Genomic DNA, 130,314 nt, shown 5'->3' on the forward strand with positions numbered 1-130,314 from the left:
AATAAAAATAGTTTCAAATAATAAAACAATAAAGTTGTAGAATAAAATGTCATATGTAGGAGCTATTGAAGAAGTTTTAAGGCCTAATGAAAACCTAACGGGTAAAAATAAAATGGAAGTGAGTCTAGGAAGAGGTGAGGATGGGGAAAGTGGATCCTCTAACCTGTTAGAGGAAGACACTCTGGTAAGCTACTACACAGAGTTAGGTGGGGATGTACTTTGTATTCCAAAAGGAAAACGTTGAATTGTTCAGTATAAAGAAATGCTATTTAAGGAGATATATTTAAACTGGTTTAAACAATACAAGATGTATGCATATGTGGGCATATCAGATGGTACACCATAAATGTATAATAAATTAATAAATTAATAAAAATAAGATCCGAATAAAAATAAAAGGATAAGTGATAATATAGATGACTCAAATGAACAGATGAAATAAGAAGCTCAATTATGGGCCTAGATGAGAATGTTAACAGTATAGATGAAATGGACAAAACTTTAGAGTAAACATTCAATAACACAGAGCTAAGATTAAAAAAGAAATTGAGTCTGGAATAGAGCAAAATAGAAATACTGGAAGTAAGAGTCAGTTAATTAGATAAAACATGAATTTGGGGGAAAAGGCGGGACAAGTTGAGACAATATTAAATCCATTCATATATATATTATATATAATATTTGTATCTCTTTCTATATATGTATCTACAAACATGCACACACATGCACGCACAGGTCTGTAACTTCTGTACGGGTTGGGAGTGGCGGTAAAAGCATCAGATCCTGTTAGCTTGCTGGCCTGCCAGCCAATGAACACACATGCATATAAAACACACATACACACATGTGTATGTGTATATATACATACATACATACATATATACATATGAGAGACTGGCAGGCACACATAGATAGATAAATAGAGACAGAGATAGATAAAGAGATAGAGAGAATGAGATAAGCATGGCCCATTTCAAGAACTAATTTTTTTTTTTTGTTTGCTTTGAGACAGGGTTTCTCTGTGTAGCCTTGGCTGTCCTGGACTCACTTTATAGCCCAGGCTAGCCTCAAACTCACAGTGATCTGCCTGTCTCTGCCTCCATGAGTGCTAGGATTCAAGAACTCTTAACTATATTCAAGAGACAAACTCCCAAGAATCCATAGTATAAAAAGAGGGTTACAGAGACCTAACAGCATAGACAATGTATTCAATCAGATTATAGTCGAAGTTTTCTTAACCCCATGACAGAAATTTCTAAGTCCAAATACAAGAGACAATTATACCATAGTAAACAGGTTAATTACACATGGATGGCTTAGCTTTTGAATACTAGCCTCATTCCACACAACAGACACAAACTTTCAGGTCACACATATTAATGGACAAACAAAATGTGTATGGATATCCAGTGGAATATTATTTGGTCATAGGAAGAAACAAAATACTGAGATAAAATGTGGGTAGCTCTCCAAAGCATAGTTTGAATAAAAGAAGCCAGTCATCAACTGTCATATTCTGTATGATTTCAGTGATGGGGAATAACCACAACTGTCAAATATGCAACAAGAGAAAGGTTTGTGGATGTCAAGAGCTGGAGGAAAAAACTTGGGTGATTAGTGGGAACAGAACTTTCTGTGATGATAAAAATATTTTGGAACTTGGTGGAAGTTGTTGTTCAACATTCTGACCATATTAAATTCCATTAATTAAACTCAATGCACTTAAGTGAACTTTAGTTCCAAAGTTTTAAGGTGTATATTTTATTTTCTCCAAAAATTTTAAAACATATGAAGAAAAGCTTTAGGTATCAGGAAAGTTTGGTTAACTTGCCTCAAACTAGAAGAATTTGATTTGAGCAATTTCAGAGGAATTTAATTGAGGCTAGAAAATCCACACTGAGCAGCATCATAGGCACTGGCATCTCTCAGTGACTAAAATATTAAAACAGGTGTACGTCTACTAATCAGAAGAACATATTTCTTTGTGTCATGATTTCAGACAATGTAACCAGATACCCCAAATCTTCCCCTGGGTCACAACCCCCACCACATGAAAATTAATTATTCATTAATGTACTTTGCCTCTTTCCACTCATCACAGAAAAACAAGACATCAATGAAGACAAGAGAACAGACATTTATTATTAGACTGTTACATAAAGATAAAGGAAGAAATATATTTAGAGAGAAATCTGATGGATCTGTAACTTCTGTCTTCAAAAACACACAAGGTTACCTAAAAGCTGAGGTGGAAAAACATGTTAGAACGAATGTCTCAGTGTCCTCTACTGTCCCAAGATCAATATTACACATATATTCCCTAAAAAATTGTCTTTTTTTTTTGCTAAGAAGAGTGCACATGTTACTGATTTTTAAAAATTGAACATACATTGTATAACAACATAAGTTTTACAGTCCATAGTTTGAAAGACATTTAATTCATTGATAACTATTAACGTTCAGGAAATTTTTTTAGTCAAAAGTCTCATATACAGATGGTGGATAATCTCCAACTACTTAAAATTTGATGTGCATGCACACAAGAAAGTGGGGGAAATTGATGCATTCACAGGGGAAATATGTTTTAAATGACAATAAAGTCATGGTGATAAAGGGGAAGTCAGATTCAGTTATATTTTAAAGACCTTAAAATTGTATACCTGGGGTGCTGGAGAAATGGCTCAGAGGATAAGAGCACTGATTGCTCTTCCCAAAGGTCCTGAGTTCAATTCCCAGCAACCACATGGTGGCTCACAACCATCTAAACATGAAATCTGGTTCCCTCTTCTGGCGTGCAGGTGTACATGCTAACACACACTGCATAAGTAATAAATAAATCTTTAAAAAAAATTGTATACCTGTGTAGATATCTGGGTAGAAATAAACTGCTACACAATGACTTATTAGTTTGTCTCTCTCCCCATGGAAGGACTTCCAGGGGAGGAGAATATAAAGACTATATTATATAAATATAATATAAATATAAAGAGAATATAAAGATGTTTACTCTCTCTTGTCATGTCAGATTTTCAGTAAACCTTTATCTCGTATTTATTTTGTGAATCAAAACAAGTTTTAAAACTGAACATCAAACTATGCATTATGAAATGGCCAGTTAGTATTCATTGCTGTACTACTGAATTTGGAATCATCTAGGAAACACGCTTTCAAGCATGTTAGGAAAGGTTTAACCGAAGAGTGAAAACTCACTTGAATGTGGGCAAAATAGGTCTTGGACTGAGGACTCAGACAATATGACAGGGAAAAAGAAAGAATCTGGAATGTCTTTTTTGTTGTTAGCTTCAGACACAATGTGGTCAGCTGTCCCATGCTCTCACTATCACACCTTCCACACCATGATGGACTGTATCCCCACAGCCAAATGTGGAACAAAGTAAACCCTTCCCTCTCTCATTGGGTTTCTTTCCTTGGGTGTTTTGTCACAATAACAAAAGGACCACATATGATTATAATCATTAGACAGTATGGATAAGAACACCAGTATGTTAGATTTGCCAATGATCCAGTACACTTGTTTTGCCTGTGGCTGCTTTTATACTACAAAACCAGAGCTGAATATTTGTGACCAGCACCACATAGCTTGATAAGCCTGATATACTTAACAGGAGACCCTTCACAGGAAGTGTCTGCTTTCCCCTGACTAAGTCATAGCCAGAGGATCTAGGTCTCAGGCTCCTCATCTATCAACTTATTGCTTTTCTTTTCTTTTATAGCTCAGTGGGACATTGATTCACCTTCTCCCATGATCTTACTTGTAAGGAGAACATTGCTTCCATTTTCTATCTTTGTTGTAATTGTCAGTCAATGAACACCAACTCCGATTCAAAATGTAGCCTTCCTTGGTGCATTCATTAATGGACCTTTTTCTGAATTGGAAAGGGAAGATGCACATTGGAGGATCTGCAGAAAAAGATGAGTAAAGGTTGAACTATGAGCATTGTCCTCAGATTAATCTCTGCTGAGAAAACCATTATTTTTTCTACCAGTTTGTGTCCTAGTTCTGCAAATTATGCAGAAAAGACAATATCTGAACTCAATTCTTTCTAAAATCCAAACCTATTTATCCTTGGCTCCTGGCACCTGATATATAACCTTGTTGGACTCTTACCCAGTGCTGTGCAGTAACGCCACCTTCCTTTGAAGTGAAAGTCAAGGGAGCACCAATCAAAGTCACTTCGGATGGAGATACAATTGTAATGTAGTTCATCACCATAGACGAATGGAAAGACACAGTTAGCAATAGAAATCTCTGGAAAACAGAACAATTTCAGAATACAAAATAAGATCACATAGGAAATTGATTGTTTTGTTTTTGAGGTTATTCTCACATTCTCACTCTGTAGCCCAGTTAGACTTCAAACTCACCCCTTAGCCAAATCTTACTAGTAGCTCATGTTAGTCTTTCTGTCTTGCATTCTAAGTGCTGAGATTGCAAGCTTGAGCTACCATGTATGGCTGGGACTTGGCTTTGGAATGTCTATTTTGGTAGCAGCATAACAGTTGATCTCTTATCACCCCTACAGACACCTAAAGCTGGTATCACTTGCTGCCCTCCATGCTATGACACAAAATATCAGCAAAATTTCCAAGGAAGTCTCATTTTGGCCCAGAGCTGGGTTCACATCGGAAATGCTTGCTTCCTCAACAAAAAGTTCTTCAGTAATGAGGGATCTCATTTGTCAGAGTTCACACTCTGATTAGAGTCTTTCTCATCATCTATGTTGATTAGTTTTTGTCAATTTGACACAAACTAGAGTCACCTGGGAAGAGGAGCCTCAATAAAGGAATTGTTTTTGTCATATTGGTCTGTGGGCATAGCTGTAGGGCATTTTCTTGGCTAATGATTGATATAGAAAGGCCTATCTCACTGTGAGTGATGTTATCTCTGGGAAGGTAGTCCTATTTTGTATAAGAAAGTGAGATTAACAAGTAAGGGAGAGCAAGATAGTTAGCATCATTCTCCATGTTTCCTTCCTCTGTCCCTGCTTGAGTTCTTTCCCCCATTTCCCTTAGTGATGGACTATGGTTGTTAAGTGTTAGCCAAATGATCTCTTCCCTTCTCAAGCTGATTTTATTACAGCAAGCAAAAGTAAGTAGAATAGAAACTGGTATCAGCAGTGGGGTGTCACTTAAAATAATCCTGACTGTATGAGTTTACTGTTGTCCTTTGGACTGGAAGAAAAATTCCTAATCATTGACATCTCTGCTCTTGCTTAAGTTTCTTCCATAACTTCCTTCCATTATAGACTATGGTTGATAAGTGTAAGTCAAATAAACCCCCTTTTGCTCTAAGTTGGTTTATGTCAGTGTTTTTATCACTGTAAGATGGAACTAAACCCAAGCCACTTTGAATAAAACTTCCATTTTGAATAAGGGCAGAACAAAATTTAAGTTCCCATGACCTCCCTGGATGAGCAACATCCTGGTTAGCAAGTTGAGACATGAATGTTGGGCAAGACACCCTGCCACAGTTGAGCAAACCAACCAATGAGGCCAGGATATGTGTACCACAAAGAAATGTTCCTAGAAAAGATGCACATTTTTGAATCCTGATTGGTGGAAAATGTAACTGTAACTTGGCACAAATGATTATGGATTTTATGGTGTTTGTGTTTAAAAGCTCTATAGCATTCAGTCTGTTTTCTGTCCCTGATGGATCAATAGTGGCTTGACTGACCTTAGGGATCAAGTAGAAACTACTTTATTCATATCACCCCCCCAAAGTTCAGGACTGGTAGAAAGAATGAATTGGACCTTAAAGGACCTTCACTAAATTAACCATAGAAACTGGAGAGAACTGGATGGCTTTCCTTCCTTTTGCCCTTTTGAAGGCCAGAAACCCTCCCTATATAAATATAGGGTCTGACACCATATGAGATCATATATGGGAGATCTTTCCCTATACACCTAAAGTTCAAATTCGAACTAATTGCTGAAATATCTAATCTTGATTTATAGGCATTGAAGAGGACTCAAAATGGCCTTTACTCCTTGATCTGGCACTTACACATCCTGCTTGCAGTTTTCCCCTATAATTACAAGTCAGAAGACTTATTCTGGGTGAGACAACACCAGGAAAAGACTTTGAGCCCCTACTGGAAAGGACCCCACATCATGATCTTGACCCCTTCTACCACGGTTAAAGTTGATGGCATTTGTTCCTGGATTCATCACACGCATCTGAAACTGGTTCCTGACAGGAGACGGAATGTGGATAACAGAGAAAAATGGACCATTCAGAGAGATCCTAAAAAAACAAAACAAAACAAAACAAAACAAAACAAACAAACAAAAAAAAACCACTAAAGCTAAGACTGGTAAAAAACTGGCCCCTTTCCCTCTGTTCTTTCTGATATACTTGTCCTCCACAAAGGCAGCCTCAAATTACATAAATTACATTGCTCCTAATTCTATTACTGGACCCTTATAAAGACCCAAAACAGAACTCATTGCTAATGCTAGCCATTGCATCCGCCTGGGAACCTCATTCTTTAAGTTTGACATTTGCTCATTATGGCCCAGACTCGGAAGTTATAAAACAAGCCCCAGTGTTTCACTGTCCAGGGCCTTAGGAGGCAAGAATACCGAGACTGGTTGTGGGAATTTGGAATTTGAGAAACATCTATGAGGAACTGCATATTATCCTTGTCCTGCTGAGCCTGATCCCACTTGTGAAAAAGAGGATATCATTGTCACCACTGAGGATGTGTGACATGGGCTCCAGGTGTGGAGAATATAGAGACCTAATTCATACAAATCCAGATCATCAACATCTTCTCCTGTAGAGTACCAATCTGGTCACAATAACGTTAAAAACCTAAGATGCTTATCCTCCTTATCAATAGACCACAGGAAAAACCTGAGGACTAAGGATAGATTGGAGAGGAAGAGAGCCAGAGATTGAGTCCATTATCCAAAAAGAGTCTTTTAGGCAGCCACCAATCCAATCAGCCCTAATTTCAATAGTTTTAGCCACTCTCTGGCCAACTATAGTCACCCAGGCAAGACACAAATCTCCTCATGATGACACTGGAGCAGGCAGATGATAAATGTCTTTGGTCCACTCATATGTCTATAGAAATTTGCTTAAGGTCAACAGTTTTTTCTTTGAACAAATCTCCTTATAAGCCATATTGTAATGAAACTATATATAGCTCAACCATGGAAAAAGATGAAAACTTAAGAAGACTAGCCTTAAAAAAAAAAAAAAGAAGACTAGCCTTCTCATAAGCCATCTGGTTTGCTTTCATATTTGGCATTATTCCCTGCACAGCTCTAACCAAATTTTCAGGAAAATCAGAAATTTGTTTTCTTTTTCACACCACCCTTCAGGTTCTATACTTCAAGGGTCCAGCAGGTCAGGATCATATAGGCCTCACTAGAACCACTTGGTTCTGAATTTCTCATCCCATTTCTAATACCTTTGCTTGTAAGAGCTGGTATTGCTGGCTCAACAGGGCTAGAAACAGCATCACTTGTGGTTGGAAAAAGACAACTCCAACTCCTGAGCCAGCAAGTAGACAAAGACCTAAACCACCTCCATTTCTCTATACAGTTAGAGAAACAAATAGAGTCCCTGGAAAAAAAAATAGCTTCACAAACCAGCAGAGGATTAGATCTATTGTTTCTTAAGAAAAGACATCTCTGTATGACACTGGGGGAAACTTGTTCTTATGCCAATAATTATGCGGTAGTTTGAGACACTTTAACAAACAAAACAAAGTCTTTGGGGTAGGAAAAATAAAAAAAGACAGGCTAGTAACTGGTTCCAGAATCTCTTTGATTGGTCCCCTTGGTTAACCACCTTGCTCACTGCCTTCACAAGACCAATAGTCCTCCTTTTCCTCTTATTACACATAGGGCCCAACATTCTTAATAATTTAGTAAAAGTTATTCAGCAAAGAGTTAACTCAGTTATGCTCATGGTTCTAAGAACAGAATACAATCCATGAAACAGTTAATCAAGGATCTGAATAATGTACAAGGGTAAGGGGGAATTTAAGAAGGAACCATTTTGAATAAAACTTGCATTTTGAATAGGGATAAAACAAAGTTTAAGTTCCCAAGATCTCCCTGAATGAGCAAAATTCTGGTCAGCAAGTTGAGTTGAGACATGAATTCTGGGCAAGTCACCCCACCACAATTGAGCAAATCAATCAATGAGAACTGGATAAGAATATCACAAAGAAATGTTCCTAGGACAGTCCTCTATCCTTGAATCTTGATTGGTGGCAAATGTAACTGTAACTTGGCAGAGATGATTATAGCCTTTTGTGATTTTTGTGCTTAAAACATCTATTGCATTCTGGCTCAGGTTTGCAGTTCATCTCTCAAGTCTGTTTAGCTCCCACAATGAATCAGTAGTGGCTTGATTACAATAAACTTTTCTTTTCTGCATTGACTTGGTGTCTATGAGTTGTATTGGATCCAAGAGTACCCCATAATATCATAGCAGCAGACAGTAGCTAGGGCATATCTGTTTTCTTCTTTTCTGGAAAAAAATAAATTTCTTGTTTTGCCAAAGTGATCTCTGCAACATTTCTTCAAGATCTCACTGCCATCCACATGCAGCTGAAGTCACTTGCTGCCTTTTCTACTTGTGACAGAAAATATCAGCAAATCTCCAAAGAAGTCAGGGATTTCCTCATTTTTCTCTCATTAGCAGTGAGAGACTTCATTTTCAGAACTCATACTATGGAATGTTTCTCATAATCTGTTCCCTTGACTTACCAACATGTACATTTACCAAGATATCCAAAACATATCTCTAAGTTTTCCACTGACCTCTACAAGCATTTTCATCACTTAGTATTTGTCCTGTCTGCAGCAATAGCACACCTGTTTCTGCATCCAATGTATTGCTCCATGTTGAAGGGCTCACTCTTCACCACTAGCCCAACCTCACCGATTACCTACTTACATCCTCTTGTTCTTAGAATAAGAAATAGCTTCAGGTGGCTTACATTCATTAAAAATTCATGTTTTAATTAGGTAGTTATATTAATTACCAGTTTAACTATCGATGGTGTGTAACTATATTCAAATATTATTTTTAACATTTATAATTTATAGTTCTTATTTGTCAATGAAGAAATATAGTGCAGAAACCTACATTGTCTTATCTTAGTTCCCATGGAAAAGAGAGTGTTTTCTTGAGTGACCAGGAGTTGGTCTCTTATCTGGATTTTCAATATCTGGTTGATCCAAAGGAGACCCTTATTTTAGAAAAATAATGCAAGAAAAAGCTACATGACAGAAAATTCAAGAACTTTCCAAAACGTAATACTTTTTAAGGTGTGGAGGCTGACATTTGAGATATGGCAAATAGATTTGGTTGCCTTACCTTGTTTTGGAGGATGTAAATGAGAGATCAATTCTGAAAGACAAAAGGAATGGGAAAAATGTAAGACACCTCTTAAACTGCATACCCAGAATAACTATAAAATACGCATCAGCATTCTGCAATATCACATTAAGTTGGGGTTGCATATTTACCCAGGAAATATTCACATCAAGTTATGAAAATCCAGGAAATTCTGTTTTCTTAGATGTGAGATCTTAGTTTTCCAAATGTCTTCCCTAGAGTACACTAGAGTTGTCTACAATAATCAGTACAGTTCAGATTCTACTCACTTATTGTTTTATCCCTATTGTTCAGCAGCTTTCAACTGAGAAAATAATCTCCGAGAGACAATGAGATTTATTGGGGATTAGCAGAACATTGCAGTCGTACTACTGGTGTCATAGTGAATGTTATCCACATGCAAGGAACCTGGGCCAAGGGGAAAAAGTGAAGTCAAAAATAAGGAGGATTTTCAAATAAATTGGGATTGGAATTGTCTCCAGCCATTCATAACCAGGCTGGTGCCAACTCAAAAGTCACCAGACACCTGCTGGGGAAAATGTCATTGACAGAGCATGTATATATCCTTTGGGTACAGTTGTAGTTCTGAAATTATTACACTTGTAGGCCAACAGATTAAGCAAACCCATACAATGAAAATAAATACTGAATTTTCTCTTATATGTGGAACACACACCAAGTCAATGTATATGTATATATTCCCATATGTATGATATTAGTCACATTGGCTCCCTAATTGTGAAACGGAGTGAGATGAATATTTGTGCTTAGCTATCTTATGCAGTCCATAACCCACGCTAAGAAATTGGTGCCATTTATTCTAAGGGTGTGTCCTTCTATTGCAATTAATCTAATCAAGATAATTTCTCACAAGTGGGCCCAGAGACTAATGCAATTTAGATAATTCATTGCAGATCAGTCCATTGGCTTGTCTTCTATGTAACTGTAGATCCTGTCAAGATTACAAATATAAATAATATCACCCAGATTATTTATGGCATGAAATAAAAAAGGAGTCTGTTGAGGGGAGGAATAGGTTACACAGGAGGCTAGTGATAGAAGAGGATTGATAAAAACAAAGGATGCATGAAAACTCCATAGTAAGTATACAGGGAAAATGATAATTTTCTGAGCTTATGTAGAAAGTGAATAGACAATTTTTTTCATATTATATAACAAACTTTATAGTTCATAATACTTATACAATAAAATATACATTGTATTTGGATGCTCCATAATTTCTTATAATATACAATTTACATTAGAGAAACTGTGGTAAATGAAAACCATTATTTTGCATGCTAATCACAAAACTAGTCAAAAGAATATAGGGAGCCAGACTGGATGTGAACAGAATAGTCACCTTGGAGAACTTGCTCACACTGTGACTTAACAAGACAATGTAAGAGCACTTGAGAATGTCATGTGTGTTTGAAACTTACAGAGACTGCCAGTAAACAGCCACCTAAGAATGCATTAATAAATTACTCTAATGCAAAGAATAACTGAGCCCAAACACTATTTATTTTAAACCTTGCTTTGCTACCAACAGACAATGCAGAAGTTTCTAAATCAATCCATTAGAGTTCCCCTCTTTCAGGAAAAATTTTGTTGCCTTATGAATATTGAGACCAATGTTCCGTTACAGGTAAAGCCACCTGCTCTGTGCTCACTCAACAAGGAAGGGAAGAACAACAGTCAAATCCATGGTTCTTTGCTCTTGATTTGCTAGATTGAAAAGCTATCATGGACAGTTGCTCTCCAGCCTTTCTCAGCCCTCACTTGCTCTGGACTCTCCACCTCCAACCCTCACCCCTTTTTTATTTCACCTCACCTGCATTCAGTCCATACAGACAGACAGCTAGCAACACCCAGCTCACAAGATGGCTCATCACCTCCAGTTGCCTGCAGATGGCACACACAGGAGCAAAGCTTGACTCTGACTTTATATCCTTCCTTTCTGCTCCTCCTACTCTGCTCACACACACTTCCTCCACAGTGAATTCCCTTTGTCCTGAATTGCATAGTGTGATTCAACAAATCAGAAACATCTATTTTAGAGTGTTCCATGGTGTCATTGTGGAAGTGTTGCCTTTTTGGGAAATTTTGGCTTTGTTAACATGACAGCCAATCTGAAAACCTTTCAACTTTGTTATATTTAATCTCCGCTTTTTTTTTCTTTAAGACATGAATAGTAAAGTGATACTTACCTATTCATCTGAAATCATTGACCTTGTGCAATTACAAAACAACTCATCTATATGTATAGGAAACCAGGGGATAGCAACCCAGAAAACAAAATTTATTTTCTTTTCAATCTTTGGAACCCAAGTAACTCTATAGAGAGTTGCTTTTACATTCAGAACTTAATTTGGGAGAGAAATGGATTCTTTTTAAAGTTAATTAATTTAAATTGCTTCCCATTATGACACAGTCTCAAACCAGAACTATTGCAATCCAACAAACATACATTTCTAGGAATGAAAGGTCCTTTCTTATCCCTTCTATGTGTTTATGGCTGAGAGTTAGCACATACTTGAATTATTTATATTTTTCCTGCTTTGTTGAAGAACATTTCTCTATTCCTTTTCACTGTGGTCATAACTTTACCCAAAGACAAAACAGATATGTTCCTGAATATTCATGAAATTATCTAAATTATGACAAATGTAATAATGAGTGAGAAGAACTCTAAACGTTTGCTTTGTGCTACATGTTAAAGGACATTTTGATCAGAGGTCAGCACACCTGTCCCACTAGAAAGACTGTGACAAATAGCAGAGGGAACCCATTATTCCTTTTTTTTCTCAATTGGATAGTTATTATATCCTGGGGCTCTGTTCAGTTTTACTAAAGGTAATGTTTTCCCATTTTCTCAGAACCAGGGCTGATATTTTACCAAAAGCGCTAGGCAGATTCAAGTAAGCTCGAAGGAAAATTTTACCCAAGGTAAAAAAAATCTACAAAATGTCAAGATTGAACTTAAATCCCCAAACTTCTATATCAATACCACATTTCTGGGTCAATGACAATTACCAATGATTCTGATACACACTATTGTATAAGGTGTTGACTTTTATGTGGAACACAAAAATAGATATAGCAGTGCATTTGCATTTTACTCAACTGTTGGGCAGAGTACTTTTTATTTGAAAAGATGGGTCTATAACTTGTTAAATTATATTCACATTAATTTAATATAGATGAATGTCTAAATCATGGATTTATCATTCATTAGTAGGCATTGTACCTAAAAATTCCATCTGTGATAAAGGATGCTTAATATCTGTGTTTCATAGCCACACATTGTACGAATAGCATGTTCTAAAACTTCTTGAGTATTTTTTTGCTCACATGCACAAAATACATGAATGTTAGTAGAAAGCTAGTTGAGAAGGAACATATCAATAGGGGGAGGGTACCTGAAAATATACATATAACTAACATGCAGACTGAATAGGTTATATTTAGGAATACATATGTATATATATTCATGTAATAGCAATTAATGAAAAAAAGGTCATGAATTTGAAAAAGGGTAAGGAGGGGTAGTTGTAAGGTTTTAAAGGGAGAAAAGAAAAGGGAGAAATGCTATAATTATATTGTAGTCTTAAAAATTAAAGAAATATAAAATAATAATAGGAGATAATAGAGGATGGAAATAACCACAACACATTGTATCCATATGTAAACTTTAAAAAAAAACAAGAATGAAGGGGATTTTGCTTTGAATCTGAATTACTTCGAATTCTCTTATAGAAGATGCTTATATTTATAAAAAGGTTTATTACATGAATTCAGTTGTCTAATAAGAAGATAGATAGCTGTTATAATATCTAGCAAGAATCCATTTAATGATTTGAAAAGAGATGTGTAAAAAGTGTATTTACCTAAGCCCATTATAAAAAAGCCCATTTAACTAAGATAGCCAGGTAACAGGGCTTCTTAGAAAAAATTTTAAAAATCAACTTTTTTTCTTTTTTTATTAAGTTATTTATTTACTTTATATTTTGACTGCAGCTTCCTCTCCCTCTTCTCCTCCAAGTCTCTCCCTCTCTGCTCTCCCCCCTTCCTTCACCCCTCTCCTCAAACAGCCAGGCATATCAAGTTGCAGCAAGATTAGATACATCTTCTTTGATTGATGTTAGACAAGGCAGCCTAGTTAGGAAAAGGGAATCCAAAGGCAGGCAATGTAGCCAGACACAGCCCCCTGCTCCCACTGTTAGGAGTCCCACATGAAGATCTAGCTGCACAACTGTTACATATGTGTGGAGGGCCTTACTCTGTCCCATTCATATTCTCTGGCTGGCACTTCAGTCTCTATGAGGCCCTATGGGCCCTGGTTAGTTGATTCTGTAGGTTTTCTTCTGGTGTCCTTGGCCCTTCTGGCTCCTTCAATTCTTCCTCCCACACTACCACAGGATTACTCAAGCTCCACTTAATGTTTGGCTACTGGGTTCTGTACCAGTTTCCATCAGTTGTATGAAGCCTCTCTGATGACATTTATGTCAGACTCCCATCTACAAGTATAGCAGATTATCATTAATAGTGTCAGGGATGGGCTCCCTCTCATGGCATAGGTCTTGAACTGGGCCCGTTATTGGTTGTCCTTTCCATCAAATTCTGCTCCATCTTTTACCTCTGCACATCTTGTAGGCAAGACAAATTGTGATGAGAACATAAAAGATTGTACAGAAACACCCAGAGTAATATAATAGAAAGCTATGTTTTTTATGTGAAAGAAAAAGTCTATGTCTATCTTTTCTTTCTTGGAAGATATCAGTCAGAGGTCAAAATCAATTCAAATCATGTCATAATACATGTAATTCTGTTATTGCTTATATTATTTAAAATCACTTCACATAAAAATTATTCTATGCTTTAATATTCTTTTCTTTTTTGAGACTAGGTCTCATGCAGGCCAGCTTGTCTCGAACTCATCAAATAACTGAGGATAGCCCTAAATTCTTGATCCTCCTATTCATAACTCGCAAGTGTGGCAATATAAGCATGCACTACTCTTCAGATCTCTAACTTTTAAAACATAAATATGTATTTTAGAATGACCTACTGTAATTTTACATCCTTATTGATTTTTTTGTCATTTCAATATAGAACATGCATTTATCAGATTTTATATTTGTAAATCTGTCTTCTCAACCATGTATTATTACTTATTTTGGAACATCTGAGAGATCATTAAGGAGTATGGCTACTTTAAAGTTGGACTAAATGTATTTTGTGCCACAAGATCACCATGCTGGTGAAACTTAATCTACAGGCTCATGTAATTGAAAACTTGGTCCCTAGTTGTTGGCTTTTTTGGCAAGGCTATGGAATCTTTAGAGGGCATAGTCTTTCTGGAGAAAATACATCACTTGTGACAGGCTTTGAAGTTTTTTTTTTATAGTATTACTCAATTTCCTATTCCTTGTCATTACTTCCTGTGTGCCGATACAATGTGATCTTTGTACATTCTTACTTTCATACTGGCCTCATGCTCCTCATGTTTGACTCGATTCTCTTTGGAACTATAAGTTACAATAAACTCCTTTCTCCTCTAAGGTTCTTTCATAGTGTTTTATCATAGCAACAGAAAATAACTAATAGAGTACACAATACTATAGCTTAACTTTTAAAAAGTTATTACTATTTATTACAATTTATTCACGTTGTATCCTGGCTGTAGCTCCCTCCCTCATCTCCTCCCAGTCTCACTCTTCCTCCCTCTTCCCCCCTATGCCTCTTCCCTAGTCCACTGATAGGAGAGGTTCTTTTCCCCTACTATCTGACCCTGGCCTATAAGGGGACTGGCTGAATCCTCTTTCCTGTGGCCTAGTAAGTCCCTCTCACCAGCGGGAGTTGATTAAAGAGCAGGCAACCTAGTTCATGCCAGAGATTACCCCTGTTCACCTTACTAGGGACTCAATGGAGAATGAGCTGCCCTTGGGCTACATCTAAGCAGGGGGTCTAGGTCCTCTCCAGGCATGGTCCTTGGCTGATTCATCAGTTTCTGCAGGTCCATTCTGTTGGTCTCATTGTGGACCTTCTGTGTCCTCCAGTTCTTTCTCTCTCTCCCTTCTTCTATAAGATTCCTGTCCTGTTGTGAGACTCTAATCTTGCATATATACCACAGGCAAACCAAGGAGACCAACACCAGAAGGCCTGCTAACGCTCCCATGCCCACCCATCATTCAGGCCTTTACAGCCATTGAAGCAGGACATTCTCCCCAAGCATGGTTGGATACCATAAAAAGCTAAAATGATACGCTCAGGATGCGAGGCTAAGCACTGCACTCAGGGTCAGCAGCTTTCGACCCAGAGAAGAGCATGTCTGATTGCATGCGGGTTGATGCCCCAGGTCCCGCCTCTGAGAAAAAGGTATCAGACGGGTCTGATGCTCTTTGGGTGGATGACACCTAAATGAACATCAGTACAAAGTCCCAATTTATTTCTAATATCAGAGATCAGACCTCTACTCTTGCCTGATGCGTCTAAAACAAAAAGGGGGAACTGTAGAGAGTTGCGGAATGCTATGCCTTAAAGATGGAGCTGGTTTCCGCCTTCCACCTTCCCGATGGTGAGTGCTCTCTGTCACGAACAATTCCACATTTGGCTAAGGCTGAGGATCTGGCTTGCTTCCATGTATGTGGACCTATCTGCATTGCACACGTGGCACGCCTGGGTTGGCTACCCAGAGGCTATTTAAGCTGTGGGCTGGCTTTCCCCAGGGTCCAAGGATTGTTCAAGGTTCCTGAATAAACTGCATTGAAAAAAAAAAAGATTCCTGTCCTTTCTCCAAAGTTTATCTATAAGTCTCAGCATCTGCTTCAATCCCCTCCTGGGTGGATTATTTCAGAGGACATCTCTGGAAAGCTCCAGTCCTCACTTCATCTATTTCTGGTGTCTGTTCTTTGCCCTTATGAATGAATTAAACATCCTCTCTAGGTTCCTTCTTGTTATTTAGAGTTCTTTTGATTTTCATACCCCTGATGACTAAGGGCATTTCTCCATCATTCAATAATCCTCTGTTGAGAATTCTCAGTGTAGCTCTGTACCTCATTTTTTTAATTGGATTCTTTGGGGTGTTGGTGTTTAAGTTTTTGAATTCCTTATACAGTTTAGTTATTATCCCTTTGTTCGATATAGGGTTGGTGAAGTTCTTTTACCAATCTGTAGGCTGTCATTTTGTTCCGTTGACAGAAAATTTTCACTTTCATGAGGTCCCATTTATTGATTGTTGATCTTAGAGCCTGTGCTGTTGGTGTTCTGTTTAGGAAGTTGTCTCCTGTGCCAATGAGTTCAAGACTTTTCCCCACTTTTTCTTCTAAAATTTTAGTGTATCTGGTGTCATCTTGAGGTCTTTGATCCACTTGGACTTGAGTTTTGTGCTGGGTGATAAACATGGATTTATTTGCATTTTCTACATGTAGATATCCAGTTAGACCAGCACCATTTGTTGAAGATGCTATCTTTTTTCAATTGTATGGTTTTGGCTTTTTTTTTGTAAAAAATCAAGTATGTGCAGGTGTGTGGGTTTATTTCTGGGTCTTCAGTTCAATTCCACCAGTCTCTTTCTATGCCAGTACCATGCAGTTTTAATTTCTGTTGCTCTGTAGTACAGCTTAAATCAGGAATTGGAGGTACCTCCAGAAGATCTTTTATTGTACAAGATCGTTTTAGAAATTCTGGGTATTTTTGTTTTTCCATATGAAGTTGAGAATTGTTCTTTCAAGGTCTGTGAAAAAGTTTGTTGGCATTTTGATGGGAACTGCATTGAGTCTGTAGAGTACTTTTGGTAGGATGGTTATTTTTATTATGTTAATCCTACTGATCCATGAGCATGGGAGATTTTTCCATTTTTTGATATCTTCTTTAATTTCTTTCTTCAGAGTTTTTTTCATACAAGCCTTTCACTTGCTTGGTTAGAGTTATACCAAAATACTGTATTTGTGTGTGTGTGTGTGTGTGTGTGTGTGTGTCTATTGTGAAAAGTGTTGTTTCTCTAATTTCCTTCTTTTACATACAGGAGGGCAATTGATTTCTTTGAGTTAATTTTGTATCCAGCTGCTTTGCTGAAGGTGTTTATCAGATCTAGGAGTTCCTTAGTAGAATTTTTGGGGTCACTATCATATCATTTGCTAATACAGAACTTTGACTTCCTTCCCAATTTTTATCCCCTTGATTTTCTTTAATTGTCTTATTGATCGAGGTAGGACTTTATGTCAATGTTGAAGAGATACTGAGAAAAGGCAGCTTTGCCTTGTCTCTGATTTTAGTGAGATTGACTTAAGTTTATCTCCATTTAGTTTGATGCTGGCTATAGGCCTGCTGTATATTGCCTTTACTATGTTTAGTTACAGGCTTTATATCCCTTATCTTTCCAACACTTTAAATATGAATGGGTGTTGGATTTTGTCAAGCTCCTTTTCAGGATCTAAGGAGATGATCATTTCAGCTTGTTTATATGGTGGATTACATTGATGGATTTCTGTATATTGAACCACTCCTGCATGCCTGGGATGAGGCCTACTTGGTCATGGTGGGTGATATCTTTGATGTTTTTGGATTCAGTTTGTGAATATTTTATTGAATATTGTGTCAATGTTCTTGATGGAAATTGGTCTGAAATTCTCTTTCTTTGTTGGGTCTTTGCATGATTTAAGTAGCTAGGTGATGGTGGCCTCAGAATGAGGTTGTTAATGTTCCTTCTTTTTCCATTTTGTGGAATAGTTTGAAGAGTATTGGAATTAGCTCTTTTTTTTTGAAGGTATGGTAGAATTATGTGCAGAAATCATCTTGCCCTGGGCTTTTTTTGGATGGGAGACTTTTATTGACTGCTTCTATTTCCTTAGGGGATATCTTAAATCAACTTTGTTAAGTCGGTCTTTCAAGAAAATTATCCATTTAATTTAAAATTTCAAATTTTGTGGCATATAGGCTTTTGAAGTAAGACCTAATTCTTTGAATTTCCTTCATGCCAGTCATTATGTCCCCCCTTTTATTTTTGATTTTGTTTATTTGGATAGTGTCTCTCTGCCTTTTAGTTAGTTGGCTAAGAGTTTACCTATCTTGTTGAATTTCTCAAAGAACAAGCTCTTGGTTTTGTTGATTCTTTCAATTGATCTCTTTTTTTCTTGCATTCTGTTTTTAAAATTTTATTTTTATTTTTATTAATTATAGTTTATTCACTTAGTATCCCCCTGTATCTCCCTCCCTCCTCCCCTCCCAACCCCACCCTCCTTTTCTCTCCCTCACCTATGACCCTCCCCTAGTCCACTGATAAGGGAGGTCCTCCTCCCCTTCCCTCAGATCCTAGTCTATCAGGTCTCATCAAGAATGGTTGCGTTGTCTTCCTCTGTGGCCTGGTAAGGCTGCCTCCCCCTCAGGGGGAGGTGATCAAAAAGCAGGCCAATCAGTTCCTGTCAGAGATAGTCCCTGTCCCCATTACTATGGAACCCACTTGGACACTGAACTGCCATGGGCTACCTTTGTCCAGGGATTCCAGGCCATCTTCATGAGCGGTCATTGGCTGGAGTATCAGTCTCAGAAAAGACACCTGTGCCCAAACATTTTGGATCTGTTCCTCTTGTTCTGGAGCTCCTGTCCTCTCCCACTATCTTTCATAAGATACTATCTCCCACTTCTTTTATAAGATTTCTTGCACTCTGCCCAAAGTTTGGCTATGAGTCTCAGCATCTGCCTTGATACTCTGCAGGGTAGAGCCTTTTAGAGGCCCTCTGTGGTAGGCTCCTGTTCTGTTCCCTGTTTTCTCCCTCCTCCGACGTCCATCCTCTTTGTTTTTCAGAATGGGGATTGAGCATCTTGGCCAGACTTCTCCTTCTTCATTAGCTTCCTTAGGTGTACAGATTTTAGTATGTTTATCCTATATTATATGTCTAATATCTACTTATGAGTGAGTATATACCATGTGTGTCTTTCTGCTTCTGGGATACCTCACACAGGATGATCTTTTCCATTTCCCACCATTTACCTGCATATTTCATGATTTCCTTATTTTTCATTGCTGAGTAATATTCCATTGTGTAGATATACCGCAATTCCTGAATCCATTCCTCAAATGAGGGACATTTAGATTCTTTTTAGATTCTGGCTATTATGAATAAAGCTGCTACAAACATGGTTGAGCAAATGTCCTTGTTGTATACTTGCGGGTCTTTTGGATATATGCCTAGGAGTGGTATAGCTGAATCTTGAGGAAGTGCTATTCCTAATTGTCTGAGAAAGCGCCAGATTGATTTCCAAAGTGGTTGTACAAGTTCACATTCCTACCAGCAGTGGGAGGAGGATTCTCCTTTCTCCACATCCTCTCCAGCATGTGTTGTCACTTGAGTTTTTGATCTTGGCCATTCTGATGGTGTAAGGTGAAATCTCAAGGTCATTTTGGTTTACATCCCCCTGATGACTAAGGACACTGAACATTTCTTTAAGGGTTTCTGTGCCATTTGATATTCCTCTATTGAGAATTCTCTGTTTAGCTCTGTAGCCTATTTTTTAGTTGGATTACTTGATGTGTTGCTATTTAACTTCTTTTGGTCTTTATATATTCTGGATATTAGCCCTCTGTCAGATATAGGTTTGGCGAAGATTCTTTCCCAATCTGTAGGCTGTCCTTTTGTTCTCACGACAGTGTCCTTTGCTTTATAGAAGCTTTTCAATTTCATGAGGTTCCATTTATTGATTGTTGCTCTTAGAGCCTGTGCTGTTGGTGTTCTGTTCAGGAAGTTGTCTCCTGGCCAATGAGTTCAAGGCTCTCTTCCCCAGTTTTTCTTCTAACAGGTTTAGTGTGTCTGGTTTTATACTGAGATCTTTGATCTACTTGAACTTTAGTTTTGTGCACAGTGATAAGTATGGATCTATTTGCATTTTTTTACATGTAGACATCCAGTAAAACCAGCACCTTTTGTTGAAGATGCTATCTTTTTTACACTGTATGGTGTTGGCATTTTTGTTAAAAATCAGGTGTCCATAAGTGTGTGGGTTTATTTCTGGCTCTTCTATCCAATTCCCTTGATCCACCATTCTGTTTCTATACCAGTATCATGCAGTTTTTATTACTGTTGCTCGTGTAGTACAGCTTGAGATAAGGGATACAGCTTGAGATCAGGGATGGAGATACTTCTGGATAATCTGTTGTACAGATTCATTTTGGAGATTCTGACTTTTTTTTGTTTTTCCATATTAAGTTGAGCATTTTTTCTTTCAAGATTTGTAAAGAATTATGTTGGTAATTTGATGTGAATTGCATTGAATCTGCAGATTGCTTTTGGTAAGATAGCCATTTTTACTATATTAATTTTGCCAAGCCATGCACATGGGAGATCTTTCCATCTTCTGATATCTACTTCTAATTCTTTCTTCAGAGAGCTGAAAAATTTTTCATACAAGTCTTTGACTTGCTGGGTTAGAGTCATATCAAGGTACTTTATGTCCTTTGTGACTACTGTGAAGGGTGTTTTTTTCCTAATTTCTTTCTCAGCCCTTTTGTCTTTGGTATACCAGAGGGCTACTGATTTTTTTTTTTTAGTTAATTTTGTATCCAGCCACTTTGCTGAAGGTGTTTATCAGCTGTAGGAGTTCCCTGGTTAAATTTTTGGGGTCGCTCATGTATACTATCACATCATCTGTGAACAGTGATACTTTGACTTCTTTCCTTATAATTTGTATCCCCTTGATCTCTTTTTAGTTGTCTTATTGCTGTCACTAGGACTGCAAGTACTACGTTGAGGTATGGAGAGAGTGGTCAGCCTTGTCTTGTCCCTGATTTCAGTGGGATTGATATCAATTTCTCTCCATTGATTTGATGTTGGTTATAGGCTTGCTGTATATTGTCTTTACTATGTTTAAGTATGTGCCTTGTATCCCTGATCTCTCCACGACTTTAAACATGAATGGGTGTTGGATTTTTGTCAAATGCTTTTTTAGCATCTAAAAAGATGATAATGTGGTTTTTGTCCTTCAGTTTGTTTATATGGTAGATCACATTGATGGATTTCCAAATAATGAACCACCCCTGCATGCCTGGGATGAAGTCTACTTGGTCTTTGATGTATTCTTGGATTTGGTTTGTAAGTATTTTAGTGAGCATTTTTGCATCAGTGTTCATAAGAAAGATATATCTCTAGATATAGAGAAATAGAAGTTCTCTATTTTTGTGTTGGGTCTTTGTGTGGTTTAGGTATCAAGGTGACTGTGACTTCACAGAATGAGTTTTGTAATGTTCCTTCTGTTTCTATTTTGTGGAATAATTTGAAGAGAATTGGAGTTATCTCTTCTTTGAAGGTCTGGTAGAATTCTGTGCTGAAACCATCTGGTCCTGGCCTTTTTTGGATGGGAGACTTTTGATGACTGCTTCTATTTCCTTAGGGGATATAAGACTATTTAATTGATTTACCTGGTCTTGATTCAGCTTTGGTAAGTAGAACCAATCAAGAAAATTGTCCATTTCATTTAGATTTTCAAATTTTGTGGCGTATATGGCTTTTGTAGTAAGACTTAATGATTGTTTAGATTTCCTCAGTGTCTGTTTAGCTGGTTTGGATAGTTTCTCTTTGCCTTTTAGTTAGTTTGGCTAAGGGTTTGTTTGTCTTGTGATTTTTCTCAAAGAACTAGCTCTTGGTTTTATTGATTTTTTGAATTGTTTTATTTGTTTCTAATTTATTGATTTTTTGCCCTGAGTTTGATTATTTCCAGCTGTCTACCCCTCTTGTGTGTGTCTGCTGCTGCTTTTTTTTTTCTCGGGCTTTCAGCTGAGCCACTATTTTGCTTGTATGAGATGTTTCAAATTTCTCCTTGAAGGTGCTTAGTGCTATGAATTTTCTTCTTAACATTGCTTTCATTGTGTCCCATAAGTTAGGGTATGTTGTACCTTCATTTTCATTGAACTCTAGGAAGTCTTTAATTTCTTTATTTCTTCCCTGACCCAGCTGTCACTGAGTAGCAAGTTGTTCAGTTTCCATGTGTGTGTAGGCTTTTTGCTAATTTCTGTTGTTGTTGGGGTCCAACTTTAGTACATGGTTCTTCAGATAGGATACAAGGAATTATTTCAATCTCCTTGTATCTGTTGAAGCTTGCTTTGTGACCAACTATATGATCTATTTTTCAGAAGGTTCCATGAAATGCTGAAAAGGTTATACTCTTTTGATTTGGGCAGGAGGATTTTCTTTTCTGGTCTTACTTATTAGGTGTTCTATAGGCCTCTTGTATGCTTACAGGCCTCTCCTTTAAGTTGGGGAAATTTTCTTCTATGGTTTTGTTGAAAATATTTTCTGGGCCTTGGAGATGGAAATCTTCTTTTTCTTCTATTCCTATTATTCTTAGGTTTTGTCTTTTCATGTTGTCTTCAATTTCTTGGATAATTTGTGTCAGAATTTTTTTAGATTTATTTTTTTCTTTGATGGATACATCGATTTCTTCCACTGTATCTTCCACACCTGAGATTCTTCCTTCCATTTCTTGTAGTCTGTTATGTTTACCTCTATAATTCCTGTTTTCTTTCTTAAGTTCTCCCTCTCCATTTCCTCTCTTTGTGTCTTCTTTAATTTTTCCAATTCTATCTTCATATCTTGAACCATTTTGTTGATTTCTTTCACCTGTCTGACTGTATTTTCCTGTTTTTTCCTTCAATCCCTTTACCTGTTTGTTTGAACATTCTTCTGTTTCTTTTATTTCGTTCAGTGATTTAGTAATTTCCCTTCTGAAAGCCACAAACTGTTTGGCTGCATCTTCCTGTATTTCTTTACCGATGGTCATAATTAGATTTTATCTTCCTCTAATTCTTTATGCATTTTATTTGTTTCCTTCATTAACCTCTTCATAAGCATAGATGTAAGGTCATCTTGAATTTCACTTATGTTAATGTGTCCAGAGCTACTTGCCCCTGGATACCTGGGTTCTAGGGATGCCACATTATTTTGCTTTTTGTTGGTTGTGCTTTTATTCTGGCCTCTACCCATCTGCCTTTCTCAGGTGTTGTCTGTTAATTTCTGGTGCCTGCTGGAGTCCTGGAGTGGGAGAATCCCCTTGGCAGGTTTCTGAAGGAGATCTCCTCAGCTTTTTGAGTATGGTCAACTGAATGGTGGTGCTTCTCAGGAACTGTCACACAGTTCACCTCAGGCATATGGACCTGTATGGTTACTGTGGTATTCAGGAAGGCTCTCCTCTCATCAGGAAAATCCTGGAGATGGCTGCCCTGCTGCAGGGTTTCTTGCTCTGAATTTAGTGAGCTGCTGCTGCTGCTGTTAAGCTGTATTTGCTAGGTGCAGCCCTTGTGAAGAACCATAGAGTCCTGTGGTTTTGTCAGTTTAGCTAGAGATAACTGGTCACATCTCAGAGTAGTATCTTAGGGCTGCTCCAATGGCTCTCAGGCTTTTGTAGGTCTGAGGTTGGAGTGGTGTACCCCAGTACCCTAGCCATAATCAGTGGCAGGTGAGCACAACACTCATGTGTGCAGTAGAAGACCAGAGCTTAGAGCCTGTGGGAACACAGAAACTTTTCTGGAGCTGGGTGTCCTGAGGGTTGGAACCTATGTTTTCCCCTAATCTCTGGTGTTTTGGGGTCTGCAGGTCCATCTGGGATGGTGAGTAGAGCAAGCAGGCACAGGAGTGTGGCTCTGCCTTGCCAGTGACTGGGTGCCTGGGCACCTGGGCATTTGCAGGAACCCAGGGACTTTTCCTGAGAACTGTTTTTTTTGGGGGGGGAGGGATGTCGGCTGAGCGCTGTGAGGTCAGGCCTGCTCTTCCCCTCACTGTGGGCTTCCACCTGTCAGAGAAACTCAGTTTCTGGTGCCATGGGGCCCTCAGTTCTGTCTGAGATGGTGAGCCGGGTGCGGAGTCAGAACTCTGTGCTGATGGCTAAGCACCCCACTTTGGGCTGGCACCTGGGTGCCCGCTGGACCTGGGTCTTCTTCCAGGGATTGCCTGGGTGACCTAAGGTTGGTCCCGATTGCTTTCTGCACCATGAGGTTTTCTCTCAACTGGAAATCTCAGTCTCTGGCATTGTGGGGCTCACAGCTCAGTCTGGGACAGTGACAGAGCACACCTGCACCATGTGGCTCTGGGCTGGCAAATGAGCACCTGGAGGGACCCGGGAACTGGTCTGCAGTTTAGCTGGGTGACCTGAAGCTTATTGAATTCCATACCGTGGGGTTTCCTCTCACCTGGGAAACAATCGCTGGTGTTTTAGGGACCAGAGATCTGTCTGCTGGTAAATGTGCAGATCCTACTGTGCTGCTGGTTAGAAAGAGTGTCCTCCCCATGCTGCCATCTTGGATTCTCCCCCCATTCTCTTTGTTTTTAATTTATTGCTTTCAGCCCTGAGTTTGATTATCTCCCCCTGTTTACTGATCTCACGTTTGTCTGCTTCTTCTTTTTCTAGGGCTTTGAGGTGTGCCATTAAATTGCTTGTATGAGATGTCTCCAGTTTCTTTATGAAGGCACTCAGTGCTATGAACTTTTCTTTTTTTTTCTTTTAGCAGTATTTTCTTTTTTTTTTTTCTTTCTTTCTTTCTTTCTTTTTTTTGTTTTTTCATCAATTACACTTTATTCATTCTGCATCCCCCCATAAGCCCCTCCCTCCTCCCCTCCCAATCCCACCCTCCCTCCTCCCTCTACATGCATGCCACTCCCCAAGTCCACTGATAGGGGAGGTTCTCCTCTCCTTTCTGATCTTAGTCTATCAGTTCACATCAAAAGTGGCTGCATTGTCCTCTACTATGGCCTGGTAAGGCTGCTCCCCACCAGGGGGAGGAGATCAAAGAGCAGGCCAATCAGATTATGTCAGAGGCAGTCCTTCTTCACATTACTATGTAACCCAATTGGACTCTGAACTGCCCTGGGCTACATCTGTGCAGGGGTTCTGGGTTATCTCTATGAATAGTCCTTGGTTGGAGTATGAGTCTCTGGGAAGTTCCCTGTGTTCAAATTTTCTGGTTCTGTTGCTCTCCTTGTGAAGACCCTGTCCTCTCCAGCTCTTACTATTTCCCAGTTCTTACATAAAATTCCCTTCACTCTGCCCAACAGTTGCCCATCAGGCTCAGCATCTGCATTGATAGTCTGTAGGGCAGAGGCTTTCAGAGGCCCTCTGTGGTAGGTTCCTAGGTTGTTTCCTGTTTTCTTCTAATGTCCATCCTCTTTGCCTTTCCGGATAGGGATTGGACATTTTAGTTAGGGTCCTCTCTCTTGCTTAGTTTCTTTAGATGCACAGGTTTTAGTGGGTTTGTCCTATGTTGTATGTCTATATGAGTGAGTATATACCATGTGTGTCTTTTTGCTTCTGGGACAACTCACTCAGAATGATCCTTTTCAGATCCCACCATTTACCTGCAAATTTCATGATTTCCTTATTTTTCATTGCTGAGTAATATTCCATTGTGTAGATGTACCACAATTTCTGCATCCATTCTTCAGTTGAGGGGCATCTGGGTTGTTTCCAGCTTCTGGCTATTACAAATAAAGCTGCTACAAACATGGTTGAGCAAATGTCCTTTTTGTGTACTTGAGCCTCTTTTGGATAAATGCCCAGGAGTGGTATGGCTGGATCTTGAGGAAGCGCTATTCCTAGTTGTCTGAGAAAGTGCCAGATTGACTTCCAGAGTGGTTGTACAAGTTTACATTCCCACCAGCACTGCAGAAGAGTTCCCCTTTCTCCACAACCTCTCCAGCATGTGTTGTCACTTGAGTTTTTGATCTTGGCCATTCTCATGGGTGTAAGGTGAAATCTCAGGGTTGTTTTGATTTGCATTTCCCTAATGGCTAGTGAGGTTGAGCATTTCTTTAAGTGCTTCTCTGCCATTCGGTATTCCTCTACAGAGAATTCTCTGTTTAGCTCTGCTCCCCATTTTTTAAGTGGATTATTTGGTTTGCTGCTTTTCAGCTTCTTTAGTTCTTTATATATACTGGATATGAGTCCTCTGTCAGATAAAGGGTTGGTGAAGATTCCTTCCCAATCTGTAGGCAGGCGCTTTGTTTTGATGATGGTGTCCTTTGCTTTGCAGAAACTTTTCAGTTTCATGAGGTCCCATTTATTGATTGTTGCTCTTAGAGCCTGTGCTGTTGGTGTTCTGTTCAGGAAGTTTTCTCTTGTACCAATGAGTTCTAGGGTATTTCCCACTTTTTTTTTTCAAGCCGATTTAATGTGTCTGGTTTTATGTTGAGGTCTTTGATCCACTTGGACTTCAGTTTTGTGCAGGGTGATAAGTATGGATCTATTTTCATTTTTCTACATGTAGACATCCAGTTGGACCAGCACCATTTGTTGAAGATCCTATCTTTTTTCCATTGAATGGTTTTGGCGTCTTTGTCAAAGATCAGGTGTCCGAAAGTGTGTGGGTTTATTTCTGGGTCCTCTGTTTGGATCCATTGATCCACCCTTCTGTTTCTATGCCAGTACCATGTAGTTTTTAAAACTGTTGCTCTATAGTACAACTTAAGATCAGGGATGGAGATACCTCCAGAAGATCTTTTATTGTAGAGGATTGTTTTAGCAATTCTGGGTTTCTTGTTATTCCATATGAAGTTGAGAATTTTTCATTCCAGGTCTGTAAAGAATTGTATTGGTAATTTGATGGGAATTGCATTGAATCTGTAGATTGCTTTTGGTAAAATGGCCATTTTTACTATGTTAATCCTGCCAAGCAATGAGCATGGGAGATCTTTCCATCATCTCATTTCTTCTTCTAATTCTTTCTTCAGAGACTTGAAATTTTTTTCATACAAGTCTTTGACTTCCTTGGTTAGGGTTACTCTGAGGTACCTTATGTCATTTGTGGATATTGTGAAGGGTGTTGTTTCTCTAATTTCTTTCTCAGCCCTTTTGTCTTTTGTATACAGGAGGGCTACTGATTTTTTTGTGTCAATTTTGTATCGGCCACTTTGCTGAAGGTGTTTATCAGCTGTAGGAGTTCCCTGGTAGAGTTTTTGGGGTCACTCACGTATACTATCATATCATCTGCAAATAGTGATAATTTGACTTCTTCCTTTCCAATTTGTATCCCCTTGATCTCCTTCAAATGTCTTATTGCTCTAGCAAGGACTTCCAGCACTATGTTGAAGAGATATGGAGAGAGTGGGCATCCTTGTATTTTCCCTGATTTTAGAGGGATTGCTTTAGGTTTCTCTCCGTTCAGTTTGATGTTGGCTATAGGCTTGCTGTATATTGCCTTTACTATGTTTAGATATGTGCCTTTTATCCCTGATCTCTCCAATACTTTAAACATGAATGGATGTTGGATTTTGTCAAAGGCTTTTTCAGCATCTAGGGAGATTATCGTGTGGTTTTTTTCTTTCAGTTTGTTAATATGGTGGATCACATTGATGGATTTCTGTATATTGAACCACCCCTGCATACCTGGGATGAAGCCTACTTGGTCATAGTGGATAATATCTTTGATGTGTTCTTGGATTCGGTTTGCGAGTCTTTTATTAAGTATTTTTGCATCAATGTTCATAAGGGAGATTGGCCTGAAATTCTCTTTCTTTGTTGAGTCTTTTTGAGGTTTAGGTACCAAGGTGACTGTGGCTTCATAGAATGAGTTTGGTAATGTTCTGTTTCTATTTTGTGGAATAGTTTGAAGAGAATTGGTGTTAGCTCTTCTTTGAAGGTCTGGTAGAATTCTGCACTGAAGCCATCTGGTCCTGGGCTTTTTTTGGATGGGAGACTTTTGATGACCGCTTCTATTTCTTTGGGGGATATAGGTCTATTTAGTTGATTTACCTGGTCCTGATTCAGCTTTGGTAAGTCAAATCGATCAAGAAAATTGTCCATTTCATTTAGATTTTCAAATTTTGTGGCATATAGATTTTTGAAGTAAGTCCTAATGATTGTTTGGATTTCCTCAGTGTCTGTAGTTATATCCCCCTTTTCACTTCTGATTTTGTTGATTTGGGTGGTGTCTCTCTGCCTTTTAGTTAGCTTGGCTAAGGGTTTGTCAATCTTGTTGATTTTCTCAAAGAACCAGCTCTTGGTTTCATTGATTCTTTGAATTGTTTTATTTGTTTCCAATTGATTGATTTCAGTCCTGAGTTTGATAATTTCCAGTCGTCTACTCCTTCTTGGTGTGTCTGCTTCTTGTTTTTCTAGGGTTTTTAAGTGAGCCATTAAGGTGCTTGAATGAGCTGTCTCGAATTTCTTCTTGAAGGCACTTAGTGCTATGAACTTTCCTCTTAGCACTGCTTTCATTGTGTCCAACAAGTTTGGGTATGTTGTGTCTTCATTTTCATTGATTTCTAGAAAGACTTTAATTTCTTTCTTTATTTCTTCCCTGACCCAGCTGTCATTTATTAACAAGTTGTTCAGTTTCTATGTGTGTGTAGGCTTTTTGCTATTTCTGTTATTGTTGAGGTCCAGCTTTATTCCATGGTGATCAGACAAGATACAAGGGATTATTTCAATCTTCTTGTATCTGTTGAGGCTTGCTTTGTGGCCCACTATATGGTCTATTTTGGAGAAGGTTCCATGAGGTGCTGAGAAGAAGGTAAATTCTTTTGTGTTTGGGTGTAAAGTTCTGTAAATGTCTGTTAGGTCCATTTGATTCATGACCTCTGTCAGAGACATTGTTTCTTTGTTTAATTTCTATTTTGTTAACCTGTCCTTTGTTGAGAGTGGGGTGTTGAAGTCTCCCCCTATTAATGTGTGGGGATCTATATGTGCTTTAAATTTTATCAATGTTTCTTTCACAAATGTGGGTGCCCTTGTATTTGGGGCATAGATGTTCAGGATTGTGATGTCTTCCTGGTGGAATTTTCCCTTGATGAGTGTGAAGTGTCCTTCCCCATCTCTTTTGATTAATTTTGGTTGAAAGTCTATTTTTTCAGATATTAGAATGGCTACTCCTGCTTGCTTCTTGGGTCTGTTTGCTTGGAAAGTCGTCTTCCAACCCTTTACCCTCAGGTAATGTCTATCTTTGTGTCTTAGGTGTGTTTCTTGTAAGCAACAGATTGCTGGGTTTAGTTTAAGTATCCATTCTGTTAATCTGTGTCTTTTTATTGGAGAGTTGAGTCCATTGGTGTTGAGAGAGATTAATGACCAGTGGCTGTTAGATCCCTTGATTTTGATATTGGCTGTGGTCATCAGGTTGTGTGCTTGGTTGCTTTTTGTTTTACTGAAGTGAGGTTATTTATTTCCTGTGTTTTCTTGAATATAGCTAGGTTTCCTGGGTTGTATTTTCCCTTCTAGTGTCTTCTGTAATGCTGGATTTGTTTGTAGGTATTGTTGAAATTTGTTTTTGTCATTGAATATCTTGTTTTCTCCATCTATGAGGACTGAGAGTTTTGCGGGGTATAGTAGCCTGGGCTGACATCTGTGTTCTCTTAGGGTCCACATGATATCTGTCCAGGCCCTTCTGGCTTTCATAGTCTCTGTTGAAAAGTCAGGTGCTATTCTAATGGGTTTGCCATTATATGTTACTTGGCCTTTTTCCCTTGCAGCTTTTAGTATTTTTTCTTTGTTCTGTATACTTACTGTTTTGATTATTATGTGGCGGGAGGATTTTCTTTTCTGGTCAAATTTGTTGGGTGTTCTGTAGGCCTCATGTATTCTAATTGGCCTCTCCTTTAGCTTGGGGAAGTTTTCTTCAATGATTTTGTTGAAAATATTTTCTGGGCCTTGGAGAAGGGAGTCTTCTTTTTCCTCTATATCTATTATTCTTAGGTTTTTGTCTTTTCATATTGTCTTGGATTTCTTGGACGGTCTGTGTCAGGAATTTTTCAGATTTAACATTTTCTTTGACAGATACATCGATTTCTTCCATTGTATCTTCTACACCTGAGATTCTTTCTTCCATCTCTTGTAGTCTGTTGGTTATGCTTACCTCTGTAGTTCCTGTTTTCTTCCCTAGATTCTTCCTTTCCATTATTTCTTCCATTTGTGTTTTCTTTAATTTTTCCAATTCTATCTTCAGGTCTTGAGTTGTTTTGTTTCTTTCCTTCACCTGTCTGATTGTACTTTCCTGTTTTTCTTTTAGTTCCTTCAACTCTGTTTCTTTTATTTCATTCAGTGCTTTAAGCATTTCCTTTCTAAAGGCCATAAACTGTTTGGCTGCAGCTTCCTCTATTTCTTTACGGATGGCAATATTCTGTTTGAGTTTATCTTCCCCTATGTCTTTACATATCTCATTTGTTTCCTCTGTTATCATCTTCATGAACATAGTTGTTAGGTCATCTTCTTGGATTTCAGTTATGCTGGGGTGTCCAGGGCTACTTGCCCCTGGGTAACTGGGTTCTAGAGATGCCATATTGTTCTGTCTTTTGTTGCTTGAGCTCTTACGCTGGCCTCTACCCATTGTGCTATCTTAGGTGTTTGGGGCTATTTTCTGGTGGTTCCTGGGGATCCTGTGGTGGAGAGAATCCCCTTTGCAGAAAGCTGGTTTTTCCTGAAGGATGTCTTCTCAGCTTTTTGGGTATAGTCCCTGGATGGCTGGTGTTTTTTCAGGAGTTGCTCACCTTAGGGATATAGACCTGAGTGGTAACTGTGGTCTTTGTTAGTTGAGAGGGTTCTCCTCTCACCCAGGGAAGTCCTGAGGGTAGCTGCCCTGTTTCTGGGTTTCTTGTTGTAAATTTAATGATCAGCTGCTGTGACCCAGTTGGACATCAGGCGCATATCAACTGTTTGTGCCTGTGTCTGGTGCCCAGCTGAGTGATCGCACCTCGGCCCCACTGGTCTGCTAGACTTTTTCTAGGGAAGGATTGGGTGATTTAAGTCAGTACAGTTTCCTTCCTTCCCTGTGGATTCTCTGGAGACACGGACTCCCAGTGTCTTTTTTTGCCCTGGTGCACACTGCTCAGTGTCTGCCAGCTGGCTGGCCGCAGAAACTGCCTGTTCCTGGAGCACAGCTGATTGATGGCGGCTTAGTCTCAGCCCGCTGTCTGGTGCGCAGAAACTGCCTGTGTCTGCCTTTGCGGCCTTTGGGAGCCTGGGTGCCTCCCTAAGCTGGGTATTTTTCTGGGGACGTTTTCAGGCTGGGGGTGTCGGCTGAGTGCTCTGAGATTAGACCAGCCATTTCCCTCCCTGTGTGTTTGCTCCGGACAGTGAAACTCATTCGCTGGTGCCCTGGTGCCCACAGTTCTATCTCAGGCCGCGAATCAGGCACGTAGGCAGGCAGAGCTCTGTGGTACTGGAACCTGGATCCCCAGCTCTGGCTCCGGGCTGGCTCCTGGGGTGCCTGTGGAACCCGAATCTTTTCCAGGGTATGTCTGGGTGACCTAAGGCCGGTCCCAATCCTTTCCTGTACCCTGGGGTTATCTCTCGACTGAAAATTCCAGTCTTTGATAGTGTGTTGCGTATGGTTCAGCCTGGGACCTTGACCAGAGACACTGGCTTGTGGCTCTGGGCTGGGGCTGGGGCTGGCGGCCGGCAGCCAAGCGTCTGGCGGAACCGGGATCTCTTCCGCGGTTTAGCCAGGTGAGTTAAAAGCTGATTGAATCCCCCACCGTGGGGTATCCTCTCACCTGGGAAACACAATGACTGTGTTTTATGGCCGCGAGTTCTGTTACTGGTCACTGTGATGATCCTGCTGTTGCTGCTCAGAATGAGAGTCCTCCTGGTGCCGCCTTCTTGCCCCTCCCCCTAGCAGTATTTTCATTGTTTGGGTGTGTTGTGCCTTCATTTTCAGTGAATTTTAGGAAGTCTTAAATTATTTTTCATTTCTTTCCTGATCCAGTTGTTATTGAGTAGAGAGTTGTAAAATATTGTTATTTCTGTTGTTGAAGTCCATCGTGGTCTGATAGGCTCCAAGGTATTATTTCAAAATTCTTGTATCTGTTGAGGTTTCCTTTGTGACCTACTAGTTGGAGAAGCTTTTGTGTTTGGGTGAAAAGTTCTGTAGATGTTAGGTCCATTTGATCCATGATATCTGTTAATGTCACTATTTGTCTGTTTAGTTTCTATTTTGTTGACCTGATATTGGTGAGAGTAGGGTGTTGAAGTCTCCCACTATTAATGTGTGGGGATTGATGTGTGGTTTACGTTTTATTAATGTTTATTTTACAAATTTGGGGCCCTCGTATTTGGGGCATAGATGTTCAGAATTGAGATGTCTTCTTGGTGGAAGTTTCCTTTGATGAAGCAATCTTCTTCATCTCTTTTGATTAATTTTTTTTTCAATGCAGTTTATTCAGGAACCTTGAACAATCATCTGACCCTGGGGAAAGCCAGCCCACAGCTTAAATAGCCTCTGGGTAGCCAACCCAGGCGTGCCACGGGGGCAATGCAGATAGGTCCACATACATGGAAGCAAGCCAGATCCTCAGCCTTAGGCAAATGTGGAGTTGTTTGTGACAGAGAGCACTCACCATCGGGAAGGTGGAAGGTGGAAACCAGCTCCATCTTTAAGGCGCGGCATTACGCAGCTCTCTACAGTTCCCCCTTTTTGTTTTAGACGCATCAGGCAAGAATAGAGGTCTGATCTCTGATATTAGAAATAAATTGGGACTTTGTACCGATGTTCATTTAGGTGTCATGCACCCAAAGAGCATCAGACCCGTCCGATACCTTTTTCTCAGAGGCGGGACCTGGGGCATCAACCCGCATGCAATCAGACATGCTCTTCTCTGGGTCGAAAGCGGCTGACCCTGAGTGCAGTGCTTAGCCTCGCATCCTGAGCATAACATTTTAGCTAGATCCTAGAAGGAAAGAGTATCAAATTCCTGCCTCCCTAACTGCTGTTAACTGCCTATAAATATTCAGGGAAAGGGCATGGGTTTGGTAACACCTCCTTTCTCCTAGATGGAATATGGAAGGGCCCAGTTTTTGTTTTTGTTTTTTGTTTTGTTTTGTTTTGTTTTGTTTTTGTAGGCCTTGATTACTAATCATAGCTACTGTGAGTTTAAGAGCACTGTGGCCATGTATGTCTAGAAGAAAATTCTCTACACTATTCCATCTTTAGGCTCTTACATCATCCCATAACTTCTTCCTTGATGATTCCTAAGCCTGTATTGGGAGATGTAGATGTATCATTTAGGCTGAGCACTGAAAGAACACTTATTCTCAGCACTTTGTCTAGTTTTGAGTCTCTGAAATTATGATAGCCTACTACAAGAAAAACCTTTTTTGACCAAGTTGACAGCAGATATATATAAGGGGAAACATGGTTATTTACAAAACAGTTTGATGTGCACATCAGGCCCATTTAGCAGATGAGCAGTGATAGCTTCTGTACTAGGACTTATTTCTTAGACAGGATGGGCATTTGACCATTTTGACTCCACCAGATGTGAATTCTTCTCAATGACACTCAGAAAATTACTATTTACCCCTGAAACACAATTGCCATTACTGACCAATGAGCATATCTTGTAAGGCTGGTTGAAGAATAGATCACCATGTCCACAGCTGAGTAAAACTTCATATGACAATCTCGCACAAGCAGCCTGCAAAACACCTTCTAGTACTATGAGGGCTATTCAGCAAGAAGGCATACTCCAACCCTTTCCCAGCTTGCTTTCTTTATGCCCTGTAACAAGAATATGGGGGTGTCATTAGCAATAGGGTTATCTCATTCAGAATGATCTTTCCTAATTCCATCAATTTGTCTGTAATTTTCATGATTTCCTTATTTTTAATAGCTGAGTAGAGGACCAAAACAGTCCTGATTGAAACTGATAGGCTAGGGTCAGACAGTGGAGGAGGAGGACTTCTCCAGTCACTATACTAGGAAAGAGGGATAGGAGAGGAAGAGGAAGGAAGGGAGGAGATGAGGAAGGGGGCTATAACTGGGATACAAAGTGAATAAATTGTAAAAAAAAATAATAAAATAAGATGTTTTTAAAAAGAAAAAAGAAGGATTACTACATCATGAAGGCAAGGTGACAGATTTAGGATAATCCAACAAGAACAAAGATAAAATAATAAAATGATAAAATTGAGAAGTTCAAGTAATCCATCACTCCATGAAAAAACTACACCTAAATTTCACAGATATAAAAACATTTTAAAATTATTTTCTATAGTTAGGAAAAGAGATGTTGTGTTGCTTAGTTTTACTGTCAACTAGACATAACCTATAACCACCTTGGAAGAGAGTCTTAATTGAGGATTCATGTAAATGACACTGGCATGTGGGTGTGTCTTTGAAAGATTGTCCTGATTGTTAATTGGTGATGTAGAAAGATGAAGTACATGTGGCAGCACTATTCCTTACTCAAGGCAGGGGGAAAGGCGGATGCATAGTATACAGGAGTAAAAATATAAGGGAGGGGAAAGGTAGGTGAAGGCAAGAAAGCAACAGCCTACATATTTATTCTTTTTCTGCTCTTGACTGTTAATGTAATGCTTTAACTCCCTACCAGGACTTCTCTTCAATAATAAAATGTAACCTGGTGTTGTAAACAAAATAAACCAATTTTTCTTTAGAATAACTGCATTTTTTTTTTAGAATAGAGCCAATTCTAGCAGGCATTTAGGTCACTGCATAGACAAGACCAGAAAAAAAGATGAAGATATGAAAGGTTTATATGTTAAAAATGAATTCATGATCACCAGTTCAGCTCTCTATAACAAACTGAAAAGAAAACCAAATGTATCCATAAAGTCACAAAAAAAAGCATAAGTTAACTTCAGCAGTCAACTTGATACAACCTAGTGTCATCTTAGAATCTCAGCTGAGATATTGTACCCATCAGATTGGCTTGTGGCTATGTATTAGGGTGATTGTCTTGACTGATGATTGAGGTAGTAGGACCACAGCATAGGAAGATGGGTCCAGGCTGCATAAGAAAATTAACCAAGGATGTTGAACATTTCTTTAATTGTTTCTCTGCCATTCAATATTCCTCTATTGAGAATTCTCAGTTTAGCTCTGTACTCCATTTTTTTTAATTGGATTACTTGATTTGTTGCTGTTTAACTTCTTGAGTTCTTTCCATATACTGGATGTTAGTCCTCTGTCAGATATAGGGTTGGTGAAGATCCTTTCCCAATCTGTATGCAGTTGTTTTGTTCTGACGACAGTGTCCTTTGCTTTACAGAAGCTTTTCAGTTTCATGAGGTCCCATTTATTGATTGTTGCTCTTAGCCTGTGCTGTTGGTGTTCTGTTCAGGAAGTTGTCTCCTGTGCCAATGAGTTCAAGGCTTTTCCCAACTTTTTCTTCTAACAGGTTTAGTGTGTCTGGTTTTATATTGAGGTCTTTGATCCACTTGGACTTTAGTTTTGTGGAGGGTGATAAGTATAGATCTATTTGCATTTTTTCTACATGTAGACAGCCAGTTAGACCAGCACCGTTTGTTGAAGATGGTGTCTGTTTTCCATTGAATGATTTCGGCATCTCTGTCAAAAACCAGGTGTCCATAAGTGTGTGGATTTATGTCAGGGTCTTCTATTCGATTCCATTGATCCACCAGTCTGTTGCTATGACTTGTTGCTCTATAATACAATTTGAGATCAGGGATGGAGATACCTCCTGAAGATCTTTTACTGTAGAGAATTGTTTTAGCAATTCTGGGTTTCTTCTTGTTCCATATGAAGGTGAGAAATGCAAATCAAAATGAACTTAAGATTTCACCTTAACCCATCAGAATGGCTAAGATCAAGAACTCAAGAGACAACACATGCTGGAGAGGTTGTGGAGAAAGGGGAACCCTCCTCCACTGCTGATGGGAATGTAAACTTGTACAACCACTCTGGAAATCAATCTGGCGCTTCCTCAGACAACTAGGAATAGCGCTTCCTCAAGATCCAACTATACCACTCCTAGGCATATACCGAAAGGAAGCTCAAGTGTACAATAAGGACATTTGCTCAGCCATGTTTGTAGCAGCCTCATTTGTAATAGCCAGAACCTGGAAACAGCCCATATGCCCCTCCGTGGAGGAATGGATACAGAAATTGTGGTACAGCCACACAATGGAATATTACTCAGCAATGAAAAATAAGGAAATCATGAAATTTGCAGGTAAATGGTGGGAAATGGAAAGGATCATCCTGAGTGAGCTGTCCCAGAAACAGAAAGTATATATATACTTCATCTTTTTTTCTGGTCTTGTCAATGCAGTGACCTAAATGCCTGCTAGAATTGGCTCTATTCTAAAAAAAAAAAAAAAAAAAATGCAGTTATTCTAAAGAAAAATTGGTTTATTTTGTTTACAACACCAGGTTACATTTTATTATTGAAGAGAAGTCCTGGTAGGGAGTTAAAGCATTACATTAACAGTATTATACTCACTCATATAGTCATGTAATATAGGATAAACCTACTAAAATCTGTACATCTAAAGAAACTAATCAAGAGGCAGGACTCTGACTACAATGCTCAATCCCCATCCTGAAAGGCAAAGAGGAAGGACATCAGAAGAAGAACAGAGGGAACAAGTCAGGAGCGTGACACAAAGGACCTCTGAAAAGTTCTGCTGTGCAGACTATCAGTGCAGATGCTGAGACTTACCTTTGGGCAGAGTGCACAGAATCTTAGGAAAGAAGTGGGAAACAGTAAGATCTGGAGAGGACAGGAACTCCTCAAGGAGAGCAACAGAACCAAAAATCTGAGCACAGGGGTCTTTCCTGAGACTGATACTCCAACAAAGGACCATGCATGGAGATAATCTAAGACCCCTGCACAGATGTAGCCCATGGCAGTTCAGTATCCAAGTGGGTTCCATAGTAATGGGAAGAGGGACTGCCTATGACATGAACTGATTGGCCTGCTCTTTAATTACCTTCCCCTGAGGGGGAAGCAGCATCACCAGGCCACAGAAGAAGACAATGCAGCCACTCTTGATGAGGCCTAATTGACTAGGATCAGAAGAAAAGAAAAGAAGACCTCCCCTATCAGTGGACTTGGGGAGAGGCATGCATGCAGAGGGTAGAGGAAGGAAGGGATTGGGGCGGGAGAAGGGAGGGAACCACAGGGAGGTTACAAAGTGAATAAAGCGTAATTAATAAAGACTTAACAACAACAAAAAAAAGAAAACTAACCAGGAATGAGACAGTGAGTTGATTAGCAAGCTGATTTTTTAAATAATTTTTATATAAATTACAGGTTATTTATTTTGCATCCCAGTTGTAGCCCCTTCCCTGCCAATCCCATCTTCCTTCCCTCATCTTCTCCCTGCCCCTCTCTAAAACCACTGATAGGGGCGGTCCTCCTCCCCTTCCATCTGACCCTAGTTAATCAGGTCTCATCAGGACTGGCTGCAAAGTCCTCCTCTGTGGCCTAGCAAGGCTGCTCTTCCCTCGGGGGGGAGGGGTGTATGTGTCAAAAAGCCAGCCACTAAGTTCATGTCACAGACAGTCTGTGTTCCCCTTACTACAGAAACCCACTTGGATGCTGAGCTGCTATTGGCTATGTCTGAGCAGGGGTTCTAGGTTATATCCATGCATGATCCTTGTTGAAGAATCAGTCTCAGAAAAGACCCCTGTGCCCAGATATATTTAGTCCTTGTGGCACCCCTGATCTCTCCAGGTCTTACTAACTCCCCCTTATTTCATATGATTCCCTGCACTCTGCCCTAGGTTTGGTTATGAGTCCTAGCATCTGCTCTGATACACTGCTAGGTAGAGTCTTTCTGAGGCCCTCTATGGTTCCTTTCCTGTTTCTTGTTTTCTCCTACTTCTAATATCCATCCCATTTGTCTTCCTAAGTGAGGATTGATCATCTTACCCTGGGACCTCCTTCTGTTTAGCTTCTTTAAGTGTACAGATTTTAATATGTTTATTCTATCATATAGGTCTAGTATTCACTTATAAGTGAGTATATACCGTGTATGTCTTTCTGCTTCAGGGATACCACACTCAGGATGATCTTTTCTAGATCCCACCATTTTCCTGCAAATTTCATGATTTCTTTTTTTTTTTTTTTTTAAATTGCTGGGTAGTATTCCATTGTGTAAATGTACCAGTTTCTGTATCCATTCCACCACTGAGGGATGTCTGCGTTGTTTCCAGGTCTGGCTATTGCGAATAAAGCTGCTACAAACATGGTTGAACAAATGTCCTTGTTGTGTATTTGAGCATATTTTGGATATATGCCTAGGAGTGGAATAGCTGGATTTTGAGGAAGCACTAGAGGAATATAGAATGGCAGAGAAACACTTAAAGAACCGTTCAATGTCCTTAGCCATCAGGGAGATGCAAATCAAAATGACCCTGAGATGTCACCTTACACCCATCAGGATGGCTAAGATCAAAATCTCAAGTGACAACACATGCTGGAGAGTTTGTGGAGAAAGTCAAATGCTCCTCCATTGCTGGTGGGAATGTAAACTTGTACAACCACTTTGGAAATCAATCTGGTGCTTTCTCAGACAATTAGCAAGCTGATTTGTAAACTGTGTTTTTTTGCCTCGATTCCTTCTCAAGATACTGCCCAAGACTCTCTGATCAGGAGAATATGACCTGAAAATGTAAGCCACATAAATACTCTCTTCTTCCTAAGTTGCTTATTGTGGGAATGTTTTTAGAGAAACCATAAACCAAACTAGACCAACACTTAAACTGAATATTAATGTCAATTCTTCAATCAAAAGATACATGGTAGGAAACATTAGTGTTTTAAAATAGAAATTTAGTGAATGTCGCTTAATAAAGATGAGAGATGAGAGGGAGATTAGAAAGTGTGAAGGGTTTCAATAATCAGAATGTAATTTTAACATGTATAAAATTTCCAAAGAAAAAGTTCAATAATAAAGTCATATGAAACAATACAAAATCCCACAGAATATCAAACCAATCTTGGAAAGCATAATATCTTGTTTCATGTTATGCTACAAAGGTATACTAACAAAACCAGCATTGCACTGAAACAAAAACAGACATGTAGATGAATGGAATTCAAAACCAAGATATGTGTTCACAACTGTAGGTACTTGATTTTGACAAAAATCCTAAAAATACAGATTTCAGAAAAGATAAGTATATACAAAAATAAAAACATAAAATAAATCATTATGAATGATTTCATTAATTACCGTTATCTGGGTCTTGCATTTTCTCTGAATCTCCATGTACACAATTGTAAAATGAGGCATTCTTTTCATTAATCTTCAATGCATCTATTCTTTCTCTCTACTTGGTTGAAATAATGTTCTTTGCTGTTCACACTATTTCTATCATCTGTCTTTGTATGAAGTATCTTTGAATATATTTTTAACTCTGATAATTTCATATATTGTATTTTTATCATATTAATCCCCTCCCCCATTACTCCCATATACTCCTTTTAATCCATAACTATCCAACTTTGTTGTTGTTGTTGTTGTTTGAGACAGAGTTTCTCTGTATAACTTTGGCTGTCTTGGACTCTCTTTGTAATCAGGCTGGCCTTGAATTCACAGAGATTTGCCTGCCTCAACCTTCCCAAGTGCTGCGGTTGAAATCATGTGCCACAACACCTAGCTGTATAGTCATTTTTTTAATGATTTGTTTTTCTTTTATGTCTAGGTACCTTTTACCTGCATATATGTATGTGAGCAACAATGTATGTATTAGCTGCAGAGGACAAGAGTACATCATATCCTCCAGAACTGAAGTTACAGTAGTGAGTCACCATGCTTGTATTAGAAACTCAACTCAGATCCTCTGTAAGAGCAAACAGTGCTCTTAAAAAGAAATTAAAAAGCAATAAATCAAGCAATCCAATTAAAAAATGGGGTAAGGTGCTAAACAGAGAATTCTCTGTAGAGGAATATAGAATGACAGAGAAACACCTAGAGAGATGCTCAACGTCCTTAGCCATCAAAGAGATGCAAATAAAAATGACCCTGAGATTCCACCTTACACCTGTCAGAATGGCACAGATTAAAAAATCAAATGACAACACATGCTGGAGAGGTTGTGGAGAAAGGGGAACCCTCCTCCACTGCTGGTGGGAATGTACAACCACTCTGGAAATCAATCTGGCACTTTCTCAGACAATTAGGAAAGTGATTCTTCAAGATTCAGCTATACCACTCCTAGGCATATATCCAAAAGATGCTCAAGTACACAAAAAGGACATTTGTTCAACCATGTTTGTAGCAGCTTATTCATAATAGCCAGAACCTGGAAACAACCCAGATGTCCCTCAATGGAGGAATGGATACCGAAATTGTGGTACTTTTACACAATGGAATACTACTCAGCAATTAAAAACGGGCTTTATCTTATGCAGGTTTTTATAAGGAACCACTGATGATATAATATCATTGCACAACAGCCACGTCATGACCAGAGGGCAAGATTTACAGAGAACAGTTTTAAAGAACTCCCTCCCATCATCTAGTTTTTACCTTCTTTCTACTCCCTGTTCCATGATGTTTCTTGAACCTTTGGTAGAGGGGTCATATAGAAGTCACATTAATGACTGAGTACTCACAATTTTTCTCTGTGTTTTGATCACTGATAAATCTCTTCATGAACTAATGTCAGCTGCAAAAAATAATCTTCTGTGACGAAGTTAAAGAAATGCACAAACATTTAAATACTTACAAGGCAGTTTAACAACATGACCATTTAGTAAAACAACAGTAGGAACCCTACTTTGGGACTATGACCTCTCCAGCTATTGGTTCATGACCACATTTATAGTACTATGCATGAATTCCCTTCATTGATTTTAGCCAATAGGCTGCTGTATTGATAGGAATTTTTCTTTTCAACACCAAATAAATACCATTCTTTTAATTTTTGTCATAAAATCTTTATGTGTTCTCAGTACAGCTCACAAGTAGGCAGGTGCTTATTTGTCTGTTTCTTGAAAATAACTCCCCATTAACATATATCTTGTGGATATTTCTTGTTGGATCCAAGAATTAGTTACCACCACTTCATACATATACATTAAATTATCACAAACAACAATTATCCAGGCTCAGCAGGAAAGTTGAAGCCTCTAATTCCAGAACTCATGGGGTGGAGACAAGTGGATCAATGCCATCCTTATCTATGCAGCAAGACTGGATCAGACTTGTTGGCATGCCCTTTGTAATTCTTATCTCCAAACAATTTTTAACCACTTCCATGACAGAACCACTGTTAATTATCATCTAGATATTTGTCATAGACTTATTATTGGTATCTTCCCTAACATGCTTTTGGCTCTTTTATTTGTTTGAAGACATGGTCTGGGTGAGTCAGGGCTGGGCCTGAATTTCACCAAGTACCTGAAAATGACATTGAACTTGGGGATTTCTTGTGTCTACCTCCTGAGTTTCAGCATTACAGATGTGTGCCTAATCATATGGCTTGGATTTAATTTTCTCTTGATATGTGTAGCCATATGTATTTATGGTGGTATGAATACAAATGTGTGAAGGTGGGCATGCTTGTACCAAGGTTCAGTGTAGAAGTCATTAGACAACAACAGGTGTTCAGCCTTGCTTTCTACATTGTTTGAAACAATGTCTTTTTCTCTTTGTTCATCTCTGTGACTAGCTGGTCCCAAACCCCAGTGAATTTTTCTGTCTCCATCCATATCTCATGGATGGAGCACTATGGTGACAGATAGAGACTGTATCCCTTGATTTACATGGTTTCTGAGGATTAAAACTCAGGTCCTCACACATGTGTGGAAAACACTTTCTACAGCATCATCTTGAATCCACATTTCATTCTCTTTAAGTGACATAACTCTTGTCATGTGTTGAACATTTCACTTCCCCTTTACAAATTCTCTGTAGGTCATTTAGCCTAGCATTCAGTTCAGTCTTAAGATTCTTTGACTTCTGGTTTCCTACTGCTCTGACCCTGACTGAACTCTTGCCTTCTCTCCTGACTAGAGTCAGTTTTTCAGGTAATGGGGAACAATGCAAGTATGCAGTGAAGGATGAGACATAAAGAGCACAACCAGAGCAGGAACAGTGAAGACACTGAGACTGTGGAGAGCACATCACAGTAGCACTGTGAATGTACACAAAGATTTGGCATGAAGGCAGAAGGCTATTCTTGTAATCTCCAATTACCTGTGTGTTGGAGGCTTGGATCTCAATAAAACATTATTGAGAAATATTGAAGCATCATATGTGGATACCATTCGGAGGGGCTTTCACAAAGAAGGGGTTAAGATAGTTCTCCAGACAGAATGGTAATAAAAAGCCCACACCTAAGCCCCTTTGTATTTCTGTACTGGTGTGATAGCTTTCCCCCAGCACATGCTCCTGTTCTTGGAACCTCCTAGCAGAATGTTTTTCTTATGGCATCAGTGGTAAGTCTGTGAAGTGATGAGTTTGTTAATAAGCTTGATTCAATCTGTTCCCTATCTCTATGTGTCTCAAACATCATGTTGAATTCTGTAAATATAGAATAGTTTGAGCTTTTCTTCGTAAAGCTGTCAGCTGTTTGCAAAAAAAAAAAAAAAGTGAAAAAAGCGAGCAGACTTCATGTTTTGAAATTGATACTTTCCTCCTCCCCAATCAGTTTTATTTGGATCATGGTTTGAGCACATCTGTGGCTGGCTGGTCATTAGAGAATATGACAATTTCCTGTTACTGAGCTATGAAGACCTGAAAAAGGTAAGCATCATTCTTATATGCACCACACAGCCCTTCAGCCAGTGATTACCTATAGAAAAAGATACATGTCATGGGGAAGGATGCTGAGAGTTGTGATTTGTTATTGTTTTAGCAATCTCTTTTATTACATTTTATTAATTAAAACAACTTTTAAATATGAATATATTTTAATCGTATTCAGACTGTATTGAAGGCCTTTCAGATCCTCTGCATCTCCTGACCCACCATCTTTAAGGTTTACTTCAAAACATATCTGGTATGACATCAAAACATTCCAAATAATAAAATAAAATATAAAATGACATGCTGGATAGTTTTATGTCAACCTGTCACAAGTAGAGTCATCTGAAAAAGGGAACATCAATTAAGAAAATGCATCCATAAAATGTGGCTGCAGGAAAAACTGTAAGGCATATTCTTAATTAATTGTTGATGGAGGAAGGCTCAGACATTGTGAGTGGTCCTGGGATGGTGGTACTGGGTTCTGCAAGAAGGTAGGCTGAGTATGCCTCAGTGAACAAGCCAGTAGCCCCTCCATTGCCTCAGCTCCTGCCACCAGATTCCTGTTCTGTTTGAGTTCCTATTTTGACCTGCTTCAGTGATGAATAGTGCTGTGTAGGTGTAAGCCAAATAAACCCTTTACTACCCAAGTTTCTTTGTTCAGGATGTCTCATCACAGCAATAGAAATCCTAACATGTTTTATCATGTTATAAAACAAAAACTTTCGCATGGAACTTGGACCAGACAAACCAACAAATGAAAAGCCCAACTGAACACAAAAGAATCAGAGAGCCACACATTATTTCACTCAGGAATCTCACCGAAACACTAAAGTAGAAGCAATGATATATACATAGAATACCTGGTACAGACCCATGCAGGTCTTGTGCATGCTGCTTCAGTCTCTGTGAGTTCATATCAACATTGCTACTATTGTATTAAAGAGCTTTGTTTTCTTACTGTTCTTGCTTTTACATTCTTTCAGCCTCCTCTTCTGCATGATTCTCTGAGCTCTGGAGAGAAGGAGTGAATGGGAACTCCCCATTTAATGCTGGGAGTTCCAAGGTTTCTCACACTCTGTATATTTGCCTGTGGTTTCTATATTTGTCCCCATTTGCTGCAAGAGGAAGCATCCCTGATGATGCTTAAACAAGCCATTGTTCTATGTGTACAGCAGAATATCACCAGGAGTCAGTTCACTATTTTAAGAGCATTTTTTCCATAGATCCTACAGTTATGTCATCTCAGGTCCTTGGTCAACAAAGCAGTGCATGGCAAGGGTTATATCTCATGGAGCTGGACTTAAGTCAAATCAGTTATTGGTTGGTTACTCCCAAAAGTTTTGAGTCACCACTGACCTAGCATATCTTGCAGGCAGCACACCATTGTAGATCAAAGGATTTGTGTCTACCTTGGTGCTTATATTTCTCATTGTGGAGCATGAAGAATGCCTTCCTCTACCACAGACACTAGGATGTAGGGGTGACCGTTTACTGTAGGCACTGCGTAGACATCTTGGGTAGGTGCTGTTTTTAGCAATGGGACACTGATGTCAGTTTGTAGAGAGCAACCTAATAGTCTTAGCAACAGTCGGGGTTGTTCAGAGACTCCCCTTGGACCCTTTTGGCCAACAACTCAATTGGATGTAACCCAATCCTAGTACTGGAATATGTTCTGGTGACAACATATGGCCAGTTAGGATCCTGTCTCCTCCATTATTTGGTGATTTCATTCTGATCACCTTCATATATGCATAGAATTTAGGAAGTTTCTACTGCTTGAGGTTTCCATACTACCCTTCAAATACCTCCTAATTCTCCTGTCTTTTCTGTGTTCTATTGCACAAAACCCTCTCCTTTCCCACTTCCCACCTGATTATCCCATCTTAGGCTTCACCCATCCTTCCATAACTTGTTCTGAAACATTTAGTGTTTTGATTATTATGTACTCAGATGACTTTCTTTTCTAGTCCAATCTGTTTGGTGTTCTGTAAACTTTCTGTACTTTGATAGGCATCTTCTTTATAGGTTATATTTTTTTCTATAATTTTGTTGAAAATGTTCTTTGTGTGCCTTTGACCTGGGTTTTTTCTTCATCATCTATTTTTATTATTTCTATATTTGATTTTTTTCATAGGGCTCCAGATTTTCTGGATATTTATGCCAGGAGTTTTTTTACACTTAACATTTTCTTTGACCAGTGTATCTATTGTATCTATTTTACCAGTGTATCCAGATTTTCTGGATATTTATGCCAGGAATTTTTTACATTTAACATTTTCTTTGACCACTGTATTTGTTTCTTCTATCATGTCCTCAATTCCTAAGTGTCTCTCTTCCATCTATTGTACTTGTTGGTGAAGCTTGCCTCTGAGATGCTTGTTTGAACTCCTAAAATTTTTGTTTTAAGATTTCCTTCCATTTGGATTTTCTGCACTGATTCTATTTCCACTTTCAATTGGAGACAGGATTTTCTTTCCACTGATTTTTATTATTTCAAGGATATCTTTAAAGGATATATTCATTTACTTTTATAGGACCTCTATCATATTCTTATGAGTTGTCTTAAGGACTTTACATTCCTTGTGCTTTAGCTATGTTGGAATATTCAGGGTCTGCTGTGGTAGGATCACCAGGCTCTGTTATAGTCTAGGCTGCTATTGATTGTGTTTTTACACTCGCATTTAGACATCCTAGATTGGAAAGATTAAAATTTTTATGTGCTGATATCTGGCCTTGTCTTTTTTGAATGAGTGTTGTGTACCTTGACTTCTGTTTTTGCTCTGGTTGTTAGGAGAATGTGGTTGTTTTGTGTAGCCTGTAGGAACTACACTGAGGTAAAAGGTCAAATGTGGTTCTTAGTATTGGGACCCAAGACTTAGGAGTAAGCATAGGGACTAGAGTTGATGGTGGGACTTTACATGGGGAAAAATCAGAGTGTTCCACCAGAATCTGCTAGTTGTCTTCTGGGACTGGGTCCAGATAGTGAGGAGAGGCCACAGCAGAAGATTTGCTAAAGAACTGGGGATAAGACTAAAAAAATGGAGATGAAGAATGGAGGGAGAGTTGCAATTGTACCTTAGTTGCTTTCCTGGTCAGAATGGAATGTGGCTTCTCAGAGGCAGCTAGATTTGAGGGTTGGGACAAACTAATGAGTGGGAAGAAGGAAATATGGGGATTGAATACCTGTGATCCACTGAAGATGGGGGCAAGAATGGAAGGGAGGCTGCAGCAGATGTTCTGTTGCAGACGAGTATGAGACTGGATGATTGGACTTTGAGAAATATTGGGAGAGGTGATGATCTGTAGTTATCTTACCTGTTTTCCTGGACATAGTGGTCTTTAAGTTCCCAGGTAATGCTGAACTTGGGAGCTGTGATAATACAAGTGGAGCCAATGATTTTAGAAGGTAAAGTTCTTTGGATCCCCTAGAAATGGGGAGTGCTGCCACAAGTTTTCTGCTGCAGACCTAAGGGTAAGACTGGAGAATGGGATCTTAAGAATCAGAGGGAAAGGTGAAGGTTTGCTGTCAGCCTACCTTCTTCCCTGAGGAGATTGAGGAAAATAAATTTTCATGAAAAAAAATTAAAGTGTAAGAAAAAAAGAGAAAGGTAAAAGTATTCAAAAATAATTTGACCTAAAACCCTGACTCAACTGTAGTCCATAGACTCTGTCTCCATGTAGGTTCCTTAATAAGGGGAGCAGGGGCTTTCTCTGGCATGAATTAAGTGTCAGTCTCTCTGATCACCTCCCCCTGTAAGGTGCAGCCTTGCCATGCCATAGAGGAAAGCAATGCAATCTGTCCTGATAAGATCTGATAGGCTAGGGTCAAACAGAAGGGAAGGAAGACCTCACCTATCAGTGGACTAGGGAAGAGGTATAGGGAGAGAAGAGGGAAAGAGGGTGGGGAACAGAGCAGGGATACAAAGTGAATAAATTGTAATAAATGATGATAGCAAAAAATTTAAAAAATAATTTGACCTTATATTGTTATCTTTCAGAAAACAGAAAGTTTACATGTAAAATGCAAAGCCTTTCATCACACCTTTTTGGCTATATGTAAAATCTTTTATTTTCTCATTATAAAATTTAATTTTCCCTAGGAGATTCATTACCTAATGATCTCTGCTGCACAGTAGTAAGGATTCCCAAAAGTCTCTTTTCTGTCCTTTTAACACATTCTTTCCAATTATTCTCATAGTTGATTGCCTTTATACAAAACATAAACTGGAGGTGTGGTGAAATGAATAAAAAAAAGTTTTAAGCCAACAAAACTTTATGACCTCCATGAAAGGGCTAGGAATCAAAGCAAAATGTTCAGTATTCAAAGATTTTGCTTTAGTATGACTATCACCTAGGATTAAGCTAGTGTTGTAGCTTAACTTAACAAATGAGCTTCCAAAAATTGGGTATGTGAGGCAGGAAGATTGGGAATTTTATGTCTGTCTGAGGTACAGCATGAGATCCTTACTCAAAACAAAACAGAATCTCTCAGAAATACCACAAGTAATAAGTATTGACAACATTTTTATGAAACTGTTGTAAAAGCTGTATTATTCTCAGTTAGCCTACAGAAATAGTATTATCGTTTTTGTTTTTTTTTTTTTTGGCATTAGCATTAATCTCTGTCAAGGTCATTGTGAAAGTTCTTTCATTTACCTTGATCATTGTCTAGTTGTATTTCTATAAGTTTCTTTAAATATCTCAGGGCAGGTTATTCTATGTAACTTCAATGCTAGCACATGGGAGAAAAAGCCAGATGCATGCATCTCTGATCTCTGTAGACTCTAGGTAGACAGGCCTCAATAGTAACTTCCATCCCATAAGACAGACTTTATAGTGAGGCCCTGCCTTAAGTAAAAAGCATTTGAGTGTACTTATTGGGATGGAAGCAGAGGAATCTGAAATTCAAGGTCATCATCCTATGCAAAGCAAGTTCAAGTTTAGCCAGAGTTATATGAGACCCTATTGCTAATATCCTCTTTGCCCTAGAAGAAATTCCAACCTCTTGTCTTTTAGGGGCCAGAGATCAGCCACAGTGATAAGTGTGTGTGTGACTTATGGCCTCTCTCCGTGGCCTATTTCTTTATTAATCCTCATTTTTGATGGTGCCATTTCTTCATGTTCCTTTTCTCATCCATCAACAGTTAATTTTCTGCATCTGTCTAAGCTTTCTGCTAAAAATGCTCATTTTTCTTTCTTCTTCTTTTAGGACCCAAGAAGAACTATAGAGAAGATCTGTGACTTCCTAGGAAAGAAATTAGAGACAGATGAGCTGGATCTGGTTCTCAAGCACAGCTCCTTCCAAGCCATGAAAGAAAACAGCATGTCCAATTATAGTCTCATCCCAGAAGATATAATTACTAATGATTTGAAGCTCATGAGAAAAGGTAAAAAAATTCAATATGTCAGATCAACATATTCAATATATATCGGGGCTTGTTGTGTCAATGAGCTTCTAAGACATGTTGGGAATGTGTCAGCAGTCATTGCTCATCACTCAGAGACCTTATAAGGGAATTTTTCCATGGCAATGATGAGGGCTTCAGGCTCCAAAAAGATCATTTGTTCTGGGAGATGATCTTGGGGTTGCAGAGCGTCATGTACAATAATTTCAATGGAAAATGAAACTAGTCATGTTTCTATGAGGGTTTGAAGACCTCAACTCTGAAAACAAAACATTTAGAGCAGTAAACCAAAGATGTGCCTGGTATGATAACCACAGAACCAAAGAAATTACATGAACAGCTGGAAAAGATGTCAAATCGGTCAATATTGCTTTCCCCAAGAGGAAACCCAATAAGAGCTAAGAAAATTATTCTCCAGTGTTGAAATCTGATGGTATTTGCCAACTTATGTTTGGATTCCATTAGGCTCCTGGCCACTTTGCTTCGTGAATCGTCTCTCCTGAAATAGGAATTTCCATGTTATCGATGTCTGTGCCACCTCTCTGCTGGAAGCAGATTGTGGGTGAAGTTTTACAGCTATGCAGTTGAGAAGTAACTTTGCCAGAATGAATCATACCTTGAATCTCACCCAAACCTCATTAGATAATAATAAATGAGATGGGACTCAGAGTTGAAGGTCGAACATTGAATATTTGACAGTGAATACAAACATGGGTATGGGTGAAGGAAGTAGAGAGTTATGGGTTTAATTTTCTTTGCCCTATACTTTAAATGCTCCAGCCTTAATCTCCAGTCCTCCTCTGCTCCAGAGTGTGAGAATCAGGTGCTAAGAAAGCAGATGCTGAGCCTGATGGGCAACTGTTGGGCAGAGTGAATGGAATTTTAGGTAAGAACTGGGAAATAGTAAGAGCTGGAGAGGACAGGGTTTCCACAAGGAGAGCAACAGAACAAGAAAATTTGAACACAGGGAACTTCCCAGAGACTCATACTCCAACCAAGGACTATTCATGGAGATAACCCAGAACCCCTGCACAGATGTAGCCCAGGGCAGTTCAGAGTCCAATTGGGTTACATAGTAATGGGAAGAGGGACTGCCTCTGACATAATCTGATTGGCCTGCTCTTTGATCACCTCCCCCTGGGGGGGAGCAGCCTTACCAGGCCATAGTAGAGGACAATGCAGCCACTTTTGATGTGAACTGATAGACTAAGATCAGAAAGGAGAGGAGAACCTCCCCTATCAGTGGACTTGGGGAGTGGCATGCAAGCAGAGGGAGGAGGGTGGGTGGGATTGGGAAAGGAGGAGGGAGGGGCTTATGGGGGGATGCAGAATGAATAAAGTGTAATTGATGAAAAATTTAAAAAAAAGAATGTAGGGACATCAGATATTTACATAGAGAAAATACAGTTAAAGCAGTTACTAAAATGCATTTAATTCAATACCCTTGATGAGCTCATGATTTAAGCATAATGATTTAAGCATACCCTTGATTTAAGCATAATGACCTATCACCACTCACCACAAGAAAACAGGTATTTATACACTAAGGATCAAGACCTCTAGAAGACACAGCTGATCTCTTGACCTGGGTTCTAGATTGTATGGAGATAGAATTTTCAGTAGTATAAGTGAAGGTCTCAGCTAAGAGAAATGGCCTATTCTTTGGCTTCCTGTAATAAGTCTGAATTTGGCAGAGGTAAAATAGTGTATGAATCTAAAAGGCTGTTGTTAAAAGCCTCAAGGAATGAAATGGCTTTCTTTTTTTTTTCTTTTCATTTTTAATTTTAATTTTAATTAATTACACTTTATTCACTTTGTATCCCCCAGTGGCCCCCTCCCTACTCCTCTCCCAATCATACCTTCCCTCCCCCTTCTCCACACATGCTCCTCCACAAGTCCGCTGATAGGGGAGGTCTTCCTCTCCTTCCTTCTGATCTTAGTCTATCAGGTCTCATCAGGAGTAGCTGCACTGTCTTCCTCTGTGGCCTCGTAAGGTTGCTCCCCCCTCAGGGGGGTATGATCAAAGAGCAGGCCAATCAATTCATGTCAAAGACAGTCCTTGTTCCCATTACTATGGAACCCACTTGGACACTGAACTGCCATGGGCAACATCTGTGCAGGGGTTCTATGAAATGGCTTTTTTAAAATAAAGAATGGCTATGGAAACTGACAAGGAGAATTTTGGCAAAGACAAATTGGAGCAGATGTAATAGAATTGAAGACACAATTCCACGAGAACTATTTTCATTTCCTCTTTTCCAAGAAGATTCTTCTAGGATGAAATCACACTTGGATTTAGTCTCTTCCAAATGCACATAGTGTTTGTCATGTAACATAGATGATAGGGGGAATACATAAATATATACATGTAATTATATTATACTGTAGTTCTATCAAAACATTTGATCTGACTTTATAATTCTTGAAATTTAATTTCCTAATGATTATATTTTACATATATGGTGGGTTTTTTTTTGCATTTGAAGACAACTTTTATACTTGGAAATTATTTTCCTTATACTGGTCAGACACACAGCTATGAGTCTCATTGGAAACCAGGTCACTGATGGGGAAGCCCGTCTTCATTACCCACATGCTACTTTACTTTATTATAGAGGATGTGGAAATGGATTTGTACATAAGCACTTTTGAAAAAAGTACATAAGGTTAATATTAGTCTTTGAAATTCCAGTATCAGATTGGTGTTATTTTATAATCAGCAAGGTATGAGAAAATCAAACATTAATTCTCAAATCAATTTTATTATTTACCATTAGGTACCAAGTTCCATAAATCATAAAGCATCAAAAAGCTGTGTTAAGTGTTAGACTGGCCTTAGACAGGAGGGGTTTCCTAGACTTGCTTTCCCTTTATTTAATTGCTCTTCTCAGAAGACAAGTGAAATAATTTTTGTTGCTTCTGCATAGCGACTTTATCAGCTTTACCTGGAATATGCAATCATCCCTAGGCAGGATTTATCTGGTTTTAAGCTCCAAGCAATTAACTTCCCACATACAATTGTAGTCATTATAAATTTGTGTTTGGATACTGCAGGAAATGCAGAATGACATGTTTCATCTTTCTTCATCCACTGTTAGCCACAGGATGATTGTAAAGACAATGACGCCATCAAGGCCTTTAGTGGTAAATATCTTCTGACAAACATCAGAAGTTCTAGCACTAAATTACTTCGTAGTGGGTGTTTCCTGGACAAAGTGTTGTGTTGGGACATTGATTGATGTCCCAACAATAATCAATGTCAGTTTTGGCTTAAGAAGATATTAATCAGAGACACACAGGTAAGATGACCTGAGGACAGAGGGAGAAGCCTGCTATCCACAGGATGAAAAGAAAAGCCTAGAAAGGTCTGGAGAACATCCTGATGTGAGAACAGCAGCATCCTGAACTATGAGTCAGTTCCTTTTAAAAAGTAGTCAAACAACCATGTGTTATGGTTATCCTGTCACCTGACACCCACGAGTTTGTGGAGACTTTTAGAAAGAAGGAATAGAGAAATGTGCACCTGGTAGGTGCACAGGATTTTGATGTAGATGGGCTTAGAACTCCATGTGGTTCTAAAGAAAAAAATGCAAAGATGTGGTTCTCACATATGTACTGATTTATTCCAGTAGAAAGTCATATTGAATTTTCTGAGAATTTGATAGCACAGCATTTATTCTGGCTAATCAAGACCCAGGCATGCTGAGAGAAACAATGAAAAAAAAGACATTTTCAAATAATGAAGAAGATAGGAGACCTCAGAGTAGCAATGGATATTGATACGTTCCCATCTTAACTGATGACAATTTTATTTATATCCATTAACAGTATATTTTCTTTAATATACCCACTGAAGAATTAAAATTAACTTATATAATACATAAAGAGAGTAATGTTGAGTCAAGGGGGAAGATGGCGGTGCCAGGAGAACACTGCATCTGAGGAGCAGGACAACATTTTCTGTACAGCAACCAAAAGACTGAACTCTGGGGCCATAAAGCAACAGCGATCATGTTTCCCAGGAAACCCCCATGGTGTGAGAACCAATCTGGTCCACTCTCGGGTCACCCAGCCAGAACCCCGAAGAGATCCCAGGTCTTACAGGCACTAGGTCACCAGACCAGAGCTGCACACCTGCTTGTCCTGATCACGTTCCCAGGCTGAATGGTGGGCACAAAAACACCAGAGAATGGGAGTCCTAGTTGGGATTAAAAAAAAACCCACAGGGAAGGAAGGAAATGGGATTGGCCTTGGGTCACCCAGTCTTTTCCTGGAAAAGGTCTTGCAGAATGGCAGATGCGAGCCACCATCACTAAACTGGGCTCCAGCAGTGAGCACAGAGACTGCTGCACACCCAGCTCTCCCTCAAAGACAGAGCTGGGCGCCCCAGGGCACCAGAAACTGGGAGCCCCTGTCAGGAGAAAACCCCACAGGGAAGAAAGCAAATGGGGACCCAATTAGGTCATCCAGTATATCCCTGGAAAAGGTCCCACAGACCAGTGGGCATGGGTGCTGCCAGCCCAGAAATCTGCTGTGTACCAACTATTCATCACAGACAGAACTGTGTCCCCCAGAGCATCAGAGACTTGGAGTCCCTGTCAGGAGAAATCCCCCATAGGGAAGGAAGCAAACAGGGGTGGACTTAGGCCACCCAGTATATCCCCAGAAAAGGTCTCACACACCAGTCCAACCCAGGGAGCTGCTGTGCACCAGCTAGCCTGCTGCTACCAGGAGAGCAGTACTCACCTGCCACAGATTACCACTTGGGTACTGGGGCACAGAGCCCCAACCTCAGACCTACAGAAGCATGGGATCTCCAAGATCAACCCCCAGATACTTCTCCAAGGGGCAACCAGTTATCCCTAACAAAACTGACCAAACCGTGGGACACCCAGGTTACAGCTCATTAAATTTACAGCAAGAAACCCAGAATCAGGGCAGCTGTCTCCAGGACTTCTCCGGGTGAGAGGAGAGCCCTCTTGACTAACAAAGACCACAATTACCACTCAGGTCTGTACGCCTGAGGTGAGCTGTGGCAACTCCTGAAAAAAACAAAAAACAAAACAAACAAACAAACAAACAAAAAAACCGGCCCTACAGTGACCATACTCAAAAAGCTGAGGAAGTTTTCTTCAGGAAAAACCATCTTCCTGCCAAGGGGATCTCTCCACCACAGGATTCCAGGAACCACCAGAAACTAACACCCAACACCTAAGATAGCCCAATGAGTAGAGGCCAGAGTAAAAGCTCAACCAACAAAAGGCAGAGTAAGTAATATGGCATCTCCAGAAACCCAGTTATCCAGGGGTAAGTAGCACTGGACACCCAATGGAGTCAGAAATTGTGGTACATCTACACAATGGAGTATTACTCTGCAATGAAAAATAAGGAAATCATGAAATTTTCAGGTAAATGGTCGGAAATGGAAAGGATCATCCTGAGTGAGCTGTCCCAGAAGCAGAAAGACACACATGGTATATACTCACTCATATAGACATATAACATAGGATAAACCTATGAAAACCCTGAACATCGAAAGAAACTAATCAAGAGAGCAGACACTGACTAAAACGCTCAATCCCCAGCCTGAAAGGCAAAGAGGAAAGACATCAGAAGAAAAAGAAAACAGGAAACAACCTAGGAACCTGCCACAGAGGGCCTCTGGAAGGCTCTGTCCTATAGAATTAATTTTAATTCTTCTGCCCTATCAAAGCAGACATTGAGACTTAAGGCCAACTGATGGGCAAAGTGCATGGAATCTTAAGTAAGAAGTGGGAAATAGTAAAATCTGGAGAGGACAGGAACCCCACAAGGAAAGCAACAGAACCAGAAAATTTGAACACAGGGGTCTCCCCAGGGACTCATATTCCAACCAAGGAACATGCATGGAGATAACCTAGAACCCCTGCACAGATGTAGTCCATGACAGCGTAGTATCCAAGTGGGTTCCATAGTAATGAGAAGAGGGACTGCCTCTGACATAATCTGATAGGCCTGTTCTTTGATAACCTCCCCCTGAGGGGAGAGCAGCCCTACCAGGCCACAGAAGATGACAATGCAGCCTTCCTGATGGGATCTGATAGACTAAGATCAGAAGGAAGGAGAGTGTGACCTCCCCTATCAGTGGACTTGGGAGGGGCAAGCGAGAAGACAGGGGAGGGAGGGTGGGGCTGGGAGGGGAGAAGGGAGGGGCTTATGGGGGATACGAAGTAAATAAACTGTAATTAATAAAAAATAAAAAAAGGAAGTGGGAAATAGTAAGATCTGGAGAGGACAGTAATCCCACAAGGAGAGCAACAGAACCAGAAAATTTGAACACAGGGGTCTTCCCAAAGACTCATACTCCAAAAAAATACCAGGCATGGAGATAACCTAGAAACCCTGCACAGATGTAATCTGTGGCAGTTTAGTGTCCAAGTGGGTTACATAGTAATGGGAAGAGGGACTGCCTCTGACATAATCTGATTGGCCTGCTATTTGATCACCTCCCCCTGAGGGGGGAGCAGCCTTACCAGGCCACAGAAGACGACAATGTAGCCACTCCTGATGTGATCTGATAGACTAAGATCAGAAGGAAGGAGAGGAGGACCTCCCCTATTAATGGACTTGGGGAGGGGCGTGTGTGAAGAAAGGGGAGGGAGGGTGGGACTGGGAGGGGAGGAAGGAGGGGCTTATGGGGGATACAAAGTGAATAAAGTGTAATTAATAAAGTAAAATTAAATTAAAATTTAAAAAAAATGGCAAAATGAATCTCATTGGTGGCTGTTAGAGCTACCACCGCAGCATTAGCCATGAGTCATACTGTGCAGACAGCTCAGACCCTGAATAATCTTTTAGCCAATGTAGCTCATGCCTTAGATGTACAAAAAGGAATTAATGCTCAACTAAAAGGAGGCTTGATGGTGTTCAATCAGAAGATTGACCTCATGCAGGAGCAAATTGATACCCTATGGCAAATCGCTCAACCTGGCTGTCAATGAAAGTATGCTGGACTTTGAGTCACTAGCATATAACATGAAAATTTTTCCTGTGCTGCAAATCTGTCTAAACAATTGTCTAGCTATATTTTAGGTAATTGGACTGGAGAATTTGATACTACGATGGAGCAGCTGAGAGTGGCCATTGTCAGGGTAAATTCTACCAGAGTGGACGCAGGACTAGCCACAGGATTATCATCATGGATTGCTGCAGCCATATGAAGGAATGGGCGGGCATGGGAGCGTTAGCAGGCCTTCTGGTGTTGGTCTCCTTGGTTTGCCTGTGGTGTATATGCAAGATTAGAGTCTCACAACAGCGTAATGCAGCCATGACCATTCAGGCCTTTACAGCCATTGAAGCAGGAGAGTCTCCCCAAGCATGGTTGGCTACCATAAAAAGCTAAAATGTTATGCTCAGGATGCGAGGCTAAGCACTGCACTCAGGGTCAGCCGCTTTCGACCCAGAGAAGAGCATGTCTGATTGCATGCGGGTTGATGCCCCAGGTCCCGCCTCTGAGAAAAAGGTATCAGACGGGTCTGATGCTCTTTGGGTGGATGACAACTAAATGAACATCGGTACAAAGTCCCAATTTATTTCTAATATCAGAGATCAGACCTCTACTCTTGCCTGATGTGTCTAAAACAAAAAGGGGGAACTGTAGAGAGCTGCGTAATGCTGCACCTTAAAGATGGAGCTGGTTTCCGCCTTCCTGATGTGAGTGCTCTCTGTCACAAACAACTCCACATTTGGCTAAGGCCAAGGATCTGGCTTGCTTCCATGTATGTGGACCTATCTGCATTGCCCACGTGGCACGCTGGGGTTGGCTACCCAGAGGCTATTTAAGCTATGGGCTGGCTTTCCCCAGGGTCAGATGATTGTTCAAGGTTCCTGAATAAACTGCATTGAAAAAAAATGGCAAAATGAAAAGCAAAAGAAGAAGAAGAAGAAGAAGAAGAAGAAGAAGAAGAAGAAGAAGAAGATGATGACATAACATCTATGCTCATGAAGAGTATAACAGAGAAAACAAATAAAATGTGTAAAGACCTAGAGGAAGATAAACTCAAACAGATTATGGCCAACCATAAATAAATAGAGGAAGATTAAAAACAAACAGATTATGGCCATCCATAAAGAAATACAGGAAGTTGCAGCCAAACAGTTTGTGGCCTTTAGAGAGGAAATACTTAAATCACTAAAAGAAATAAAAGAAACAGAGGATTGTTCAACAAATAGCTGAAGGAATTGAAGGAAAATACAGTCAGACAGGTGAAGGAAATCAATAAAATGGCTCAAGATTTGAAGATAGAATTGGAAAAATTAAAGAAAACACAAATGGAGGAAATTGTGGAGAGAAAGAACTTAGGGAAGAACACAGGAACTACAGAGGTAAGCATAACAAATAGACTACAAGAAATGGAAGAAAGACTCTCATGTGTGGAAGATTCAATTGAAGAAATAGATGGATCCATCAAAGAAAATGTTAAATCTAAAAAATTCCTGACACAGACCATACAAGAAATTCAAGACAACATAAAAAGACAAAACCTAAGAATAATAAGAATAGAGGAAAAGGAAGATTCCCTCCTCCAATTCCCAGAAAATATTTTCAACAAAATTGTTGAAGAAAATTTTCCCAACTTAAAGGAGAGTCAAATAAAAATACAAAATAATATGCAATAAATTAGACCAGAAAAGAAAATCCTTTCGCCACATAAAATCAGCTCATTCAAGCAACTTAATGGCTCACCTAAATACCCTAGAAAAAGAAGAAGCAGACACACCAAAAAGGAGTAGATGGCTGGAAATAATCAAACTCAGGGCTGAAATCAATCAATTAGAAACAAATAAAACAATTCAAAGAATCAATGAAACCAAAACTTGGTTCATTGAGAAAATCAACAAGATAGACAAACCCGTAGCCAAGCTAACTAAAAGGCAGAGAGACAGCATCCAAATCAACAATATCAGAAATGAAAACGGGGACATAACCACAGACAAGGAAGAAATCCAAGCAATCATTAGTACTTACTTCAAAAGTCTATATGCCACAAAATTTGAAAATCTAAATGAAATGGACAATTTTCTTGATTTCACTTACCAAAACTGAATCAAGACCAGGTAAATCAATTAAATAGTCCTATATTTCCCAAGGAAATAGAAGTGGTCATTGAAAGTCTCCCATCCAAAAAAAGCCCAGGACCAGATGGTTTCAGTGTAGAATTCTACCAGACTTTCAAAGAAGAGCTAACTCCAGTTCTCTTCAAACTATTCCACACAAAGACCCAACAGAGAAAGAGAATTTCAGGCCAATCTGTTTTATGAACATTGATGGAAAAATACTCAACAAAATACTAGCAAACTGAATACAAGAACACATCAAAGATATCATCCACTATGACCAAATAGGCTTCATCCCAGGTATGCAGGGGTGGTTCAACATATGGAAATCCATCAAAGTGATCAGCCATATTAACAAATTGAAAGAAAAAGACCGCATGAGAATCTCCTTAGATGCTGAAAAAGCATTTGACAAAAATCCAACATCCATTCATGTTTAATGTATTCGAGAGACCAGGGACACAAGGCACATATCTAAACATAGTAAAGGCGATATACAGCAAGCCTATAACCAACATCAAACTAAACGGAGAGAAACTTAAAGCAATCCCACTGAAATCAGGGACAAGACAAGGCTGTCCACTCACTCCATATCTATTCAACATAGTTCGGGAAGTCCTTGCTAGAGCAATAAGACAGTTGAAGAAGATCAAAGGGGATACAAACTGGAAAGGAAGAAGTCAAAGTATCACTATTTGCAGATGATATGATATTATACCTGAATGACCCCAAAAATTCTACCTACAGGTAACAAACACCTTCAGCAAAGTGGCTGGATACAAAATTAACTAAAAAATAATCAGTAGCCCTCCTGTATACAAAAGACAAAAGGGCTGAGAAAGGAATTAGGGAAACAACACCCTCCACAATAGCCACAAAGGACATAAAATACCTTGGTGTAACCCTAATCAAGCAAGTCAAAGACTTGTATGAAAAAAATTTCAAGTCTCTGAAGAAAGAATTAGAAGAAGATATCAGAAGATGAAAGATCTCCCATGCTCATGGCTTGGCAGGATTAATATAGTAAAAATTACCATCTTACCAAAAGCAATCTACAGATTCAATGCAATTCCCATCAAATCAACAAGACAATTTACAGACCTTGAAAGAAAAATTGTCAACTTCATATGGAATAACAAGAAGCCCAGAATTGCTAAAATAATCCTCTACAATAAAAGACCTTCTAGAGTTATCTTCATCCTTGATGTCAAGCTGTACTATAGAGCAACAGTAATAAAAACTGCATGGTACTGGATAGAAACAGAATGGTGGATCAATGGTACTGAACAGAAGACCCAGAAATAAACCCACACACTTATGGACACCTGATCTTTGACAAAGATGCCAAAACCATACAATGGAAAAAAGATAGCATCTTCAACAAATGGTGCTGGTCTAACTGGATATCTGCATGTAGAAAAATACAAATAGATCCATACTTATCACCCTGCACAAAACTAAAGTCCAAATGGATCAAAGACCTCAACATAAAACCAGACACATTAAATCGGTTAGAAGAAAAAGTGGGGAGGACCTTAGAACTCATCGGTACAGGAGACAACTTCCTGAACAGAACACCAACAGCACAGGCTGTAAGAGCAACAATCAATAAATGGGACCTCATGAAACTGAAAAGCTTCTGTAAAGCAAAGGACACCATCATCAGACAAAACTTATGCCTACAGATTGGGGAAGAATCTTCACCAACCCTTTATCTGACAGAAGGCTAATATCCAGTATATATAAAGAACTAAAGAAGCTGAAAAGTAACAAACCAAGTAATCCAATTTAAAAAACTGCGAAACAGAACTAAACAGAGAATTCTCAATAGAGGAATACTGAATGGCAGAGAAACACTTAAAGAAATGCTCAACCTCATTAGCCATCAGGGAAATTCAAACCAAAACGACCCTGAGATTTCACCTTACACCTATCAGAATGGCTAAGATAAAAAACTCAAGTGACAACACATTCTGGAGAGTTTGTGGAGAAAGGGGAACCCTCCTCCACTACTGATGGGAATGCAAACTTGTACAACCACTCTGTAAAGCAATCCAGCACATTCTCAGACAACTAGGAATAATACTTCCTCAAGATCCAGCCACACCACTCCTAGGCATATATCCAAAAGAGGCTCAAGTACACAGTAAGGACATTTGCTCAACCATGTTTGTAGCAGCCTTATTTGTAATAGCCAGAAGCTGGAAACAACCAAGATGGCCCTCAACTGAGGAATGGCTACAGAAATTGTGGTACATCTACACAATGGAATATTACTCAGCAATGAAAAATAAGGAAATCATGAAATTTGCAGGTAAATGGTCGGAAATGGAAAGGATCATCCTGAGTGAGCTGTCCCAGAAACAGAAAGACACACATGGTATATACTCACTCATATAGTCATGTAATAAAGGATAAACCTACTAAAATCTGTACATCTAAAGAAACTAATCAACAGGGAGGACTCTGACTAAAATGCTCAATCCCCATCCAGAAAGGCAAAGAGGATGGATATCAGAAGAAGAAGAAAACAGGAAACAAGTTAGGAACCTGCCACAGAGGGCCTCTGAAAGGCTCTGCCCTGCAAACTATCAAAGCAGTTGCTGAGACTTATGGCCACCTGTTGGGCAGAGTGCATGGAATCTTATGAAAGAAGTGGGAAATAGTAAGATCTGGAGAGGACAGAAACTCCACAAGGAGAGCAACAGAACCAGAAAATTTGAACACATAGGTCTTTCCGGAAACTCATACTCCAACCAAGTACCATGCATGGAGATAACCAATACCCCTGCACAGATGTAGCCCAAGGCAGTTCAGTGTCCAAGTGGGTTCCATAGTAATGGGAAGTGGCACTGCCTCTGACATAAATGATTGGCCTGATCTTTCATCACCTCCCCCTGAGGGGGGAGCAGCCTTACCAGGCCACAGAAGATGACAATGCAGCCACTCCTGATGAGATCTGATAGACTAAGACCAGAAGGAAGGAGAGTGTGACCTCCCCTATCAGTGGACTTGGGGAGGGGCATGCATGAAGAAGGGGGATGGATGGTGGGATTAGGAGGGGAGGTGGGAGGGGTTTATGGGGGGATACAAAGTAAATAAAGTGTAACTAATAAAAGTTAAAAAATAAAGAAATAACAAAGAGAGTAATGTTATACAGAAAAGAATGTCTTCTGTTGTCAATATTTTAAATTCAAATCCATCTCCATTACTGTCATTCTGGGTAACATCTCAAAGAATAGTTTTTCCTCATCAGCAAACAATGCCAGCACTTTCCTCAGTTATCCATGAATACATTCAACAATTGCACACTGAGAATATTCTTTTTAAATTATTTTTTATTAATTACAGTTTATTCACTTTGTAAACCCCCAGTTCCTCCCTCCCTCCTCCCCTCCCAATCCTACCCTTCTTCCTTCTTTCTCACCCATGCCCCTGTCTCCATCCACTGATAAGGGAGGTCCTCCTCCCCTTCCCTCTGATCCTAGTCTATCAGGTCTCATCAGGACGGGCTGCACTGATTTCCTCTGTGGCCTGGTAAGTCTGCACATCTCTCAGGGGGAGGTGATCAATGAGCAGGCCAATCAGTTCCTGTCAGAGACAGTCCCTGTCCTGTATGTCTGGCACTCTTTGAGAAATGGAGTGTTTGACAATTTAAGAACCAAATTACTTTTCAAATATATTACATGCATATTTTATGAATATATTAAAAAAGGAAATGCATGGAACAATCATAGTGCCACAGCTATGAAATTAAAGAAAGCAAGGATGGGGCCACTGGGTTGTGCATGGAGGACAGATAGAAAGAGATGGCTACAGTGGTGTCAATAAAGAGACACAAGAAAAAGATTTAATTATATGAAAGACATCTCCCCTCCAGGGTGAAGGAAAATAGTACAGTGTGAGAAGTTAGACAATCTGACATCTCTAATGCCAAAAGTAAACACCTACTGGAATGGAGTGATGAGAGACAGCATATGACCATATGGGACAGTGCTACAAAGAATAGGGAGTGAAATTATATAAATCTTCATGCACCACAAAACACCATGACTATGTAAAAACAAGAATTCTGGCATGTTCTCAGCTGGAAGTGGTAGGGTCCCCTTCATCTTCTGGAAGAATAAAGATGGCTGACATGCTGATCACAACTGTATAAATCTGCTGCGCACAGTGTGAACAGACACACGCATAAGTGAAAGCAAACAACTCCACATTTGGCTAAGGCCAAGGATCTGGCTTGCTTCCATGTATGTGGACCTATCTGCATTGCCCACATGGCACGCTGGGGTTGGCTACCCAGAGGCTATTTAAGCTGTGGGCTGGCTTTCCCCAGGGTCAGAAGATTGTTCAAGGTTCCTGAATAAACTGCATTGAAAAAAAAAAAAGAAAGCAGAAAAGAAAAAATATTTAAAAGTTGCTTGCCTGTTGTGAAGAACTTCTGTAAGTAAACACTGAAATATAGAAAGAACAATTTAAGTCCTTTTGGATCACTGAGATGATGAGCACTGTGTGGTTGGGTAGTGGGACAGAAGCAGGTGTCACGGGAAGAAGAAACACTCTGGAAACATAGAAAAGCAGAACCAGAGATGCTGCTTTTAGGTTGTCTAGCTGTAGGTTGGGTGAGGAAAAGATGCCACACAATTTCCACAGAGGGAGAAGTCTGTATGTATATGATCTCAAGGCATAAGGACGGTTCTTCCGGAACTGGTAGTTCCACTGTATTAACTGTGTGTTCCTTGTCAAGCAGATGGTAACAACATGAAAAGGGAGGAGCAGAAGCAGTGTTAGGACCATTACTAACCCATCTATGTGTCCAATTCCCATTCTCCAGGCACAACTGCGGACTGGAAAAATCACTTCACCGTAGCCCAAACTGAAGCCTTCGATAAAGTATACTAAGACAAGATGGCCAGTTTCCCTCTGGGGCTCTTCCCATGGGAATAAGTTCTCAAAACTTTTAAATCTTGTGTGGATACCAGTGTTCATTTTCCTATTGTTAATGTGAATGGCTGGGTATAGTCATGAAATAAATCCTCTTCAAGGATTGTGAAAGTTCTTTTTTTATGTAATAGTCATAGTAGTAGTGTGTATTTGTGTGTGTGTGTGTGTGTGTACATTTCTGTTTGTAGTGCCTTCAGAGGCCAGAAGATTGCACTGGTTCCCAGGGAGCTGCAGTTCTATGTATTGTCTTCTTTGGGTCCTAGGAACTGATCTTAGGTCCTGCACCTAGCAGTGCAGTGCTATTAACTTCTGAGTCTTCTCTCCTGCCCAGAATCTTGGACTCCTGACTCATCAAATGTTTGCTTCTTTTATTTCGGGTTTGTTATGTCTCATCAGCAAACTCCATTTCACTTCATGGAATTCCAGCATTAAAATGATCTTTTATTTTTTTGAGACTCTGTTTCTCTCTGGCTGTCCTGGAACTCAGTCTGTAAACCAGGATGGCTTTGAAATAAGAGATTCACTTGCCTTTATTCCCAAGGGTTTATATTAGAGATGTGCACCACCATCACCTGGTCTAAAAACAGTCTAAAAAACACTATAGAAAAATTTAGGTATAATCTAAACTTTTGTAAAATTTTAACATATGACATAAAATCTAGACTTATCTAAGTCTCCCATTCATAGCACCATGGATTTTCACAATTTATGCTGTTTTGGACAGAGGATCAGATTTTGTTGTTGTTTTTTGTTTGTTTGTTTTTGTTTTTGTTTTTGTCTGTGACACTGTGGCAGAAAATTGTATTAATAAAGACTTTAAAACCTCATACAAATAACATATGGACTAAAAAGTTTATAAACTTCCATGTCTGCTACAGTATCTTCTACTTGGATTTTGCTTTTTGTTCTTTTTTGATAATTTTTAATAAGTGTGAAAATAACGGGTTTCATTATGAAATTTTTATATATATGCATATCATTGTAAACTACTCAGTATTTTTCCTTTACTCATCAAGCCTGTCCTTTCCCCTCTTGTTAGTACTTTCTCCTCCAACATAGCATCCCTCAATTTAAATGCCATAGAAACACACTTATACTTACATCTAGATGTGCAAAAAGGAGAATAAGTGCAATATTGTCTTTCTTTTTTATGGCTGAGGGAATAATTTTGTTGAAGATATGAGGGAGTATACAGCCAGAGGCACCTGGAAGATCCCAGAGCAGGAAGAGAAAGTAATACACTGAGCATAACCAGCAGAAAAAGGTCAGCACATGATGGGGGGGGGGGGGAGTAGAGGCAAGGACCAAGACAGAGGCAGACAAGAGAGTTAGGGCAAGCAATCAGAGGCTAGGTAAAGGGCAGTACATGGGCTGGAGCAGTTTAGGGGAATGGGATGGGAGAGAAGAGCTAAGAGGAGCCAGAATGCCAGCATGGTCTCTGTAACAGATACTAAGAGGCTCTAGAGTCTAGTATGCTAATAGGTACCACAGTTAGAAACTTGAAGAGGTGGACTGGTTAAGGATTTTGGGGAAAGGATGGGTTACAAAGAGGAACAAGGGGTTGTTGTGGAGAAATGTCCATCTGGTGAGTGTCCAAGAGGGTTCGCAGGCTTCAGGAGCCAGAGAGACATAGACATGTGTGACAGGAGCCCAAGAAGTCATGGTAAACTCCAGGAGTGAAAGAGAATTAAAGCACATGTACTGAGTAGGCAAGGATTTATAATGACTGAATCTTTTCTGTATGTGCCCAGGAGTGGTATAGCTGGGTCTTTAAGTAGATCTATTCCTAATTATCTGAGAAAATGCCAGATAGATTATAAAGTGGTTGTACAAGTTGTACAAAAGCAGTGAGGGGTGGTTCTTTCTCCACAACCTCACCAGCATATGCTGTCACTGGAGTTTTTGATCTTAGACATTCTGACAGTTGTAAGATGGAATAACATAGTCATTTTGATTTGCATTTCACTGAAAAAGAAAGACACTGAATATTTCTTTAAGTGTTTCTTGGCCATTAGAGATTCCGCAGTAGAAAATTCTCTGTTTATTTCTGCACCCCATTTTTAATTGGGTTATTTGATTTGTTGGTGTTTAATTTCTTGAGTTCTATATATATTTTGGATAATATCCCTCTTTTGGATGTAGGGTTGGTGAAAATATTTTCCCATTCTGTAAGCTGCTGTTTCATTCTACTGACAGTGTCCTTTGCATTGCAAATACTTTTCAGTTTCATGAAGTCCAATTTATTAATTCTTGATCTTAGTGCCTGAGCTACTGGTGTTCTGTTCAGGAAGCTGTCTCTCGTACCAGTGAGTTCAAGGAAATTCCCCTTGTTCTCTTCTTTTAGATTTAGTGTATCTGGTTTTAGGTTGCAGTTTTTGATCCACTTGGAGTTGAGTTTTGTTCAAGGTGATAAATATGGATATGTTTGTATTTTTCTACATGTAGACATCCAGTTAGAACAGCACCGTATGTTTACCTGTATCTATACCTGTATCTGTGTCTCTATCTATGTGTGCATCTATCTGCATATCTAAATATCTATCTGTCTAATCTGTTCCAGCATCCTTCCAAGTCCAGGTGTTTCTTCAAAATCTGCATCCAGGACAGCTTCACAACAGCTAGCCCCAAGTACTCTAGCCAGCCTCACAGACTCCTTTAACTGTACCTGAATTTTCCTAACCCCACATGGGCCCACATCATGGACAGCAAGTAAAAGTTCTCCCAGGAGTTGGCCAGCGTACAGATTTACATAGGATCCACAAAGATTTTGATACCCCAGAAAGTAGCCAGCAGTTTAAACACAATATCCTCATTTCTGCTACATTATTCCTTCCTAGTTCCTAGTTTTTAATTAAACAAAATGGAGGAATATTAGCATACAAGCAATTCCACTGGCCTGTCCTTGGGAACCAAGCAGCAAGTTACGCTGTCACTTACCTTTGCTGCCAAGTTTGCCGTGTGTGGTGAAAAAAGGATCCCAGGCCATGCCAGAACTCTCTGTACTATTGCATTTCTCTCCATCCTCAGTGTGTGCTCCTTTTTCTTCCCCTTTCCATTTCTCTGCCCTAATGGCTCTGCTCCCATCTGTCTGCCTGTCAACATATCCTCTTGTCTGCTTCTACCATTTCACCAGGTCTTGCTCCCTTTCCTTCCCCAATAAGCCTCTTTTACATTAAGTCAATTGCAGGCATAATTACTCAGGGGCATGCCTCGGCACTGGCATTTTATGTCATAACACCCTATGTTTTTAAATTCTGTTGACGGGAAGGTATCAAACATCTTCAAGCACAAAACAATCCACAGGACTCCAAACTCAGTTAACCAGAAATAAAAATAGTCATAAATAACCAGTGGGCTATGGGACACCTCCCCTACCTGTGTGCAAACAGGGGTGTACCAACTACTTCAGATTTCCCCTGTTCATCAGATAGGGTACCCCATAATCAGAAGCCAGAAAAAACAGCAAGTTAGGTAAAAATGCTTGCCATTTTTCTCCAAGTGTGGCTGTTCACCTCTGGAATCCACAGAGTGGAAAGCATTTTCCAGGGACCTGGGGTCAGCTGGGTCAGCTATCTTAAGGTGCCATTGAACCTGGCAGCCTACTTTTTCAGGACCACAAATTGAAGAATGTCAAAAAGAATAGACACCAGAAGTGGTGGAAGAGAAGGAATAGGATGGGAGCCCATTATAGAGGGTCCTCTGTAAAGCTCCACCCAGTAAGGGAGGGACAGATGCTGAGACACAAAGTCAAACTTTGTGCAGAGCACCAGGAATTTTATGGAAGAAGGGGGGAGAACAGAACAAGGAGGAGGGATAGGAGCTCCATAAGTAGACCCAGGGAGTCCTGCAGAGACTGATGCACCAACAAAGGACCATACATGTAGAGTACCTAGACTGCCCCATGCTGACTGCTCAGATGTAGCCCATAGACATCTCAGTCTGTCTGTGGGTTCTCCAGTAAAAAGAGCAGGGGCTGCCTCCGTCATGATCTTGGTTGCTTGCTCTTTAATCACTTACCCCTGGCAATGTGGCCCTCACAGTCCACAGAGGAAGAGGATCCAGACAGCCCTAATAAGACTTGATAAGTTAAGGTTAGATGTCAGGAGAGGAGAACTTCCCCTTTCAGTGGATTAGGCAATAGGGATAGGGGGAAGAATGAGGGAGGGTGGGACCAGGAGGAGTTGAAGGAAGGGGCTTCAATCAAGATATAAAGTGAATAAATGCTCGAATGTAGCCCATGGTAGCTCAGTATCCAAGTGGGTTGCCTACTAAGGGAAACAGAGACTATTTCTGACATGAATTCAATGGCTGGCTTTTTTACCCCACCCCCCAGGGAGGAGCAGTCCTACTAGGCCACACAGGAGGGCTTTGCAGCCAGTTCTGAAGATTCCTGATAAACCAGGGTCAGATGAAAGGGGCAGGGAGGAGATAAGGGAGGCAAAGTGGGATTGGGAGGGAATGAGGGAGCAGAATACAGCAGGGATACAAAGTTAATAAACTGTAACTAATATTAAAAATATTAAAAAATAAAAATTTGATGATGATGATGATAATAATAATAAGCATTGTGATGCACATACAGACAAACACATAGGCCAAACACACCTACATAGAAAATAAAAATAAATCTTAAAAAAACAAGGACACAAAGCTGGAAGCAATGGAATGAAAGAAGGAGATGTGAGGAAGGTGGTAGGGAAATTAATATAATCAAAGTACAATGAATGAGATTATCAAAAGGTTAATAAGATATATTTAAAGAAAATGCATACAAAGATGGATGATAGCAGTGCCATGAATGTCAAACAACATTATTTCTTCAACTAAGTAGATGAAACAGGACAAAAATATTGAAGATCAATTAAAGGAATGGCTTATTTTACAATTGTGTGTTCCAAAGAACTGCAAGTTGATGGTAATACAATGATTTTTAAATATTTACTTTATTTTTATGTTTCTGTTTGTGTAATTTTATGTGAAGATGCATGTGTATGTAAAAGGTTGGTATAGTAACTCTTGAAAAGAGTGTCGGTTCTCCTGAAGGTATTAAATAAAGTTTTGAGATATTTTATATGAATTCAAAGAAATATCACAGCATTAAGGCAATGGACTTGGGACAATTCAACAAGAAAAAAATATAAAATAATAAGATAGAAGTGGAAATTCCAAGATGTCAATAACTCATGAAAAGACTAAATCTAAAGTTCATAGGCATAGAAAACATTTTAAAAATTATTTTCTTTAGTTAGGAAAAGAGGTGCTGTGTTGCTTAGTCTTTACTGTCATCTTGACATAATGTATAATTAACTTGGAAAAAGTCTTAGTCAATCAAATCTAAATCAAACTGGCTTATGGGAATCTCTTTGAAAAGAATTGTCCTGTACATTGATATGATAGGAGGAAGAAGCACATTGTGGGCAACACCATTCTCTATTCAGGGTGGTGGTTGTGCATAACACTACAAATGAGGAGAAAGCTAGCTTAGGGAAATTATGCAAGGTCTACATGTTTACTCTCTCCGTATGTGACTGACTGCGAATGTGGGTTTTAACTTCCTTCCAAGCATTCTCTTCAGTAATAAGCTTTATCACGGAGTTGTTAATAAAATAAAACCTTTTTTCTTTAAGATTTTTTGTTGTTGTTGTCAGAACAGATACCAATTCAGATACATGAGAAATTTAGGACGTTACTTAGAGAAAACCAGATAAGAACCTATCTTTGTAATATTATAATTAAAATAAAGACAATACATAGATGCTGGCAAGAGAGAAACACCAAGTGTAAATGAAGGTATAACAGTTTTCTTTTTGTCAACTGAGACTTCAAAAGGCAGGATAATGTGCAATGCTGAATTTCAAGTTCTAAGAAGACAGCTACTGCCAACCCAGGCTGCTGCTCTCAGTTGAGAGATTGTCACTGTTAGTATATAGGAACCTGCTTCTGCATTGCCTACCAACCTATGATGTCATCATGTGTCACTGGCCAGGTGGCCCCACCTGGAAGGCGTGTTTACCTTCCTCTTTAAAGGGACCAGCCTGCCATGTGGTCTCTCTCTTGGCTTCTTCTCTCTCTCTTTTTTTTTTTTCAATGCAGTTTATTCAGGAACCTTGAACAATCCTCGGACCCTGGGGAAAGCCAGCCCACAGCTTAAATAGCCTCTGGGTAGCCAAACCAGGCGTGCCACGTGGGCAATGCAGATAGGTCCACATACATGGAAGCAAGCCAGATCCTCAGCCTTAGCCAAATGTGGAATTGTTCGTGACAGAGAGCACTCACCATCTGGAAGGTGGAAGGCGGAAACCAGCTCCATCTTTAAGGCATAGCATTCTGCAGCTCTCTACAGTTCCCCCTTTTTGTTTTAGACACATCAGGCAAGAGTAGAGGTCTGATCTCTGATATTAGAAATAAATTGGGACTTTGTACCGATGTTCATTTAGGTGTCATCCACCCAAAGAGCATCAGACCCGTCTGATACCTTTTTCTCAGAGGCGGGACCTGGGGCATCAACCCGCATGCAATCAGACATGCTCTTCTCTGGGTCGAAAGCGGCTGACCCTGAGTGCAGTACTTAGCCTCGCATCCTGAGCGTATCATTTTAGCTTTTTATGGTATCCAACCATGCTTGGGGAGAATGTCCTGCTTCAATGGCTGTAAAGGCCTGAATGATCATGGCTGCATCACACTGTTGTGAGACTCTAATCTTGCATATACACCACAGGCAAACCAAGGAGACCAACACCAGAAGGCCTGCTAATGCTCCCATGCCTGCCCATTCCTTCAGATGATTCATGGCTGCAGCAATCCATGGTGATAATCCTGTGGCTAGTCCTGCATCCACTCTGGTAGAATTTACTGTGATAATGGCCACTCTCAGCTGCTCCATTGTAGTATCGAATTCTCCAGTCCAATTACCTAAAATATAGCTAGACAATTGTTTAGACAGATTTGCAGCACAGGAAAAATTCTCATGTTGTATGCTAGTGACAAAGTCCATCATACTTTCATTGACAGCCCAGTTGAGCCATTTGCCATAGGGTATCAATTTTTATTGAAGGTCTATATTTTATCTATTACAGGGGCTATTCTAGCTTGCCTCTTGGGTTCATATGCTTGGAAAACTCCTTTCTAGACCTTTACTCTCAGGTAATGTCTATCTTTGTGGCTGAGGTGTGTTTTTTATTTTATTTTATTTTTCTTTTTAGTTACATTTTGTTAACTCTATGTCCCAGCTGTATCCAGCTCCCTCATTCCCTCCCCAACCCCACACTCCCTGCCTGGTCTCCTCCCTGCCCCTTTCCAAGTCCACTGATAGGGGAGGACGTCCCCTTTCATTTGACCCTGTTTTATCAGGTATCTTCAGGGCTGGCTGCAAAGTCCTCCTCTGTGGCCTAACAGGACTGCTCCTCCCCTGAGGGGATGGGGAGGTCAAACAGCCTGCCCTTCAGATCCTGTTAAAAATAGTCCTTGTTCCCCTTACTTTGGAAAACTACTTGGTTACTGAGCTACCATAGGCCACATCTGAGCAGAAGTTCTAGGTTATATCCATACATGGTCCTTGGTTGAGTGTCAGTCTAAGAAAAGACCCAGTGCCCGGATATATTTGTTCCTTGTAGAGCTCCTATCCTTTCCCCATCAGACTAACTCCCCTTCTTTCATATGATTCCCTGTACTCTGCCGAGGGTTTGGTTATGAGTCTTAGTGTCTGCTTTGAAACATTGCTAGGTAGAGTCTTTCAGATGCCTTTTGCGGTAGACTCCTGTCATACGTTCAATGCACATCCCATTTGTCTTTCTAAATGAGGATAGATCATCTTCGCCCTTGTCCACTTTCTTATCTTCTTTAGTTGTGTAGATTTCATTATGTTTATCATATCTTGTAGGTCTATATAAACGAGTATATACCATGTTTGTCTTTCTCCTTCTGGGATACTTCACTCAGAATGATCTTTTCTAGATCTCACCATTTGCCTGCAAATTTCATGATTTCCTCCTTTTTGATTGCTGAGTAGTATTCCATTGTATAAAAATACCACATTTTCTGTATCCATTCCTCCATTGATGGACGTCTGTTTTGTTTCTAGGTTCTGGCTATTACAAATAAAGCTGCTACAAACATGGTTGAACAAATGTCCTTGTTGTGTACTTGAACAAATTTTGGGTATAGATCTAGGAGTGGTATAGCTGGGTCTTGAGGTAGCACTACTCCTTATTGTCTGAGAAAGCTCCAGATTGACTTTCAAAGTGGTTGTACCAGTTTACATTCCCACCAGCAGTGGAGGAGTGTTCCCCTTTCACCACAACCTCTCCAGCATGTGTTGTCACTTGAGTTTTTTATCTTGGCCATTCTGATGGGTGTAAGGTGAAATCTCATGGTCGTTTTGAATTGCATTTCCCTAATGGCTAATGAGGTTGAGCATTTCTTTAAGTGTTTCTCTGCCATTCGATGTTCCTCTTTTGAGAATTCTCTGTTTAGCTCCATTCCCCATTTTTTAATGGGATTACTTGGTTTGTTGCTTTTCTGCTTCTTTAGTTCTTTATATATACTGGATATTAGTCCTCTGTCAGATAAAGGGTTGGTGAAGATTCTTTCCCAATCTGTAGGCAGTCATTTTGTTTTGATGATGGTGTCTTTTGCTTTACAGAAGCTTTTCAGTTTCATGAGGTCCCATTTATTGATTGTTGCTCTCAGAGCCTGCGCTGTTGGTATTCTCTTCACGAAGTTGTCTCCTGTGCCAATGAGTTCTAGGCTGTTCCCCATTTTTTTTCCAACTGATTTAGGGTATCTGGTTTTATGTTGAGGTCCTTGATCCACTTTGACTTTAGTTTTGTGCAGGGTGATAAATATGGATCTATTTTCATTTTTCTGCATGTAGACATCCAGTTGGTCCAGCACCATTTGTTGAAGATGCTGTCTTTTTTCCATTGAATGGATTTGGCTTCTTTGTCAAATATCGAGTATTCATAGGTGTGTGGATTTATTTCTGGGTCTTCTATGTGGTTCCATTGATCCTCCTTTCTGTTTCTATGCCAATACCATGCAGTTTTTATTACTGTTGCCCTGTAGTACCGCTTGAGATCAGGGATGGAGATACTGATCTGTTGTTGTACAGGATTGTTTTGGAGATTCTGGTTTTTTTGTTTCTCCATATGAAGCTGAGAATCTTTTTTTCAAGGTCTGTAAAGAATTGAGTTGGTATTTTGATGGGAATTGCATTGAATCTGTAGATTGCTTTTGGCAGGATGGCCATTTTCACAATGTTAATCCTACCAATCCATGAGCACGGGAGATCTTTCCATCTTCTGATATCTTCTTCGATTTCTTTCTTCAGAGACTTGAAGTTTTTCTCAAACAGGTCTTTCACTTGCTTGGTTAGAGTTACACCAAGGTACTTTATGTTATTAGTGGCTATTGTGAAGGGTGTTGTTTCCCTAATTTCTTTCTCAGCCTTTTTGTCTTTGGTATACAGGAGGGCTTCTGATTTTTTTGAGTTGATTTTGTATCCTGCCACTTTGCTGAAGGTGTTTATCAGCTGAAGAAGTTCTCTGGTTGAATTTTTGGGGTCGCTCACGTATACTATCATATCATCTGCAAATAGTGACACTTTGACCTCTTCCTTCCCGATTTGTATCCCCTTGATCTCCTTTAGTTGTCTTATTGCTCTGGCTAGGACTTCAAGTACTATGTTGAAGAGATATGGAGACAATGGGCAGCATTGTCTTGTCCCTGATTTCAGTTGGATTGATTTAAGTTTCTCTCCATTGAGTTTGATGTTGGCTTTAGGCTTGCTGTATATTGCCTTTAATATCTTTAGGTATGTGCCTTGTATCCCTGATCTCTCTAAGACTTTAAACATGAATGGATGTTGGACTTTGTCAAATGCTTTTTTCAGCATCTAAGGAGATGATCATGTGGTTTTTCTCCTTCATTTTATTTATGTGGTGGATTACATTGATGGATTTCCCTATGTTGAACCACCCTTGCATGCCTGGGATGAAGCCTACTTGGTCATGGTGGATGATATCTTTGATGTGTTCTTGGATTTGGTTTGCAAGTATTTTATTGAATATTTTTGCATCAATGTTCATAAGGGAGATAGGTCTGAATTTCTCTTTTTTTGTTGGATCTTTGTGTGGCTTAGGTATCAAGAAGACTGTGGCTTCATAGAATGAGTTTGGTAGTGTTCCTTCTGTTTCTATTTTGTGGAATAGTTGGAGGAGAATTGGTGTTAGCACTTCTTTGAAGGTCTGGTAGAATTCTGTGCTGAAGCCATCTGGCCCAGGGCTTTTTTATTTTTTGGAGGGGAGACTGTTAATGACTACTTTGATTTCCTTGGGAGATATAGGGCTATTCAGTCTTTCTACCTGATCTTGACTTAATGTTGGAAGATGGAATCTATCAAGAAAATTGTCCATTTCATTTAGGTTTTCAAATTTTGTGGCATATAGGCTTTTGTAGTATGACCTAATGATTGTTTGAATTTCCTCAGTGTCTGTAGTTATGTCACCCTTTTCATTTCTGATTTTGCTGATTTGGATAGATTCTCTCTGCTTTTTAGTTAGCTTGGCTAAGAATGTATCTATCTTGTTGATTTTCTCAAAGAACCAGCTTTTTGTTTCATTGATTCTTTGAATAGTTTTATTTGTTTCTAATTGATTGATTTCAGCGCTGAGTTTGATTATTTCCAGCTGTCTGCTCCTCTTGGGTGTATCTGCTTCTTTTTTTTCCTAGGGTTTTCAGTTGGGCCATTAAGTTGTTTGTATGTGATATTACGAATTTCTTCTTGCAGGCACTTAGTGCTATAAATTTTCCTCTGAGCACTGCTTTCAATGTGTCCCATAAATTTGGGTATGTTGTGCCTTCATTTTCATTGAATTCTAGGAAGTCTTTAATTCCTTTCTTTATTTCTTCTTTAACCCAGCTGTCATTGAGTAGTAAGTTGTGCAGTTTACATGTGCGTGTTTTTCTTTTTGTTGTTTCTGTTGTTGTTGATGTCCAGCTTTAGTCCATGGTAGTATAGTATACAAGGGATTATTTCAATCCTTTTCTATCTGTTGAGGCTTGCTTTGTGACCCACTATATGGTTTATTTTGGAGAAGGTTCCATGCGGTGCTGAAAAGAAGGTATACTCTTTTGAGTTTTGGTGAAAAGATCTGTAGTCCTCTATTAGGTCCATTTGATTTAGGGATTCATTCTGAGTGCTTTTATTTCCCTATATGGTGTCTGTCTAGTTGATCTGTCCCTTGACGAGAGTGGGGTGTTGAAGTCTCCCACTATTAAGGTATTAGGATCAGTGTATGATTTAAGCTTTAATAATGTTTCATTTATGAATGTAGGTGCTCTCGTATATGGGGCATAGTTATTCAATAATGTGATGTCCTCTTGGTGGATTTTTCCTTTGATGAGAATATAGTGGCCCTCCTTATCTTTTTTGATTAACTTTGGATAAAGGCTATTTTATTAGATATTAGGATGGCTACTCCAGCTTGTTTTCTGGAACCATTTGCTTGAAAAACCTTTTTCCAGCCCTTTACTCTGAGGTAGTGTTTATCTTTGTTGCATAGGTGTGTTTCTTGGATGCAACAGAATGTTGGATCCTGTTTCCGCAACCATTCTGTTAGCATGTGTCTTTTCATTGGCGAGTTGAGTCCATTGAAATTGATAGATAATAGTGAGCAATGCATGTTAGTTCCTTTTGTAATGGAGTCGGTGATCTTACCCTGTTTCATTGCTTGTTTTCTTTTCATTTTTGTTGGGATATTATCTGTATGCCCTTTTTGCTTGGGTGATGTTGTTTTCATTGGATTGGAGTTTTCCTTCTAGTATCTTCTGTAGGGATGGTTTGCTGTGTAGATATTGCATAAATTTAGTTTTGTCTTGGAATATTTTTTTTTCTCCATCTATGCTGATTGAAAGCTTTGCAGGGTATAGTAGTCTGGGTTGACATTTGTGACGTCTTTGAGAGACGTGTCAATTTCTGCAAGTGTGCCTTCAGCTCCGGAGATTCTCTCTTACATGTCTTGTATTCTTTTGGTGATGCTTACTTTTGTGGTTCCTGATCTTTTCTCCAAGTTCTCCAGTTCAAGGGTTTTCTCAGTTTGTGTTTTCTTTATTGATTCTAATTCTGTTTTCATGCCTTGCACCATTTCTTTCATCTGTTTGAATTTGGATTCCTGTCTCTCTACAATGGTCTCTATTTCTTTGTTCATTTCCTTTTTATATGCCACTAATTTTATCTCTACTTGTGCCTCTACTTGTTTGGCTATGTTTGCCTGTGTTTCTTTAAAGATTTTGTCTATTTCTTTATTTACCTCCAATTGACTGGCCAACTCTTTGAAAGATTTGTTCATTTCCTCCTTATGAGCTTCAAATAATTGCATAAGCATGGCTTTATAGTAATTTTCCTGTGCTTCTGATGAATTGGAGTATCCATCGATTTTGGGGTTTGCTGGTGAAGTCATGATATCCTGATTTATGTTGGAAGTGTTCTTTTGCCTACCCCTGGCCATTGGCTTATCTGAAACCTTCCCTGTTTGTTTTTTGATTCTGCAGTGTGTGTGTGTGTGTGTGTGTGTGTGTGTGTGTGCGTGTGTGCGTGTGTGTAAGTGTGCATGGACGTGTGTCTTGAAGGACAGAGTGATGGATAATGTTGAACCCTTGAGTGAGTGGGAGGGGCTCTGCACTGTATATGTCGCAGGTGCTAGTGATGATTGCAGCGCAATTTCTGGCATTAACTGCCTTAATTCCTCAATTAGACCCACAGAGCAGAAACTTCAAAGTCCCAAGTGCCCCCCTGTTTCCCAAAGTGGGTATATGGGTGGGAGGGGGTTCGATGCCTGGCTTCTGTTTTAGAAGGACCCAGGATCTGGGGATCTGCAGATTTTCAAGGGTGTACTCACAGGCAGGTCACTTGGCAGTGATCGGGGAATCCGGGCTCTCTGCTCTCTGGTTTGGCCCTGCTTCTTTGGTGTGCTCCACCAGCTTCGTGCTGCTGTCACTGCCAGGTTATGAGGTCTTGCTGCAGCTGGAGATTTCGGTCACATCAGTAGGGATCAGGGTAACCAGGCTCTCTGTTCTCTGGTTTGGTCCTGGTTAGTCTTAAACTGGAGGGCTGATGTGCCCCGCCAGCTCAGTGCTGCTCTGCCGCCAGGTTAGGAAGTCCCACTGAACCGGAGACTGGGTTGCTAGTCCAGATGCTTTCTGGGAAGTCCTGGGGTCTCTTCACTGTGCTCTCCAAGCTTGGGAGGCCCAGCGCCTGGTGTACCTAGCTTGTATGGAATTTCTGCCTGGTTTTGGTGAGTATATAGCATATTCTCTGTCACTGTGGGATTGGGTGGGCCGTGCCGTCAGTGATCACAATCCTGTGGAGGTAGTATGGCATCTAGCTGACTTGGGCCCTGGGTGGATGGTGCAGCCGCTGCATGAATCTGGGATTCCGAGATGGGTATTGCTGGCATTTGCCATTAAAGGGCTTGGAGCTCTGCCTCAGCAGCTGCAGACCCCAGGCAATTAGGTCTGCACTAAGAAAGATGAGTCCACTGTGCCGAGGAAGAAGGAGGTCTGGGAGAGGGGAGTGCTGGGAGATCAAAGGATCGTTTCTCACCTTCCCCAAACAAGTTCCCGGGTGACCCGTGACCAAAGTTTTCACCTCCTGCGATGTTCCCTGTTGTTTAGAAAGCCTCACCAGTGTTTTCCTGGGTTAGAGGTCCTTACATTCACCAACTGAGACATTTAGCTCTTCCGCAGCTCAGAAACTGTGTGTGCTAGTCACCATCTTGGCTCCACCCTTTCATCAGTGTTCGAGGTGTGTTTCTTATATGGAGCAAAATGATGAGTTCCATTTATGCATCCATTCTGTTAGTTTGTGTCTTTTTATTGAAGAGTTGAGTCCACTGATGTTGAGAGATATTAGTGGTCAGTTGGCTCCTCTTATTTTGATGTTGGTTGTAGTAGTGTGTTTGTCTGTAGTAGTGTGTAACAGAGCAGTGTTACCCAGGTAAGGATAGAAGACCATAGAATGGCGTTATGGAGAAAAGGAGAGAAGAGTATGGTGCTATGTTACAGAGTTTTAAAAGAAAGCACAGAGCCGTGTTACCCAGCTAAGGATAAAAAAGCATGGGATGCCATTACAGAGCAGTGTTACTGAGATAAGGAGGAAAAAGCACAGAGCAGAGTTACAGAGCTACTGAAAGAAGAGTATGGAGCAGTGTTACTGAGTTAAGGAAAGAAGAGCATCGAGCAGTGATGTTGAGCTAAGGAGAGAAGAGCATGAAGAACCACCACTGAGCTAAGGAGAGAAGAGCACAGAGCGGTGTAATCATGCTAAGTAGAGATGAGTATAGAGCAGTGTTACTGAGTTAAGGGCAATGTTTACGAGCTGAGTGGAGAAGAGCACAGAGAAGGGTTAACGAAGCTAAGTAGAGAAAAGCACACAGCAGTGTTCCAAGCTAAGTAGGGAAGACGACGGAGCAGGGTTTTTGAGATAAGTAGAGAAGAGCACAGAGCAGGGTTACTGAGCAAGGTTGATAAGAACATAGAGCAGGGTTTCTGAGCACAAAGCACCATTTCCTAGCTGAATTTAGGAACTCACACAGCAGCATTTCTGAGTTCACTGGAGGAGAGCACAGAGCAGCAATTTTGAGTTCACTGGAGGAGAGGACAGAGTAGCATTTCTGAGCTGTGTGGTGAGGAGCACAGAGCAGCGTTATTGAACTGATTGGAGAACAGCACAGAGCAGAGTTTCTGAGCTGCATGGAGAACACAGAGCAGAAGTTCTGAGCTGAGTGGAGAAGAACACAGAAAAGGGATTTTGAGTTAAGTAGAGAAGAGCACAAAGCTCTTCTAGGTTTCCTAGCTGAATGGAGAAGAGCAGTGTTTCTGAGCTCACTAGAGAAGAGCACAGAGCAGTGTTTTGAAGCTGAATGGAGATCAACACAGAGCAGGGTTTTTGAGCTAAGTAGAAAAGAGCACAGTACAAAGTTACTGCGCTTAGTGTAGAAGAGAAAGCATGGTTTCAGAGTAAAGTTGGGAAGAGCACAGAGCAGGGTTTCCAAGCTAAGTAGAGAAGAGCACAGAAGAGTGTTTCCAAGCTAAGTATATGAGAACACAGAGCAGGGATTCCAAGATAGATTAAGAAGAGCACAGGGCAGGTTTTCTGGATAAGTTAAGAAGAGCACAGAGCAGCGTTTCCGAGCTGAGTGTAGAAGAGCACAGAACACTGATTCTTGGCTGAGCGTAGAAGACCATAGGGCAATGTTTCCTAGCTTGGTGGAGAAAAGCACAGCGCAATGTTTTTGAGCTCACTGGAGGTGAGGACAGAGCAGCATTTCTGAGCTAAATTTAGAAGAATACAGAGCAGTGTTGCAGAGCTAAGTATAGAAGACCACAAGGCATCATTTCTGAGTTAGTTGAGATGTGCACAGAGCAGTGTTTACAAAGTGATCTGAGAAGAGCAGAGAACAGTGGTTCTGAACTAAAAAGAAAAGAGCACAGAGCAGCGTTTCTGAGTTAAGTACAGAGGAGCACAGACCAGAGTTTTGAACTAAATAGAGAAGGGCACAGGACAAGGTGTCCAAGATTAGTAGAGAGGAGCACAGAGAAGGTATTCTGAGATAAGTTGAAAAGAGCAAGAGCAGTGTTTCTGAGTGAAGTAGAAAAGAGCACTGAGCATTATTTCTGAGCTTTGTAGAGAAGAGTACAGAGCAGGGCTTGTGATTTGTATGGAGAAGAGCAAAGAGCCTTGTTTCTGAGCTGAGTAGAGAAGAGCACAAAGCAACATTTACAACCTGAATGTAGAAGATTGGAGAGCAGTGTTTTGGAGCAAAGTATAGAAGAGCACAAAGCACATTTTCTGAGCTCAGTTAAGAAGAGCAAAGCACAGCATATAAGAGCTGAGTGGAGAAGAATACAGAGCAGAGTTACTGAGCTAAGTAGAGAAGAGCACAGAGCAGGGTTCCCTAAATGAGAAGAGAAGCACAGTGTAGGGTTACCTAGCTTCATAGAGAACAGCACAGAACAGTGTCTCCTAGTTAAGTACAGAAGACCACAGAGCAGAGTTTGCAATCTAAGAAGAGAAAAGCACAGAGTAGTGTTTCTGAGCTCAGTAAAAAAGAGCACAGAGTAGGATTTTCATGTTAAATAGAGAAGAGCACAGAGCAGGGTTTCTGAGCTGTATGGAAGAGAGAAAGAACAGGGTTACAGAGCTGAAAATGGAAGAGTACAGAACAGTGTTTCTGAGCTCAGTAAAGAAGAGCACAGAGCAGGATTATCATGCTCAATAGAGAAGATCACAGAGCAGGGTTTCTGAGATGTATGGAGAATAACACAGAGCCATGTCCAAGGTGAGAGAAGAGCAAAGAGTAGTGTTTCTGAGCTCAGTGCAGAAGAGCACAGAGCAGTGTTTCAGAGCTACATAGAGCTATATAGCACAGTTCCTCTTCTCTGAGCAGAGTTGAGAAGAGCTCAGAGGATGGTAAGTCAGTAGAGAACAGAACAGAGCAGTCGTTTTGATTAAGAACAGAAGCATACAGAGCAGAGTTTCCCAGCTAAGTAGAGAAGAGCACAGAGTGGTGTTTCTGAGATAATTAGAGAAGAGTACAGAGCATTGTTTCTAAGCTGAGCTGAGATGAGGTGAGAGCAATGTTTACAAGCTGATTCGAGAAGAGCACAGAGCAGTGTTTCTGAGCTAAGTTGAGAAGAACACAAAGCAGCTTTCCCCAGATAGGTAGACAAGAGCATTGAGCAGGATTTCCCAGGAGAGTTGAAAAGAGCACAGAGTAGGGTTACCTAGCTAAGCAGAGAACAGCACAGAGCAGTGTTTCTTAGCTATGTAGACAAAAGCAGAGAGCAGGGATCCTCAGCTAGTTTGAGAAGAGCACAGAGCTGGGTCTCCATGCTAAGTAGAGACAAGCCCCAGTAGGGCTTTCGAGATAAGAAGAGAAGAGCACAGAGCAGGGTTACCGAGCAAAGTACAGAGGAGCACAGAAGAATGGTTACTAGCTAAGTATATGAAAACACAGAGGCGGTTTTCTGAGCTACACTGAGAAGAGCTCAGGGCCGTGTTTCTGAGCTAGGTTGAGAAGAGCAAGAGCAGTGTTTCTGAACTGAGTGTAGAAGAGGACAGGGGACTGATTCCAAGCTGAGTGTAGAAGAGCACAGAGCAGGGTTTCTGAGCTCACTGGAAAAGAGCACAAAGCAGTGTATTCAAGCTCATTGTAGGAGAGCACAGAGCAGGGTTGTTTAGCTATATATAGAAAACTTCAGAGAACCATTTCTGAGCTAAGTTTAGAAGAACACTGAGCAGTGCTGCAGAACTAAGTATCAAAGACCACAGAGTACCATAACCAAGCTGACTGGAGAAGAGCAGAGAGTAGTGTTTCCAAGCTGGGTTGAGAAGAGCAGAGAGCAGTGTTTCTTGCCTTAGTAGAGAAGAACACAGAGCAGGGTTACAGAGCTGAAAATGGATGAATACAGAACAGTGTTTCTGAGCTCAGTAAAGAAAAGCACAGAGCAGAATTTTTTTGCTCAATAGAGAAGAGCATAGAGCAGGGTTTCTGAGATGTATGGAGAAGAGCACAAGGCCATGTTCCGAGCTGAATGGAGAGGAGCACAGAGCAGGGTTCCAGAGCTGAATAGAGAAGTGTACAGAACAGTGTTTCTGAGCTCAGTGGAGAAGAGCACAGAGCAGTGTTTTGGATCTACATATAGAATGGCACAGATCCATTATTCTGAGCTGAGTTGAATAGAGCACAGAGGACAGTAACCTAGGTAAGTAGAGAACAGCATAGAGCTGTGTTTCTGATTAAGAACAGAGCAGTGTTTCCCAGCTAAGTAGAGAAGAGTACAGACCAGTATTTCTGATTATCCCAGGTAAGTAGAGAAAAGCATAGGGCATTGTTTCCAAGCTAAGTTGACAAGAGGTAAGAGCAGTGTTTCCAAATTGAGTTGAGAAGAGCATAGAGCAGGTTTTCTGAGCTAAGTTGAGAAGAGCACAGAGTAGTGTTACCTAGCTAAGCAGAGAAACACACAGAGCAGTGTTTTCTGGCTGCATGGAGAAGAGCACAGATCGGTGGTTAGAGCTTATTGTAGAAGAGGACAGAGCAGTGTTTCCAAGCTGAGTGGAGGACCATATAGAGCAGCTTTACCAAGCTGCATGGAGAAGAACAGAGAGCATCGGTTCTGAGCTGAGTGAAGAAGGGCACAGAGCAGGATTTTCAAGGCAAGTATAGAATTGCTCAGATCAGGGTGTTTGAGCTAAGTATATGAGCACCCATAGCAGGGTTTCAGGACTACATTGAGAGAACCCAGGGCAAGGTTTCTGAGTTCGGTTGAGAAGAGCATAGAGCAGCTTGTCCAAGCTGAGTGCAGAAAGCACAGAGCAGTGTTTCCCATCTCATCAGAGAAGAGCACAGAGTAATGTATCTGAGCTCACTGTAGCAGAGCATGGAGCAGTGTTTCCGAGCTCACTGGAGAAGAGTACAGATCAGTGTTATTTAGCTAAGTATAGAAGACTACAGAGAGCCATTTCTGAGCTAAGTGTAGAAGAGCACAAAGCAGTGTTGCAGAACTAAGTATTGAAGACCACAGAGTACCATATTTGAGCTGAGTTTAAAAGAGCACAGAGCAGTGTTTACAAGCTGAGTGGAGAAGAGCGCAGAGTAGGGCTTCTGAGCTGAGTTGAGTATAGCACAGAGCAAGAAAACATAGTTAACAAGGGAACAGCGCAGAGCAGTGATTCCAAGTTAAGTGCAAGAGGAGCACAGAGCAGAATTTGAGGCAAGTATAGAAAAGCACAGAGCAGGGTGTCCAAGATAAGTAGAGAAGAGCACAGAGCAGTGTTTCCAAGTGAAGTAGAGAAGAGAACCGAGCATTGTTTCCAAGCTTAGTAGAGAAGAGTACAGAGAAGGGTTTCTGATTTGCATGGAGATGAGCAAAAAGCCTTGTTTCTGAGCTGAGTGGAGAAGAGCATAGAGTAAGGTTACCCAGCTAAGCAGAGGACAGCGCAGAGCAGTGTTTCTGAGTTAAGTACAGAAGAGCACAGAGCAGAGTTTCTGAGCTAAGGAGATCAAAGAGCAGGGTGTCCAATATAAGAAGAGAAGAGCAGAAAGCAGTGTTTCCAAGCTATGTAGTCAAAAGCAGAGAGAAGGTTTTCCCAGTTAGGTTCTGAAGAGCACAGACCCGGGGTTCCATGCTAAGTAGAGAAGAGCCAGGTCAGGGTTTCCATGATAAGAAGAGAAGAGCACAGAGCAAGTTTCCAGGCTAAGTTGAGAAGAATACAGAGCAGGGTTTCTGAGCTTAGTACAGAACAGCACAGACAAGGAATCTGAGTTATATGGAGAATAGCCAAGAGCTTTGTTTCCGAGCTGAGTGGAGAAGAGTACAGAGTGATGTTTCTGAGCTCACTGGAGAAGAGCACAAAGCAGTGTTTCCAAGATGAGTTGAGAAGAACATAGAACGGTGACTCTGAGCTGAGTAGAGAAGGACACAGAGCAGCCTTTATGAGCTAAGTAGAGAAGAGCAGAGAGCAGTGTTCCTGAGCTTAGTATACAAAAGCACAGAGCAGGGATTCCAAAATAGAGCATAGAGCACTGTTTCTCAGTGAAGTAGAGAAGAGCATTGAGCATCATTTCTGAACTTAGTAGAGAAGAGTACAGAGCAGGGTTTGTGATCTGTATGAAGAAGAGCAAAGAGCCTTGTTTCTGAGCTGAGTGGAGAAGAGCACAAAGCAACATTTACAACCTGAAGTAGAAGACCAGAGAGCAGTGTTTCGGAGCAAAGTATAGAAGAACATAGAGCACCTTTTCTGAACTCAGTTGAGAAGAGCAAAGCACAGCATTTCTGCGCTGAGAGGAGAAGAACACAGAACATGGTTACTGAGCTAAGTAGAGAAGAGCACAGAGCAGGGTTCCCTAAATGAGAAGAGAAGCACACAGTGCAGGGTTACCTAGCTACACAGAGAAAAGCACAGAACAATGTCTGCTAGTTAAGTACAGAAGACCACAGAGCAGAGTTTGCAATCTAAGAAGAGAAAAGCACAGAGTAGTGTTTCTGAGCTCAGAAAAAAGAGCACAGAGCAGGATTTTTGTGATAAATAGAGAATAACAAAGAACAGGTGTTTTGATTTGTATGGAGAAGAGCACAGAGAAGTCTTCCAAGCTGAGTGAAGAGCACAGAGCAGTGTCATCGAACTTAGTAGACAAAAGCACAGAGAAGGGTTTTTGGACTTAGTAGAGAAGAGCACAGAACAAGATTACAGATCTGAATAGAGAAGAATACAGAATAGTATTTCTCACCTCAGTAAAGAAGAGTAGAGAGCAGAATTTTCTTGCTAAGTAGAGAAAAGCACAGAGCAGGGTTTCTGAGGTGTATGGAGAAGAGTGCAGAGCCGTGTTCTGAGCTGAGTGGAGAGGAGCACAGTGAAAGGTTTCCGACCTTAGTAGAGAAGAGCACAGAGCAGGGTTACAGAGCTGATTAGAGAAGAGTACAGAACAGTGTTTCTGAGCTCAGTGCAGAAGAGCACAGAGCAGTGTTTCGGGGCTACAGATGGAATTGCACAGATCCCCTATTCCAAGTTGAGTTGAGAAGAGCACAGACGACAGTAACCTAGGTAAGTAGAGAAAAGCATAGAGCAGCGTTTCTGATTAAGAACAGAAGCATACAGAGCAAACTTTCCCATATAAGTAGAGAAGAGTGCAGAGCAGTTTCTGAGATAAGTACTGAAGAGCACAGAGCATTGTTTCCAAGCTGACTTGAGAAGAGGTGAGAGCAGTGTTTCCAAGCTGAGTCAGGATGAGCTCAGAGCAGCGATTCTGAGCTAAGTTGAGAAGAATACAAAGCAGCGTTTTGCATAAAGTAGATGAGAGCACAGAGGAGGGTTTCCCAGCTGAGTTGAGAAGAGCACAGACTAGGGTAACATAGCTAATCAGAGGACAGCACAGAGCAGTGTTTCCAAGTTATGTACAGAAGAGCACAGAGCAAATTTTCTTAACTATGTAGACAAAAGCTGAGAGCAGGGTTTCTTGGATAGGTTGAGAAGGGCACAGAGCCAGTTTTCCATGCTAAGTAGAGAAGAGGCAGAGCAGGGTTCCCAAGATTAGATGAGAAGAGCACAGAGTAGGGTTTCCATGCTAAGATGAGAGAAATACAGAGTAGGGTTTCCAAGCTTAGTAGAGAAGAGCACAGAGCAGCATTTCTGAGCTCACTGTAGTAGAATACAGAGCAGTGGTTCCAAGATGAGTGGAGGAGACCACAGAGCAGGATTTTTGAGCTAAGTAGAGAAAAGCACACAGCAGGAATTTTTCAAACTGAGTATATGAGAGCACAGAGCATGGTTACTGAGCTATATTGAGAAGAACCCAGGGCAGGGTTTCTGAGCTAGGTTGAGAAGAGCACAGAGTTCCTGTCAGAGCTGAATGTAGAGAGCACAGAGCCACATTTCCCAGGACAGTGGAGAAAAGCACAGAGCAGCTTGTTCGAGGTCACTGTAGGAGAGCACAGAGCAGCATTTCCAAGCTCACAGAGCAGTGTTGCTTAGCTAAGCTTAGAAGACCATAGAGAACCATTCCAAGCTACATTTAGAAGAGCACAGAGCTGTGTTACAGAACTAAATATCAGAGACACAGAGCACCATATTCGAGCTGAGATGAGAAGAGCACAGAACAGTGTTTCTAAGCTGAGTTGAGAAGAGCACAAACCAGTGTTTCCGAGTGAAGTAAATGGTGGCATGTTTACACAAACTTGACACAGGTGATGCTTAGAATAAGCACCATAACGCAATGTCTGGATTGAAACAAGATAGTGGGATAGGGAAATCAGCATTTGAACTAACAAGGGTAAATTGTATACATTATACCAACACTAAACATAACAATAATGAAAATCAACCCTAACCCTAACTTAACCATAACTCTTACCCTAACCATAACCCTTAAATTAACCCTAACCCACAATCAAACACAAACCCTAAGTCTAGAATTAACACTAATCCTAACCATAACCCTAACCAAACCCTTACCATAATCTTAATCCTAACGCCTAACTCTAACCATAACCCAACCAAAATTAACTCTAACTCTAACCCTAACACTGACATTGACAGTAACCCTAATCCTAACCTTATCCCTAACCCACACCTTGCCTTAACCCTAATCCTTACCCTAATCCTAAACTAACCTTAAACCTAACCCTAAAATGACTGTATCAGGAACTCTAACCATAACACTACCCCTAATCCTAACACTAACACAGACCATAACACTAACACTATCCCTAAACCTAACCTTACTTCTATCCCTAACCTACACCTATGCTAACCCTTACCCTAACCATACATGAAAATTAACCAAATCCTAACCCAAACATTAACACTAACCTTAACCTCAACACAAACCCAATCCAAACCTAATATAAACCTAAACCCTAATCCTAATCTTAACCCTGCCCTAAATGTAAACATAACCATAAAACTAACACAAAACCCAAACCAAACCCTAACCATAATCCTAACTGTAACTCCTAACCACTAACCATAAACATAAACATAACCCTAACCACTATCTTAAACCAACCAAAATTAACTCTTAACACTAAACCTGACACTAACACAACCAAACCCTATACCTAACCCTAACACTAACCATAAATTTAATCCTAACCATAACCCAAGCCTAACACTGACACTAACCCTAACCTAACCCCTAACACCTAACCCTAACAATGACCATAAACCCAACCCTAACCCTTTAACCCCTAATCCTAATCCTAACCCTAACCCAAACCTAACCCAAACAGTAAACCTAACCTTAGCCCCTAACCTTAATTCTATCTCTAACACTATAAACCCTAACCCTAATACTAATACAAACCCTAACCCTAACCCTATGACCCTTAACTACAACCAGAACCCTAACCCTAAACTTAACCCTAAACCTCAACACTAAATTGAAACATTATCCTAACACTAACCCTAACTCTCTAACCCCTAACCCTAATCTTAACAGAAACACTAACACTCACCTAACCACTCTAACCCTAACCCTAACAGCAACTCTAACCACAACCTTAACCCTAAGAAACCCTACCCTTAACAATAACCCAAAAGAACCCAAACTGTAATAGTAACCTTAAACTCTAATCTTAACCCTAACCTTAACTCTAACCTAACCCTAACCCTAACCTATCCTAATCCTAAGCTTAACAACTCTAACCATAACATTCATCCTAACACTAACCCTAAAAATGCTAAGCCTAACACAACCCTAACACTAACACTAAACCTAACACTAACACTAAAACCCTAACACTTAAATTAACCCTAAATCCCCAAACCTTACCCTAATCCTAACACTAACCCTGAAATTCTAACCCTAACCCCTTAACCCTAAGCCTAACTCTAACACCAACCATCACCCTAACTGAAACCCCTAAACCCCTAACTCTAAAACACTGACCCTAATTTTAATCCAAAACCTAACCCTAACACTAACCCTAACAAACTTAACCCTAACCGTAACTCTAACCCTTAACATAACATTAACTCTAAAACCTAACCCTAAAATCTTAACACCAAAACCCTAACACTAACCTCAACCTTAACTCTAACCTAAAACTTAACCCTAACTCTAAAACCCTTACACTAACTTTAACCATACCCTAAAAACCCTTACCCTAATCCTAATGCTAACTCTAACACTAATGCTAAGAACCATAATCCTAACCCTAATTCTAACACTCTAACTTTAACCCTAACACCAATCCTAACCCTAAAATACTAACCCTAAAACCCTTACCTTAAAACCCTAACACTAACCCTAACACTAAACCTAGCTTTAACTCTGACAACCCTAACAACTCAAACCATAAACCTAAAACCCTAACCTTAACACTGACAACCTTAACACTAAACTTTAACTTAACAACCCTAACCCTAATTATAAACCCAATCCTAACAAACACTAACCCTATCCCTAACTCTAACTCTAACCCTAAAACCCTAACCTTAACACTAACAATCCTAACCCTAAACCTTAACCTAACAACCCTAACCCTAACCATTACCCTAAATCTACCCTTCACATTAATCCTAACTCTAACAATAAAACCCTGACCCTACCCTTAATCTATATCTAACACTAACCATAAAACCTTAACTATAACCCCCTAACCATAACTCTAACACTAACATTAACCCTAACCAAAACCTAAACTTATAACCTTACAATCCTAATCCTAACACTAATCATAACCCTAACTCTAACAACACTAATAGTAACCTTAATGCTAACCCTTAAAACTCTAAAACTAACCATAACTTTAACACACAAAACCTTATCCTATCCCTAATCTTAACAACCCTAACCCAAAAAATAACCCCAATCCTAACACTAACCAAAAAATCCTAACCCTAACCATAAACATAAGAACCCTATCCTTAAACATAACCTTAACTGTAAAAATACCCCCTAACCCTAACAACTCTAACCCTAACCCTAACAAACCTAACCCTAACTCTTTCCCTACTACTAACCCTAACAACCCTAACCTTAACATCCATAACCCTAACCCAAACCCTAACAACACTGGCCCTAACCCTAACATCCCTAACACTAATCCCAACCCTAGCCTTAACATCCTTACCCTAACCCTAACTCTAATTCTAATAACTCTAAACCAATCCTAAACCTAACCCTAACTCTAACCTTAAAAATTTAACTATAAACCCTAACACTAACCCCAACCCTAACTGTAACCCTAAACTTAACCCCAAACTAACATTAACCCTAAAACCTTAACCCAAACATCCCTCAAGCTAACCCTAACCCTAAAGCCCTAACCTAAAACACTAACCCTAACACTAAAACCCTAACTCTAAACCTAACCCTAACACTAAACCTATAAACTCCAATCACCCTCACCATAACTGTAACCCTAACTATAAAACCCTAACCTTAACTTTAACCCTAACAACACTAACCCTAAACCTAACAACTCTAACCCTAGCCCTAACCATAACCAAATCCCTAACACTAACACTAAATCTAACAACCCTAACCATAACACTAATCCTCATACAGTAACCCTAACCATTACACTAAGCATAACTCTAATCTTAGCAACCCTAACTCTAACACTAACCTTAAACCTAACCCTAAAACCCTAATCCCAACATCTACAACCAAACCCTAACCATAAACCTAAGAATCCCAACCCTAACCCTAAACGTAAACCTAACCCTAACAACAGTAACCTTAACCCTAACCTTACCAACTCTAACTTTAACCATATCAACCCTAATCTTAAACCTAAACATAACCCTAATCCTAACCATCACCATAACTCTAAAACGCTAACTCTAACCCTAACACTAAAACCCTGACACTAACTCTTACCCTAATCCTAACACTAATACTAAATCCTTAACCCTTACCCCCTAACCATAAACCTAACCCTAACCATAACTCTAACAATGTTAACCCTAACAGTAATCCTAACAACTTTAACCCTAACCACTTCTAAACATAACCCTAACCATAACCATAACCCTAACTCTAACAACATTAACCATAACCCTAATCCTTACAACCCTAACCCTATACCTAACTCTAACCCTAAACTTAACCATAACCCTACCCCTAACCATAACCCTAAGAACCCTACGCTAATATTAACCCTAACAGAATTAACCCTAACCTTAAGCCTAACAATCCTAACCATAACCCTAACCCTAACAACACTAAGACTATCATTAACAAACTTAACCATAACCTTAAACCTAACCCTAACCATAACCCTAAAACCCTAATCCTAAACCTAATCTTTAAACTCTAACCCAAACCCTGTAATCCTAAACTTAACCCTAATTCCAAACTTAACCCTAACCCTAAAACCCTAACCCTTACCCTAACCTGATAACCCTAACCATAACACTAACCCTATCCCTAACTCTAAACATAACCCTAACCCCAAAACACTAACCTTTAAACTCTAACCCTAAAACCCTAACAGTAAACCTAATCTTAACTCTAATCCTAAACATAACCCTAACCCTAATGCTAATAAACCTAACACCAACCCTCACTCTAATAACCTGAACCCTAAGCCTAACCCTTACAACCCTAATCCTAACCATATACTTAACCTAACCGTAACACTAACCATAACCCTAACACTAACAACCCTAACCTTAACACTAGCAACCATAACACAAACCCTATCCTTTACCCTAAACCTAACCCTAAAATCCCAACACTAAAACCCTAACCCTAAACCCTAACACTAACCCTAATCCCAACCCAAAATTAGAAACCCTAACTCTAATCCAAACCTTAAAACCGTAAACCTAACCCTAACCCTAATCCTAAACCCTAACACTAGCCTGCTAATCAAAAACCATAAACATAACCCTAACTGTAACCTAACTGTAACATAACACTAACAACCCTAATCCTAAAACCCCATCCCTAGCCCTAACTCAGAGACCCAAACTCTAATTCTAACCCTAACAACCGTAACCTGAGCCCTAACAACCCTAGTGTAACCTGAACCCTAACGCTTACCCTTACTCCCTAACCCTGACTATAACCTTAAACCTAACAACCCTAAACCCAACCCTAACCCTAACATTCTGAACTCTAACCTTAAACATAACAGCCATCACCCTAACATTAACTTTAAATCCCTAACCCTAACACTAAGCCTAACCCTAATCCTAGCAACCATAACCCTAACCCTAAAACACTAACCCTAAAACCCTAACCTTAAAACCATGACCCTATCCCTAACCCTACACACTGACAACCCTAACCCTAACAACCCTCACCATAACTCTAATCCTAACTATTGAACTCTAACCATAAACCTAACCCTAATACTTATCCTAATCCTAACCTTAACCCTAAACCTAAAACACTAGAACTAAAACTCTAACCTTAAAACCCTAACCAAAAACCTAACCCTAAAAATAACTCTAACCCTAACAACCCTAACCCTAACAACCATAATCCTAAACCTAAGACTACTCCTAACTCTAAAACCCAAACCCAAACCTTAACCCTAACAAAAACCCTAACCCTAACAACCCTGAACATAACCCTCACATCCCTAACCCTAATCCTAACAACCCTAACCTTATCACTTACACTAACACTAACCTTGAAACCCTAACAACACTAACCCTTACCCTAACAACCTTTAGCCTAACATTAACAAGCCTAACCCTAACCCTAACCCTCTAACCCCAAACCCTAACCCCAATCTCCAAATTAACCCACACCCTAAAAGACTAACCCTAAGTCTAACCCAAAACATAACCTTAACCTTAAACATAATAACCCTAACCCTAACTGTAACAATAACCCTATCCCTAACCCTAACCCTTACCCTAAAACTAACCCCAAGAAACTAACCCTAAGTCTTTAACCCTAAAACCCTAACACTAACCCTAACAGTAAAAAATAAACTCAACCATAAACCCTAACACCCTAACCCTGACACTAACACAAACAACCCTAACCCTAACTGTTACCCTAATCCTAACTGTAAAGTTAACCACAACCCTAACACTAAACCTAATACTTACCCTAACCTTATACCTAACCCCAACTTTTACCCCAACCCTAAGACTAAACTTAACCCTAAACCTAACCCTAACACCCTAACCCTAACTCCAACAAAATTAATTTTATCCCTAATCTTAACAACCCTAACCCTAAGAATAACGTGAACCCTAACAACCCTAACCCTATACCTAACAAAGCTAACCCTAACGCTAAAAACCCTAACCCTATTCCTAACCTTAACACCTTAAGCCTAACCCTAACAATAACTCTAATCCCAGGAACCCTAACAATAACCCTAACCCTAAAACATTAACCCTAAAACCCTAACCCTAAAACCTTAACACTGAAACCCTAACCTTATCCCTAAAACAAAGCTTAACCCTAAAGCTAACAACTCTAACCTTAACCCTTACCCTAACAACCCTCACCATAACTCTAACCATGAATATAAAATCCTAACCCTAACCACAACCGTACCCCCAAACTAACAACCCTAACCCTAATCCAAATCCTAACACTAATCCTAACAACCCTAACACTAACCCTACCTATAATCCTATTAACCTTAACTCTAATCCTAACTATGCTAACTCCAATCCCAACCACCCTAACACTTACCATAAAATTAACAACTGTAACTATAAACCTAACTCTAACCATAACCATAACAACATTAACCCTAACCCTAACCTAACCTCCCTAACCATAATACTAATCATAATCCTAACACTTGTCCTAACCCTAACACTAACCATAATCCTAACCCTGAAACACTAACCCTTACACACTAACCCCAAACTGTAACTATAACCCGAATAACCATTACTCTAATCCTCATCCTAACATTCTAACCCTAACAACCCAAACCCTAACTCTAATACTCTAACCCAAAGCCTAACACTAACCCTAAACCTAATCCTAGTGAACCTAACCTGAACTGTAATTCTAACAACCCTTACCCTAACCCCAACTCTAAAACCCTAACCCCAACCCTAACAGCCCTAAACTTCACCATAAATCTAACAATCTTAAACCTAACCTCAACCCTAACCCTAGTCATAACCATGACAACATTAACCCAAACTCTAAAATGCTAAACCTAACCATAACCATAATACCCTAACCCTAACATTAACCATAACCATAAAAATAACCCTTATTCTAATGTGAAAACCCTAACACTAAAACCCTAGCCCTAAAACCCTAACACTAATCCTAACCCTTCTCTAACCCTAAAACTAACCATAACCTGAAACCTAACACTAACAACCATACCACTACCCCTAACTGTAAGAACCCTAACCCTAAGAACCCTAACCCTAAAACTAACCCTAAAACCCTAACCCTATTCCTAACCCTAATCCTAAGCGTAACTGTAAGAACCCTAACCTTAACCTTAACTCTAACAACCCCCACCATATCTCTAACCTTAACCATAAAACCATAATGCTAACACTAAGCTGAACAACCCTAACACTGAAACTAACAACCCAACCCTAACCCTAATCCCAAACCTAACCCTAAACCTAACAATCCTAATCTTAACTCTAACCCTCACACCCTAACCCTAACTTTAACACTAACTGTAACCCTAGCAACCATAACCCTTATGCTAATCTTAACCACCTTAACCCTAAAACCCTAACCCCAACCCTAACAAGGCTAACCCTAAACCTAAGCCTAACCCTAACTGTAACACTAACCATAAAAACATTAACCCTAACTCTTTCCTTAACCACCTTAACCCTAAACCTACCCTAACACTAATCCTAACCCTAAAACTAAAATACTAACACTAAAACCCTAACACTAAAACCCTAATTTTAATCCTAAAACACTAAACCTAAAACACTAACCCTAAACCCAATCCTAACTCTAACAACCCTATCCTTAACCCTCACCCTAACAACCCTAACCTAACTCTAACTATAAAACCCTTACAATAACCCTAACCCTAACCATAACAACCTTAACCCCAAACCTAACTACCCTAATCCTATCTGTAACTCTAACACTAACAACCCTAACCCAAACCCTAAAATACTAAACCTAATCCAACACACCTAACCTTAACCCTAATCCTAATAATGCTAACCACAACCCTAACCCTAACTCTAAAACCTAACCCCAACTCTAACCCTAACAATAAGCCTAACAAACATAAACCTAAACCTAATGCTAACCCTAACCATAACAACAAAAACCCTAACCCTAACTACTTTAACCATAACCCTAAACCTAACCTTAACCCTAACACTAAATCACTAACACTTATACCCTAACACTAACCCTTATCCTATCCCTAAACCTCACCCTGACCCTAAAAGGCTAACCCTAACAACACTAATCCTAAAACTAACAACCCTAACCTTACCCTAACCCTAAAAACATTAACCATAACTCTAACCCTAATAACCTTAACATTAACCCTTACAACACTAATCCTACCCTAACTATAACCCTATCCCTAACACTAACCCTAAAACACTAAGCCTAAAACCTTAACCCTGAAATCCTAACCCTATCCCCAAACTTAACCCTAACCCTAAACCTAACCCAAATAACCCTAATCCTAGCAACCCTAACCCTAACCTAACCCTAAGCCCAACTTTAAAACCCTAACCCCAACCTTAACACTAATCCTAACAACCTAACACTAATAGCAATAACTAATAGCAATTCTAAACCTAAACCTTACCCAAACCTTAACCCTAACTCCAACACTAAGAACATTAACTCAAACCCTTACCCTAACCCTAATCCTAAACCAATTCCTAACCCTATCCCCCTAAACTTAACCCTAACACTAATCCTAAAACTTTAACCCTAAGCATAGCCCTAACACTAACCATAACCCTAATGCTAAACCTAACCTTAAATTCTAACCCTAAAGCAGTAACCCTAAAACTTTAAACCTAACCCTAACTGTAACCCTATTCCTAATACTCACACTAACCCTAACCCCAGTCTTAACCCTAACTATAAAATCCTTACCTGAATGCTAACCTTAACATCAACCAAACCCTAACCCCAACCCTACCTAACAAACCTGAGAATAATCATAACATTATCTCTAACCCTAACCCTAAACTAATGGCCCTAACACTAACTTTAACAATCCTAATCTTAATGCTAACCTTAACCCTAAACCTAACAACCCTAACCCTAAAGCCATAACCCTTAAACCCTAACACTAATCGAACCCTAACAATAATTCTAACACCTAACCCTAATTCTAACAAACATAACCCTATCCCTAAACCTATCCCTAACCCAAACCTTAACAACCTTAATCTTAGCATTATCTCTAACTATAACCCTAAAACCCTAACTCTAACAATCACAACCCTAACCATAGCAATTCTAACCCTAAACCTAATCCTTATCCTAACCCTCACCCTAACCCTAATCCTAATTAACTTTAACCCTAATCCAAACCCTAACACTAACCCTAAAAACATTAACCCTAATCATAACAAGCCTAACCCTAACCCTACAAATCTAAGACTCACTCTAATGCTAACCCTAACCATAACACTAACCACCCAAACCCTAACACTAACACCCTAATCCTAATCTTAACACTCACCCTAACAATATCATAGCAACCATAACCCTAAACCTAACCATAACAATTCTTACCCTACACCTACTTCTAACCCTAACACTAACCCTAAAACCCTAACCCTGACTCTAACCTGAAAACCCTAACCATAACCCTAAAACTTATCCTATCTCTAACCATAATCCCTAAACCTAACAATAACCCTAACCCTAACCCTTACCCCAATCCTAACAACCTAACCCTAACCTTAACCATTACCCTAATGCTAAACCTAAACCTAACCCTAACAACCCTAACCCTAATCATAAAACTAACCCTATCCTCAATCCTAACCCTAACCCTATCTGTAAAACCCTAACCCTAACCTTAATGCTAACCCTAACCCCAACAACCCTAACTCTATGCCTAACAATAATAACACTAACCTTTTCTCTAACTCTAAAACTAGCCCTAACCTTAAACCTAACCCTATCACTAACACTAACTCTAACAACATTAACCCTAATTCTAACAATCTTAACTTTAATTCTAACTATAACAACCCTTACCCTAAACCTAACAATCCTAACTCTAACACTAACCTTCACCATAATCCTAGCAACTGTAACCATAATTCTAACCCTAACAAACTGAACCCTAAACTTAACCCTAAAACACTAACCCTAAAATCCTAACCCTAAAACCCTAACCCTAACTGTAAAACTCTAACCCTAACCCTAACAACCATAACCATAACTGTAACTGTAAAACCCTAACAGTAACAATAACCCTAACAACTCTAACCCTAACCCTAACCATAACACTAATCCTAATTCTAACACTAAACCTAACAACCCCAACCCTATCCCTAAACCTATCACCCTATCCCCAACCTTAACCGTAATTCTATCAACACTAACCCTAAACCTAACCCTAACAACCTAAACCATAAACCTAACTTTAACCTTAACCATAAAACACTAACTCTAAAACCCTAACCATAAAACCCTAACCTTAACACTAACCCTAACCCTAACTCTATTCATAACATTAACCTTAACTCTAACCCTAAAACCCTAACACTAAAAACCTAACCCTAAAACTAACCAGGACCCTATCCCTAACCCTTACCCTACTCTAAATTGCTAACCCTAACAACCCTAACGCTAACCCTTACCCTAAGTCTAAAACGCTAACCCTAACAATTATAACCCTAACCATAACCATCGAACACTAACCAAAAAACCCTAACACAAACCCTAACAACATTAACTCTCTCCCAAAACCAACAACCCTCTTCTTAAACCTATCCTCAAAAGTAACACTAACCCTAACCCTAAAAGTAACAACATTAACAGTAAGTCTAACCTTAACAACCCTAATTGTAAATCTAACCTTATCCCTACCCCTAACCCTAACCTAGCAAACCTTATCCTAACCCTAATCCTAACAACCCTAACCCTAAACCTAACACTCACCCTAGCCCTAAAACTCTAACCTCAACACTAACAACCCTAACCCTAAATTATTAAGTAAAATTATTTACTTAATAACAATAACCCTAAACCTAAACTTAATGCTAACACTAACCATAACCATAAAAACATTAACCCTAACCATAAACATAACCACCTTAGTGCTAACCCTAAATCTAAACCTAAGCCTAACTCTAAAACCCTAACCCTATCCCTAACCCTTACCCTAATCCTAAAAGGCTAACCTTAACAACCTTAACCCTAACCCTAACAACCCTAATCCTAACTCTAAAACTAAAAACCCTAACCCTAAAAACATTAACAATAACTCTAACCCTAACAACATTAACCCTAATCATAACCTTAACCATCATGCTAACCCCTAACCTTATCTCTAACCCTAACCCTAACTCTAAAACACTAACATTAAAACCCTAACCCTAAAACCCAAACCACAACCCTAAACCAAACCCTAACAACCCAAACCCTAACCTTAACCATGACAACCCTAACTCTAACTATAATACCCTAACCTTATCCCTAATAACCCTAACCCTACACACTAACCATAAAACCCTAACCCTAACAACCTTAACCCTAAACATAAACCTAACCCTAACCTTAAAAACATTAACCAACCCTAACCCTAGCCCTAACAATCCTAAGCCTAATACTAAAACACTAAACCCAACCTAACAGTCACCCTATCTGTAATTCTAGCAACCATAAACCTAAACTTAACCCTAACAATCCTAACTGTAAACCTGATCTGAACCCTAACCCTAAAATCCTAACCTTAACCCTAAAACTTAACCTATCTCTAACCATAACATCTAAATCTAACAATAACCCTAAACCAAGCCCTAACCCTAAAACTAAACTCTAACCCTAACAGTAAAATGCTCCTTTAACCCTAACACTAACTCTAACCTTAACCCTAACTACCCTAATGCAAACCCTAACACCCTAAACTTAACCCTAACCCTTATCCTAACCCTAAAAACCTTAACCCTAACCCTAAATATAACACTAAAGCTAAGCCTAAACCCCTAACCCTAACAACCCTAACCCTAATCATAATGCTAACCCTATCCCTAACCCTAACCCTAGCTCTAACCCCAATCCTAATCCTAAAACCGTTACCCAAAACTCTAAGCCTACAAACCTAACACTACCTCTAACCCTAACTCTAAACTTAAAACGAATTCAAACCCTAACAAAACAAGCCTAACCCTATCCCTAACTACAATAACCCTAACTCTAAAACTAATTGTAACTCTTACCCTAACCCTAATGCTAACCCTAATCCTAACACTCTTACCCTAACCAACTCTAACCCTATCCCTAACTCTAACAATAGTAACCCTAACCCTAACAACCCTAACCCTAAACCTAACAATCCTAACCCTAACCCTCACCCTAATGCTAACCTTAAGCCTAACCCTACCTCCTAACCCTAAGACTAACACCCTAACCCTAATCTTAACCATAATCCTAGCAACTCTAACCCTAACAACACTAACCATAAACTTAATCCTAACCCTGAAACACTACCTCTAAAACCCTTACGTTAAAACTCTAACCCAAAAACTAACCCCAAACCTAACACTAACCATAAGCCTAACCCTAAAACCATAAATATAAACCTAACCCAAGAACCCTAACTCAAACCCTAAAACTTAACCTAACCCAAACCATAACTCTTAAACCTAACAATAACCCTAACCCTCACCCTAAACCTAAACCCTAACTCTAACAGTAAAATGCTAACCCTAGTCACCTAAACATAACTCTAACCCCAACCCCATCCCTAACACTCCAACCTTAACCCACTAACCTTAACCTTAACCCTAACCCTCCCCCTAACATTAAACATAATAACTCTAACCAAACCCTAATAACTCTAGTCCTAACCCTAACCATAACTCTAACCCTAGCCCTCACCCTAACCCTAAAACCCTAACCTTAACCCTAACCCTAAAGCCCTGACTCTAACCAAATATCTACAACCTTTACCCTAACGCCCTAACCATAACCCTAACACTATCCCTTATCCTAACCCTAAAACCCTTATCCTAAAACCATAACCCTAAATCCCTAACTCTAACCATAACTCTAACCCAAACCCTAACCCTTTTAGCCCTAACCCTAAAGCTAACCCAAACACTAACAACCCTAAACCCTAACTTTAACGCCCTAACCCTAACATCCCTAACCAAAACACTAACCCTATTCTAAATCCTAACACTAACCCCAAATCCCTAAACCTAATCCTAAAAACACTAACCCAACCCCTAAAACTACAAACCCAACACTAAAACTAACCCTATCACTACACCTATCCTTAAACCTAACCCTAACCGTAACACTAACCTCAATCCTAAACCTAACATTAATCCTAGCCCTAACAACACTTACCGTAACTCTAAAAACCCTGACCCTAAACCTAATGTCTCTAAACATATCCCTAACCCTAATCCTAACAACCCTAAACAACCCTAACACTAACAGTAACGCTAAAACACTAACCATAACCCTAACAACATAAACCTAACCCTATTCCTAACCCCTAACTGTAAAAACATTAATGATAACCCTAAGTCTAAAAACCCTAACCATAACGCTAACCCTTACCCTAACAGCCATAAGCCTAACCATAGCAACCATAACCCTAACCTTAAACTAACCATAACACTAACCCTAAAACCCTAACCCTAACACTATCCTTAAAACCCTAACCTTAACAAACCTTAACTAAACCCTAACTCAAACCCTAACCTAACCCTAACCATAACTATATCACTAACCCTAACAACCCTAACCCTAACACTAGCAACCCTAACACAAACCCTAACCCTTAACCTAACAACCCTAACCATACCTTAATCATACCCCTTAACAACCATAATCCTAACCCTAACCCTAACACTAAACGTAAACCTAACCTTAAAACCCTAACCCTAACAAACCTTGACTAAAGCCCAACTCCAATTCTAACCTAACCCTAATCTTAATCATAACACTAGTCCTAACCCTAACCATAACAGCCCTAACCCTAATCCTAGCAAGCATTACACAAACCCTAACTCTAACAACCCTAACCATACCCCTAACTATAACCATAACCATAACTCTAACACTAACCCTAATCCTTACCCTAACCCTAACAACCCTAACCCTAACAGTAAAACTAACCCTATCATTAATCCTAACCCTATCTGTTAAAGCCTAACCCTAAAACCCTAACCCTACAACCCTACCACTAACCCTAACCCTAACCTTAACCCTGACAACCTTAACCCTACCCCTAACAATAACAACCTTAAACCTATCCCTAACCCTTGCCCTAACCCTAACATCCTAACCCTAACCAGCTCTAACCTGACTACAAACCCTAACCCTAACCCAAACCCTAAACCCTAACACTAACCCTAATTCTAACAACATTAACCCTAACCATAATTCTAACAACCCTAACCCTAACCTTTACCCTAACATTAAATGTAACATTGCTAACTATAACCCTAACACTAACCCTAAAATTAATCCTAGCAACTGTAACCAAAACCCTGACTCTAAAAACCCTAACCCTAAACTAACCCTAACCTAAACCCTAACCTTACCCCAAACTTCAATAACCCTAACCTTGACCCTAACACTCTAACCCTAATCTGTAACTACAGTAACCATAACCTTAACCCTAACCCAAACCCTACCCTAACCATAAAACTAACTCTAAACCTAAACAGAACAACACTAACCATAACCCTAAAAATAACTATAAAACCTTAAACCTAAATCTTACCCTAACAACCCTAACCCTCTCCCTAACAGTAACACCCTAACCCTAACACTAAATCTTACCATAATCCTATCAACCCTAATCCTAACCCTAACAACCCTAACCCTAAACCTAACCCTAACCAAAATCCTAAAACATTAACCCTAAAACCCTAACCTTAACACTAACTCCAACCCTAAAATGCTAACCCTAACAACCCTAATCCTAACCCTAACAACTCTAACCCTAAACCTAACCCTAACTCTAACAACATTAACCATAACCTATCCCTAACATCCCTTAACCCTATCCCTAAAAACTGTAACCCTAACAACTCTAAACCTAACCCTAACCATGAACCTAACTCTCACCCTCACCCTAAATCCCTAACTTTAACCCTAGCCCTAAAACCCTGACCCTAACCAAAACCTTAAAACCTTTACCTTTATCATAACCCCCTAACCATAACTCTAACACTAACCTTAACCCTAAAACTCTAACCCTAAAACCATAACCCTAAATGCCTAACACTAACCATAACCATAACCCTAACAACCCTAACCAAAATGCTAACCCTAACACTAACAACCCTAACCCTAATTCTAACAACCATAATCCTAAACATAACCCTAACCCTAATCCTTCCAGTAACCCAAAAACCCTAAGCCTAACAACATTACCCCTACCCCTAAAGTTAAACCTATCCTTAAATCTAACCCCAACTATAACCCTAACCATAACCCTAACCCTAACCCTAACACTAACAACATTAACCCTAAGTCTAACCCTAACAACCCTAACCCTAATCATACCCAAACCCTATCAATAAACCTAACAACAGTAAACCTAAACCTAAACACAACCCTAACCCTAACCCTAAGCACATTAATCCTAACCCTAACCCTATCTACCCTAAATCTAACCGTAAACATAACCCTAACTCTAACCATAAAACACTCACACTAACACTGAAACACTAACCCTAACAATAAAACCTTAACGCTGACACTAACCCTATCCCTTACACTAACCTTAAAATGCTAACCCTAACAACTGTAACCCTAACCCTAACAACCCTATCCCTAACCCTACCTCTAATCCTAAAGTCTTAACTCTAAGTCTAACAACCCTAACCCTAAATTTAAACCTCACCCTAACCCTATAAACATTAACTCTAACCCTAACAACTGTAAACCTAACAAACCTAACCCTAATGCTAACCCTAACTCTAACAACCATAACATTAACCCTAATAGTAACACCCTAACTAACTCTAACACTCACACTAACTGTAATCCTAGCAACCCTAACTGTAACACTAAAACCCTAAAACCTTCACCCTAACCCTATTCCCAAAACCCCTAAAGCTAACCCTAAACTTAACATTAAAACCCTAACCCTAAACCTAAACCTAAACCTAAACTTACCCTATCCCTAATAATAACAACCCCTAACCCTCACCCTAACCCTAAACCTAAACCCTAACCCAAACCATAAGAGTAAAATGCTAACCCTAACCCCCTAAAGCTAACCCTAAAGCTAACCCTAACACTACCCCTAACACTAACAACCCTAACCCTAATCCTAACCATAACCCTAACACTAACAACCCAAACCCTGACCCTAACAACTCCAACCCTAACCCTCACAACCCTAAACATAACAATAACCTTAACCATAATCTTAACACTAACTCTCACAACCCTAACCCTAACAACCCTAACCCTAATCGTAACCCTAACAACATTCACCCTATCCCTAACCCTCAATCTAATCCTAACAGTAACCCTAACAATCCTAACCCTAACTCTAACTACACTAACCCTAACCCTAACAAACCTAAACCAAGCACTGACCCTAACACTTACCCTAAAACCCAAACCATAACTCTAACAGATGTAACCCTAATCCTAACCTTAACACTCATTAACCCCAACCCTAACCCTAACCTAACCATAACCCTAACCCCCGGCACTAAACCTAACATTCATAACCCTAACAACCCTAACCCTAAACCTAACCCTGACCCTAAACCTAACCCCAAAACACTAACCATAACTATAACCATAACCATAACACTAACCATAACCCCAACACTGACCAAAACACTAAAACCCTAATACTAACCCATTAACCCTAACAATGACCATAACCCTACCCCACCCTTAAACCTACCACCCCTAACCCTATCAATAACCCTATCCCTAACCCTAATAATACTAGCCCTATCCCTAGCCCTAAACTTAACACACTATCCCTAACACTGACACTAACCCTAATCCTTACCATAAAATGAATCCTAACAACCCTGACCTTAAACCTAAAACCATAACCCCTAAAATGATAACTCTAAATCCCTAACACTAACTCTAAACCTAACCCTAACCCCTAACACTATCCCTAAAAAACCTAACCTTAATCCTAACAACCCTAACAATATCCCTAACAACCCTAACCATAACCACAACCCTAACATCTCTAACCCAAACCCTAATCCTAAAAACACTAAATCTAACCCTAACTCTTACCTTAACTCCTAAACCTAACCCTAATCCTTACATTAACCATAACCCTAAAAAATCTACCCTTAACCCTAACCCTAACAACATTAACCCTAACCCTAATCCTAACAACCCTCTCTGTAACTCTGTAACCCTAACAGTCACCATAATAACCCTAGCCTTAACCCTATTTCTAACAAACTCTAACTCTAACACTAAAAATATCCCTAACAACTGTAACCCTAACCCTAACTGTAACAACTCTAACCTAAACCCAACTACCAACCATAACTCTAAAATAATTAACCCTAATAATGGTAACCCTAAGAACCATAACACTAACCTTAACATGAACCCTAATGCTAACAACCATAACATTAACTCTAACAACCCCAAACCTAACCCAAACCCTAACCCTAACCTAACACTAACCCTAAATAAAACATTAACTCTAAATCTAACAACCCTAACACTAGCTATAGCAAACCTAACAATACCCTATTGGTATAATGTTCTTTTGAAATGTATACACCTTAGCCCTTGTTCATTCAAATGTTGATTTCTCTCCCCACTCTCTGGTTTCAATCCGGATATTACATTGTGATACTCATTCTAAGCATCCTGTCTTAACTCTTGTGTAAACAGGGCAAAATAAAGCAACTAGACACGATGTTGAGCTGGGAGCAGCCAGAGGACAGGAAAGTGGGGAGGAGCTAGAGTGCAGGAAATGAGTGGGAGGAGAAGGGGCCAGAGGAGAGTGAAGAGAGAGAAGGAGAGATCTTGGAACTATGTGGACAGATGGATTTGACCTAAGATATCACTAAAAGCAAATATAATGTGTAAAATCTAAATATTAGGAAACTATAAGGGATTGGAGGTTTAGGATGGAGTAGCTATTGCTGAGCATTGTGTTCCAGGTTAACTAAATAAACCCAGTGTCTGTGTGGTGATTTGGGTACATAGCTGTTTAGGTTTAACAGCAGCATTACTAAAAGATAATTATTAGTAAATATTAACCATTTACAACAATACCCCTAACACTAAGCCTAACTCTACAATTCTAACCCTAAAACCCTAACCCTAATCAGAATCCTAACCCTAACAACATTAAGCCTAACTATACCATAACAACCCTAAACCTGACAACCCTAACCATAACCCTAATCCTCACAACCCTAAACCTAACCCTAAATCTTACCCTAACTCTAACCTTGAACCTAACCCTAATCCTAACCCTAAAACCCATTCTTAAATCCCTAACTTGACCCCTAACCATAACACTAACCCTAAATCTAAACCTAAAACTAAGCACTTGTGTACTTTTCTGGATATCACTTTTCTGTTTTCTTCTGAACTCAGTTCAGATACACTACTATGTGTTTTTCTGTAGTTAGTTCACAACGCTGTTCTTTGTGTTTCTGTTTTTACCTCGAAAAAGTGTTTATGTGCTCTTCTGTACTTTGCTAGATATCACTTTTCTGTTTTCTTCTCAACTTACTTCAGAAACACTGCTATGTATTTTGCTATACTTAGTTCACAAAGTTGTTCCTTTTGCTTCTGTTCTTAATTTGGAACCCATTTATGTGCTTTTCTCTATAATGCCTGTTATCAGTGTTCTGTATTCTTCTCATCTTAGTTCAGAAATAATACTGTTTGTTAGTATTAATGTTAGTGTTAGGGTTAGGTTTAGCATTAGGGTTAGGTTTGTGCTAGGGTTCGGGTTAGGGTTGTGTAAGGTTAGGGTTAGGTTTAAGGTTGTGCTAGGGTTAGGGTTAGGGTTAGGTTAAGAGTTGTATCAAGGTTAAGGATAGGATTAGGGTTAGGGTTATGGTTGTGCTAGTATTAGGGTTAGGATTAGGGTTAGGGTTAGTGTTGTGATAGGGTTACAGTTAGGCTTAGGTTTGTGCTAGGTTTAGGGTTAGGCTTTGGAGTAGGCTTACGGTTGTACTAGGGTTAGGGTTAGGGTTCAGGTTGTGCTAGGGTTAGGGTCAGAGAAAGGGTTAGGGTTGTACCAAAGTTAGGGTTAGGGTTAGGGTTAGGTTTGTGCTAGGGTTAGGGTTAGGCTTAGAAGTAGGCTTAGGGTTGTGCTAGGTTTAGGGTTAGGCTTAGGCTTAGGGTTGTCCTGGGTTATGGTTATGGTTATGGTTGTCCTAGGGTTAGTGTTAGGGTTAGGTTTAGGGTTGTGCTAGTGTTTGGGTTACGGTTAACCTTAGGTAGGTTAGTAGGTTTTGGGTCAGGGATAGGGTTAGGTTTAGGGTTGTACCAAGGTTAGGGTTATTGTTAGGGTTGTGCTAGGGTTATTTTAGGGTTAGTGTTGTTCTAGGGTTAGGGTTTTGGTTACATTTAGTGTTAGGTTTAGGGTTGTTCTAGGGTTAAGGTTAGGAATAAATTTAGGGTTAGGGTTGTTCCAAGGTTAGGGTTAGGTTTAGGTTTAGGTTTAGGGTTAGGGTTTGGGTTGTGTTAGGTTTAGGGTTAGGCTTAGGAGTAGGCTTAGGGTTGTGCTACGGTTAGGATTAGGGATAGGGTTAGGTTTAGGGTTGTACCAAGGTTAGGGTTAGTGTTGTGCTAGGGTGAAGGTTAGGCTTAGGAGTAAGTTTTGGGTTGTGCTAGGGTTAGGGTTAGGATTGTGCTAGGATTAGTGTCAGGGTTAGGGTTGTGCTAGGGCCAGGGTTAGGGTAGAGTTAGGGTTAGGGTTAGGGTTGTCTTGGCATTAGTGTTAGGGTTATGGTTGTGCTTGGGTTAGGGTCAGGGTTAGGATTAGGGTTAGGTTTGTGTTATGGTTGTGGTTAGGGCTGTGCTTGGGTTAGGGTTACGGTTGTGGTAGGGTTCTGATTAAGGTTAGGTTTGTACTAGTGTTAGGTTTAGGGTTTGTGTTTTGCTAAAGTCAGGTTTAGGGTTAGTGTTAGGGTTGTACCATGGTTAGGGTTAGGGTTATAGTTGTGCTAAAGTTAGGGTTAGGATAGTGTTAGGGTTAGGGTTGTGGTAGGGTTAGTGTTAAGTTTAGAATTAGGGTTAGGGTTCAGTTGTGGTAGGGTTAGGGTTAGGGTTAGTGTTTTGCTAGGGTATGGTTAGAGTCAGGGTTGTGCTAGTGTTAGGGTCAAGGTTAGGGTTAACGTTACGGTTAGGTCTGTGTTAGGGTTAGGGTTAGGGTTGTGCTTGGGTTACAGTTAGGGTTAGTGTTAGGGTTAGGTTTATGTTTGTGCTAGGGTTTAGGTTATGGATAGGTTTGTACTAGGGTTAGGTTTAGGGTTAGGGTTTTGCTAGGTTTAGGATTAGGGTTAGGGTTGTACCAAGGTTAGGGTTGGGTTCAGGGTTAGGGTTGTGCTAGGGTTAGGGTTAGGCTTAGGAGTAGGCTTAGGAGTAGGCTTAGTGTTGTGCTAGGGTTAGTGTTAGGTTTAGGTTTGTGCTAATGTTAGGGTTAGAGTTGTGCTTTGGTTAAGGTTAGGGTTAGGTTTTGGCTTTGGTTAGGGTTAGGTTTAGGGTTGTGCTAGGGTTAGAGTTAGGCTTAGGAGTAGGCTTTGGTTTGTGCTAGGGTTAGGGTTATTGTTAAGGTTAGGTTTAGGGTTGTGCTAGGTTTACGATTAGGGTTAGAGTCAGGGTTAGGTTTATATTTGTGCTAGGCTTAGGGTTAGTGTTAGATTTAATCTGGAATCGCTGATATGTGTTCTTTTGTACTTAGTTTACAATGCTGTTGTTTGCATTTCTGTTCTTACTTTGGAAACCCTTTAATGCACACTTGTATACTTTTCTAGATACTTTTTACTTTTCTTCTTAACTCAGTTCAGAAACACTAGTATGTGGTTTTCTGTACTTAGTTCACAACACTGTTCTTTGCATTTCTCTTCTTGCCTTGGAATCATGTTTATACGCTCTTCTGTCCTTTACTAGATAGCACTTTTCTGTTTTATTCTGAACTCAGTTCCGAAATACTACTACATGTTTTCCTGTACTTAGTTCACAACCCAGTTCTTTGCATTTCTGTTCTTACCTCGAAAACACCTTTTTGTGCTCTTCTCTATTACGCTAGATATCACTTTTCTGTTTTCTCCTCAACTTACTTCACAAACACTGCTATGGTTTTTTGTACTTAGTTTGCCATGCTGTTCTTTGGGTTTCTGTTCTTACGTTGAAAATATGTTTATGTGCTCTTCTGTACTTTGCTAGTTAGCACTTTTCTGTTTTCTTCTCAACTTATATCAGAAACACTGCTATGTGTTTTTCTGTACTTATTTCACAAAGTTGTTCCTTGCATTTCTCTCTTAACTTGGAACCCCATTTATATGCTTTTCTCTGTAATGCCTGTTACCACTGTTGTGTATTCTACTCATCTTAGTTCAGAAACAATGCTGTGTGTTAGTATTAGTGTTAGTGTTAGAGTTAGGGTTAGGTTTAGGGTTGTGGTAGAGATAAGGTTAGGGTTAGGTTAGGGTTCTGCTAGGTTTGTGTCTGTTAGGGTTAGGGTTGTGCTAGGGTTAGTGTCAGGGATAGGTTTATGGTTAGGGATGTACCAAGGTTAGCATTAAGGTTAGGGTTAGGGTTGTGCTAGGGTTAGGTTTAGGCTTAGGAGTTGGCTTTGGTTTGTGCTAGGGTTAGGGTAAGAGTTAGCTTCGTGCTAGTGTTAGGGTCGGGGTTAGGTTTAAGGTTAGAGTTAGGTTTGTGTTAGGGTTAGGGTTAGGGTTGTGCTTGGGTTAGGGTAAGGGTTAGTGTTAGGGTTACGGTTGTGCTAGGGTTTGGGTTCAGGTTAGGTTTGTACTGGGGTTAGGTTTAGGGTTAATGCTACACCTACGCCAGTGTAGCCATAGTAGCATATGCTACAGGGTGGGGGATACGCTTTCTCTGGAAATTCGCCCCCTGGAAGGTCCCTGGCAAACTCATTCCACTTGGAAAAGAGATGTGTTCTGAGATTTCTACGCTTTTTCAGTTGTGGCTCTGGGGCTGGATTAATGCGCTTTTTGATCTTTCTCTGTGACTCCTGAAACAGCACAACTAATTTTATAAAGAAATTTATTATTAGTAGATTGTTAAAGGCTTTAATAAAAATAATAAGTTTAAGAAAAGTAATGAATTAGATTTAGTATTAATAGGCATTAGGAATAGTGAAAAAGTAATAGGCTTCTTCTTAAGAAATAATAGCATGGGAGGTGCAGCTGGCAGGAGTTTCACCTCCCTTCAGTGCCTTGTTCCTAGGGAAGATCATATATCTTAAGCAGGACATATGGGAGGATGGTTAACAAAAGTGTAGTTAGATTTTGATATAGAGAGGGACTTTGGCAGGCATCTGACTTAGCTCCTGACTTTTCTCTTCACTGGTTAGCAATAATGAAATTATATTTGAGGTTTCTTTTTCTTTGTTTGCTTTGATCAAAAAGTTTTTAGGCCAAGATTTCTTGTGGGCACTGCTTTATGTTTGACTGCATTTTGAGTTAAAATGTAAACTTTATATTCTTGGTAAAAAGTCTGAATGTTCTGGGAAGTATGCCAATTTTAAGGTGCCTTTTGTGAAATCATTATAAAAATACTAGCTTGATTTCAGTAAAGTTGCAGCAGAGTCAAAACCATCAAGGTGTCTCTGTCTGTCAATTCTTCGCTGAAACCGTGTCTTCCTGTCCAAAGCCCTGTTCTCCCATGGACAACGGGAGCCCGACTGGGCTGGTCCGTGGCAGTTAAGGTTGTGCTACGGTTAGGGTTAGGGTTAGGATAGTGTTAGGGTTAGGGTTGTGCTAGGGTTAGGGTTAGGCTTAGGAGTAGGCTTAGGTTTGTGGTAGGATCACAGGTAGGGTTAGGGTTAGGGTTGTGCTAAGGTTAGGGTTAGGATAGGGTTAGGGTTTGGGTTGTGCTAGGGTTATGTTTAGTCTTAGGAATAAGCTTAGGGTTGTGCTAGGGTTAGGGTTAGTGTTAAAGTTAGGTTTAGGTTTAGGGTTTTGTGTGCTAGGTTTAGGGTTAGGGTTAGTGTTAAAGTTAGGTTTAGGTTTAGGGTTTTGTGTGCTAGTTTAGGTGTAGGCCTAGGGTTGTGCTAGGGTTAGGGTTAGGGTTGTACTAGGGTTAGTGTCAGGGATAGGTTTATGGCTAGGGATGTACCAAGGTTAGGGTTAGGGTTAGGGTTAGGGTTGTGCTAGGGTTAGGTTAAGGCTTAGGATTTGGCTTTGGGTTGTGCTACAGTTAGGGTTAGGTTTGTGCTAGGGTTAGGGTAAGGGATTAGAGTTAGGGTTTGGGTTGTGCTAGGGTTAGGTTTAGAGTTGTGCTAGGGTTCGGGGTCGGGTTAGGTTTAGGTTTGTACTATGGTTAGGGTTAGGATTTTGCTTGGGTTAGGGTTAGGGATAGGGTTAGGGTTCGGGTTAGGGTTAGGGTCATGATATTCTTAGAATTAGGTTTAGGTTAGGATTTTGCTAGGGTTAGTGTTAGGGTTAGGGTTGTGCTATGGTTAGGGTTAAGCTTAGGGTTAGGCTTAAGCTTAGGGTTAGGCTTAGGGTTGTGCCTAGGGTTAGTTTTAGCGTTAGGGTTAGGTTTGGGTTATGGTAGGGTTAGGGTCAGGGGTGTGGTTAGGGTTAGGGTTAGGGTTAGGGTTAGGGTTAGGGTTAGGGTTAGTGTTAGATTTAATCCAGAAACCTGCTATGTGTTCTTTTGTACTTCATTGACAATGCTGTTGTTTGCATTTCTGTTCTTGGAAACACATTAAAGCCCACTTTTGTACTTTTCTAGCTATCAATTTTCTGTTTTCTTTTTAACTTAGTTCAGAAACACTGCTATGGGCTTCTCTATACTTAGTTCACAATGCTGTTCTTTGCATTTCTGTTCTTATCTTGGAAACACGTATATGCACTCTTATGTGCTTTGCTAGATATCACTTTTCTGTTTTCCTCTCAACTTAGTTTAGAAACACTGCTATGTGATTTTCTGTTCTTAGTTCACCACGGTGTTCTTTGCGTTTCTGTTCTAATCTTGAAAATTAGAACAGAATTTTGCACTCTTTCCTACTATGCTAGATATCACTTTTCTGTTTTCTTCTCAACTTACTTCAAAAAAAAACTGCTATGTTTTTCTGTACTTAGTTCACAATGCCCTTCTTTCTGTTTCTGTTCTTACCTTGGATACATGTCTATGTGCTCTTGTGTACTTTGCTAGATACCACTTTTCTGTTTTCTTCTCAACTTAGTTCAGAAACACTACAATGTCTTTTTCTGTACTTGATTCACAATGCTGTTCTTTGTGTTCCTGTTTTCACCTTGATAACATATTTATATGCTGTTCTCTACTATGCTAGATATTACTTTTCTGTTTTCTTCTCAACTTAGTTCTGAAACACAGCTAAGTGGTTCTTCTGTACTTAGTTCACAATGCTGTTCTTTGCTTTTTAGTTCTTATTTTGGAAATATGTTTATGGGTTTCTTGCTACTTTCCCTGATAAAAGTTTTGTCTTTTGGTATCTACTTAGTTCAGGAACACTTCTATGTGTTAGTATTAGTATTAGGGTTAGGGTTAAGGTGTGGGATAGGGTTAGGATTATAGCCATGGCTAGGGCTATGGTTAGGGTTAGGGTTAAGGTTAGGGTTAGGGTTATGGCTAAGGTTAGGTTTAGGATTAGGGTTAGGGTCAAGGTGTGGGCTAGGGTTAGGGCTAGGGTTAGGTTTAAGGTTAGGTCTAGGGCTAGGGTTAGGTTTAAGGTTACGGTTAGGGGTAGGGTTAGGGTTACAGTTAGGGTTAGGACTAAGGTTAGGGTAATGGTTAGGTTGTGGGCTAGGGTTAGGTTTAGGGTTAGGGTTAGGGTTAGTGTTAGTGCTAGTGTTAAGGGTTAAGGTGTGGGCTATAGCTAGGGATAGCGCTAGTGTTAGGATTAGGGTTAGGTCTACGGTTAGGGTTACTTAAGACATTCTTTCTGCCTCCTCTCCTGCAGACCTCCCAGAGCTCTCAGGGGAGGGAGAATTTCATAGGGAAATCCTGTTTAGTGCTGAATGTTTTAACGTCTCTCTTTGCATAATATCAGACTGTGGGTCTCTGTATGCAATCCCATTTGATGCAGAAGGCAGCATCTCTGTGGATCCAAGAACATGGCACTGATCTATTAGTTGAGGGCAGAGAGCAACCTATTTTAATAACAACAGCCTGCATTGATTGAAAATTTCTGTAGGATGCCCTCACACAACAACTCAAATAACTGCCACCCAATCCCCCTAGTGGAAGACTGGTTTGGTCAAATAGATGGCCTATTGGAACTTTATCCCTCACCATTTGGAGACCTCCTAATAAGTGAATAAATACTATATTTGTCTTTCTGCATTTTAGTTACTTCACCCAAGATGATTTTTCCTGATTCCATCCATTTGCCTGAAAATGTCAGGATGTCATTTTCTTAGCTGAATAACACTCCCTTATGGAAATATTCCACATTTTCCCCAACGGAGATTGTGAATCCTGTTCTTTAGGACTTGGAAGTTCCTGGGATTTTAATCATTGTATTGAATGATGAAATGTCAGGATAACTACTTTTTTTTTAGCCTAGAAGTCCCTCCATCTTTTTCCACTTCCTGGTGATTTGAATGAAATGTCTCCCTGAAGTTCATCTATTTACATGTGGAGTCCCCAGTAAGGAAATGTCTGGAAAGGGTTAGGAGGTATGGCCTTGTTAGATAATATAATTCTTATTGGAGTTCTATTATAGGAGGGTGTGCTTTGAGGTTGATATGCCAATGAAAGTGAAGAGAAAGAATGGAGACTGTCTCTCTGTCTCTGTCACTTTCTATCTTTGTTTCTGTCAGTCTCAATCTTTCTAGTTCTGAATATGTCTCTCTAGCTCTTTCTCTCCCTGTCTCCTTCTCTCTGCTTGCCACTTGTGGTTCAGTATGAAAAGCTCTCATTCCTGTTGAAGGACAACAACAAGATGACTGCTTGCTGATGTGACATCATGGATGGTCTCTGTAAAAATATAAGCAAGGTCCCAATTAAACACTTTTTGTTCAAAGAGTTGCCTTGGTCAGGGAGCATTTTCCCAGTAAGTAATTCACTGACTGAGGACATATCTGTGCATTTAACAAATAATATTGGAATCTACGATAATGTAAAACTCACATGTCAAGGACAGGTGACTTTCTAAAGGACTACTTGAAAGAAATATGTGACACTTTTTCTGAAGTAAGAGTCTTGGACACAGGAACTGTCATCTCTTGGTTGTGTGCTTTCAGCTGCCCAGATTGAGGCATGTAGGGCTGCTCAGCCTTTCTCTCAAGCAGGCTGTCCACTTGGGCCTTTTAATAACTGGCTTCTGAAACTCTTACTGGCTTTCACTGTTTCATGACATCATTCTCCCTCTCAGCCAATAAGCACCTGAGAGAATCTTGAGGTTTCCATGGAGATGAGTAAACACCCTTTCCTCAGTGTCCAGTGTCTCTGATCCTGTTCCCAGGTGACTTTTTCTTGTGAAACCCAAGAAGCCCTTATCTCACCACTTTATCCAGATCCCACACCTTTACTCCTGTTTACCTCTGTGACAATGTCAGGTAGGAAATGTTTAATGTTTATTTAATTGGACAGCTTCCTAAGTGGGGAAGATTCAAAGTGATGTGGGATTAAGGGGAATGTACAGAATGACAAGGTGTTCTCCTACTGTGGTCTTGGATCTGAAATTTCCTAGGTTGTGACTTTGAACTGAGCAGTTACTCACATACTCACTAAATGTACCTTCACATTCTTATTGATATAACAGGCTGGTAGGGTCTAGGGTTCCCTTGGGTATTGAGTCCTTAAGATCAGGGAAAAGAGAAGGAAAGCAGATAATTCCTGGGACCTGGGACTGTTCTGGCTGAAAGAGAGAGAGAGAGAGAGGTGTATGGACATGGAGAACTGAAACACAAGAGAGTTATTTGACAGCTAGTGTTGTTTGTTCCACAGTAGTCTTGAGTTCTGAGGGAACTAAATAACAGGATACCTTTGCCATTTGTTTTTCTCTGATGACTCCTTCTACACGGCTGATGCCTTAGAATTTCAAATATTAACTTTCTATAAATACTATTATTACTATAATACTATAATCACTACTTATAAATTTTATAAATAGTAATAGATCTTAGCTGAGTGTCTGGGCTCAAGGATGAAATTGCAGTACCCTGGTGGCTGAAACAGAATGACTAGTGCTGGTTCATGGTAATTCTAGAATGAATTGTAAATTATAAGCTACTTCTTGCCAATAAGTAAAAATTATTCCTGAAGGAAAAATTGAATTTTTTCTGCACACATACTGCTGAGGGGACTCCATGTGATGAGGGATGATGCTGGGGTCTTTATTCTCTGCTAACTTTTGGAAAATACATGGATTGTAGGCAATCTTGTGTCTCTTCAGGATTGATTTTGAAGCTAAATCTGCTGTCTTATCTTCACAATCATTTCCTTCACTAGACACAGACCAAATTTTGTTACTGTAAGGAATTGTAATGCTACAGAGATAGACATGAACCCACTTAAAACTCAGTTCTGCATCTCTAATTTATTTATTTATTTATTTGAGGTTTTTTTTTTTTTTCCTGAAAGTCTTGGTCTAGGGCTACCAGTGTAGCTATATCATACATTCTATCTCCTAGCTATTTACCACCTGAATGGTCTTGTGATCCTTATAATGCTGACAAACTAATTTCTCTCAGGGTCCTGTATCTCTGATCTTGGACATGTGGATTGTTTGCTTGCTGGTTCATTTTTTCTCTGAAAATTGATGGAGGAAGGGGGAAGAAGGAGGAAGGGGGAAGTAGTGGGAAGGAGAAAGAAGGGGGAAGGGGTAGGGGAAGAAGGGGGAAGGAAAAAATGGGGAAGGGGAAGGGGAAACGGGAAAAGGAAAGGGAAGGGAAGGGAAAGGAAAGGAAAAAGGAAAAGAAAAAGGAAAGGAAAGAAAAGGAAAAGGGAAAGAAAGGGAAAAGGAAAAGGAAAAGGAAAAGGGAAGGAAAAGGAAAGGAAAAAGGGAAGGAAAAGGAAAAGGAAAGGAAAATGAAAGGAAAAAGGAAAGGAAAAGGAAAAGAAAAAAGGGAAAAAGGAAAAGAGAAAAAGGAAAAAAGGAAAGGAAAAAGGAAAGGAAAAAAGGAAAGGAAAGGAGAGGAAAGGGAAAGGAATGGAAAGGAAAGGGAAGGGAAGGAAAGGGAAAGGAAAAGGGAAAGGAAGGGAAGGGAAAAGGAAAAGGAAACAAAGGAAAAAGGGGAAAAGGAAGAAAAGGGGGAAAAGCAAAACAGGGAAAGGAAAAAAGAAAAAGGGAAAAGGGAAAAAGGAAAAAGGGAAAGGAAAAAAGAAAAAGGGAATGGGAAAAGGAAAAAGGGAAAGGGAAAGGAAAAAAGGGAAAGGGAAAAGAAAGGAAAGGAAGGAAAAGGAAAGGAACAGCAATGAGTATAGCTCAGTGGTAAAGTACATTCTTAGCATGGGTGAAGCCCTGAATTCAATACTCAGCACTGAATTAAATGGGGAGCAGTGCAAGGGTACAATTATACAACATGGGCTAATCTCAGTATATGAATCTAAGTGGAAAATAATCCAAACGTCAAAAAAAAAACCTATCTGATTCTATTTATATGTCATTCTAAAAACAACAAAATCATACAGACAGAAAGCAGATCTGCAACCAAGAGGAGAAAACAGACTGCAAAAGAGCGTAAGAGGACTTTTGTTTTGTTTTGTTTTGTTTTGTTTTTCAAGACAAGACTTCTCTGTGTAACCTTGACTATCCTGGAACCTCTCTGTAGACTGGGTGGCCTCAAACTCACAGAGATTCAACTGCTGATGCCTACCTGAGTGTTGGCATTACAGGCATGCACCACCATGTCCAGCTTTATAAGAGGAATTTTTCTTTTTTTTATATTAATTTCAGTTTATTCTGTTTGTATCCCAGCTGTAGCTCTTTCCCTCATGCCCTCCCAATCCCATCCTCCCTCCCTCTTTTCCTCCCAAGCCCCTCTCCAAGTCTACTGATAGCTGAGGTCCTCCTCCCCTTCCATCTGACCCTAGCTTATCAGATCTCAACAGGACTGGTTGCATTGTCCTCCTCAATGGCCTGGTAAGGCTGTTCAGGAAGAAAATGTTGATTGTGGTAGAGTGATTATACTAGTGGATATAATTGCTTAAAACCACTGAACTGTTTGCCTAATTTTTCGCACATAAATTATGCTTGAGTAAACTATAAATTGAACAAAAATATAAAAGTAAAAGTACATATTTTACACTTCAAATTATAATTTACTCAACATTCTGAGTTTTGTTTAAAAAACAAAAGGAAAGAAAGAAATCTTCCCTTTGTTCAGTGTGGGAGAAGAGTAGTCACAGAAGCCACAGGATAAAGGTGGGACTTGCAAAATCTCAAACAAACTTTGGGAAATGGAAGAGTTCATGTGGTTAGAGAATGGCCAAAGCCAAACACATTGTATCAGAGACTGTGGGTCAAAGCTGGAGGAACAAACTGGCCTAGAGCATTAAGATTCAAAGGGAGTGAGAGTGAAGATACCTAAGTATGAGGTCAGAGCATGAGCAGAACGAGAAGTGTGTCCACAGAAACCATTATAAGCACAAGCACATCAGAGCACAAGTAAGTTGGGGAGACCCTGTGTGTTGGCATCCTAACATGTGTTTTTAGATCCAACAGGGCTGGGGAGATAAGGTAGGAGGATATGAAATGAAGAAACAGCCTCAGTAGGGAGGGAAAAAGAGTCATTATAAACAAGAGCAAAAAATAATCAAGATATGTGTGTGGGTGTTTGTGCACGTGTGTGTGTGCGCACGCAAAGCCTGATTTTTCACTGTTTGAGAAGACCATTACAACATGAAAAAGGCAAATGCTAGATTGCTGGACTAAAGTCAGAAGTACTGAAATTGTTCACAGTTTTCAATGTATAGAGACAGAAAAATAGATATATGTGAAAAAATGGATAAATATATCCTCTAGCTCCAATCATTAAGAGAACCTAGGAATACTTGTAACCCAATAGCAATAAAGATGCTAGCAACAAGAAATTAGCCTCTACTGGGAGAAAGCAAGGATCCCTAGAGGAATAGTTGATTACAGGGCCGCTTATTGTGTAAGCAGCCCCATGTCAGAGGCTCTCCACAAAGGAGAAGAAATGTGTATATATGTATGCCAGAAATACCTTAGATCAAAAAGCAGAGCTACATCAAGATCCAGGTACTCCTAGGCATATATCCAAAAGATGTTCAAGTATACAACAAGGACATTTGCTCAGTCATGTTTGTAGCAGCTTTATTTGTAACAGTCAGAAGCAGGAAACAACCCAGATGCCCCTCAGTTGAGGAATGGATACAGAAATTGTGGTACACTTACACAACGGAATATTACTGAGCAATTAAAAACAAGGAAATAATGAAATTTGCAGGCAAATGATGGGAACTGGAAAAGATCATCCTGAATGAGGTATCCCAGAATCAGAAAGACACCCAGGGTATATACTCACTCATAAGTTGATATTAGACATATAATATAGGATAAACATACTAAAACCTGTACACCTAAAGAAACTAATCAAGAAAGAGAAATCTGGGTAAGATGCTCAATCCTCATTCAGAAAGGCAAAGAGGATGGACATCAGAAGAGGAAGAAACCAGGGAACAGGACAGGATCCTACCACAGAGGGAATCTGAAAGACTCTACTCTGCAGGGTATCAGAGCAGATGCTGAGACTTATAGCCAAACTTTGGGCAAAGCACAGGGAATCTTATGAAAGAAGTCGGTATGACCTGGAGAGGACAGGAGCTCCACAAGGAGAGCAACAGAACCAAAAATTCTGGGCACGGGATCTTTTCTGAGACTGATACTCCAACCAAGGACCATTCATGGAGATAACCTACTACCCCTGTACAGATGTAGCCCATTGCAGTTCAGTGTCCAAGTGGGTTCCATAGTAATGGGAACAAGGACTGTCTCTGACATGAACTGATTGGCCTGCTGTTTGATCACCTTCCCCTGAGGGGGAGCAGCCTTACCAGGCCATAGAGGAAGACAATGCAGCAACTCCTGATGAAACCTGATAGACTAGGATCATTAGGAAGGGGAGAAAGACCTCCCCTATCAGTGGACTTGGGGAGGGGCATGGGTGGAAAAGAGGGAGGAAGGGTGGGATTTGGAAGGGAGGGAGCTACAGGTGGGAAACAAAGTGAAAAAACTGTAACTAATAAAAATATGAATAAAAAAAGGAAAAAGAAAAGAGTAATGATGCTCAAAGGATGATGGAAATAGGACATGTCAAAAAGAAACAGAAGGGCCTAGAAAGATGGCTCAGAGGTTAAGAGCTCTGGCTGCTATTCCAAAGGTCCTGAGTTCAATTTCCAGCAACCACATGGTGCCTCACAACCATCTATAATGAGATCTTCTGGCCTGCAGGCATACAGACAGACAGAACATTGTATACATAATAAAAATTCTTAAAAAAAGAAAAAGAAAAAGAAAAAAAGGCACAGAAGCCAGATATATGAACTCTCATTGGTCAAATGACAAAACAATTTAAACATCCAAAAGGTCTGAATATCTACATCCTCCCAAAATTACTATGTTGAAGTCCTAAGACCCAAAGTAACAGAACTGCATGAAATCTTTGGGAGATACTCAGGTCTTGAGGTGAAATCCTTATAAATAAGTTCATAACCTTATTAAAGAGATCCTATAAAATCATATGGCCCTTTAGGCCACTGAGGTCAAAGTGAGAACAGGACTGTAGACAAGCATGCCCCCAACTAGACCTCATATTTTAACTTTCCAGAGTTTACAACTATGAAAAGTAAACCCTGTGTTTATAAATCATTTGTAACAGTAGCCCCAACAGACCAAAATGAACAGTAAGAGTACAGTCCACTACAGAAGGCACATAAATCATGAAGCCATATTAATGTAAGTGTATGGCAAGTGCATTAACATTCTGATGGGGACCAAGACACAGAGTGTCAAGGTATCCATGGTGATGCTGGGTATTAACTCTATAGTAGAAAAGCCTGGAAGACACTGATAACAAGTAATCAAAGTGAAAGTATGTACCACATGACAAGACATAGTGGGTGCCACTGCTGTGATACCCTTGCCCAAGTGTATGTATCGATCCATGAGAGCACAGAGAGCTGAGAGACAATCTACAAAAATAACTAACCTGGGATATTAGCCATATAGTACAGTATTAACATGGTACAACCCACAGACCCAAATAAACGAAGTAACACAGAGGGATCAAGAGAGGATACTTGAATCCCACTAAGAAGGGGAAATAAAATAGATATCACAGACATACAAAGTGGAGGGAAAGAGGAAGTGGGTGGGAGAGGGGGTGAAAAGAGGAACAGGAGGGGGATCAGGTGTGGGGAAAGTAGGGATGGTGTAAGAGGGCTAGGAGAGAAGGGAAATTGGTATTGGAGCATCTCTGAGAGAAGATGAAGACCTGGAATTCTGGAAGCACCTGGGAAGATAAGGGGGCTGAGTGTGGTAAGCCTGGCTGAGACTCCTAGCAGCATTATTGAGACTGAAGTGGTCACATCCATACTCTGCTATGCTTGTAGACAGGAGACTAGCATAACTGTCATCTGAGAGGCTTCATCTAGCAGATAATGAAAGCAGATGCAGAGTTCCACAGTCAAACAATTAGGCAGAAGCCAGGGAGTCTTGTCCAAGAATTAGAAGGATTGAGAGAGCTGGAGGGGTAGGACACCACAAGACCTACATAGCCAGCTAACCTGGGACCATGGGGCCTCATAGAGACAGAACCACCAAGAAAAGAACATGCCTAGACTAGTCCTAGCTCCCGCTACACATAAGGGCTGCTTGTCCTCAAGTGGGTCCCCTAACAACTAGAGCAGTGGCTGTCTCCGACTTGGACTCTGTTACCTCCCTCTGGATCCCATTTCCCTAGCAGAGTTGCCTTGTCTTGCTTCAGTGAAAGAGGAGGTACTTAATCCTGATATAACTTGATGTGCCAGGGTAGGTGTGGTGCTATAGGGAAAGTGGGTGGGAGGGTGGGATTGGGAGGAGAGGAGGGAGTGGGGTTGTGTGGGGGAAATAAATAAATAAGAAAAAATATAACTGGCCTGTAGTCATCAAAAGTGACAAGATCATAAAAAAGATGATATTAATGATATCATAATAATAAAAAAGATGATATTGTCTTCCATATTAAAAGAGAATAAAGAGATAAAGAAACAATACAATGCTTAAACGTACCAACTTCTTTTGACATTTATGTAATAACATAGTCAACAAAACCCAAATTAAACAGAATACTGTGTCAGCATGAATTTCCTATTTTGATAACTGCACTGTCATTACATAGGACAAGGTTCTTGTTTTCATAAAACTGACACTAAACCAGTCCAAGTGACATGGCATAAGCTCAGCATCTTCCTCTCAAAATGTTCAAATTAAAACAGCAATTAACTGTGTACCATACTTGGAACTTTTTTCAAGTTTTTTATTGTTTCAAAATTGTTGTGGGGGAAGCTGGGCATGGTCCTTAATCCTAAAATTTGGGAGGCAGAGGAAGGTGGATCTTTATAGGTTCAAGGCCAGCCTGGTCTACACAGGGAATCCTAGGATAGCCAGGGCTCTGTAGAGAGAATTTGTCTCAAATATCCAAACTAAATAAAATTGTTGTAAGGGAAGAACAATGTAACTAAAAACTGAACAAGATTAAAAACAAAACTGATTCTCCATACTGGCAGTCTGGGTAAGACTATGTCTATAAGAGACTGAAAAGTGAAATGACATGACATGTTGGAGCAGAAAGAAGATTCTCTAAATACAGACCAATGTCTTCTTCTTCTTCTTTTTTTAATTGTATGTGTGTTTATGATTCGGGTGAAGCATGCAAACTAGGAAGGTCAGAAGACATATAGGAAGGCCAGAAGGTCAGAAGACAATGCTGTGTGATCACTTCTTGCCTTCCATCTTTTCAGGTATTCAGGTATCAAACTGAGGTCTCCAGGCTTGCTCAGCAAGAGCCTTTATCTGTTGACCATTCTCACCAACCTGCAAGCTGGTTCTCTTAACTGACTTCAATTAGGTGGTAGTGAGAAAAAAAAAAATGTGAAGGATTCCTTCTCTTAAAACAAATTATTAGGGATGAATAAATAATAAAAAGATGAGTAGAACAGTGGTACCCTAGTGCTATCAACAAGTAACAATCAGCAAAACACAACCTAATCACCTTCTGAGACAAGGGGCTGCAGGGCTGGTAGCTAAAATTCCTTGCAAGTGTAAAACTGGAACTACCCTGAAATAAAAGAGCTTTCCCAGATCTACAGTAACCTTGTTGTTACATCCCGCTTATCTATACATAGCAACGCAGAGATACAGGTAGGAAAATACGCCTGTGTGAACTCTGTATACTCCTGGGGTTGTGCAAGTCCGTCAAAGTATAAACAGCAATGTATCTGCCAAACTGTTCCTTATGAAGAATTCTCTGACGAATAAAGAAAACAATCAAAACACGTTGAAAGCTAAGTGAGAGAGAGAGCACCTGCAGTGGTTGGCTGGCTGTCTTTACTTAAGAAGAGTCATTTCATTCTGGAATGCCGGCACATACGTCCTGAAACATTGTTCCTAGAAATGTGCAAGGCTCCTGTGGCCTTTCCAAGTACGTTCCTTTGACCAGGATGTCCAAGCTCCTCCACCCCATCCGCCCGAGGGCAGGCAGGAGGCAGCACAGGACTCTCTGCACTTCCTTTCCGGGAGGACTGGCCCCAGTGCCTCTTACTCAGGATTCAGGGCACAAGTGTATCCCTAGGAACTCCACATAGTGTGCTCCCGCCCTCCCAACCCCAGCGGCACGAGGGCACGGTCTCGAGTACCAGCAGCCTCCACAGAAGCGCATGGTGGAACACGGGAAGGCTCTCCCGACCCGCCCAGCCCGCCAGCCCCCGGCTGCAACGCCGCGCCTCGCCCCGCGACCGCCGTTCTGCGGGTCCCTCACACACACCCACAGCCAGCCAGGCTCGGCAGCGCCAGGATGGCCGACAGCCGTCGACCCGCTCCTCCACCCTAGGATCCAACCCTCGCGCCTCCCCGCCTCCAAGCTGCGATGCCCCGCCCCGCTGAGCCCACAGGACTGCTATCAGGAGGCGGAGCCCGGGGTCGGAGGCGGAGCCCGGGATCGGAGGCGGAGCCCGGGGTCGGAGGCGGAGCCCGGGGTCGGAGGCGGAGCCCGGGGTCGGAGGCGGAGCCCAGGGCGACGCCCGCCCCAAATCCTTACCTAGCTTCTCGGGGGTCATAGCCTACCATGATGAAGTAGTCAGCTAGCCGAGGCAAGACGGACGGCCGCCACCGCGCCCGGGAAGCTGGTTCCGGTCGCTGCCTTCGCCACAGCTGCCCAACTGGCCCCGAAAGCTCAGTGTTTTCCCAGTGGCAGATGTAGTCATAGCAAGGATGCTTCAGCCATGCTTATCAACCAAGGCGCTCACCGCACCTGCGCAGTGCCTCCCCCGCCCCACCGTAGAGGGCTGGGCCTTAGGGTTCCTGGCACGGAAGTGGGCGAAGCGCTGCAGCCTAGTAACTAAGGATCGCACTCTTAGAGGCAGGGCCTCTACTTCAAAGTCCTCCTCTATTCTCTATTTTCCTGGGTTGGGGGTCTTTCCTTCCGCCTTCTCTTTCCCTTTTGCAGTGGGGGGAGAAGTGCATGGAGGGGCACAGGGTCACTTAGAAAGTTTGCTCTTTTCTGCTCCCTGCTTGGCAATGGCAGCACAGATGAGATTCTCCGCCCTGGGCTGGAAGCTTGGAATTTGCACCACCGAGGCTGTTTGCTGCACGTTTCCTGTTTATGTTGTGCAGATGGGAATTTTATAAATATGCCACTGAGCTGGCAGGGGAGGAAAAGACTTGCACAATCTTCAGAGGCGCCTATGGTTTCTGGGCTGTCTGGGCTGGGGGCGGTCAGCTTGGGCTTTCCTCTGAGTGCACTAGGGATTTGGGTTCCACCTAGGAACAGGCCCCCTGGGATTCTCCTGAAGTGGGCCAGTCTCTCTTCTGGGAGCCCCGTCCACCTGACTTTCACTGTTTTTCTTTTCTTTCTTTCTTTTTTTTTTTTTTGTCTCAAGGCTCTGGTAGCTGAAGCGGGTGTTAAGTTGCTCTACTGCAAAAGCACAATCCTGTGGCTCTTCGTCCAGTCTAGAGATTATCCAAGTTGATTGCATTTTTAAGAAATATTCCCTTCTGCTGTCTTCAAATTTGGCTGGCACAACACTTGGATGAATTTACTTTGTCACTTCTTTTTTTTATTATTTTATTTTTATTAATTACCCTTTATTCACTTTGTATCCCCCCATAAACCCCTCCCTCCTCCCCTCCTAATTCCACCTTCCCTCCCCCTTCTTCACTAATGCCCCTCCCCAAGTCCATTAATAGGGGAGGTCCTCCTCTCCTTCCTTCTGATCTTAGTCTATCAGATCTCATCAGGAGTGGTTGCACTGTCATCTTCTGTGGCCTGGTAAGGCTGCTCCCCCCTCAGGGGGAGGTGATCAAAGAGCAGGCCAATCAGATTATGTCAGAGGCAGTCCCTCTTCCCTTTACTATGTAACCCACTTGGACACTAAACTGCCATGGGCTACATCTGTGCAGAGGTTCTAGGTTACCTCCATGCATGGTACTTGGTTGGAGTATGAGTCTCTGAGAAGACCCCTGTGTTCAAATTTCTGGTTCTGTTGCTCTCCTTGTGGAGTTCCTGTCCTCTCCAGATCTTACTGTTTCCCACTTCTTACATAAGATTCCATACACATTGCCCAACAGTTGGCTTTGATAGTCTGCAGGGCAGAGCCTTTCAGAAGCCCTCTGTGGCAGGTTTCTAGCTTGTTTCCTGTTTTCTTCTTCTTCTGATGTCCTTCCTCTGCCTTTTGGGATGGGGATTGAGGATTTTAGTCAGGGTCCTCTCTCTTGATTAGTTTCTTTAGATGTACAGATTTTAGTAGGTTTATCCTATATTATATGTCTATTTTTTAGTAGTAGAATATGTATGCGAATTAAAACTGAAGTTTTTGGAACCAGTGTTTTAGAAATTACCTTCTTGAGGATATCATTCGCTGAGGGGTGTGAACCTTAATATATTGTATATAGTAGATGCCAAAGTACTTAATGCAACACATACACCCTCTGCCAATGAACAGCAGAAAGCTAGTGACTGGAGCTTTGAACTTAAAAGAGTCCAAAGGGTCATCAATCAGCTCAGCTGCTCTCATTGATTAGTTCTCTTTTATGGGCCAGAGTTTCTCTTACTGATTCCGTGCTGGGAATTGAACTTAGGGTTTCATATATGCTAGAAAAGCATTCTGCCATTAAGCTATATTCCCTGTGACAGGGCAGTCTTTTTCAAGAGGGGTCTGAGCGGGTTGGGCCGGGTCATGCTAGAAGAATTGAAACTGAGGGGGTACTTTAACTCAGGACCTCCTTTGTAAATTTTGGCTGCTAGTCCAACAGAGGAGTCAGCATAACTGAAGTGATGAAAAGTAGGTTGGTTTCCAAAATAATTAAACAAAACTTCCTCCCACACCTCATGTAGACATTTCCCCAGTCATGTCCCTGGGAGCTCTTCCTCCACTTTTTCAGTAAAGAATAATCTCACTTCCTCCAGAGACAGCCCATTCCATGGCTTAACAGCTGTGTTAAGAAGTCCTTCCTTATGAAGTCAGAGTTGGGCCCCTGTAACTTCCTCCGTGCTGTTTGAAGCTACCAGAAGGGAAGGAACACCACATGACTGTGTATGATTTTTAAAAATTATTATTGTGAGTTTTTTTTTCCCTCAACTTTACTTTCTTTTTGAAATTTGGGTTAAGGGACTGGAGAGATGACTACGCAGTTGAGAGCACTGTGTTGCTCTTCCAGAAGACCAGATTTGACTCCCGGCATAAGCTTGACAATTCACAACCATCCATCCATAACACCAGGTAAATGGGATCCTCCTCTGGTCTCCAGAAATAGGCATGCATGTGGCACATGAACATGTAAAATACACATAAAATGAAAAATCTTTTTTATACCTAGGATAAAATTTATATATCATAAAAGTAAATATACACTCCAGGGCATTTAATATATCTTACCTTTGGACAATGAATACATCTCTCTAGTTTAGAAACATTTTCTTCACCCACCAAAAATCCATTAAATAGACTCTGCCATTTCCCTGTCTAGGCCCTGTCAATAACCACTTGCTTTCTGATTCTATGGGTTTGCCTACTTCCTATAACTTGAATTAATCTTGTTTGATATTTTGTTTCCTAGGTTTTTCGGTTTTGCTTGTTGGTTGGTTGGTTGGTTCTTTTGAGACAGAGTTTCTCTGTGTAGTCTTGACTGTCCTGGAGTTCTCTTTGTAGACAAGGCTGGCCTTGAACTCACAGTGACCTGCCTGCCTCTGTCTCCTGGGTCCTAGGATTAAAGGCATGAGCCTCCACACCACCACCTGGCTTGTTTCCTAGTTTTATCCCTGCTGTATCATTAGGACTGCCTTCTACAACTGAGCATCAGTACTGCCAACTCCCTTACTGTTGAGTAACCCTCCACTGTATGCACACACCAGGCTTTGCTTATCTACTGGTGGTTTGTTTCTGTCTAGCACCATGACCATGTATAAAAGTATGTGAATGCAGCTAAAGAGATGGCTCAGTGGTTAAGAACACTGGTTACTCTTTCAGAGATCCTGAGTTCAATTCCCAACACCCACGTGGTGGCTCATAACCATCTATACTGGGATCTGAATCCTTCTTCTGGTATGCAGGTGTACATGCAGATAGAGCACTCACATACATAAAATAAATAAATATTAAAAGAAAAAAGTATCTAAACACTAATTTGCAATTCTCTTGGTATATCCTTAGGAGTAGCACTACTGGACAGTAGTGAATCACATGTGGTAATGATTTTACTTCCCAGCACTGAACAAGGATTCTAACTTTATTTCTAACTTTATATCTTTGTCAACACTTGCTTTCTTGGTTGTTTGGTTGCTTGTTTTAAATATATAGACATCTTAAGAGGTATGGATTACTTTTTGTATGTTTGTTTGTTTGGGGTTTTGTTGTTTTGGTTTAGTTTTTGTTTGTTTGCTTTTTAAGATAGGGTTTCTCTGTGTAGCCCTGGCTGTCCAAGAACTCATTCTGTAGACCAGGCTAGCCTCAAACTCAGAGATCTGTCTTCCTCATACTCCTGAGTGAGTGCTCTGATTAACAGACTGCCCCACCACTGCCTGGCCCAATAAGGATGAATTATTAACCTTTGCTGTTGCTCTCAAGATAGTGTCTCACTACATACCTAACTAACGTGTAACCTAGTTTACTTCTTAACTCTGGATCCTTCTGCCTAATTTTCACCACTGACACTGAGGTTAACAGCATGGAATTAACCATCAAGCCTAGCTGAGTAGATGTCTTACTTTCCTCCTGATTTATATTTCTTCAATGACTCATGGTGTTCAGCATTTTTTTCTGTGTATGTCTGCCATTTCTAAATCTTCCTTGGAGAAATGTCTATTCAAGTCCTTTGCCTAACCACACCCTTACCTCACCCTGATGAGGTTCTAACCCTTGTCTTCCCCCGTGCTTGCAAGCTCTGTTGTTTTGAGCCATACTCCTAGCCCAGCCTGTTTGCTTTTTGTTGTGTTTGTATACTCTAAAAACTAGATTTATATCAAATATAAACTCTGCAGATGTTCTTTCTGTAGACTGTCATTTTATCTTCTTGATATTGCTCCTTGGTTCACAAAAGTTTACTTTGATGAAGTACAAACTTTTATTGGTTTTCTATGATTTTCATGCCGTATCTAAGAATCAATTGTTGAATTTAATATCATGAAGGTCCACTTCTGTGTAAACTACACATAATTATCACTCTTATATTTGGGCCTTTGATCTATTTTGGGTTGACTTTGTAATGGTAGGGTTCTCATTTTACCTTTTTAAAAAAGATCTATGTTTATTTTCTCTGGATGTATAACTCTGTGTTTACGTATGCATATGTGTGCCTGTGATGACCAAAAGAGGGTGTCAGAGCCCCCAGAGCTGGAGTTAGAGGCAATTGTGAGCTACCCAGCATGGATGCTAGGAACTGAACTTAGTTCTTTGGATGAGAATCAAGTTCTCTTAACCACTGAGCTGTCTCTCCAGCCCCCATTTACTCTTTAAATGCATATTGTTTCAATTCTATTTGCAAATATTGACATTAACCTGAGGTAATCATTATTCCTCCTACTAATACTAACCTGCATCCCTACATTGCAAGTTCATTTTAATTTCTTTTTTTTTTTTTAATCAAAGTTGTTTTTCAAACCTAGAATTACAAACTACCTTCCTGAGTATATTTATTCTATTAAGGCCTTAGATAGACTAGTGGACATTTAAATGGCTGTTTTGTAAATGAAGTTTTAATTTAGTGACATAAGGTAAAGGCCTAAAGGTACTCTGTATTCCTATCTACATATGAACACATTTAGCATCCACTGAAACTATACTTGGCTTTCTCATCCAACAACTGCCAGGATGCTGAAACTGATTAGACCAGACAGGGCAGCCTGATTGCTGAGGTTGTCTGAAGGCCATCCCACCATCTAAGATAATTACCATCATCTTTCACTAACAAGGGAGAGAACAAAGCAAGTCCAGATTTGTTTTGCTGAGGGCTGGGAGCTGCTAGGGAGGAAGGCTATACAGCACAGCAATGAAGCTACTCAAGAGGGACGAGAGCCTTTCTTGCCTTAGAAGATAAGATGGAGATGGGGGGCGGAGCCAAGATGGCGACTAGCACACACAGTTTCTGAGTGGTGGGATACCTGAACTTCTGAGTTGTTGAATGGAAGGACCCCTAACCCAGGAAAATCATGGTGAGGCTTTCTGAACAACAGGGAACATCGCAGGAGGTGAAAACTTTGGTCTCCGGTCACCCGGGGACTTGTTTGGGGAAGGAGAGAAACGATCCTTTGATCTTGAGGCACTCCCTTCCCCCAGACCTCCTTCCTCCTCGGCACAGCGGACTCATCTTTCTCAGCGCAGACCTAACAGCCTGGGGTATACAGCCACTGAAACGGAGCCCCAAGCACTTTAGTGGCAGACAAAAGCCAGCAGTACGTGTCCCGGAGTCCCAGATTCATGCAGTGGCTGCACCATCCTCCCAGGGCGCGAATCTGCTAGACGCCAAACTAGCTCCGCAGGATCGCGATCACTGATGGTACGGCCCGCCCAATCCCACAGTGACAGAGAATAGGCTATATACTCACCAAAACCAGGCAGAAACGTCATACAACCTGGACACACCAGGCGCTGGGCCTCCCAAGCTTGGAGAGCACAAGGAAGAGACCTCAGGACTTCCCACAAAGCATCAGGACTAGCGACCCCAGTCTCCAGTTACAGCGGGACATGGCCACAGAGCAGCACTGAACTGGCGGGGCACCACAGCCCTCCAGTTTAAGACTAACCAGGGCCAAACCAGAGAACAGAGAGCCTGGTTACCCCATCCCTGCTGAAGTGACCACCCTGAAATCTCCAGCTGCAGCAAGACCTCAGAACCTGGCAGTGACAGCAGCACAGAACTGGCAGAACACATCAAAGAAGCAGGGCCAAACCAGAGAGCAGAGAGCCCCGGATACCAAGATCTCTGCCAAGAGACCTGCCTGTAAGTGAGTGCACCCTTGAGAATCTGCAGTTCCCCAGATCCTGGGTCCTTCTAAATCAGAAGCCAGGCATCGAACCCCCCTCCCACCCACATACCCACTTTGGGAAACAGAGGGGCACTAGGGACATTGAAGTTCCTACCCTGTGGGCCATATTGAGGAGTTAAGGCAGTTAATGCCAGAAATTGCGCTGCGATCATCATTAGCGCCTGCGACATATACAGTGCAGAGCCCCTCCCACACACTCAAGGGTTCAACATTAGCCATCACTCTGTCCCTGGAGACACACGTCCACGCACACTTACACACACAGACACACATGCGCACGCGCGCACACACACGCTTGCATTTGCCCCGTTTGCGCCTGTGTACTTTCCTCCCACAGGTACAGCTAGTCCTCAGCACACACTGAGAGTGCTCAGCTTCCTGAAGAACTCTCCAGACACCAGAGAGAGACAGCACCAGTCTGATCTGCAGAATCCAAAAACAAACAGGGAAGGTTTCAGATAAGCCAATGGCCAGGGGTAGGCGAAAGAACACTTTCAATATAAATCAGGACATCATGACTTCACCAGCAAACCCCAAAATCGATGGATACCCCAATTCAGCAGAAGCACAGGAAAATGATTTTAAAGCCATGCTTGCCCAATTATTTGAGGCTCATAAGGAGGAAATGAACAAGTCTTTCAAAGAGATGGCCAGTCAATTGGAGGCAAAGAAAGAAGAAATAGACAATATCCTTAAAGAAACACAGGCAAACATAGCCAAACAAATAGATACACAAGTAGAGGAAAAATTAGTGGCATATAAGAAGGAAATGAAAAAAGGAATAGAGGCCATCGTAGAGAGACAGGAATCCAAATTAAACACATGAAAGAAATGGTGCAAGGCATGAAAACAGAATTAGAATCAATAAAGAAAACACAAAATGAGAAAACCCTTGAGCTGGAGAACTTGGAGAAAAGATCAGGAACCACAAAAGTAAGCATCACCAACAGAATACAAGAGATGGAAGAGAGAATCTCTGGAGCTGAAGACACACTTGCAGAAATGGATACTTCTCTCAAAAAAAAAAAGTAAAATCAGAAAAGTTCCAATCACAAAATATCCAAGAAATCAAGGATGCTATGAAAAGACAAAATCTAAGAATAATAGGAATTCATGAAAAAGAAGACTCCAGACTCCAAGGTCCAGAAAATATTTTCAAGAAAATCATAGAAGAAAATTTTCCCAACTTAAAGAAAGAGATGTCCATAAATATACAAGAGGCCTACAGAACTCCAAATAGACTAGACCAGAAAAGAAACACATCATGTCACATCATAGTCAAAACACTAAATCTACAGAACAAAGAAAAGATGTTAAAAGCAGCAAGGGAAAAAGGCCAAGTAACGTATGAAGGTAGACCTATCAGAATCACACCAGACTTCTCATCAGAAACTATGAAAGCCAGAAGGGCCTGGGCAAGTATCATGGAGACTCTAAGAGATCACAAATGTCAACCCAGACTACTATACCCTGCAAAGCTTTCAATCAACATAGATGGAGAAAACAAAATATTCCATGACAAAACTAAATTTACACAATATCTACACAGCAAACCATCCCTACAGAAGATACTAGAAGGAAAACTCCAATCCAATGAAAACAAATTCACCCAAGAAAACAGGGCATACAGATAATGTCCCAACAAAAATGAAAAGAAAACAAGCAATGAAACAGGGTTAGATCATCGACTCCATTACAAAAGGAACTAACATGCATTGGTCACTATTATCTATCAATATCAATGGACTCAACTCACCAATAAAAAGACACAGGCTAACATAATGGTTAAGGAAATAGGATCCAACATTCTGTTGCATCCAAGAAACACACCTATGCAACAAAGATAAACACTACCTCAGAGTAAAGGGCTGGAAAACTGTTTTTCAAGCAAATGGTTCCAGAAAACAAGCTGGAGTAGCCATCCTAATATCTAATAAAATAGACTTTCAACCCAAGTTAATCAAAAAAGATAAGGAGGGCCACTATATTCTCATCAAAGGAAAAATCCACCAAGAGGACATCACAATCTTGAATATCTATGCCCCAAATACAAGAGCACCTACATTCGTAAATGAAATATTATTAAAGCTTAAATCATACATTGATCCTAATACCTTAATAGTGGGAGACTTCAACACTCCACTCTCACCAAGGGACGGATCAACTAGACAGACACCAAATAGGGAAATAAAAGCACTCACAGAATCCCTAAATCAAATGGACCTAATAGACGTCTACAGATCATTTCACCCAAACTCAAAAGAGTACACTTTCCCTTCAGCACCGCATGGAACCTTTTCCAAAATAGACCATATAGTGGGCAACAAAGCAAGCCTCAACACATACAAAAGGATTGAAATAATCCCTTGTATACTATCTGACCACCATGGACTAAAGTTAGACATCAACAACAACAGAAACAACAAAAAGCCGACACGCACATGGAAACTGAAAAACTTACTACTCAATGACAGCTGGATCAAGGAAGAAATAAAGAAAGAAATTAAAGACTTCCTAGAATTCAATGAAAAGGAAGGCACAACATACCCAAATTTATGGGACACATTGAAAGCAGTGCTCAGAGGAAAATTTATAGCACTAAGTGCCTGCAAGAAGAAATTCGTAACATCACATACAAACAACTTCAACTGAAAACCCTAGAAAAAAAAAGAAGCAGATACACCCAAGAGGAGCAGACAGCTGGAAATAATCAAACTGAGGGCTGAAATCAATCAATTAGAAACAAATAAAACTATCCAAAGAATCAATGAAACAATAAGCTGGTTCTTTGAGAAAATCAACAAGATAGACAAACCCTTAGCCAAACTAACTAAAAAGCAGAGAGAAACTATCCAGATCAGCAAAATCAGAAATGAAAATGGGGACATAACCACAGACACTGAGGAAATCCAAACAATTATTAGGTCATACTACAAAAGCCTATATACCACAAAATTTGAAAATCTAAATGAAATGGATAATTTTCTTGAAAGATTCCATCTACCAAAACTAAGTCAAGATCAGGTAGAAAGACTGAATAGCCCTATATCTCCCAAGGAAATCAAAGCAGTCATTAACAGTCTCCCCTCCAAAAAAAGCCCTGGACCAGATGGCTTCAGCGCAGAATTCTACAAGACCTTCAAAGAAGTGCTAACTCCAATTCTCCTCAAGCTATTCCACAAAATAGAAACAGAAGGAACACTACCAAAATCATTCTATGAAGCCACAGTCACCTTAATACCTAAACCACACAAAGACCCAACAAAAAAAGAAAACTTCAGGCCTATCTCTCTTATGAACATTGACGCAAAAATACTCATTAAATACTTGCAAACCGAATCCAAGAACATATCAAAGGTATCATTCACCATGACCAAGTAGGCTTCATCCCAGGCATGCAGGGGTGGTTCAACATACGGAAATCCATCAATGTAATCCACTACATAAACAAACTGAAGGAGAAAAACCACATGACCATCTCCTTAGATGCCGAAAAAGCATTTGACAAAGTCCAACACCCATTCATGTTTAAAGTCTTGGAGAGATCAGGGATACAAGGCACATACCTAAACATAGTAAAGACAATATACAGCAAGCCTATAACCAACATCAAATCAATGGAGAGAAATTGATATCAATCCCACTGAAATCAGGGACAAGACAAGGCTGACCACTCTCTCCATACCTCAACGTAGTACTTGCAGTCCTAGCGACAGCAATAAGACAACTAAAAAGAGATCAAGGGGATACAAATATAAGGAAAGAAGTCAAAGTATCACTGTTCACAGATGATGTGATAGTATACATGAGCGACCCCAAAAATTCAACCAGAGAACTCCTTCAGCTGATAAACACCTTCAGCAAAGTGGCAGGATACACAATCAACTCGAAAAAATCAGAAGCCCTCCTATATACCAAAGACAAAAAGGCTGAGAAAGAAATTAGGGAAACAACACCCTTCACAATAGCCACTAATAACATAAAGTACCTTGGTGTGACTCTAACCAAGCAAGTGAAAGACCTGTTTGAGAAAAACTTCAAGTCTCTGAAGAAAGAAATCGAAGAAGATATCAGAAGATGGAAAGATCTCCCATGCTCATGGATTGGTAGGATTAACATTGTGAAAATGGCCATCCTGCCAAAAGCAATCTACAGATTCAATGCAATTCCCATCAAAATACCAACTCAATTCTTTACAGACCTTGAAAAAAAGATTCTCAGCTTCATATGGAGAAACAAAAAAACCAGAAACTCCAAAACGATCCTGTACAGCAACAGATCATCTGGAGGTATCTCCATCCCTGATCTCAAGCTGTACTACAGGGCAACAGTAATAAAAACTGCATGGTATTGGCATAGAAACAGAAAGGAGGATCAATGGAACCACATAGAAGACCCAGAAATAAATCCACACACCTATGAATACTCGATATTTGACAAAGAAGCCAAATCCATTCAATGGAAAAAAGACAGCATCTTCAACAAATGGTGCTGGACCAACTGGATGTCTACATGCAGAAAAATGAAAATAGATCCATATTTATCACCCTGCACAAAACTAA

The 130,314-nt window shown here is 40.3% G+C and overlaps 1 protein-coding gene and 1 pseudogene across 1 annotated transcript; one reads left to right on the plus strand and one right to left on the minus strand.

Annotated features, from left to right (window-relative positions):
- Window positions 1-1,920: 1,920 nt before the first annotated feature.
- On the minus strand, window positions 1,921-119,510 carry LOC110539691 (binder of sperm protein homolog 2-like). The gene is made up of 5 exons (XM_060384591.1): window positions 119,312-119,510; window positions 9,365-9,397; window positions 4,130-4,270; window positions 3,774-3,921; window positions 1,921-2,243 (listed from the first exon to the last, which is right to left on the minus strand). Exons 1-5 carry the CDS (start codon window positions 119,328-119,330, stop codon window positions 2,237-2,239), a joined length of 348 nt encoding a protein of 115 aa, XP_060240574.1. The 5' UTR covers window positions 119,331-119,510; the 3' UTR covers window positions 1,921-2,236.
- LOC132654787 (bile salt sulfotransferase 2-like) lies at window positions 42,103-62,268 on the plus strand (annotated as a pseudogene).
- Window positions 119,511-130,314: the final 10,804 nt, after the last annotated feature.

This window comes from Meriones unguiculatus, chromosome 6 (assembly GCF_030254825.1).
Source record: "Meriones unguiculatus strain TT.TT164.6M chromosome 6, Bangor_MerUng_6.1, whole genome shotgun sequence".
Taxonomy (NCBI): Eukaryota; Metazoa; Chordata; class Mammalia; order Rodentia; family Muridae; genus Meriones; species Meriones unguiculatus.

Excerpts from the sequence above, each read along its gene's own strand:
- LOC110539691 (XM_060384591.1), bottom strand. Across the intron at positions 4,271-9,364 it reads TTTACATCCTCCAAAACAAG|AGATTTCTATTGCTAACTGT; the intron begins GTAAGGCAACCA and ends TCTGTTTTCCAG. Across the intron at positions 3,922-4,129 it reads GCGTTACTGCACAGCACTGG|ATCCTCCAATGTGCATCTTC; the intron begins GTAAGAGTCCAA and ends CTTTTTCTGCAG.